General features: G+C 43.3%; 5 protein-coding genes and 3 non-coding genes across 9 annotated transcripts; 2 read left to right on the forward strand and 6 right to left on the reverse strand.

Annotated features, from left to right (window-relative positions):
* The first annotated feature begins 406 nt into the window (after positions 1–406).
* On the forward strand, positions 407–16492 carry CRTAM (cytotoxic and regulatory T cell molecule). Its single transcript, XM_062594602.1, has 12 exons — positions 407–455; positions 4971–5117; positions 8176–8328; positions 9053–9184; positions 12230–12400; positions 12991–13062; positions 13242–13307; positions 13979–14050; positions 14553–14654; positions 15067–15213; positions 15503–15586; positions 16362–16492. The coding sequence occupies exons 1-12, from the start codon at positions 407–409 to the stop codon at positions 16490–16492; spliced, it is 1326 nt and encodes a 441-aa protein (XP_062450586.1).
* Positions 16493–20864: 4372 nt separating this feature from the next.
* Positions 20865–39264, forward strand: JHY (junctional cadherin complex regulator). Its single transcript, XM_062594408.1, has 7 exons — positions 20865–21205; positions 23917–24415; positions 28339–28424; positions 32561–32846; positions 34866–34946; positions 36272–36397; positions 38881–39264. The coding sequence occupies exons 1-7, from the start codon at positions 20865–20867 to the stop codon at positions 39082–39084; spliced, it is 1623 nt and encodes a 540-aa protein (XP_062450392.1). The 3' UTR covers positions 39085–39264.
* A 9505-nt stretch (positions 39265–48769) lies between these two features.
* Positions 48770–50994, reverse strand: BSX (brain specific homeobox). Its single transcript, XM_062594720.1, has 3 exons — positions 50733–50994; positions 49152–49348; positions 48770–49015 (listed from the first exon to the last, which is right to left on the reverse strand). The coding sequence occupies exons 1-3, from the start codon at positions 50992–50994 to the stop codon at positions 48770–48772; spliced, it is 705 nt and encodes a 234-aa protein (XP_062450704.1).
* Positions 50995–74261: 23267 nt separating this feature from the next.
* On the reverse strand, positions 74262–79624 carry HSPA8 (heat shock protein family A (Hsp70) member 8). Its single transcript, XM_062594393.1, has 9 exons — positions 79521–79624; positions 78384–78593; positions 77680–77885; positions 77438–77590; positions 76787–77342; positions 76256–76458; positions 75748–75946; positions 75225–75457; positions 74262–74714 (listed from the first exon to the last, which is right to left on the reverse strand). The coding sequence occupies exons 2-9, from the start codon at positions 78586–78588 to the stop codon at positions 74529–74531; spliced, it is 1941 nt and encodes a 646-aa protein (XP_062450377.1). The 5' UTR covers positions 78589–78593; positions 79521–79624; the 3' UTR covers positions 74262–74528.
* LOC134150668 (small nucleolar RNA SNORD14) lies at positions 75048–75144 on the reverse strand. Its single transcript, XR_009960706.1, has one exon. It is a non-coding gene; the product is annotated as a small nucleolar RNA SNORD14 (small nucleolar RNA).
* Positions 76037–76133, reverse strand: LOC134150670 (small nucleolar RNA SNORD14). Its single transcript, XR_009960708.1, has one exon. It is a non-coding gene; the product is annotated as a small nucleolar RNA SNORD14 (small nucleolar RNA).
* Positions 76528–76618, reverse strand: LOC134150669 (small nucleolar RNA SNORD14). Its single transcript, XR_009960707.1, has one exon. It is a non-coding gene; the product is annotated as a small nucleolar RNA SNORD14 (small nucleolar RNA).
* A 3957-nt stretch (positions 79625–83581) lies between the features above and the next one.
* On the reverse strand, positions 83582–131659 carry CLMP (CXADR like membrane protein). 2 transcript variants are annotated; one of them, XM_062594645.1, is made up of 7 exons: positions 131306–131659; positions 92962–93119; positions 92039–92240; positions 91059–91226; positions 90541–90663; positions 88766–88907; positions 83582–87308 (listed from the first exon to the last, which is right to left on the reverse strand). In XM_062594645.1, the coding sequence occupies exons 1-7, from the start codon at positions 131451–131453 to the stop codon at positions 87014–87016; spliced, it is 1236 nt and encodes a 411-aa protein (XP_062450629.1). In that variant the 5' UTR covers positions 131454–131659; the 3' UTR covers positions 83582–87013. The 2 variants fall into 2 exon arrangements, with proteins under 2 accessions (XP_062450629.1, XP_062450630.1); XM_062594646.1 differs by lacking the exon at positions 90541–90663 and having other exon boundaries at positions 88766–88835.
* Positions 131660–142727: the final 11068 nt, after the last annotated feature.

The following is a 142727-nucleotide window of genomic DNA, read 5'->3' on the forward strand; positions in this document are numbered from 1 at the left end:
TTGTCCCATCACTGCCCCACTTTTTTTAAAAAAAGTCTTTACCTGCTTCCCTCCACATACACCTCTTCCCCTCTCCCCCACACAGGCACCACGTAAGGCAGAGTTGTGGGGAACATAAGGTCAACATGTCCTACTCCTGCCACCCACTGTTTCATTTTAGGGCATCTGTGAGATCAGTTATTTCTCAGCAATCACCGAGACATAGGAAAGATGTGAGAAGTGGGCTGAAAACGGTGTAATAGCGGGGGGGGGGGGGGGGGGGGGAAGAAAGCATAAAAGCACAGACCCTGGAGGTGATGAAGTCATGGTAGATCTGTTCCCCACCGTTGAAAAGGAACCTGCTGCACGTCTGCATCATCAGAGCGAAGAGGAAGTTTGCACAGACAGCTTGCGCTGACACCACAACATGACCTTCACCCGGGTGCTACATATTGCAGCTCTCTTACTCATGCAAGGTAAGTGAAATGCATTGGATTACATGGTCCTCCTTTTGCAAGAAGTCCAGCTTGGAGAACTCAATTTCCAGTGCTTCACTGAACCACAGGTGACAGAGCCTCACTGTCATTGTTTTCTTAACTTATTAACAGTGCTGTATTGTCACCTAGTTTCCAAAGACAGCTGGTATGGCAGAGAGGGTGCTGAACTCAGCTAAATACAGTATCAATGAGACCAGTTCATCTCCTAGCATACTCTAGATGAAAAAGCTCATGGAAATCAAAAAGATTCTCCCTTTAATTTGCACAGTGGACCACTGCCTACTTTGCATGGCCTGGATATGTGTGTATGTCTTTGTTCACGTATTTTATAAAAGATGTTAATTCTTTCTCAATTATCCTGACTTTGTGTCTGCAGAGTGCTTTAAAAATATAAAACACTTTAAATGCTCAGTCAGCTTACTCCTATTAGAGAACATAGCTTATACTTATTCCGCTAATCTTCTTTTATTCATGACTATGTAGATTTATGTTTGAGCATGTCAAATATCAAAAGATCTGAGTCGGAAAAGTGGTAAGACAGCTATCTACAGGTAAGGATTCTTGCAGGCTTCACTCCTGATATTTGCAGGGGGTATGCATGCATGAATCCAGTGATTGTCAAAACAGTTTCTCTTCCTTTTTAACAAATGCTGAAACAGAAATTAGAGCAGTGCTACTCTAAAACTTTTGGAACAGTCACATGCACAAATAATAGAAACCTCAGCAACTCTTCACATCCAAACAAAATATTTTATAATACAGTATGACTAGGACATTTTATTATTATTGATTGTGTTTAGCAGAAGTCAGGCCTTAGGAACCTGTCAGTTATGTCCTAGCTGGAATAGCTTTCGCACCTCTCTTTAGACTCACTCCAGATCAACAGCTTTCACTCCTTTTGGGTGTACAACCCCTTTTCCCACAGCATTCCCAGAGATTCCTGCATGGTTAATTTGTGTAACACCTAGCTGCTCTTGGTCATCCTTTGCAGGACCGTTAGAGTTAACTCAGATACACAGGTCTGCAGCAACAGGTCAAAAATAACTGATTAAACTGGATGTCTCCATAGACTATAGTTTATAGATAACAGTGAAACAATGTAACAGTTTGAGTTTTTTGAAGGCTAAAACAGTAACAACCAGAGGCATGAGCCATTCAGCTCATTTGAATCTTGTGATTTCTTGTTTCCTGGTGTTGCTACTAAGGTGCTTGTAAGTCCCTTACAGTCAGGCTCCTTATCTTGCTCCAAAAAAAAACAAGTGGAGAACTGCTGAGTCAAGGAGGCAGGGGAAGAGTTAGGTCCAGGTGTGTATCAGGGAGCTGGGAAAGACAGAAGTACACGTGGTCCAAGCTTGGTCCTCCTGAAGAGCAGAATCTAAGCCCCAAACAGCTGAGATAACACAGAGAAACTGTTTCCCCATTTCCTGCCTGGCCAGGGAAAACACATTATATATAAATATATATATATATATAAAAAAAATCAGATTTTTGCCTACCTATTACTAATTAATAACTTTAATCATAGGACACAGCAGCATGCTCCTGTGTGAGGTCTAGAAATATATCGCTAGGAGACATTGATGGTGATGAGACTGTGCTATGAGATTCATCCCATCACTGCATTTGATGCCAGACCAGTTTTACTCAGGTATCTGGGGCATCTGGGGATCTACAAAGCAAAAGAACCTCTGGCTGTGGCACCACTGTCCTCTGGAGCAGGCACAGGAGCATCTCCTATCCACAGATGTTTGTATTGCAGTGGGCTACAGTGGCTTGAAGGCCATAGCCACGTAAGTCTGCCCTCTATAAGAGGACGGAAACTTGACCCACGAGTCATGGTCTAAACAGAGCCAAGGTTGCACATGGAAATAACGAGTATGATCAGCTCTGGGGGTTGCTCTTTTCCCCTTCTTAAAAAAAAAAGTAAAACCTCCCACCTTTTCTTATTCAGAATCTTGCTTCTCTCACCTCTAAAGGTGCGACTTGATAGACTGCACTTGGTGGCTAGTTACAGGAAACAGTAAAAATGCAGAAAAGCCCTGAAGGAAACCACAGACAAGGCCCTCTTAGCTACTTCAAGAACACGAGCCTTGTGACACGGGTTTTTAAATGGAACTCATGCAAGGAAGTTTCCTTGTGCTACCAGTGCTCTGCAAACTGTCCCCACATTGCATAGGCGCTGAGAAACCTGCAGAGAAACTAACCTTAAGACACGGGGTGAACCAGGAAAAAAAAGAAGTCAGTCACTTGAATGTGAGATTGCTGGCAAAACTTGAAAAGGAGAAATCTCTTTCTAGACCACAATTTTTCTGCCATTTTCAGGTTTGTTTGTTTGTTTTAATTGCCCTGCAATAGTAGCAATATCGTTAGTGTTCTCCTGGCTCATTCTCCATTATGATATCAGAAAATAGCTACTGCATTTCTAATCACTGTCAGTATAGTTGTTGCATGACAGGAGCAGAACTGGTAAAAATACTAGGCAATGGCCTAATCACACACTAAGAAGTCAGCCAGATTTACTGAGGCACCCAATGCTATTTCGGAGAGGAAGAGGCCACTACCAGCCTTCTCAGCCAACCTCCTATGTGACACAGGATGTGTAACTTCTCTGAAGAAATTCTTTGCCAGGACCAATAATTCTAATTGAATTAGAATATAACAACAGATTTTTCTCTCACGTACATGATGGTAAACCAGTTACAACGACTCTAGGTTCAGCAGAGCTTCTCTGACTTACAATGAGTGAAACCAGGCCTGTGCCATCTGTGGTTCACAGCACTGCTCAGAAAGCACAGACAGTAGATCTGTGTTGCACAATTTTTCCTTAGGCAAAAGCACATACTTTGGATGTACTAATTCAGAAACAAGAATACTGAGAAATTACAAGGAAAACTTTTCTATAGGTTTATAGGTTCCAAAGGTTAGGTAATCAAGAAAAAGAAAAGATCCCTGGCGTACATGCTATCTGTGACATACAAGGCTGCATCACTGACCATTTCTTCATGCCACCCTGGCTCAAGAAATGGCTTGAGTACATGAGGCAAGGGTGAGGCATGCCAACAGATCCCCCTGGGAAAGCACTTTCTCACAGAGAGACAAGTCCTCCTCTGATTTTAGTGGCAAAAGATCAGGCATGGCAAGAACATCCTAAATTATCTTCATTTCTGTTATTTTTAAATGTTTTTAAGAAAATGAAAAGCTCTCCCGAAGCCCATAAAGATTCAGTTCCCCAAACTGCAGTGTTCATGTAGTCAGCAGAAGTTGCTGCAGATAGCTACCTGAAAAATAAAATTGAAACACATACACAAAACAGGAATGAAAAATAAAGTCCTCTTAGTGCCTGTATACTTAACTCTGACTCAGGCATTGCCCTTAGTAATTTCTCCATGGCATGCTTTTACTGGAGAACACAATTCATTCTAGGTCACAGTATTTTTACAAAGTGTATTATGTATCTCAGAATATCTGGAGAGAAAAACCCACTTTACTGCCTGTCTGTAAAAGGAACTGGGAGCAGGGAGTGAAATTTCACTTTAGTAACTTATGTCAGGCCCGCTTGGTGGATCCTGTCTTCAAAAGCAGCTCTGTGCCAGTTCAAAGCGGCTGCAGCGTTACCCGCTCTGAATAAAAAAGGCCAAGTTTTCAGAGGTGCTGATCATTCACAGCTACTCTTCAGCCACATGTGCTTGCAAATCAGGTCCAATAGCTCCAAACTGGAACACGGAAAAATGAAAATTAATTTCTGTGTTAACATACATAGAAAAAATATGTTGGCTAAATGGGTCAGCTATCAGTTCTCTGACTCGTGTGAAGTAACGCCTAATGACTACATCTGGCCGTGCTGGCAGGCAAAGCAGCATCACAAACCCACAGTACAAGTCTTAGCAGAGATCAAAATTTGGCTAGCCCAAGCATCAGGTATCAAACTACCTTCTGGTGCATGGCACTTAAAGACTTCAGCAACCTGTTTTCACATCCCAGATGGGCTGTTTCATAACCTCAGGCCAGTCATTTGGTGCATCTGTCCCTCCATTGTCTTCTTGAAAATAGGCCTAATGGAGAACAAGCGCATCATCACATGGGTGGAATCAGAGCCTTAGTGGTGCTAGAGGAGTATGTCCACAGAAGGGAAAAATTGCGGTGCACTGGGCTGTTGTGTTCCTGCCACATTGCTCGCATTCATTTCCGCTGGGAGTTTCTGCCCCACAATACTACCAGTATCAACTCTGCATGCCAACATGCTTCATTTGTAAGAATGTCTTCATGGGGAGTTACACCAGTCTAATGATTGTGATTAAGTTATACCAGTAGAATCATACTGGCAAGATTCCTCACGAAGAGGAACCTTTAACACTGTAAAAAAATAAAAAATAAAATAAAAAGCAGAAGGTGCCACATTACTTTGCAAGAAATGTTGTCTCTTTACTTCATGTCACATTTTAATGCTTTGGTGGGGGTTTTTTGATTTGTTTTGCTTTTCTTCTTTGCTGGCAGGGGATTTTCCAGAAGTTGACAGTGAAACTGTAACCCTAAGGGAAGGCGAGGACTTAAAGCTCCATTGTAGTCTTGGAAGTGACAACAGTTCTGCCCGACAGTGGTTAAACCCTCACGGATTTGCCATTTTTCTAAACACCCAGCAGGGTAAGTGTGAAAACTGAATGCAACAGACTTTCCACTTGGCGTTGAGGGGGTCAGTTAGATCTGGGCTTTCCTAGCTCCCACCCAAGGCCAGGTCTGACTCACTTGCTACCCCACCGTTTGAGATTGCTTTACATTCATTTTCTGGAAGGAAGCTGATGAAATGGAAACCTCACAAGAGTGGTCTGATAGCAGAGCTTTAGCAATGAACTGCATTTACTACCACTACCACCCAGTTAGCACAACGACCCGCTCTTGCCTTACAGGAGTGACATGTTCTGTAGGCTTGTCTGCAAGCCCTGGGCGCTCCTCTGCTCATCAGCAGCATTATGTTCAGTATATCAAGAGGCAAATGTTCAGAAGACAAGCAGTGGCTTCTATTTTATGCTGACAAACTCCTAGTTGCAATTATTTTGTTCCCTTCCACTCCCTACAACTTCTGTCTCCTCATTCTCCTCTTTCCTCTTGTTAGTCCAAATTCAAGAGTTTTGAGAAAGCAAGGACAACTGCCTTCGTCTTTCCCGTTTGTACAGTACCTAGTCTGTATCCAAACTTGATAAAGCCCTTGGCTGAAGAACACCACTAATGGCTGAGATGAGTATCCAGCTCCCACTGAAACCATGCAGCAATTCAGTGTCCTCTTCAGCTGTTCTCTGGAAATGCCTGCCACAAGGTCTTGCCACCTGCATCAAACCTGCCAAACAGCCTTTCCCATGTGTTTTGCCAGTACTTCTAAATGGAAAACATCATGAATAACTGTTGCTCTTATATATTTGGTTACAAGAGCAAGTGGGATGAATGGTCATTAGAAATTTAGAGTCTCATAAACAACTCATACCTCTATGTAAGGAAACTGTTTCCTAGGGAATCCAGGATTCTGGAATCTAAAATACCGGATTCAATATTCTGCATAATGCATACAAACCGTTAAGATACTAACGGGATCCAAAAAAAACCTCAATGCTGAGCAGTTACTGACAGCTAATCAATAAGAAAAACAGTGCCCCCATCGTGTTGCTTATATGTCCAGATTTCAAGAACCACAGCAGGCTGTGATAGCTGTTTTTCCTCTTCTGTTGCAGCCTATTAGACAGATCATGCATCTAAGAATTGGAAGACCTAGGAGTAATTCTCCTCTCCGTTCAGTTATCTCTGTTTTACATATATGCATGTCCTCTGCATTTTACACAGCAGGAGCAAGCAACAGTACCAACAAATCCCTTTGTTTACACAAGTTCTCCAAGGCCTTGGCTAGGGTCACAAACACTCTCTTTGCATGCAAAGAAATTTGGAGTGAGGCACTTAATTGTCCAAATCCTGTTTTAAGCATCTATCTTTTCATGGCTGTAGCTCCTTTGATGCCCTTTAAAATTTTTGTGAGCTGACACAGCAGTTTAAAAAATTAGAGAAGGAATGTACCCACTAGTGTCTACAGAAACAGACCCTAACCCAAATGGAGGGAAAAAAAAAAAAAGAAAGAAAAGAAAAAGAAAAAGTCTTTATCAGTCTTAAATCACCTTAGAATTCAACCCAAAGTTTCAACACACAGTGATTATCCCTCAATAAGATGCAGGACACTAAACCAACATAGATTAGAGTTTGTCAAGCATTCAGTTCCTTGCTGAGTTGAAAACACTACGATTTTTCCTTTTAAAAATAATTTTAAAATCCTCATTTAGAGAGGAACCAAGCTTTATGCTGCACATGGCATTTTCATTTTTTGTTTTGAATCACCACTATGAACCTTTGTCACATTGCTTCTCCAACAAACCACTTCATGAATCAGTTTCCCCTAGTGTCACTGCAGCTAAAAACACAACAAATTAGCTACAAGTCTTGCATCACAGTCTGTTCAAAATCCTTTTTATAATATTTAATCATTCCATGAATTTTAATACTGTTCTGATTGCTAGAAAAGTCCATGAAACTCTCTGGCTTGACCCATGGATTCCTACATATCATCCTGCAGAAGGAACAAAGGAAGGACTAGAAAGTCTAGAGAGAGAAAGGGCACTGCACAGCAGAGTAGAGATATCCCAAGACAAGGTCTCATTGAAATTCAGTTTTTTAGACAAGGATAGGAGAATAGAAACAGCTTGCCAATTAATACGCAGTTAATAAAGAGATGGTGTGGGGTGACCATAAGTGTTCATTTATACAGCACAAAACACATCCAAAGAGGTGAAGTGTGTTGTTCAAGCCAAATAACAGGTTATGGAATGGGGAAGGGAAAATGGCCCCCAGTGCACATACCTCGGCTCTGTGTTCTATACTCACAGTTCCTATCACTGCTCTGAACACGTATCGTGTCCTCACACCCCAACATCCACTTGCTATAATAGCTAGGAATGAGACCCACTGAATGCCTAGGGGCAAGTCTAAAAGGACAGAGGGAAGTTAGTGGTGAGGAAACAAAAGGAATCAAACAAACGAGGCTTTGAGACTTCAGCTCCACAATCTTGAGCAAACTACTTCAATGCTCATGCAGCACACCACCTTGCTCCGTCCTACACGCTGACTGTTTCTTAGTATGGAGAGCTATGTAACCACCTTGTTTGGTTATCCAGATGTCAAATAATGCTATTACTTCTTTTGATGGAGAAGAAACTGAGACAAAGAGAGTAAATGACTTGCACAAGATCATAAAGAAGCATAATTCAAAGCCAAGGACTCCACTTTGCTTTCCTGACAACTGGTAAAACATCTTTCACTTGCCAAACTAAACTTCTTTCCAGGTTTGTTTTTTTTTTTTTTTAAAAAAAAAAAAAAAAAAAGAAGAAGAAGAAGAAGAAGAAGAAGAAGAAGAAGAAGAAAGTGGGGGGCAAAAAACCTGTTGTTTTCCCTCCTTGGGAGCATGCACAGTCTAGTTTACTGCTGTCTCTATACTAGTGCAGCATCAGCTACAAATGCTTTGTGCTAGAACTGCTCATTAGTGTCAAGTGTTTATGAATACAAAAAAAAAATGCGTTAAACAAAACCAGTCTCACTAATGCTTTGATTACCTGTCTTGCTCTTATGTATCAACATACATAGCATGCTAGGTTCTTTTTTCCCCTTACAGGTTTAAGAGATCAGAGGTACAGACTTATCCATTATTCAAAGGAAGAACTATCTATCCAACTGTCTAATGTAACAGTGCACGATGAAGGCGTATATAAATGCTTCTACTACAGCACCCCATTCAAAACCAAGAATGAAACTGTTGAGGTGTTAGGTGAGTTCATGTAAAGAAGTTGAATTTACACACAAACCTAAGAAAAATCTAACATTCTCCTATAACAGTGCTGGTAAAAACACACACAAACACCTGCCATTCTATTTAAGAGGAAAAAAAGAAAGCAGCAGATTTCTTTAAGTATTTAGGCATCAGTCTGCATCTTTTAGGCCATTAATACCTTTCAGGACCTGACCCAGCAATGCCGCAGCATCATTTCACTGTAATACGTGTCAGAGCTTAAAGAATGCCCAACAGTGTAGATGGCAAGCAGGCTCTGTTCTGTCTGGCCTTTGGCTGCATAGGATACAGCCTGATGCTTGCTTCTCTCTGAATCTTTGGAGATAAAAGTGCGGAAGAGTCCCAGCTGGATGGCAGGCAACTCTTGCTCTTTTCCTCCTTGTTACTGCTAGCATAAAGGGGAGAGATGTGCACAACCAGGGAGTTGCAATCACCTCCTTGCATACAGGCTCTTAGAGCAACCAAAATTAAGAGCTGTCAAAACAACTTCTCTAGAGCTCTAATTTGCTCTGGGTGAGAGGAATAAGACGACAAAGCTAGTTCCTGAACTCAAGAATTGCGTCTTTGCATGCAATTGTACAATATTTAACACAATGTAAACCTGATCTTAGCTCAGGCTTCCCAAATAATATGATACATACACAGGTATTCATAAAAAATGAGTAGAAAGATATACAACTGACTATAAGTCTTCTTGCTACAGCTGCTCCTTCCAAACCAGTAGTGGAAGCATCTCAAGATACAGATAAAAGCATTACACTGTCATGCTACACGAAAGGAAGTAAACCACAGCCCCAGATCACCTGGCTGTTGGACAATGGGATGGAGCTGCCTGGTAAGTGTTAAAGGACTATGCATCTGTTACTAAAAATGTCTTCTGATCTTAGACACGTTTAGGGACAATGAATGGTGAAATGCTTCCTGCAAAGAGTACCACTCAACTGCCATTCATTTACTGTGGCTTTAGGTGACACATTATTGGAGAAAAGTCAGTACTAGGTGCTAGCAGTTATACAAGGGAGAGAAAGCCCATTTGATCAGCTCAAACTTGACTCACAACAGCACTTTGCACCAAAATCCTCTGAGGATCTGAACTGAACTTCCACTGAAATAAAACACAATCAAAACTCTAGAGGCACAGCTTTCAGAACCAAAATATAAAGTCAGTTAACAAATCTGTAATAACTATTTCTATTTTCTATATAGCAGACATATTTTCCTCAGTTTCACTGAGCAGCTCAGTCACCCCAGCTGCCTTTCTCTCATTAATCTGCTCACAGCCAGACAGCAGCAGTTCACTAGCAAACCAAGAACAAATCTGAGGAAGCCCCCACAGCATCCAGCTATGTTCTGCCCATTGGTAGACCTGCATACATCCAAGCAGACATAGATGAAGAAGAATAGAGCCACCAGGTAGCTCAGTTTTACTTGTGTACAGTATAAAAAGTTGCTTTGAAGACCAAGTTGTAATAACAGTTACCTTATTAGCTGTAACTGTAACACACTGCAGCAGAAATGTACACTCTCACTAATGAGCGAGGACAATACCCATAGATGCAAATATATTTTCTTTCACAAGTTAACGAGCTCCTGTTTGTATTTGGTATCATGAAGTAACATATTCAAAGCGTGGCCTATAATCTTTTTTCTAAGATAGCTTTTCTAACTAGGAACTCTAGAAACAGCAGAGAAGCGTGCTGGCCTAAATACAGCTAGAAATCGAGACTAAAAAAAGAAATCCAAGCTGCCTGTTGTACAAGCATTAACACAACTGCATAGAGCCCTATGCTTTAAGGGACTAAACTCCATGGAAGTAGCTGAAGTGAGCTGTATGAAAGCAAGGGCCGTGAGATACCTGTGATCTCAAGGAGAAGGTGCATCATAGTCACACATCAGTCTTGAAAATACACGGTCTGAAATCACACGCTTGTTTGGGAGAGCTAGGCTGTGTACAACTCTGCAGGAATCTGAGGGAACGCTACCTATCAAAAGAAGCAAGAGGCTCGGGGAAGCAGCAAGTCAGCTATAAACATTTAGATACATTTTTCTTGTTGTTCTTCTAAAAAGAGGGGCTTCCTTAAACCTGAAAGTATCTTGATAGAAAATGTATTTGTAATGTTTCAATACACAACTCAGAAACACTAGACACCTTCCATAGCATGTAAATCCAACCACACATTTCTCCATCAGTTCAATAAAAATCTATACTTACTTTTATCTCATCCTCATCTCTCAGATTTTTAGTACTGGCACCAAGCAGATATTAGAGCACTTTATACCAATGAGAACTAACTCACCTTCAACCTTATGCCTCATGTGCATCTGGGAAGTGTAATTAAGCAACAGAGAGCCTGTGCTGTGTTTTTTTGACTTGATTAATTTTACCTTGGATTTGGATGAGAAATATTTATACATGTGTTGATTCACTGTGCGGCCTGCTTGTGGCAGATACAAATTAGCGTATTGGAAAATAAAAAAATAAGTGTCCTAATTCTGTGTTTCTCAGGCCTTCTGCATGTGCCATTACTTTTCTGCAGCTGACTATCATTGAGTAACACCCCCTCTTGTCCCATTCATTCCCAACTTTAATCACCAACTGCAAGCATTTATAATAATCAGAGAATAGCTACTACATTTTAATTACTGGCAGCATCTCAGTTCCACTCTAGCCCAGCAGGCGCAAACCAGCTATAATTACTGAGCTGTTGCTGGTAATTAAACAGTATTTCCTTTCTGGTAAAAACACTCTGAAAGCCCTTTGCATTTCCTTATATGACCCCACGGGAGATGGTTAGTGGGTTGAGAAATACTAGCCTATGTGATACAGCAAGTTACCTGTAAAGGCTAATTTGGAATCAAGGCATTTCTCTTATTTAAAGAGTATGGATGTTACTAAGGGTAACAAGTCAAGAGAAAGCATTAGTTCACTTCAAGAGAACATCCACAATAGAAAAAGGTAGTACAGATAATTGTATCATGATGGACATTTAAGGTAAAAATGTGGGGAAAAAAAACCTCTCTTTTCCACCACAGCTATTTAAACTCATCTGGAATTCATTCATTTATCTCTTAGTTTCACATGAAATACATCTTTATTTTTCCATCTAACATAAATAAGTAGAAGTCAGTATTATCCAGAAGACTGAAAACTAAATAGAGATGTAGGAATACTTTCCTTGTTATACAGCTCTCTGAATTTACTATGCCAAGACAACTGATCTTTGTGTTAAATTTCCCCAGCTGTAAAACAGGAAGAATCAGACCTATACTGTAGAAACGACGGAGAACTGACACAGTAATTAAGAGCTGTATCAACATTTGTTTATTACAAATGTAAATTTTGCGCACCAATAAAAATTTAACAACTTCCCTGTAATTTGAGTTAACAAATCTCACAGCTATTTAGAAACACATCTAGTGCCCTTGGATTATCATGTAGAGAATCACAACTTAGATTTCCATCATGTTTCAAAACAGCAGGTCCTAGCCTGCAGACTCCAAGCTGCTGGCCATCTGTGGCTGTGGCACACAACTAAGCAATTTATTCCATTCAGTAGGGACCAGAAGTGCAGGTGGATGTTGACATTTTGCTGCAGCCATACAATGCAGCGGTGCATGTGTGAGCAGTGTTGCTGCTGGAGGTTTTCCCCTGGTGAGTCATGACATAGAGGGAAGGCTTTGGGTTAAGTGGAAGAGCAAAAAAAATGACCTTGCTGTCTTTCAGTTCCCATGCAATCTATTTGCACAATGAACCACTTGTGCCCAGTAATCATGTGCTGCTTTAGTACAGTGAAGTAATGTAAATTGCTGCTGGAAGGTTTTTCATTAAATTGCTCTTGACTGGAAACCACTTAAATGTTTTCTTCCAATGGTTGTATAGGTGACACTAAGCACAAGTTAGAAGCCGATGGGAAGAAATGGACCACAATCAGCAGGCTGACAGTACTAGCGTACAGGCCCAATTCAACGTCCAGTTGCATTGTTCGCCATGAAGTGCTAGGAGAAGAGAAACTGACTGCATCCTTCCGGTTCGAGAGCTTCACTAGGACCGGTACTAACGTCGGCGCTCTTTAAGCAGCAGCTAGGCAGTTTCACTCCTCTAGAGTGGCGAAAGTTGTGCAGGAACACATGCAAAACTGAAGTCCTTGTTCTACTGTCCTGTGTATGGAATCTGTTTTTGAGTGACAGTTTTATCTGGGGCAAAAGAAAAATTCCAAATTAAGATTTAGAGACTTTTTTTCCCGGTTTCTTAACTACCTTAGAATTCACTAAACATTAAACTACAGGAGCCCAGTCAGGTCTGATTAGCAGCCATACCTAGTTCTCAGATGCTGCTGCTAAAATTCTAGTGCATGTCCTGAAGCTTTAAAGACAATTCAAAGTGTTTATGTGCACAAAAAGCTGTGAGATTCCCATGTCTACAGTGTGTGAGACACACAATGTGGAAAGCTAGTACGGTGTAAATATTGTAAATTAATTCTAAAGCCTCTTGTCCAATCATTCTCAGAGCAGAATATTCCTTCTACCCATTTACTCACCTTCAGTATGGATCTAATAATCCTTATTTCATTTCTCTTTAAATGTGTTGGTTCAACAAATGCTTATGAAGTGCTCTGAAAGTTGCACTGTTGTTTTTTCCAGTGATAACTACAAATTCTGCTCCAACCACACTAGATGTAGATACAAGCATTTCCAGGAATGAGCGCTCAACAGGTAGGCTTTAACTGCTTGGCCTTTCTTTAATTAATACACAGGTCTGATAAATTCAACATCTATTACAGAAAATATCCTAAGAGTGTCTTTATCTAGAACTTGGACTGTGAAAGAGCAACTGCTGCTAGCACTGAAGAATATTTATACAGTGTTCTGAACTGTTTTACCCTTTTCCCCAGTGACTACAGAAAAAACAGATCTGAAGAGTAGTACAGCTTTTTCTCTAAGCTACCCACAATATAACGGTAAGAGTTTTACTTTCATTTTGTCATAATTTCATACTACCTTAGTTTATAACCACAGAAGCAGAATAATCTTCTCACTTTAGATACAGAAGAATTATTTATGTTACAGGTAGACAAATTGGCCACTGCATGCTAAAACGGCAAGGCATTGAGCTGAGCTTCAGACTTCTCTGAACGGTGGCACTAGGTGGCAGTGTGCAACAAAGATCATCAGGACATTTAGCATACTGTAAATTTCTTATTTACTCAGCTGAAGAATTAGACAATTCTTTGCAAACAGAAGAATGAGAAGGTCCATTTCTCAAATCAGTTAACCAAAACCCAGCAAAGTGACCACTCACTAAGCAAGCACCTGCTTCATGTTACAGGCCAAGCAGTGAAAAGTCAGTCGCCTGTTGTAGAAATGAACTCTCTTCATCCATGTTTAAATGTGCAATACCTGGGATTACAAACTTCACAGAATGATTACTTGATTTTGCTAAACAAGTTTTTTGATATCAAGAGAGAGCCTGCATCTTTTAACATGGTTTTCAGCAGATGTGCACACATAACTGATAAGGAAGAAAACCTCTCATGATGGCAGACACAGTATGCAAAGTCATTACAAATCAAAGTTAATTACACATTGAGCTATTGTCTATGTACGTAAACTAATCTCTCTGTTTCTTCAGGGTCAGAAATAACACCAGCTGCAGCAGAAGATGAAGAATTCTCTGGTACTTGGAGTTACAACATCCCCAATGGTATGTTACATCATCAGAGTGACATAGTAGTGCCCGTGTGACAGCACCTCTCAAACTGTGGGTGGTTAAACCACTGCAGACCACGAAAACAGCAAAAGAGAGTCTAGAATAGGAACAGAAAGAAAATATCTGCTTTAAAAATAAGTATATCTGCACATTCCTGATTTGGAAGCAAGTAAAGTGAGCTGAGGGAGAGGGAGCAAGCAGAAAGAACAAAAGTGAGCAATCAAAGCTGAGCTTAGTTTAATTTGGCTGTAAATGGAAGCCATTAAGTTCAACACTGCAAAAGAGGTTCTGAGGATTTTCTGTTCATAAAGCTTAGGTGTCTTTTGATTTAAAAGAAACATAACATTAAGGAAGCGAGCACAAAGTCAGGGGTTCCAGAAGTCTATTTCTGCTGCATTACTACAACTCCGTGACTTCAAATGTGCTGGGAAAGTAAGAGATTTCTTAAGCATTTCTTTGCCCTTTGAAGAAATAGGTTTCCTTTTCCTTTCTGCAGGGACTGAAACAGCATTCAATGGAACAGTCACAGGAGAACTTTACACAACAGAAGCCTTACCATCAAGTGAAAATTTAACTGTGATTTCCACCATCACCTTCAGTAAGCCCTAATTAGTAACTCTTCAATGACAGCTTCCAAACACGCAATGAGCTTATCTAATATCAAGCTGGCTTTCTTTGACCAAATGTGCACTCCAAACTGCCACAGTCAGTACATTTAGGATAATGCTAGCTAGCACTATCGGGGAGAGACTATGGAAACAAAACCACTTCTAGCATCTAGAAATAAGCTAAATTGCCTGCAGGATGTGCCAGGGCACAATTCAACTGATTTCCATCAATTTTGCTTGTTCATACCACCAGAAAAAGATCTGACCTCACCTCCCTAAAGTTCAATGAGGTGATTTCTGCACTGCTACCATTTTCATCTGGCCTGGTCCAGAACAGGTAGTTCGTAATTACCATACACTCACAGGTCTAACGCCATCAATGTACGTCTGCCTCTTTCATAGAGCAAGATCTGAAATTTGAAGGCATCGAAAAGAAGAAGAAGAATCTTCTGCTGCCAATCTTGGTGGCTGCTCTAATTTTTGTGCTGCTCATCATAATCTTGCTTTTTATGAGGAAGCTGAGAAAAGCTCATGGATTGTGGAAGAGAGGTGAGTGATGACACTGTCAGAATAAATGCAGAATAAATGTGACTGTGATATGTTGCAAACAACTGTTGAAGAGTCTCTATAAATGAAGGCCTCAGGCCAAGCTTCAGCTGACAACAGTTGTCAAAAAAAGCCAACAGAATTGTTGTTTTAAGCAGTATCTCTCTCAGATGCTTCAGCATGACTGAACTGTCATTCTAGTGAGTCTTTCAGGATTTTTATGTTCCAGGCAGAGGGGGGCAAGAAGTATGGAAAAATTTCATCATCTTAATTATATTTGCTGTCTGCACAGAGAATGATACTTCAGAGCAAACACTGGAGAGTTATAAATCCAGGTGTAATGAAGACAATCCAGGTCATGAGAAGAACGGGCAAGGTAAAAAGCTTCAACCAACCCAGCTATATCCTGTTATATCACTGCTACTGACCACTGCCAAAGCACACTGATGATAGTCTTACTGTATGCAAGTATTTGCTAATTGCACATTTTAAATCTTAATAATCTAAAACCAAAGCTTTCATACCTATGTCCACCACAGATACTACAGCTTCAAAAGAAGTGATACAGAACTGTGCAGAATAAAAACCATTGCTTTTTATTCACTGGGTTAGACTGGATAGCCACAGTGGTTTTATTTACTTTATTCTGCAAAAATGCCATTAAAAACCGTATGTGTACTGCATACTGGGAATTCTACTATTAAACAGTGCTAAATGGCTATTGTCTGATTTCACCAACAACACAACACTTCATCAGTTCTATCCTCAGGCAGTGGCTACAGATGGAGGCAGATGCATAAGGCTCCTTAGCTGTAATACCTCTACTCCACTACTGGACTCTATGTAAACAGAAGCAGCTTTTGGCAGGCAAACAGGCCTAGATGGTGAAAACGAGGGAATTTTGCTAACATCGTTAAATATGGGTTTACAGCAGCATAAAAATGGGGTGGGGGATGCTGGTAATTCTTGTCAAAGCATTTTTTTTTAATTCTTCTTCCTTTTTCAAATATTTTGAAATATATTTAAACTACTTCTAATACAAACTAATCAATTGACTACTGTGTAACTGGCATTACATCACATCATTCATCTATATGTATGTATATATACATAAAACTGTACGAGATCAGTAATAAATGTGTGTTTTTCAGTTGTCAATCAGAAGTCCAATGTGCAATATGTAACAGAAGGATATGTGGAAACAACACAGAAGAATCCAAGACAGAAAAACTTTGCAATGGCTGAGAAACTGTTTGCATGTGGAAAGGAAACTGATGTATAGCACAGTGACCTCTTGGGCAAATCTATGCTATGTGCAAAGCCACCTTTTTTTTTTTTTTTTTTTTTTGAATATTGCTATTACAATGTTCTGATGTCCATACAACTTCTGGAATCAGAAGTGCAAATGGCTAACCTCAACACAAATTGGACCACTTTCTTTTAAACATTAGGAGAGGTAGATGGGACAGGTGCTCCTACAAGCCTCCTACAATGAACAGTCTGATATCCACATAAATGGAGGATTTAGTTAGCAGCTGTCAGAAACAGAGCTCATAGATCCCACCACAAGTCTTAGCAGCAATTATAGTCTTGGCAACGGAATATGCAACAAGCCCTGAAGACCACAAGATACGACGATATTCACGCAATACTTCTGCCACCTCTTCTACAAGCACAGGACTAAAGAGAAAACGCTAGGAGACCCAAATCAATTCTGACCTCTACTATCGCATTCTGACGACCAAAATTGGATATCCAGCTATATTTAACCAAGCAGGAAAACATCCTGAAGTCAAAGGGGCTAAAAAACAGTTGTCCCCCTTGCCATGATTTCTGCCTCCATTGCTCACCTATAAAACAGTAACATCACTCCCTGCTGTGCAAGACTGAATCAGCACTTGTCTGTAAGCTGCTTTGTACCCAAAGGATTTTGGTGCTACATCTGTACAGTCTTTCATGTTACATAACCTTCCAGATATATTACTGGAAATGAAGTCTCAAAACAAGGAAGCCGGCAAAGGTGAAGTGGAAGCTTGGTATTATACACAGACTCCCAAAATCAAGGACCAATTCACTTCGAGTGAAGCTTTTCTGGAGGGGTGGGGTTTCCAGTGGGGCACAGAGGGAGAGTTGTTTATTTGTCTGAGGAACAACAGAAGAAAGCTGTACGTATTTTTCTTCTAAGATATGATTATTTCTCATCACAAGGAAGAAAAATACTGAAAACTCCCTTGAATTACAATGCATGCTTTCTAGAGACAACTAGAAACGATTTTGTTTTTACGTGGAAGTGATTACATTCTGACACAAGGGTAGAATCAATACAAGATGGTGTTTTACAAAGAAAACTTGTATTACTTAATACCTACACAAGCCACAGGGAAACATAAAACATCCTAATCTTTCCTACATTCTGCTTTTAAGATTTGTTTAGTGATGATAGGTATTTATGGACAGACAGATTTTGTACTATTAAATATTTTATATGAAAATGCAAACTGATGTGGCAGCTCCTCAGACATGTAATATTCTGTAACTTGAAAGCCAGAACTGTCTAGCAAAGAGTGTAAGGTAGGGCTTGTTGGGAGCAACGTCTTTGAAAAAGTAGAGTTAAAAAGCAACTGTAAGCATTCATTGTGCCTTTAATGTGTCAAAGGGAGTAAAAAAATACAGACTTAAAGTGTTAAGTACATACATAGAAGCATAAAAGAATGTATGTAATTTCTGTATCTTTCAAGGAAGACTAAGGCTACCATCAACTGAGAACTTGCTTCTTTCACATCTGGCATTTTTATCAGTATTTTAAGTTTTCATGCCTGTGGCATGCCCTGAATTTGTCACTTAAATATTGTGCTTCAACAGCGACTATTTTATCACTCTAAGACAGCAATTGTCTTAAAATAAAAAGTAAGTAAAGTAATCCAAGGGGGCCATGTTATGTACCCTACGCACATATGCTACGTACACTACGCAATAAAGGAGAGAAAAGCATTCTGAATACTCTAACAAAGAAGTCAGGACTTTGAAAAACTTGTGCATTTGCACATTTCAGCCTGACACAGCACTTAAGTATTTAACGAACAACCATCAAGTAATTTTATCCGTGACAGACAAGCAATTATAAGGTATTTATCAATAATGAGGCTGGATCCCTTCATTATTCAGTGCTCTAATTTATAAAAGAGGCCTTGAGGTCATTCTGATATGTTGCACTCATAATTAAACAGCTACCTAGAAATATCTTAACAGACAAGCCTCTCTAAGCATAGGTATCACACTTTCATAGCCGCCAACTTCATTAGCAGCTGTACGAGCCGCTCCGCGCCCTTCCAGCACGGGAGCAACCCCGAAGATGGCGCCGGTCCAGGCAACGGCTGCGTGCCGCGCGCGCACCTCCTGCCCACGTGACCCCCCCCCCCCCCACACACACACACACAAAATGGCGGAGCGCCCCGCCCCTCCCAACGGCTGGGCAGGACAGCTCTGAGGGAGGCGGCGACCTCCTGCGTGGGGCTGAGACGCACAGCGAGAAACCCCGGCAAAAGCCGGGTTTGCCGCCTCAACTCACGGCCGACTTCAGCCTTACCGGCGGCGTGAGGCAACGAAATAAATTAAATATCCGCAGCGCAGCCATCTAGTGCCCCATCATCCTCATTACTTGCGCTGCTAAGTACCGGCAGATTTGAACTAAGGGGGCCGCTAATCTCAGCCAACAACATAATCTCCTGTTACAGATCCCCTCTGAAGTCATGGTAATTTGCCATCTTCTTAATGGGTTTTTGATCTCGTTGAGATGTAATTCTGTTTTTACAACGCTGCGCCGTCCAGGAGACAAGCCTCTTCTACGCTGTTCTCGTGCTTCATTCATGTGCAAATTGCCCGTCGGAGCCGCTAAACCGTTTCTCCCTCCGTTCGCAAGCTAGCCGCCTCCCTGCGGCGCGGCCCCGCACCGCCGGGCCTGCGCCAGCCGCCCCGGGCACTGCGAGCAATGCTCGAGCAGAAGAGGGGGCAGCTGCGGCGGGAGAGGGATCCCCGCCTAACAGCGGCGCAGCGCTTTTTCCTTTTTCCCTCCTTTTCCACCCCCAATTTCGGCCCAGCCCCGTCAGGCGCCATCCAGCAGGCCCGGGCGGTACCACGCTCCCGCGGGAGGACGCCGCGCTCCCCCCTCCCCCCCCGCGACCTTCCCCGTTGGTAGGAGCCGCGCGGCGTCCGCGGGGCAACGCCATGGCGACGCGGTGGGGGGGGGAGGACAGCGCGGCAGGTGAAGGGGGCGAGAAGGGACCTTCGGGGGTGATGCGAAGCCCTTGGGGGGAAGGGTGGCTTCGGAGGAAGATGAGACCCTTGGGGATGACGGGGGGTTTGGGGGTGAAGCGAGACCCTCAGGGTTGAGAGGGGTTTGGGGGTGAAGGGGGCCTAGGGGTTCGTGGGAGGTTGAGGGGAGTTTGGGGGTGAAGTGAGGCCTTTGGGGGGAGGTTCATGAGGCCGTTGGTGGTGAAGGGGAGCTTGGAGATCACTCATGACCAGGCCTGCTTTTCTCAGTGGGGCTGAAGGCCCCACTTCGGGCAGGGGAGGGTGTTCCCCGAACACGCGTTATGAGCAAGGCATCACCTCCATTTGTAGGTGCTGTAGTTTCCCACCTAACCGAAAGCCATTTTCCAGGGAAAGCTTCCGTACGGGTCCCAAGCTGTCCTCTCCAGGCTGCAGGGTGAGCACCCTCTTCTGTCAGTGATTGGCATCAGGTGAGGATGCAGGAGGAACAGTTATGGCCTTCCAGCAGAATGTAAAAAGCCTCACAGAGAGTAAACTTGTATGTGACAAGCAGTGCTAACCTTGAAAAATTAGAAAATATACTTTTCCTGTCTATAAGACAAACAGTTGCCCACATACTAAAGTGAAATTCAAGGAACATAAGTGTATGTGTTTATGCCGATTGCTCACACTGAATTACACAACTGTATGCGCTTGAACTTACTACTCATTTACATGTCTTTTCAAAACACTGCCTTTTCCTTTCCTCTCAATCATTTAATCCTGTGTGTATCCAATGGTGCAAGTGGCTTATGAAAATTTGAATGCAAAGAAATGAAAACAAACTGATTTTCTTTCTAGTTTAGGAAGTGTCTCAGGATTTTTCCTTCTGTACCTCTCTGTCACCCATGCTTTCTCTCTGATAGTTTACATGTCAAGGTGATAACAAAGTTGAATAAAGAGAACACAAAAATCTTTATTACCTCTAAGAAGTTGTCAGATAAAGTTCTGTTACGTTATCTTAGCTTATTTTTTTCATATATATAAGCATTTTATACATGACTAGTTTTGCTGCCACCACTATTTCATTTTAAAGCAGATTTCATAATAGTAAGTTATGCATTTGCAATACAGGGACCTTGATATTAATTACTTAAAAGAAAATCGATATTCATAGTAATAGATGAGCATAAAAAAATGTTTTAACTATAGAAGATCAAATTCTGAGCTTAAGCCAATGATATTACCAACCATTCCAGCTTTTAACAAACATTATCATACAATGAACAACTTCTTTGTTTACTCTCCTGTTTTTCAAATACAGGACTGTTGTATACCATCAGTGCAAAACACTGAATTCACCACATAGAAAGTGTATTTCAGTTTCTTCTCTGCATACTTGCAACATGAGTAAAAGTCATTTTCCTGGAAGAGTATTCATGCAACCACATTTTTATCCTGCAAATTTGAAAAGACAATCTGTAAGTGAAGGAGACTTAGCTGCAGGTCTGCATGACTCTGAAGAGTCTGACTGTGAAAGCCTTGCTCAAGAGAGACAATACCAGTTAGAACTCCAACAGAGGATTCGTGAAAATGAAGAACTGGTAGGACTGTCTTCAGATGAGTTGGAGAATGACAGCTTAGAAGAAGATAGCTTGGAGGGGACGACTTTAGAAGAGCAAGAAGGAGCTAAGTGTGACACAGATCGATATACAACTGGAATGCAAAAGAATGGTAGTAATGGAAGGTAAGGCATAGGATTTTAGTAGAGGGGTGTAATAGTTCTGACACTTTAAAGCTAGAGCATTACATTTCTCAGAGCATACATTACACCTCCAAGACCAATTTGTATGGTCAAAGTACTATTAAAGGCCCCTAGGGACTAAGTTATACACAAAATTGTACTGTTTCTTTGTACCTACATTTATAATTATTACATCCATCTCTCCAGCATTGCCCCAATTGTTTGTTATCTGTGCTAAATCACCGCTGAAGGAAGGTAAGGTGAAAGCGAGAACATCTCACACGTACCTATACATGCTCCCCACATCTTGGCTCTAGACATTACATACAAAGGTGATTACTGCATGCCTCTTTATTTGCCTCTCAAACGGAAAGGCAGGGAGGTACGAAGTGGTGAGCTGATCTGTGCTAACCCTTACTCTTCGGCAGCACAAGTAAGCTAGAGGTAGAGTATTTGACTAGTCTTCTGCTGATAAAGGTCTATTAAATGTAGATCCATTCTTACTCTTGTCCGCTTGATTGAGAACCCACTGCAGTCAATGGAAGGAGTTCAACAACTGTATTGGGCTGTGGATCAGGCACTGCAGTATTTAGCAGTATGTATTGGGTACTGTCTCAAGTCAAGGACTAGAAGGTTCCTGAACCGGGGCTGTGAAAACAAGAGAAAGCAAACACCAGTACTGACATGTACTTTCTTCATTCAAAAACTGCTGAACAAACCAGGCCAGTTTGCACAGGAAACTGATAGGCAAAATTAGCAGGTTGAATAAATGCAGTTTTGTTCTATAACTACATACATCTAAAATTAATAATTTCAGGGTTACTGTCACCTTTAAGCATTCTTTAAAAAGCATTAACTTGGTACATAAGATTTAATTTGCTGTCATATGCATAAAAAGTTTAACCCTGTCTAAATTGGAAATAATAAATAAGTTTAAAAGGATTAAATTAAACCTGAAGTAGTAATAATTTGCAGTTTCAGTTTAATTGTCTACTTAAGATAAAATGGCAAACAAATGACGGCTAAATGATTAATAGCATGCTTTTATTCACCTCTTCAACAGGCAAAATGGTCAGTTATTGAACATTTTATTGTAAGTACAAATTATGTTAATTGTACTGGGAACATACTCTAATTTTTAGTAATTTTTTTGACTGAATACTATGCTGAATGTGAGGCTCTTAATTAAATGGAAATTTGATTTTATTTTGTTTGAACTTAGCCTAGTAAGTACTCAAATATAGTCCATTAACCGGAGCAAATATCACAGCATATGCATATGAAACCCCCTCTCTACATCCATTACTAACCTCGGAATTTGAAGAGGAAACACTGCATCTGTTGTTTACATACAACACTTTTGTTGATGAGCACAGAGTCCATCTAACCTTTATATCAAGTTGGGGAGCGAGGAGGGGAATAAAAGGTGCACTTTTTGTCTGCAGATGATTAGAGATGAAGGAGCTCTTCACACTCATTTTGTTCCAGCACGGTGACCTGGCCTGCATAATACAATTGAGCTCCTGTGCACGCATTTCAGCATAATAGAACTCTTTAAAATTATACTCTGTTATTTGAATCATTACAATTATATCACATATTTCTGTACTCATTTCAAAAACGTGGTCACTTATTTCTGTTTACCTATGGGGTATCACAGCTATGAATAATGATGTTTTCACTGGTGAAAATCATCTGGTCTGTAATACACAGGATAGCAGGGCACGGATGATTACCTAAATTAAAAGTATTGATACAGAAAACGATTATTATTTAGATGCCACTTACATTATAGGCACATATGTAACTAATCCAGAAAGGATCGATAAATGGTTTATGGAAGTGTTAATCTGTTTAACAATGTCACAGTTTGCAGAATCTAGTTGACCGTTTTCTATAATTAGAGCTGAAGAGCCAACTAGATTTGAGTGTCTGTAAATGTCATTTTGAAAGGCTCCGCATTTGTCCGTGTCTAAGAAACAAAGGCTGTACTCTAGGTCTAATTTAGCAAAAACAATGTTAAAAACTTTCTCCTCTGACTCTTGCTTTTACTGTCCCTTCTCTTGGGAGCCAAGCTGTATGTACCCAACTTAGGCAGTTGATCTTCCTCCTGTTGGATAAGACCATAAGTCATGAACAGATTCAAGTGTGTTCTTATAAAGGTAACTCATCTTTGTTTATGCAGAGCAACAACAAATTGGGCACAAAAGAGAATGAAAATACAAAGCTTTAGGTTGCTCTCTCTTAGGCAGTCAGTTATTTTGAGATATGGGAGAGGGATTTTACCAAGAATATCACTTTTATTTGACAGAGAAAGGTCTCTGATGAATGAGCAACACATACTGCCATATAGATTACATCATTTTAAAGGAAACAACAGAAGCAGTAAGATGCTGTCATTTCAGCTTTTAATTGGTTCAGCTAATGTTTATTATTTCTATTTTAAGTTTAGGATAAAGACTGTATTCCACTGTGATCTGAGTGGTAGGCCAATTTATCATTCACTGGTAAGGAAAATCAAAAATGAAGAGGAGGCTCAACATAAATATTTTTCTTAAAAAAATATTTGATTAAGTGGTTTTGATCCTGATCCTGCAAGTTGTCAGTAAAAATGACTTTATACACTGAACTAGTTCATTTGAGCATGTTTCAGAGTGGTTGTCATAGGCTAACCTGTGCACTGAAAACTAATTTTGAGCTTGTTTCTTAAATAGGAAACAACAGTCTCTGGACAAATATTTCAACCTGAGATATGATCCTAATTGGAAAAACATAAAAGATGTAGCAGAATTTTCTGAAGCAAAAAAAGCAAATCAGGTTCCTGGAAGAAGCAGCATGGAATTTTCACAAGATTCATTTTACCTTCTTTCCAATAGTTGCCCAAAAGAAAAGAATCAGGAGATAGCAAAATCACGAGATACATTCTCCGCGTTTGATACAGAAGTATTAAACTTTCATGAACCAAATGCCATGGTCAGCAATGATCCTTTTAGGTTATATGTTAAAGGGAAGGAAGCTGAAGAGGACTATCATTTCCAAGACAGTCCAAGTACATACAGCAGTGCTTTTTCTCTTCACATTCAAGATCGACCAGAAAGAACGAAAAAAGACTTTGTAGCAAAAAATATACAGACTTTAGGATTAGGTACACATGCAAAAAATTCCTATCTTCAGCTACACAGTAAAAAGCAAGTGGCGGTTCTTCAAGAACAGGTAGGAAATTTCTACGCATTTTCTAATTAAACTGATGTACTCTCTATGGTTAAAACAGAATATCTGCATGATCTTTCAGATTTGCATAATAGTTAAGTAGATTTACCATCTATCCTGCAATGGATAACTCATGATTTCCCACAAGCATCTTGTCTGTCCTTTATAGAAGAATTGGCAAGTCATCAGTTACTCGCATCAGCCCAATCAAAACCTATATTCGAAATCAGCCAGTAGATGCTAGTAATGCACAATAGTTGGATTTGGAGGGCCTAGTATTCTTTTGTTTGATTTACATTAAAAATAAAGTGGAAAGGTGGTTAAAGATCCTGAGAAACAGCTTGGACACAAGTTTGCTGCTTTGCTTGCTGTATATTATGCATAATGGGGGAAGGTGGAAGTAACTGAATTAATACACTGAGTTGTAGCATAGAAAATTCTTAATTTACAAAACTGCTGAGATTTTCTGTTTCAAGTGACAGATTCTTGGAGGCTAATGAACAGTTGACACAACACTAGAGGGCATCTGCTGACTACATTACAATAAGTACAACAGTGGACAAGCTCTTTTCTAGCAGAGCTATTAAGAGCACTTGTTTTTTCAGTTATAATTTAGTTGATGGTGAAAATAATTAGTGTAGATTGATGCTAATTAAAGCTACGTTGATATGATTATGTTTACTGTTTGGGGATTTCTGAAAATGTTTCTTATGTAAGTATTGGAGTCAGGGATCAGAACTTCATTGTGTAGACACTATGCAAAGATAATCTAATAGAAACAACTCTGTTAAACCCAGGACAATGTTATAAGATTCCCTCACTGAAGTAGCCATGGGGACTAAATCCTAGTTTTCAGATCCCTTTCTGTCTGCGGCAGAGCTGCGATGTAGCAGGAGCCTTGCAACACTTGCGTACAGAAGTGCGTTTCTTTCCTCGGCAAGTTGCAATGCCACCAACGCCACTAACAGCTGTCAGCTATCTCTGTATTTGCTGAGGATAGGTGGAGGAATAAGTACTGTCTAGTTCTTAGTCAATACTGTCATTGCTTCATCTTGTTGGAGGGGTGAAAGAAGGACTGATAGCAGCATCTTATTGACCAAAGCCTGACTACAGGTTGTGATCTTCTAATAGCAAGCACTATACACCACTGTCAGCTTCTGTGAGGTCCCATGCACAAGCATGCACTGGAACTGGGATTAAAAAAAAGTGTGAAGAGGGACTTCATCAGTCACCAAAACCTTCTGCTGCTATCACTTCTTGGGAGACAGGAGGAAAAAGCTAAGCTGTGGATGTAGTTGAAGAGGAAGTTTTATGAAAGATCCTATAGCATCACATGTAGTTGCCTTACAGCAGTGAGTTCACAGTCTTAGTTATTTTCCATTTCACTTGAGGTGGAGGAGAAGTGGTGTCCAAAGCCTTAGGATCCAAACGTTCACAGACCAGGAGACAGCAAGCACTAGTGAGGGTAACATGATGCTCCCATAATGGCCCATCAGGGCTTTGGGGCGGGGGGGGAGGTGGGGGAAGATGTTTAAAAGCTCTCTTTAGACAATTATTGACAACACAGGAAGAAATCCAAACCTTGTTGTCTCAAGACTCATGATTCTCAGTTCAGCAGTGAAGTCTTCTGTGTTAGGCCAGTTACCTCACCTGAAAAACTTAATCAGAAGTACAAGTGAACAGAAAAGCAAGCAAGTCAGACATCTCCTGGAGCACTGGAACACATTCCAAATGCTGTTTTCCCCAAACTGGATTATTTTGAGCTTTGCAGGATGTTGAAGCTCTCTTTATTGATAAAATCGCAGGTGGCTGACAGGTATTGTGGTTATGAAATAGTGTTTACATTAAGGTAAGTGGTTTACATACAGCTTTATTTAACTAGCATAACATTGGGTAAAATATTTGTAGGCTTGTTCTTACAAGATTTACAGCTGTTACCTCCGTGCATAAAGATAGCAGCCTATATGTACCAGAACATACCATAAATGTGCATTGATCTGTATGTTTACTAATTTATATAACATTTTATACAAGAGCGAGTTCTTTGCAGTGTTGCCTGATTCCTTAAGAAGCTGATGATGAGTTTCTTTGAGAAAGAGAGAGAGAGAAAAGAGAGAGAGAAGTAGCAGCCCAATCTAGCTCAGCTGTACTCAATATGAGTTGCTTTCCTACCTACAAGCCCCTTACTTCAAAGCAAGGAACATAATGTACAATTTTTTAATGGCTCTAGACCAAGGCACTCAGACTCTCTGTGCACTGCGCCTTACCTCAGTGTAAACACCTAATCAAGATTGCCTGCGCTTCAACAATAGCAGCCAAATGCAATTCGAGAACCACAAGCCTTTGAAGTCCTCACTGCAAAGGCCGGTTTTCTAGTCTGGGATAATGACATGCCATGATTGCTGTCTTTGTTGTATCTTTTCGGTAGAGAAGCAATTATGGGCCTCAATTTAACAGAATAGGCATTACACAGCTTATGATGCTCAAAATGCAATTTCATTTGATCATTTTCTCAATTTGATTGGTATTAATAGAATAGTTCACAAAAAATGCTGGCAGAGGTTGTGTCCTGTTCCTCTTTCAAAGAGATAATGTAGAAGTATGCTTTACCTGCCCAGTAAACTATCAATACAATGAGTCAGTTGGTTCCACCAAAAACATCTTACTGACTGCAAAGCTGCGTCTATCCACAGTTCAGGAAACCTGTGTAGAAACTGAAGTTTTCTAGAGATCAGTAGAATCTGCATCACTCTTTGGTGATTTGAGGTTTAGCAATGTGATTCACTTGAAATGGCTGCAATAGATTCTCCTTACCTTTTCCTAGTTCTCCTAGGCTCTCACCCCCAAAGATGTTAGGCTTAGCTCCCCAAAAGGATTAAACACTTTCTTCACATTGATTTCACTGTGATAATGTTCAAATAATAATTCTGTTGGTCACAAATATCTCCTCAGTGTGAATTTTCCTGTGTTAGCCAGTGTCATTCTGCAGTGATGCATATATATTCCTACCGCAAGTATTGGCCCAGCACATAGTTATCTGTAGTCTCTTTGTCATGAGACTGCTTGACTGCACACAGATTTGAAATCATACCTACTGTAGTACTTACCAGGATAATGTGGCATAGCAGAAGGGTGGAAAAAAGCATTCTTCTTCATGAAATTGTATGGATTGAAAAAACATACTGAAACACTTGGGTCTCAAAAATTATTTTTCATTTTGTCATATTGATGATGATATTTTCTGGCTTCAAAATCTGTAGTGCCATCAGCTACCCTTGAATAATTGCTCCGATTTGATTTCTAGCCACTGGACCACCATGATTGTAGCAATATAGATGTTCTTGTATGTGGGCTTGCAGTTCTGCACAGACTGTTTGATATATTGTCAGGCTATACACCGTTCTGTGGTTGCTCCCCATCCTTTTCTACCAATGTTAGTGTGCTTTGCGATCTTTTTCTTGCATGTGACTGCATTGTTCAAGACCTTGCTATGGTTTATATCGTCTATTAATGTCTTGGTACACTGGCTGATTGCCTGGACAATGGCAATTGTCTAGTTACTCTTCTGTTAGTAGGTACATCTACTGATTCTCATATAAATTGAGAAACCCGGGCATTTGAGTGTGTCTGTTACAAGTGGATTTCTATGCTGCGTACTTCCTGCAATTTTCTTTTCTTCTATTCCCTTTAAAAGCAGAAGAAATATCCCCTACTACCATACTGCTGTTACTTGTTTTTCTGCTCCTTTTTATTTGATCTTTATTTAGCCATTCATTTTCTTGTTATCTGTTATTCAATGCCTAACTTTACCATTTCAGCTTTACTAGGGTACAGATTATTTCTATTCTTCTTCCTGCAGGACTTTCTAATACTTTTATCTGGCCAGGCCATCTTTGTGTGTGGCCATAAACATTCTTGATTTTTAGGTTGCAGATACTAAAGCTGTTGATGAAGAACCAGTTCAGAATGTCCTGCCATTTCAGAACATGAAAATGGATCCTGAAGACAAATGGTATCTGAAGTCACAACAGCTCAAGGTTCTTTTTCTATAAAATGATACATGTAAAAACATATCAGTTTGAATATTTCAGTCTGTAAGGCTTATTACTTTTAAAATACCAATTCCTGAATATAAATCCTTAGATAATTACTCACTCTGATAATTCATAAAAATTTAAAGCCTGTGCTGCTTTATATACTAAATGTTTTTGAAACAAAATAGGTCTCCTGATCCCAAGAAATTCTGAGCTTAAGGAATTACATCTACTTAGGACATTACTTGGTTAACAATAATGTAAAAGGGGCAAACTAGTACATGGTCATTTTTGATAGTTCATGAGGATTGTAAGATAGAACTTAACTACTGTTGTATTCCTTGTCCCCTAAATTTATAGGTTACTATAAAACAGAAGAGAGGTAGAAAGGCTTGTGGTGAGCTCTTGCTTACAGTTAAGTCTGTAGATCTGTTTTATGCTTGCCTTTCAAACCAGTGCAATGAATATTCTTTGGAGCAGTAACAGAGGAGACCAGGTGTCATCACTGGTGAGAAACCAAGCACCTCAGAACCAGAACTTCAAGCTAACTAGAACTATTATTAGCAAACCTAATTTATTATCTTTGTATCAAATGTATTTGATGTAATTCAGGCAGACTGTTTAAATTCCTTGCTGTTCACTTAAGACTGGAAGCTGCACTTCAAGGGGTGAACAAGATTTTATGCTGTTGTTCATTGCAAGAGATTTGCTTTATATATGAAATCTCAGAAGTAAAGATGTGTTTTACAGGGCTGCTCATTCTGTCTCAATGGGAAAACATTGGCCTAGTCTCAGTTTGGCAGCAGTTCATACTTTCCACCGGTGGCACAGTATGCCGGAACATTAATCGTTACTGCAGAGGTTGAGCTAACAAATCATCATCTTGGCACCAGGAGGCAGGATTCCCCAGTGCTAAAGCTTTCACCAAAACATTCTTCTCTGCATATGGATTTAATACCTACCATTAAGCAGTTATTCTGAGTGTGTATGCTATGTAGTGATTGCAAGTGTTGCTAACAAAAGAACCCTAGAGAGATAGGAGGATGAAATGGAGGATTTCAGTGCTGACAAAGATTAAATGGACCGAGAATGCATTTGTGTATTACCGAGAAGGAAAGCCATGTCTTTTCTCCAAAGGGGCAATACCTGATGTTTTAATTAGAACATTGTGATTCTTAAACAAACTCTAGAGTATATAAATAAATAAACTCTAGAGTATATCAGTTTAGCTGAAGAGAATTGTCCTGTTCTGCTTAAATTCTTAATTAATTATTAATTTAATTCTTAAATTATTCCTTATCATTTGGATAATGTTTTGCAGGACCTGCAGGGAGGAGTACTTGGTTTAGAAATGAAATCGTTTCAGTCATTGACATCAGTGTGTTTCTACTGTGGACCAGTCTAGCAGAGTGTACATAACCATCTCTTTATGAAATTTAGTACAATTTATTTTCATTAGAATTTAAGAAAACAGAACTAATTTGATTTTTGAAACATTTTCCCCAGGTGGTTGGCAGTGAACGGCCATGTGTCTAAAGGATTGGAAATGAGTAGTGCTAAGCATTTAAGGGTGATGTACTAGCTCATCCATTTTTGCACCTCATTCAGATAAAGCTCACTTACTTGATATTACCAGGACATCATTTCTCAGATATGGTCTGCATCTTTAAGGAGCCATTTTTAGAGTATTGCCTGTGCAGCACTATCCACTTGTGCAACACCTGAAGCGAATCTGTGGTTCTGTTCTTTACTAGGGGTGCGTGTGGTTTTTAGCTTCAGGTTAACTGTAGGCCAGGGCATCCTTTAGCATAGCCATGAGCATAATTTACTAAGTCAGATACAAGCTGTCTGGAGTGAATTTGATGGATTTAATAAGCCTTGGGCAAACTGGCCTAACTCATTACCAGTGTGCTAAGGAACTGTTATTCTGGTTACGAGGACCAATACCCTACCTAAGTCTCTTTCAGGTCCTTCTATCAGGGCATGTTTTATTAATTTAAAACCCAGAACCTGACAAATGACACAAAGTAAGACTATTCTCCAAACTATACTAGATTTTAGGGCACAGATGCTTTTCATTTTACAGTTCACTCTCTGCTAAGATCTTGCTTTTAAAACAAGTTTCCATCCCAAAACTCATTCAGCCATATAAAACGTCACCATAACCCCATACTAGCCGAGAGCATAGTGAGAGCATAGGTCAAACAGATCTGGCTGGCTCCAGACATCCCTGATTTTTAAAGGGACTAGGGATTATACACTCCAACCTGTTTACGCCTGTTTGAAGCACCACATCAACACCTGCTCAAAGTTTAGTAGATATTCAGAACTCAACTTCACTGTAATTTACACAACTGTTTAAGGACCATCTAAAATAGTAATATTGTCCTTAATTAGAATCATAAGATAGTTTAGGTTGGAAAACCTCTTCTGGATGTAATATAGTCAAAACTTCAGTTAATCAGTCACAAAGTTTGCAGAATGCTGAGAGATAGCTAGATGAAAAGTATTATAACAGGGAAAGATTACCTGTACATTTGTAGATTATTGATTTTAATGAACATATGCGATACCAACCACTGAAATTCACTGTACTTGTGATAACTTGTTTTAGGATCACCAAAATAAGCAGCCCCAGAGAAATAAAATAAAATCCAACCAAAGTCTCAAAGGGAGAGCTTTCCCCAGAGATGATAGGCAACAACTACCAGGAAGACCAGCAAAATCGAAGTCTCGGCACCACAGACACCTCCAAGTATCAGAATTTCAGACTGCTCCCACACAGGCAGCAGAACAAGACAACAGCAGTGCACTGCAAACATGGCTGTGTCCAAATCCTTCTGTTGGCCCTGGTACTACTCACTTAAGTAATTTCCCAAATTCAAGACCTTTTGCTAATCAGAATTTTGTCACATCTACCTATCCTCTTCATCTAACACTGCATAAATTTAGCCCAGAGTTCATGTCTCCAGCATACAACAGTGAGGAGAAATATCATCATGGTCCTCCAAACGGACTTCCACACAATCAGCAACATTTATACAATCATGCCATTTTACCATTTTTTCCAAGAGATGACAGTACCAATGACCAAGCACACCCAAATCAGAGGAATAATTCATCTATTTACAATGTTAATTTTCAAGAATTGGTAAAGGATCAAGTGTCACTTCAGGATTGCAAAAGACATATTTATGTGGATAAAAGCTATCACAACTATGCTATCTGTAGTTTATGGTAAGGATATAATTGCAATATTATTGTAACACTATGATGCCCAAATAAACTAGAGATAGACCAAAAAAAAAAGTCCAAAATGTTACGTTCTTATATGTGATATACCTATCGCAATCAATTATTGCTAACTTAAAAATTCATTATAACTATTGATTTTTAAAATATTTTATTGGAAAATAACATTTCTATATTCCATGCTCCCTTGTAGGCAGAATTTTCTGTGATTGAACGTTTACCTCTGAAAGGCTAAAAGTGAAACTTAAAAACAAGTTAGTAAAGAGACGTGGATAAGTTAAGTCTAGTCGACTTGCAGGGACTTACATCAAAACCTGCCTTCTGGAGTGAATGTCCAGAGTCACTCCAGTGCCTGTTGTGGGTTGCCACCCAGGCTCTAAAAGTCATTGACATTTGCCATTCTGGATAGCCACAAGTGTTTTTACTGATTTGATAGTCATTTTAAGCATGCTTTATTACCATAGGAGTCAAAAGCTTTTGTGCAAAAGTTCTGAAAATAAAGTTTGGACACTATTGACATGGAAAGGGCATGAACTTCTAAATTCAGTTGCACAGAATTTCATTTGCCCTGATAGTTTTATTTTAACCTTCAGCTCTTAGCAGGTCTGATCCAAAGCCCTTTAAAGGCAGTTTCCATTGACTTAAGCTAGCTTTGCATCAAGCTGAAAATTTCCCCATCTATAATTTTTCCATTTCATTTAGACAGTCTTCATGTGCTTCAGTGCAAGCAAAGTGAAATTCCCATGTTTCCATCTTCATATATATTCTCTGAGCAAGGATGATTCTATGTACAGATTGCTTGTTGAGCTATCAGCTATTAACAAATGAGGGTTTTTTTTTATATATCTTTTCTTTTTTTGAGGCCTTCCCACTCTTCTACTTGTAGTTCACCAGCAGCTCCTTGTCCAGCTTCCCAACTTACAAAAATTATGGAGCAACACCATCAAGAAATCACTCATTTTACAGAAGCACACTTAACTGACAGGCACTTGTTCAACCTACTTCCACCTGTAATCACACAACTGGAGAGCGACTCAGAGCTAAATACAGAGAGAGATGGAGGAAGTCGAGTGAAAATAAGCCGAAGCAACTCAGAAGGATATCTAATGGAAGTGGAAAAGCAGAAACAGCTTAAAGTAAACAAGAAGGTAAGAAAAGAGACATGGATTGGAAGACAGTTTTACTGTCTTTGTTTCCTCCTCTGTTTAATATTTTTTTATAATAACCCAAAGGCCTTCAGGCAAAAAGGAATGGGGACAGGGAACTATTTTGTTTTTATATAGAGTATGAGCTGACACACAATAATTTGCCTGGAGCGTTGAAAACCAACAAACTATGGTGGAAACAGACACTGAAGTTGAAGGTATTTACTATTAATTCTTCTGACCAAATCATTCCAGTCGAGAGAACGAGGCCAATTCATGATCACCTATCCCTGCCTCACTTTCAGACTTGAATAGCTCCAAGAACACAAAGAGCAGTGTTTGTCCTTTAAGTTATTCTAGTGATAAAATGATTCAGAATAAAGCTATTTGTATAAAGCAGCAGGTAGCTAGGCCTTAGATCTGAGAAAACCATTATCCTGGTCATGCTCATTTGCTAGCCAACTCAGATCTCTTGGTTTCCAAGGAAATCAAACTGAACAACGCCAAATTTAGAGGCTTTATAAAGCTAACGGCATAAACATTATTACAAGTCTGCTGACAATCTCATTGTGATCCTTATTAAAACTGGATTCTCTTGTCTTTTCTGTGTGTCCAGATTTCATACTGTACCCACTTAACGCAGATGCACTGGAGCAGCATAGAGATATCCCTGTGTGTCCATGACAAATTAAATGTTTAAGAAGTTAGATTCATGTCTCAGGGCAGACAAGCTAAGCTAGAATAATTACTCATGTGCTTCATCTAGGAGGCAGTTTGTGTATTGCTGCTTGAATGACTCTAAGAAGAATTAGCTGGATTATGATAGTAACTACAGGGCAGATTTCCTTCCCTGTTTCCCCAAGTTCAAACCATTGTTTCTGTTCTGCATTTTCTGTAGATTTCTCGCACCTCCTATCTGAGAAATGCTATGGAGAATAGGACTGTTTATGTCTCACAGAATGATCCAGCTTTTCACAATAAACAGACGCACAAAGTCTTACTCATCGTATGCACATTTTGGCTTTCAAAATACATTAGGAGTGCAGAAAGCCTGATTTTGTTGTATACAGTGAAATGGTTAGCTCTCCTCAGTACTTCAATTGAAAAAGAGATGTAAATATATCATAAAATAGAAGGGATAGCTGACACAATGAAACATCGGATAGAAATTTCAGTGCATAGGTTTAGTTCCTTTACAGTTGAGTGCATGTTGAACGTGTCCTTTTGGGGGGGCAGAAAATACATTTTTTATTTGCACCTAGATATTTTCTTGGCATTTCTGCATTACTTCATGATTTAAATTAATACAGAACTGCTCATAATGAGTTTCCGCTGACAAGTTTTTAGAATATAATTCAGTTTTTAAAAATAGTCTTCTTGAAATAGATTTAAATGGATTCATGAAAGTATGTTGTTGGTTTTTGTTTTGTTTGGTTTATTTTTTTAGTAATGTCACAAAAAAATCCAGTGACATTGCTCATCACTTCCTTTTTGTCTATGCAATTGTAAAGCTTTTGCTGTGCTGCAAGGCAGGTATTTTTCAACTTTCTATGAGCAATTGTTTTCAATTGCATTGCAGTTTTGAGAATGAAGAAAGGTTACTATTACAATAAAATTTACCTGATTTTTTTTTAGTTGCCAAAATTGGATATTTTTCTCAACTTCTCTTACAACTATTTCTTTGGAATTTCGTGTTAGTAAGTGTCAAATGGGTTAATTTAAGCTATCTAAAAATAAAGCTCAAGGAAGGTCATTTTTGATGGAGAAAGTGTTACTTTGTAATTTTGATGACTGGCAATTATCCATCTAGTTTCAAAGGAAAGATGGTGTAATTTCATTTTTGCAATTAATTCAATCTTTTTGGTCACTTACAGCCCCTTAAGTGAAACAGTGCCAGAGCTAAGGTTAAAACTGGAACTTGAATCCTGCTTTTATGTTGAGTGTCCACTACAAGACTTGTCTTAATTATGCTGTCTATGAAATCATATAGAGGAAAGTCTGTCACCGCTGTTTGTTTTTCAGCCATATAGTTCAAAAGCCTACATGAATCTGAATGTGCGACTTGGAGGACTTGGACCTGACTATGAAGCAATCAAAGAGAAAGTAAGTTGTTCTCATGATACGGTGCACTTCTCAATCATGCCAAGTGACTTTAGATAAGGGAGAAAGGCAGTGAAATCATTACTGAGACAGTAGCTTTTGTTTCTCTGCTACATTTTGTCCTTGACTTGCAGCCTACCTCCAGTTCCTAAAGAGATTCAAATAGAAGGAAGACAACTGTATTATGGAATAGTTTCAGCCCTCTAATTTTGTAGTCCCTGAAACAGGGATTAGTTCAGAGTTCAGCAGAGCTAATTGCAGATCATGAAATCATGCATACAGTCATGTGACTGAGTTGTGTTGTCATTCCCAGTGCAGAAGTTAACATAGCCTAATCTTCAAAGTGGAAGCGAAAAATATAAAAGTACTGTAAATGCAAGTAGTAAATAGCTGGATGAACGTTACTTACTGTTAAGCACATGTCAGGTATGACCCTGTTGAAAAGGAAACATTGCTCAGAGCAGTTATCAGAACAAGTATCTGAACAATTAGCATCATTAGACTTGTTCTCTGCTATCAAAGAGGTTCTGGTAGCAGTTGTATGTCTGAGGTGTTGCAGATCATATCCTACGTGGTTTGAGACCCTATTAATCAGCCAACAGATGCTTTAGATGGTATTCTTTATACAAACATCATAGGACAGCAGGAAGCAAAAATGATAAAATGATCATCCCATTGGAGTAATTGAGAAGCTCCTGTGATTTCTTAAGCCTTGCAGTAAGTGAAACAGCTTGAATTGGAATGGATAGAGTGGTACATAGTGCAGAGTTCTGTGCATCTTTAACACTTCCATAACACTTGTGTAACCTGTCATGTCAATGGGGTACTGCTGCCTTGAAAAGAAATTAATTAACATTCACTGACAAATGGGGAGAAGCAGAGCATGCTGCTGAATTTGAGCATAATGAATAGTTGGAAACAAAAGAATAGGGTATCAGTTAAATAAACAAAACAGGTCATTCAGGCCTTAAAAGTAAGTACAGGGATTTTAAAAGTCATTGCAAAAGTGGATAGAGATCAGCACAACCATTTTAGAATGGAACAATCACCAGAGAGTAAAGATGCCATCTGTTGTATTTCCATCAAGCTCTATCCTAGATACAATCCAAGAAAGAGCTCTTAAAAATAAAGAATGACTCTTAAAAAAAAATAGAAGAGAAGAAGAGCTATTTGTCAGCGTTTCCTAATGTGTTCTGCTGAGGAATGATCAACAGCATAACCAGGTTGAACAGCAATAGGGGTGTAAATGGAAGACTCCAGTGGAAAAAATGCTTCATTGATGGATCCACTGAGATTTAATTAACTACACACTTTTTTCTTTTTGTCAGAAAGAGAAGTTAAAGCAACAAAAAGAATATGCAAAACAAATTAAGGAACACAACATGAAAAACACTGCTTCTGTTCAAAGGTTGCCTACAAAACCCAAGGTTACATGCTCAGTATCAAGACAGAAGGTAAGAAGAGAGTCCCTTTAAAATGCTTGCAGAGAGAGATCATGGACTTTGCATAAAGAAAAAGAAAAGCAGGAAATATAACTCTGAGTATGCTAACATTGTTAACAAATTGCTAACATTTTGATTTTTATTTAAACAGTGCTAGGGACTTCTGGTTCCACAAGATCTTGGCAAGTGCTCGTCTCTGGCTATGTTCTGTTATGGCTATAGATGTATATCAAGAACTGTGTATTTTTTCTGAACACAGCAGCAGTGTTCAGTCCATGCAATTCTCCATCCATGCTATCACCACTCAACTTGGCTTAACTAGCTAAGTCATGTTTTCCTGGAGAAAGAGGAGTGTGAAACAAAGAGGAGCACAACCTCCACCAGAACTCTACCCGGTACAGCACATGCCCTGCATCACATCAGCAGCAGAAGCCACACTACCTGCAGAGCAAAGCAATCTTTTTGTTAGTCTATTATCCACCTGCCTGTTAGTCTTACTCACAAACTTACTCACACGCTCTCTCACTTCAGTTGCATAGCTACAATAATTGCTCTTATTTTTTAAGCCTGTACAATGTTGCCTTAGCCTTCACTGTCCTTCAGAAGTAGCGCAAATGAGTAATGTCTGATGACATGAAAATGCCATACATAAACAAAGAGTACGCTGTTTTCCATTTTCAGGAAGTAAATGGCATATATTCTGTCAGATCAGTTCTTCAGGAGCTAACCCACAAGCAACTGAAGGCACACTAACAGATGAGTTAGGTTTAGCTCAGTTTGTTAGAGCGTGGTGCGGCTAATGCCAAAGTCACGGGTTCAGTCCCCGTAAGGGCTATGCTGAAGGTTGGACTAGATGACCTCCAAAGGTCCCTTCCAACCTTACCGTTCTATGTCTCTCTACAGTGATTGTTGAAGAACTCCTCACCTGAGAAGAGAGTAGTTTTTGAGTTTAGTATTAGCTTAATTACTCAGTTACTTGTTCAGACTTCACATAAACAGCAAAGAGATGGAACAACACTCTTTTTAGATGTCAGAAGGGCCTTGGATTTTGATTTGTTTAGGCCCTTCAGAAGACCTACCCAACTCTCTCTTTCACTAAGAACCTGAGATAATGCAGCTTCCAGTTTAGACTTTACTGTGTCTCTAAATGTGTCTAGCTGAAAAAAATACAAAAAGACATCACAGTTTAAACCAGGACACTCCAGTTTCAAGATTTCTGTAAGACTATTCCCATTCTCTGTTCAAGGCAACCCTCCAGGTTTCCTATGTCTTTCAACACTATTTGGCAATACTCCAGGTAGCTACTTTGCATTCGTCTTTTGGCACAGCTCTGATCAGCTTCATTGAGACGCAAGTCAGATCTAGAACGACCATTTGAATGCTCACATTTTTCTTCTTGGTTTTTGACAGTTCAGTCCATCAGGCAGTAGAGGCTAGGCCATTTAAACAGAGCTTACAGACTTCTTGTCTGCATAGTGTAGTGTCTGCCTCCTTCTCACATACATGTGAAAGTTTACCTACTTGCTGCTCCAGAAATAAATAAAAGGACAAGGACATGAAAAAGAAAAGTGGTCTACCACTGTAGGAAGTGCAGTTCTTCAGGATGTGCTGTCCCTTTCTGTATTCCATTGCTCCCTTCCTTATGTTTGTTCAGTATTTACATACACATATTCAGCATGCCTGCAGTAGAAAAGAAGTAAAATCATGGTTTATCTCACACTGTTCTTCATATTCTCATTATTGGAAGTGTGGCTTCTGGACAGACTAAGTGTTACTGATAAAGAAATTTCCAGTCACAATAAAGTGTGCTTAGTTATAACAGAGCTTGAGGTATTCTGCGAGAAGCAACTCTTTGTCTTGCTCTGAACCAGTTACCTGTTAAGGGTTTGCATGTTTAATACCATCTTCACTTGTTCAGAAAGCCTCTCTTGTTCAGAAATGTGTTACCTTTGAAATTAGAAAGAATTTGGCAGATTCAAGAGAATTTGAAACAATTACTTGGACTTAATTTCAAAACTTGCTGTATTGTTTTAAGCCTTTTGATACATCAGTGCCTTAGAATTTGTCATGCAAGCGCTCATTTTCCAAATCTTGTTGTATTAATTTGTGGAACTCCCTGCGACAAGACATGGCTGAGGACAAGAACTTAATGAAAATGAAAATTTTTATGTTTATAAGCATACTAGACTAGTGATACATTTTATTTTTTAAAAAAGAAAAAAAAAAAGAATGTTTAATGCTTTGTTGTGTAAGATGAGCTCTGGTGGGGAGCGTCAGAATGTAAATCTCCTTAAGGTGGGTTGTATTGCACACTGCAGAGGTCTCCTGCAGCTGCTGCAGAAGCATCTAATACTGAACAGTATTAGAAACAAGATTTGGATTAGGAGAGCTATTAATTTGATTCAATGTAAAAACACCTAGATTTTCTTCCACTTTAGAAGTGTTGATCAGTTTTTCTTTTAAGTTTCACAGTTATCTCAATCTTCATATTTTAGGCTCTGGAATATGCTAAGAAGATTCCTAGACCAAAAACTTTTGAAAAAAGACAACCAGATGAAGAGGTGAAAGACGAGAGAGTTCTGTCACAGATTTTAAGAAGAGACCATTTACCTCAAATTGCATCCCTGGAAACTTTGCAAGACAGACATGAGAAGGAGAAGCAAGTTGTAGCTGCTTTCAGAACCCTTCATATCTTATAAGTAATTTGAAATGATTAAGGATATTTTCGAGACAGAAATTATCTGAACTGTTTAATTATGAGCTATTGCTACCAGATGTTAAGCTACCATCCCACATAAATATAAAGTGGGCTGTGTTTTAATCATTTTTAAGTTTTAGAATCAGTTCTAGTATACCTAATTTTTAAAAATGTAAACAGTTGCCTGTGTATCATTCTAAATATGATTGTCTATGTTTGTGGAATTTTTTTCTTCCCCTCAAAATCATCTGATCTAGCAGTTGCATCTTTCAGATTAATCAGTTATTGGCTTATCACAACTAGATCATTTTTAAACATGCCAAACATACAGGCATATTTATGAAACATTAGTAATAAACAGTCTGACTTGATGATCTTAATACCAGCCATATTTCTCTTTTTAAAGTACAGAGGAGACTTTGGCAGCCAGCCAGAAACACAGCCAAAAATAATCCATTGCTGGTAAGAAAGAGAGTAAAAATATGCACCAAACATATCAATTGGTAACGATACAATGCTAATTGTTCAGCTGTTCCTGTTAGTTGCTGTTATCTGTTAGTAAATCGTTGTCACAGCAAGGCCAAAATTATGGAGCTTCATCTGGGATAGGGAACTGCAAACCAAGTACTGGCTGTTCATGCAGACAATCTGTTATTAGCCAGAAGCTGTTGAAAAATACATCAAGTAACTGAGGATAATTGAGAGCTACATGTTTGAGAGGAAACAGCTTTTAACAGATTAAATCCATAAAAGTAACAACAAACAGATGGATTTCATGTGATGGTTCGATTTCTTTAACTTAGTAAATCATGAATTAAGTCAGCATATGGAATGTGATTAGAAAACACAGCAAGGGAATTTTGAAGTAAACAGCACTAAAATCTCTTAGAAAATAGGCCATTTAAAATTGGCTAGTTAAAAGAAAAAATATATGTATGATTATGTGTAATTACTTTATCCAATTTAATAGTTACCCCTTTGCATGGAGGGACAGAGAACTAGTCTTTAGGCAAAGAAGGGTTGAGTGTCCTTGAAGAAGGTTAACAGTGGAAAGGTAAGGTGGGGAATAAAAGAGAGAATGATTCTATGAAATGGCTTTATATTTTTCCAGATGCTTGAGATTTTTTGTTAAAGGTAAATATAGAAATGAGTAAGATAGATAGCACATTTTTGGGTTAACCTTTCACTGGTTGGATGTGTGACAAGTTTCTGGAAATAAAATTTTCCAATGGTTGTACACTGAAGTCGCATCACTAAAGGTGTGACGTATATTGCTGGAAAGGTCTTATAGAGATAGAGATCTTGCACATAATAGAGGTCTGGATGAGTCTGACCTAGATGCTACATTTCTCAGAATGCCTTGATCCTCCTGAAGTTGGGTAATTCCTCAAATATACCCTGTAGGAACTCAGATCAGGCTCCCAGCCCAGTACAGGAGAAACCCGACGACCAGGTCCATGTGCCATTTATGCCCTTTGAAGAGTAAATGTTTTATGGAATCCTATATAACCACTAGCAAAGCAACAGAAAAGGATTTTTCCTTGACCCAAAATACATAGTCCACAGAACTTTTGTTGATACTAATTATCTGCATCTCTCCACCATGAGAAAAGGACGTGTTCTGTCCTTTGAAGTCCTCCTGACCCACCTGAGAAACAGGAAGCTCTTAACCCTATTGGTCGCTTCCCACCACACAAAACAGGATGCTTTGCTTAATTAGACTGTCAGACTTTGCAGACAGCATATATCTTTGGGGAAAACTTGCAGAAGAAGTCTCCAAGCACGGAGGATGTTTGGGAGGTTGCAGGGGGAACATTTTGCATATCAAAGTGCAGCACTGGACAGCTGCTGTGCAACTTACAGAACAGGACTGTTCTTTGCCTCTGTCTCCTTTCTCCTCCTTTGTGGGATCAAGATACTTCAGCATTTGGCCCCTACTGTAGAATATGCATGTTTGTATTATGAGCCATCAAGGAAGGCTGAGTAAACGTTTCTGCCATTTACTGCTTTTCTAGTTTTATTTTTCAAGCCCAATGGTAACACTTGGAAGCATTTCTGATTAGGGAACCTCAACTTGTTGTCTCTGCTTAAAAGTGATAATCCCCCCTTAATACAAACCTCAAGTACCTATTTTAATGAAACCTTCAGATGAATATCAAAGAGCTATTTACTCGTATCTAATATTATAATTAGATTATATTCTCAATTTAACCCATTAAACCCCCTTTGATGATCTCCGTGTTTAGTGTTTAGCCCCAGATGCTGGAGGTAATGAATACTGGACCTTTGATTTAACAAGAACTTCTGGCTTTCCAGCCTGACTCCCTTTGTATCCTCCTTTTTTATTTTCAGAGCTATAGAATTCAGTTAATTGAAGAAGTCTCTTACCACCACACATTAAGGAACCTAAATTAGCATCCCTTTTCTGATTAGAAAATGCAAGCAGACATTTTCTCTTTGATCTGAGGATTGAGTTGAAGTAGGCAACAGCCCCCTGAAAATGAGCTGATGGCCTTATTATTTGGCTGACATGCAGATGCGTCCATGTGGTGCAAAATGCTTAATGTCTTAATTGATCACCTTCCTCCCTATCTGTCATCCTGCTACCTTTTAGAACGCCCATAAATTAGGATGATCTTTGTGGGTTGGTGCTTTTTCTTTAAATAAAATGACAAACTTTCAGGAAACATTAAAAAATACCTCTACCCATGCTAAACTTCTGTTAGAAAGCCATGTATCATTTATACGATGCTGCGTTGGGCAGGGGGAAGGGAAGTAGATTAAAAAAAAAGACACTGATCATGATCATCTCAGAAACCATTTGGAAAGGACTGTATTTTCCCCCAGGAAAAGACATTATTTGCAGCATATGTGCAAAGAAAATCTTTTGATCTACCTCAATACTAATGCAAATTCTTCCTGCACCTAACAGATAGGGTGGCACAAAAAGGGACCATACAAGTAAATGATGAGCATCCATCTGCTTAAAAGCAAAGGGCAAAACTTAATGTCTTTCAAATTAGGAAGACAAGGAATTTAAATAAGAAATAGGCCTTGAGTTTTGCATTAAGTATTCAGGGAGAGATTTAGTTGGAGTAGAACCTGCCTGCCGCATTCCCATTGCTGCAATACAGCTATGCACAGGGTGCAGCATTACCCACCGTGAGCACAGGCCCTGCGGTAAGGCCTTCATACAGCTGTTGTTGGCATTTCTAAGACAGTGCCACCTCTGAGGGGCAGAAACATCTGCATACACACACGAGGGAAATACTCAACATTTGTTTGGAGGGCCCCTTGTAGTGCAACCTTAACATTCTTAACATTTTATACTCAGGAAGTGCAGAAACCGAGACAGATGATTGTTGTCAAGTTAGGAGGGCATACTGGGCTAGTTTGTATGTATGTCGCTGATGGACAACAGCATTGTGATCTTCCATAATACTGATACTAAAGAAGAGAGACCTTGATGCTATCAAATATCATGTCACTGGCCAACTTTCTGAAAGTGAGATCTTCTAAGGAGTTGAGACTTGCCTTTTAGAGACATCACCCTAATATGGAGGTTGTAATGAAAGGTGATACTTGATTCCCTCATTCACCTTCCTCCTGAAAATGTGGAACCATCCGCCTAAGCATAAATAACTGCCCCCATGACACAGTCCCCTCATGATCTCACCAGCAAAGTGCCGGAGCAAAGAAAGAGAAAGAGGAATGCTGCCAACTGAGAGGAGAGAAGGGGGAGTGCAGCTCTCCATTTCCTCTCTTCACACTCCTTTTATAACTGAAGCAGAGAGATCACACAAACAGCACCCAACCTGGAGTGGGGAGGAAAGACGACATCCAGGAGCTCCAGGCAGTAAGAGGAAGACACAAGGCAAGTATCAGTGGTACCTTCACTGATACGTTGAGGACTTGGTTGTATTTAGAATCACAATGCTACTGTAATACCATCACCATCGTGTTTATTTCAAAGATACTTGAAGACTTGAGTCCTGTTCCCAGCAGCTTCCCCTCGAAGTGTGTTCACCAGTGCGAACAGCTGGCTCCCAGGCTGCTGACTATGAGGAAAACACATTGTTTCATCGCTTAAAAACATAAAATAAGGCTGAACCTAAGAGCCACGTCCCATCATTACAGCCCCAAAGCCAAACTGTCAAAAGATGAGCACTGAAAAACAGCTGAGAACACATCCAACTCCTCCAGTCACTGAATACTTCCAATAAGCATCAATCTATGCTGTCCAAACAGCACACAAACCAAGCATTTGGGTGTTGGTCGTCTCCCTTCAGGGACCAGTTCCACAGTAAATTATACTAGCATAAAGAATGTGCCTTTTTCCCTCCTTGTTGCCCAAATCTAAGCACTCTCTGCGTGAGAATAAGCAGGCACACGACTAAAGGGCTAACTTGGGTGACTGCTTCCAGTCCCGCTGCTCCCATGATAGCTCTAGAGGCAGAAAATCACAGCGATAGGTAAACGCAGACGATCTCCACCGGTGACAGCTGGCGGGGGTGAGTTAACGCAGCCTGCCTTACACAAGAGCCTGCTTTGAACAGAAGTGATACTGAGCCAAAAACCTGGATAGAGCAGATGCTAAAGAAGCATCCAGCAGCTCAGCGAGAGCTTTACATAATCGCGAGTGCCGAGCGGGCGGCTGCAGGTGAGACCACACGGCTAGTTTTCTGTGTGTCACTGGGAGCACTTAAGTGTTTGTGTCCTGTAGGCACAGCAAAGCCAGCATGCAGCGTGACACTGGTGAATATGAAGTCTTTACTTGGGAAAGTAGTTTGAATAGCTTCAGCAACAGCTGAAGAAAGCGAGGCACAGAATTCAGGCCGCCTGCCTGTGCTCCTGGCATTTCAGAAACCTGTAGCACCATGAGTTAACTCATTACCATGAGTTAAGCCTAACTTCTTCGTTTAAAGACTAGCTGTACCCCAGCAGGTAGAAAAAGCACCACAGTCCACCATAGGATCACTTTTCTTTAACGCATGCTTTGTATCTTCCTGCCCTTATCACTAGATAACATGTATTGCTACTGCCACATGAATACAGACTCCATCAGCAGCTGTAGCTATCCGTGCACCAGCCTGTCCTTTGGCTGATCAAGCCTTTCCCTCTTTAAGTGTAGCACCTGTCTTGTCCTTTTGTCCTTTCTGTGCAGCGTCGATGCAAAGTCTGTAGAGCATTCCCAGTAACTAAGTTCATCCTGATTTTTATTGTAGAGCACATTAGAGACTTCAGAGATAGTTCCTCAGAGCTGGAAGCAAACAACGCTCCTTAGGACCTCTGACTAGCCTTTCCAATCACGCCATTCCCAGCGGGGACTCCAACATGAGAGCTTGGATACGATTCTAACAGGCAATAGAACTAGAAATGTTCCACCCAAGCTTATTATGGTTTATCTTAAATCACTTAGAAACTGGATTAATCCAAGACAGAAATAAGCCCCTTTTAAGCCTAGTAGGAACATTCAGGCAGGAGCCTGCAGTTAATTAAAATGATGCTGTTTGTTACTGTGACTAGGAAGGAAGAACAACGTGACCATTTTGGGAACTACAATGCTCTCGAGATCACAGTGCTGTAGTCAGCATCCTGTTTGTAGCCACCTGTCCCTCCTCGTGGCCCACCTCTGCAGAAACTGCTCTTCAGAGACTCTTGGGAAAGAGATCAGCTCCCTTCGTACACTAAATTTGCTTTGCTAGCAAAGACAAGAAAAAAAAAACAGAGGAAGCAGTAGAAGCATTTCACATAGGTCACACTACAACTGCATCACTTGTTAGGCCTGGCCATGGATTATTTACACCTTCACCAAGCGACAGCCCATGGTACTCAGGGCTGATACCACGCATCTGTTTAATGGCAACACTTTGCAAATGGATTTTCAGCTGCCTATACAGTCTGCACCTCTGAATTGCTTCTACCTAGCTGTGGCCATAGAAAGGAAAGACTTGAGTTGGAACCTCTTTTCTGCCTCATAAAAGTTAGAAATGCTGGGGGAAGCAGAGGGTAAAATGCTCCAAGTAAAATCAAAAAGCCATGGGAAGGTTTTATGGACCAATTTTTGATTTTCTTTAATGAAAAGAAGAACTAACATCTACCACTGAAAGGTAAATTAAACAAATACGATTCCTTTTCAGAAAGCACAGAGGAAAATCTGTAATAAAAAGCACAACTTTAGTGGATATCCTGAGAAATAGGAAATCTACCAAGATCAATTCTCTCCTATCATTTCTTACTCCAACATTTTCCATCTAAATATGTAAATAATAATAATAACAAATAATAATAATAATAAAGCCAGTTCCAAATAACCCATCTCCAACTCAAGCTTCTCGGAGAGAGCAGCAACGGAAAAGCAGAAGTCTCCAACTCCCACTGAGTAAGGCAGGACCAGGGAATGAAAACTCATTTCCTTTATTCTAGGAGAAAAATCTCGAAAAGAAATGAACAAAATACCTCCTCAGCCTTTCTCTCTTCCAAGGACCTCCTCCACTCTCAAAACTCAGATAACTCTCTCCAAGAAGCCTACCCCACCTGCTTTGGAAACTGCAGCCTCCTGCCGCCAGCCCGGCGGAGCCTTGCCGGGGATCGGGCAGGAGCTGGCTGGGGCCGGAGGGGCTCTTCCAGGGAGCTGCTGTTTCCTTCCACTGTCTCAGTCTTGTTCAGCCCCAAGCTTCTGGGATGAGCAGCCAGTTCCCACTGCCTTTCCCCGTCACCTGCGAGGCGCAGGGCACATCGCTGCAGCATCTGCGACGGCAGCTTCACTGGGGCGGATGTCTCACGTTTTGCTTGTATTTGTCATGAGGGCTGCTAGTGACAGTGGCTTTGGTTTTAAATATGATGTTAATTTTAAATGTTAGCCAATGTTAGCACTGCAGAGAGATTTAAAAAAAAAAGGGGGGGGGTGTCTGTGTTTTTGTCTGTTTGTTTGATTGTTTTGGTTTTTTGATTTTTTTTTTTTTAACATGAGCATTGCTGCACTGTGCCTGAAGAGGGAAGCTGCCATACAGGCAAGGGAATAGTAGCAGAGACTCATGTCTTACTTGGTTCGTTTTCTGGCCCTTCCTTAAAGACCTTGTACCCCCCTGAGTGGTTTCTGCCTGGTGGCAGAAAGGGGAATGGGGTCTTGGTGATGCCTCCATGCTCCAGAGACACTGTGTCACTGCTTAAGGGGGGTTGCAGAGGCACAGGGACCAAGGCAAAGGGACCTTCGGGATTTGCTGCCACAGCCTCGCTTGCTGTCGTCTGCAGAGGCATCGGGGCTGCGGCAGGGGAAAGGCTGCTCGTTGCGTCCCTCCAACGGGCTGCAGGAGGGCTCTGGGCTGCCAGGCACCTTCCTGGACGTGCGTCCACTGTCTGCACCCAGACCCCTCTGCATCCTTCCTTCCCTCAGGAGCTACCTCATGGCCACGAGCATCCTGGATGCTCCCAGGCACGCAAACACCCCCAGCCCTGATATTGCAACGGGGATAAACACTAATCTGGGGGGAGTGAGGGGGGTCTTTGGGATGATGGGAACGAACTGGCTTACGCTGCCTCCGAGAGCTCTCCAAGCACGTTTGAAAAGCCAAGCCTGGCAGCGCCGGGTGACCAGCACCGCAGCCCGCCTGCCGTGCCATCCACTACCCGCTTGGCCAAGGAGCCGTGCGAGCGAAGGCGAAGTTGCCTTTGTGTGCGTGTGCGCATGTGTGCGCCCCGTAACTTCTGTCTCCTGTGTCTCTCCATCAGCCTGGTGCTTTCTCCTGCCTTTTTTCTGCATATCCTCTCCAGATCAGAGTATGTCTACATGCCTTTGCTTTCAGTACCAGTAATAAAGAGAATGAAAAGTTCTTCCCACAAGTAAAAGGAAGCACATACAAATGTAAAGAAATTGGATATTTAATATCCTTTATATCCTTTTACCTTTTTTTTTTTTTTTTTTTTTTTTTTTTATGCTTACATCTTCATACTTGCTAGGGGAAAAAAAAGAGCATCCTAGAAATAGCTCAGAGCTGCTCATTTGAATCGTTTTTAATAGTTCCTACTTAAATTCACTGACAAGCAACACGTAGCAAAACGAACAAAAATACTTGGTGGGCGACGGGGTACCGACACAGTCACAGGACTACATCAAATGATGGTTTTCAAAGCATTTCCCGACGCCTCCCCGCCTCCTGCCACGGCTTAGGGGCTGCGAGGAGGAGGGAGCCACGGGGAAGTGTCCTGCCGTACCCGGAGCTTATTTCTCGGTGCTGCTTCAAACCACAGCGAGGTTTGGGGCGGGGGGGGTGGACTGAGTTTCCTTTATGAACTATAATTTTTAGGGAGACCGGTCGCGCTGCAGCAAAATTTGGTAAGGAAAATTATTGTTCTGTAAGTTTTTATAAACACTGAGTAAGGACAATTGGCCATTTTCTGGATAGAAGGGTTATTTTCCTTTCTCCGACGTGCGATCTGTATTATTTTACGCGTACCACAAACCCACGAAAGGGAAGGGAACATACACGTTTCTGCGTTTTGTACATTAAGCAAGGACACATTTTCCTCAACTAAAACCGCGTGTCCCGCCGTTCAAAACGCCCTGAAAAAAGTGCTAACGACACCGAACAACCAAATCAACCTCCCGTAAAAAGCAACAAGAAAACGAAATTAAATAATCTAACGAGACTCCGACATGCCACCGGCTCGCTGGCGCAGCGGAGCTGCGCAGACGAGATTTAAACAAGCACAGGGTCTCCTCGAGGGATTATTATTATTATTAAGAGGAAAGCCCCAGCCCTCCCCGGGAGGCGCAGAGCCTCCGCGGCGCCCCCAGCACCTCGCCGGCCACCAGCTCACCCCAGAAAAATCTTAATTTACCTGGAAATGAAAAGCATTTGCCTAGCCGGAGGATAAAGGCAAAGCGAGCGGGGAGCACGGGTGGTGGCCGGTGTTTCTAGCTGTAACACGGCGGAGGAACGGCTCGGCGGGGCGTTAGGGGCAGCTTGCAAGCGCGGGGGGGGGGGGGGGGAAACACGGGGGAAAAAAAAGTGGGACGGGTGGGGGAGGCTCTTTAAGGGAAAAGGGAAAATATCCTGAAAGTGATTCACACCTGGAACCCCTGAAGGAATCATGCTGATGGTGCAGGTGATTCTCCAAGGTGCAGAAAATCTTTGTCTTCGCTGCTGTTGTGTTTGTGCCGGGACCCCCTGGAAGGACCGAGCTACTGGGGATGCTCCCCGCGTCCCTTCCGCAGGCGCGGGTGGAAGAAGCGCTGCTTTCCGCCTTACCTGCTTCGGGAGGGCGTTTCGGGGCCGCTCTGCCCGGGGGCCGCGAGCGGAGCGGCCGGGGCCCCGCGGCCGCCGCGCTCAGTAACCACAACGCACCGGCACGGGCACACGTTTATTTACACCGCGGAAAGTTAGGGGAACGGAGAAAAGTCAACTGTTTCGCACGGAAGCGAGAGGCTTAAAAGAAATTCGCTCTCATCCCGCTTTTTTTTTTTTTTTTTTTTTTTTTTTTTTTTTTTTAATTTCAGCTCTCCCCAAGGGGTTTCCCAGGCAGCACTCAGGCCGGGGCGGGGAAGGCGCTGTGCGCGGCTCTTGCCCCCGCATCCTCCCCGGAGGGGGGGACCCGCTTCCCTGCGGGCGGCGGCACCAGCGGGGCCGGGGCTGCGCGAAGTTGCCCCGCGGCGGGAGGCGAGGCCGGGCCGGGCCCCGGCGCTCCTAGAGGCGGTGGGGGGCGGCGCATAGGTCCCCCTCCTCCAGGACATCCACCTCGTCCTCGGGGTCCTGCAGCAGGAAGGGGCCGGGGGGGCCCTTGCGGGGCTCGGCGGCGGCCGCCTCGGGCAGCTCGGGCTCCGGGGAGCTCTGCTCTCGGCTCTCCTCGCCGCCCGGGTGCTTGGGGTCGTCCTGGCTTTTCCTCAGCTGTTTTTTGTGCTTCATGCGCCGGTTCTGGAACCAGGTTTTCACCTGGGAGAGTGGGGAAAGAACGAAATAGAATAGAATAGAATAGAATAGAATAGAAGGGATGGGATGGGATGGGATGGGATGGGATGGGGACAGGTCCCAGCGCTGGCCCCTGCTCCGCGGGGTCCCTGGCCGCTACCTGGGTCTCGGAGAGGCTGAGGGCCGTGGCCAGCTCCACCCGCTCGGGCGTGGAGAGGTAGCGCTGGATCTCAAACCTCTTCTCCAGGCCGGAGAGCTGCGAGTCGGAGAAGACGGTGCGGGCTTTGCGGCGGCGGCAGTGCTTCCCGGGCAGCTCGGCGTGAGCGTGGTGCTGGAAGAGGGCTGGCACCGGCACTCCTGCAGCGGGGACACGCGGCGGACACCCGGCATGTGCCCGCGACCTGCCGGGAGCTGGGGCCGCCGCTGCGGGGCGGGGGCGCGCAGCGCTCCGCGGGCGCGGGGTCCCCACCGGGCCGAGCCGCGGAGCCCGCGCCGCACGCAGCTCTGGGTTTTCCCCCCCGCCCCTGCCTGCCTAGATTTTTTTCTTTTGTTTTGTTTTCTTTTCCTTTCTTTCTCTCTCTCTTTTTTTTTTTCTGTTTTTCATTTCATTTTCCCCTTTCCCCCCCCTTTTATTCGAGTTCGTTTTTAACTGTTCGCTTTTGGGGTGGGGGTGGGGGTTGCGCGCACAGCTTTGCGAAGCGCTTCGCCTCACGCAGCAAGGTTGGTTTATAAACAGCCACCCGGCCCGCAATTAAACGAAAACGAAACGAAAGCAGAAAAACGGGGGAGCGGCGAAAGAGGCAGAGGGGAAGGGCGGGCAGGGCAAGAGCAGTCCTTCCTCCGCTCTTCCTCCTCCTCTGCGCGCAACTTTCGCTGCCGGCTGGGAAACTTGGGAGAGCCGCTTTCCCTCCGCACTAAGGCCGCGGCCCAAGGAAGGCGGCTGCAGGGAGGGGCTGCCCGCGGCTCCCTCGGCCGGCAGCCCCCCGGGGCCGGGGGCTCCCGCCGGGCAGGAGCGACGCGGCTGCGAGCCGCCCGCCGGCCGCAGGGGCCCTGCCAGCGCCGCGGAAGGCATCAGCCGCGGCCGCGGCACTGCTGCCGGGGCGGAGGAGCGAATTTGTCAGCCAGGTCACCGTCCGGGGAGGACACAAAACAGTGCAAGGAGGAAAAAAAAAAAAAAAAAAAAAAAAAAAGAAAAAAAGAAAAAAAAAAGAAAGAAAGAAAAAAGAAAAGAAAAGAAATATATATAGAGAGAGATGTTACCCTGGTTCCCCCTCCAAAATAAAAATAATAAAAGTCAAATAAATCAAACCAATGTTGGATTTTCCCGTACAGACACGGAAAGGGAAATCCTGGCGCCTCTGGGCTCAAGGTTTCGGGTGATGGAGCGAAGACGACCAGCCTCGCAGCGAAGCCCGCAGGGGAAGATGCGTCGGAGCCACGTCGCGGCGCGTGTCCGGCCCCACGCGAGCCGCGGGGGCCGAGGCTCCGGCAGGGCGCCCCGCCGCCTGCAAGCGGGCCAGCCCCACGCGCGACGGCGCGGGCCGACTTCACCAGGGGCCGTGTCAGCGCGGGGCGCGGAAACGCGCCCGCAGCCCGGCGGGTGCTGCTCTCCTCTTGCCGGAGCGCGCCCGGTGCGCGGCGGGGAGCTCTGCTCCGCACCCCGCTTCCGACCGCGGCGCCTCCTGGGCACCCCCATCTCCAGGCTGGGGCTGCGGGGAGCGCGGGGCGGCCCTGCACTTACCCGAGGCGGTGAGGAAGTAGGGGTGATGGTGCTCCGGCTTGTGCAGGGCAGGGTGCGGGTGCGGCGCCAGGATGGTGGGGGCTGGCATCAGGGGGTACCCATAGTCCAAGAGAGGGACGCGGGAGGCTAAGGAGCCGGCGAAGTGCTCGGGAGGCACCTCCCGCAAAGGCTTGGGCTTGTGCAGCAAAATATCCTCGATGAAGAAGGAGGTGGGCCGCGGCGCCGAGACGGGGTGCACGGGCGCGGTGAAGTTGAGGTTCATTTCGGGTGCAACCCTCCCCCGGCAGGCAGCGGGGAAGGGAGCGAGCCGGGCTGCGAGCTCGCTGCCGAAGGAGAGCTGGCGGCCGGCTGCACCTCCCGGGGACAAATAAAATAAAATAAAACAAAATAAATGGAATAAAATGGAATAAAAGATAATAATAATAACAGTAATAATAATGATGCCCCCAGCCGCAAGCAGACTGAAACAGCCCTGCCGTCGGGAAGAGCCAGGGGATGCGAGGCGGGTGGGTTGGGGCTGCGCGGGGAGATGCGCGCCTTTGAGGCGCCGTGGGAAAGGGGCTCTCCAGCGAGCCAATCGCGATCGGGCGGGCGGGGGCACGGGCCCCGCGGGCCACCCAAATTACCACGGCAGCGCGGAGGGGGCGCGGAGGGTCCGCGCTGTCTCCCCGGCCCCGCCGTTCCCACGCGCACCGCCGCCGCCCCAAGGCCTCAGCCCCCGCGGGAGCGCTTTGTTTTTGCCCCCCCCCAATTTCTTTTTTTCCTTAGCATTTTCCAAAACATAAGTTTTTCTAAGCAATCAACAACTTGGGAGAAAAAAAATAATTGCGCTTTCCCGACCTGTCCCACACTTCACACCTAACTTGTCCCCTTGCACCAGTCCCTGCAGGCAGCTCGCGCCTTGCGGCTCAGGTTATTACCCCGTTGGGGTTTTGTTCCCATCCATTCCCCACTCAGTGTTGTGCTAACGCTTTTTTCTCCCCCGCTCTCTCTCGTTTTTCTTTTTTTCTTTTTTTTTCTTTTTCTTTTTCTTTTTTTGGTCTTTCCTCTGTTTGTCTTTTTTTTTTCTAATCTGTAACATTCATTTCCCCGGAGTCAATTTGCTAAAATGAGGGTGATATACCACATCATAGCCGAGATAATTTCGGTTCGCATCTCAGAAAATTGCTCTAATTATTGATGTTAAACTCAGGGAAATTAAAAGAAGGCACTTCTCCTTCATCTCCTGATTTTAAGCTCTAATTTGTTGAAATCGAGTTGTCATCACAATTCCAATCACTACCGCTAATAGTAAAAGTGTTCTAATAGAGCCAGAATTCTCGCAACCCATGCTATTAGATAATTAGGAAAGATGTTAGAAAGGCAAGTGCTAATCCTTGGGCGCAGGGACAGCATTTCCATCTGATCCAGCAGGTAGAACAAATTAATTACCAGAATCAATTAGTCCTAAAAGTACAGTTCTCCAGGAAGTGTAAGCCATGTCTTCCATATGGATGAGCTGGTAAATGGTAAATAGATGAGAAAAACCTTTAAAAGAATAGAAATGGCAATCGTCCTGTTTTAATGAGCCTGGAACTCGAGGCGCGCGAGTTTTCTGATGTTACCTGCTCTTCTCCGCGGCGGCGGGCGCCTCTCGTTAGCGCGTAATTAAGCGTGTGTGCGAAGTGCACACGGATGCGCGGGCACGGACGCGCCGGGAGCAGCGCCCGCCACCCGCGGCAGGCTACGCGCTTGGGCAAAGGGAGCGGAGCAGTTCGCGCGCAGCTCTATTTTGTGGGAAAAATAATAACAGTAAAAAAAGTAGTTATGATGCCGGCGGTAGCTGTTAAAACGGACATAGCTGGCGTGCCTGCTTTATCAGTTCCGCTTGTGCCAAAGCTCACAAACCGAGCTACCAGGGAGCTCTATGCATCGCCAGGTAAATCTGCAGGAGTATTTTTCTGTGCAGAAAAACACGCTTGGCACACGGGTGTCGTGGGCGCGCACCGCAGCGCGCACCTGCTTGCGTGCACGTTGCGCGTGCAGGCGCCAGCGCTGTGCCGAGGCAGGTTGCACTTATTCGTGCAGTTATAGAGGGGGCGGCCCGCGGAGGGGGAGAAACTGCCGCTTTTTGTCGGCGAAGGGAAGGGGGGAAAAGAAAAGAAAAGAAAAGAAAAGAAAAGAAAAGAAAAGAAAAGAAAAGAAAAGAAAAGAAAAGAAAAGAAAAGAAAAGAAAAGAAAAGAAAAGAAAAGAAAAGAAAAGAAAAGAAAAGAGAAAAGAAAGTTCCAGCGTCCCCTCCTGAAACGCCCCATTCTGCATCAGCCCGGGCCTGTGGCCGCTGGTTTAGAACACGAGCAGGATAAAAACTTTCCCTTAGGAGCAAATGAGCGAGCAAATGGATTAACAGTGATGAAACGGCTCTAATGCCCAAGTTGTTAGCGGAGGGAGTGCAGGCAGTGGGTAAGCCGCTTGACTAGCCATTTCATCAGCCGAAATTGCTTTTTAGAGCTGGGGCTTTACTCATCGGTCGTCTATATATACATATATATTTTTTTTCCAAGACGATCCGAAAGATTAAAGACATGATAATTGGGCCAGATCGGGTCCCAGGTTTAGGGCTCAGCCAAGAGCTTGCTGCCTGACCGCCGCACGGAGAGGGGCTGCTTTTCGGAGCCGCTGGTTATTTAGGCTACAGCCGGGGAGGAGGAGGAGGGATCTGGGCCGGTTTATCAGCGCTTCCCCGCAGCAACAGCGGCAGAAGCAGGTGCCCGGCGGGGCAGCCCGGGGCTGGCTCGGGGCCGGCCAGGGAAGCGACCCGAGCCGAGCCGGGCGAGGCGCCGCGCCGCCGGCCCTTTGCGAATTAACCGCTTCGTGGCTTTTTGCGCCGCCGCCCGCCTCCACCCGCACTTTTCCCCCTTTTGGGCCGCTTTTGCAGCCCCGCGGCGGTGCGGGCTCTCCCGGGAGCCAGCTCCACCGTTGCACTTTTTTTTTTTTTTTTTTTTTTTTTTTTTTTTTTTTTCCGGCACTGGCTGGCGAGCCGGGGGAGCAAACCCGCCTATTCCGACTTTTCACGCCCAAGGCCAAGGCCGTTTGCTGCCAAATTCGCCTGACTCGGCTCTGCAAGGGGTCACGGCACGGCCTCCCTTAAACTGAGCGCGGCCCCGCTCGAGAGGCTCCTGCCGCCTTCCCCCAATTTGGCAGAAAACGCTGCAACGCTGCGGAGAGGCTGCGGGCCGGGGGCAGCTCCAGGGGGAAACTGAGGGGCCCCGGGGGGTGCACACATACCTCTCCCCCATATACACATGCCCACACAGACATTATTTAATAACACATATAATACATGTGTGCTTCATCTCAGTAAATTCCCATTGCCGTTACCTGCACACTGGAGAATATTTGAAGGTATTACAGGGAAATTTTTCCCAGGAAAATTAAAAAAGTATTTAAAACCTAAAGCCTAGGAGGTCGCTTGAAAGGTTGGTGTAGCTACATGATGTTGGTAGCTTTATTTCAGTGTGTTGCATTAGAGATAAATTTGGTGCAGTTTAAAAACATAGGCACTTACCTTCCTGTGGCTCTTGAAGAGGTAAGGTAGCTTGGGAGGCCAGCCTTTTCATGCCTTTCAAGAGAAATCCACTCAAAAAGGAAGGGTTAAATTAAAACCAGACGGCCTTCATGTGATCAAAATGGGAGCCTGGATGCAGGGAAGAGGTCTGAAGAGCTCAGTTTGAGTAGCCACACACATAACGCACAGAGAGGTCTTTTGAACACAAAGCATGGCTTAATGGAGACTGTTCCATGCACGATGCTGCCATCAAAACAGCACACGAAGCTCCAGGTGTGGGGTACCTCTGCCCACAGAGCCACTTGGCGCTGCTCACAGGAGTGGAAAATACTCCTGTGTTTCATCGCATCAGCCCAGAACTGGATGTTTTCCCCATCTACATCCTGACTGTCTTTGTCCAAGTTACCTTTTCTCTGCAAGGCTTTGCAGCCTGTCTCACCTGGAGTCCAACCTTACCTTCTCACAACTTTGCAAACTCTCACTGTGGAAATCCAGGGCTCTCCGTAGCGATGGTATTGTGTTCATTAACAGAGATAAAAAAAAAATAAAACAAACAAAAAAAAAAAAAAAAAAAAAAACAGCTCAACTAACATGCAATAGCTCAGTAATCCCAAGGAAGTATCTGACCAGCAGTGCAAAGAGAAGAGCTAAAGGCAGTGATGGGAATCCCATTCAGTGCTACATTAGGTCTGTGCTAGATGCTTCTACAGGTGTTTTAGTGTTGTCAGAGGTGACGTTTTTAATGTTGGTAACATCTCAGTATGCCTTGACACTAGCTCAGGTTTGAGGAGGGCTTGGTGGATCAGCTTTGAGGGCTTGCTGGACTAACTTTGAGTCAAATACTCTCTAAGACTACAGGGCCTAGCAGGTGGTTCCAGTTTGCAAGGACCTACGGTGTGAACACACAGGGCTGATGAAGGGTGGAAAGGGAAATAAAGTGTCAAAAAGGAATTTACCTGAAGATGTATCAGGGGTTGATGGCTGCACACACCAGGGCTTGTGAGGCTCGGAGCTCTTCCACCCCTTGGGCTTTTGCTGCCCTCAGGATTTGTCAGCTCACAGCCCATGGGCTGGCCCTCTTCCTAGCTTGTAGCTCAGAGTAACAGAAGAAGACAGAATGAGAAATAAAAAATAATAAACCTAATAATTTTAGTGCAAGATAAAAAGCACTCAGATTGAAACCTGGGTCTGTATTGCTCTAGCAGAACCACTGAATTTACCCACAAACAGCATCATGATGATTTCAGGGCTATGGTTTTAAATAAAAAGCGGAAGGAAGGATGGAAGTGTTGCTGGTGCAGGACAAACACATTAAGAAGAAATGGAGACAGGGTGGCACTTCAGAAGCTCGTGTCACTATTAACGGTTGGGAGAATTTAGGGGAAGAGGAGGCAAGTGGCAGCCATAAGGTTGGGGAGAACCTTTTAAAGAGTAAAACCTTAGTCTATAACTTGCTTACACAGCTCCCACACTCACACAGGCTCAGGGATCTAAATCCAGAATTTTATCTCTGTACTGAATTTTTGCCGTGTTTTCTGATCTCCCTGGATATTTTCTGAAGGCAGGGTGCATACATAAAGAGAATGAAAATGTTAACATGGACGGGCTTGGTCTACATACATTCTCTCTAAAAGCATTTCTGATTAACAAAGACCTAGGCTCTTGTTAATTGCCTAAAATCTGTATTCAACATCTGATTTTTCAGCAGGGTCATTTTTGCTGCTCCAAAACACAGCAAGATTATTCACTTTTTTTTTCTTTCCTGGAATGAGGTAGAAATTGGGAGGCTTAGATGTTTCCTTGGGACCTGCTGTTCAATTAGTCTTTTCTCCCTTTGGTTATGTATCCATTCGGCTTCTACAGTGTGGTCAAGCTATGGGCACTGCTTACTCCCTCGAGGCCTAGGTGATTATTTCATCCAAGACCATCTGTACTTTGGGATCTCAGCTAATCCTTTGCTCTCAAAAAAATCCATTCTTGCTGCTGTAGTCACTGCTTTGCCATTGCCTTTAGCACATTAATGCCCATTCATTTGCTTTCATTCCAGCTGTGTAACAATCATCTGGGCAACTCAACATTTTGATTCACTTTTTTTGCAATAATGATTCAGAATCTCTCTTATTCCTCAAATTTCATGAGGTATGAACCTTGCATGCCCTTGATTTTAACCTTTCGGGGCAGGATAAGCCTCCTTTTCTCTTTCTTATCCATTCAACCTTTATTTTACTGCCATTGTGTTCCTAGTACTCACAGTGTTTTTCCTCTGATTATTTGCAATATGCTTTTTGTAGCCCTGAGTTCTTCATGAAAACCTCGCATGCCTTTTCTGCCTAGAGGAGTCCAGTATATAATCCCTGATTCTGCTCTCATATTGGTATAAGGCAGAAGTAACTTATATAAAACTAATGGAGCATATAAAGCTAAATGACGCAAATACTTCAATTCTCTTCAGTTCCACTCTTGACTTTCCAACTTTAAAGTGTCTCGTTTCGAAGCCTTAAAAATAAAAAGCACACAAATGATGCACTTCAAGGTCAGAGGAAGCTGTTATGACCACCCAGTCCGACCTCCTGAATCACACAGCCAGACCTTCATCCAATAACGCTCGTATCAAACTCAGACTAACACACAAACCTGGGCAGCCTGTGCAATAAGAACACCGATTCTCTAACTCCATGTTTTATCCATCGTAAAATATACATAGGAAATACGTGTCTGTTATGTCATATAACAGGATGAACTAGCAGTTTTCTTTCATCTCTTCATCTCTAGCAAGCATCTCCACCATTCTGTATTTAAATTTTGATTAGCTCCATTGAAAATACATGATTGTTTACAAACTCTACACCAAGCTTTCAATTCCACCTTCAGTTAATTTCTTCAGTAAATTCAATTCCATCTTAAGTTAAAAGGTCTGTCTCTACTAGACAACGGAATTTGTACATCATGCAGGACAAGTCTCAACATATTGACTTTGTTTTTCCTTCCAGTTTAAATGTACAAATTGTTATACCATCTTATGACGATACACAGGATGTACACAAATGCCACTTACTACATACCTCGCTCACACTGTATGTCTCACAGGCATAGCAATGGCCACCAGCTGATGCTGTTTTAGCTGATCATTTTGTTAAAAGAAAATAAATCATTCTTTACTGAAATACAATTAAACCTTTTTCTTTCATGTTTGCTCCAACCAGATCGCAAAACTAGTTGGACCTAGTTTACGAAAAAGATAACCTTTTTGATGATCAAAGGCAGAGATTGGTTCCATTACTTGCATTAGTCAGAGTTGTCTGTGCTGTGGCCTTCAGAATAAAGGCAGAAATGTACTTTAGAAAGATCTGAGTAACACACTTTACTCAAAACATTTATTGCTTCTTGACTGTTTCAGCTTACTCTGTATCTGTGCACTTTATTCTAAGCACTCCAAAAGTGGATGACAGGTCTAGGGGAAAAAAGATAGAATCTAGTCAGCATCTAGCAAATGCATCTTCAAATAATGCTTTAAAACTGGGAATTACATTTTGAAATGGCATTTTGTACATTTCCTGAGATGAGGTATTCAAATGGCGATATGATGTAACGTAATACTGTCTAACGTTAGAAACACTTGCTCACTTTTGTCAATGTGACTTTTGACTTTTAACCAGAAATATTAAGATGCTCGAGGTCATCTGAAACAAGTAATGGTGCGGATGGGAACCTCGTAACAACTTAGCAAGATATAGGCGTGTTTTTTCCACACTTCACAAAATAAACTCCCTGCATGTAATTTAGCGGCATCTGATCCACTCTGGGTCTTTCTTGCTCATTCTGAGACTTGATTTTAAAATGATTCCTTATAAAAAGCACGAAGTTTATGCACCCCTAACTCTCCTCTTTCTCCTTATCACGATAAGTTTTAACGTAACAGTTGCAGTCACATTGGTTGAGCAATCAGCAGTCTCGAACGTGCACTTCTCCCCAAACTTTCACAAATACGTGGCCAAATAGAAGCCAGTAACTTGGTTATCACACTGAGGGTTTAAGCCGGGCGAGGGGCGAGCGCCCGAAGGCCGCCCACCTCCCCCGGTTCGGGGCGTAGCGTAACCGCGGGCTCGTGGGCGGATAATACACGGATTATAACATTATCCGTAGTAGGTTGGAAAAAACCGATAGACTTAAAAGCAGAGCGTGGCTTCTAAGGTTGACAGAAATCGGGTGTCCCCTTCCAGCCATTTCCCACCGCACCCGGAGAAGAAAACGAGGCCGGCGGAGACGCGGCGCGGGGTGACTGATCCGGCCGCACGGCTGCAATGGGTTTTTATTTCCAGACGCTCAGGTGGGAGCGAGCAGAGACACGGCAGAGCTCCGCTGCCTAAATGGGGGCCACGGATGCAGCTACCAGGCTCCCTCTCGAGCTGCTGGAGGCAGCGAGGCTGCGCCGGGGGCTGCGGGCTGCTCAGCCCCATCCTGCCTTCATAATTCACTCATTCATGATAAAATCTGTGGGTGTTTCTGCGGGAGCATTGGTAGCCTTCTGGCAGATCTAGCTGGGCTGTAGGATCAGGCTTGCTTTCTTGTACGCATGCCAGAGAACACTAAGCATGGGCTGAACACGCTCCAGACAACAAAAGGGCTTAAATATTATAAGTTTTCCAAGACTTCCTCATTCTGAAGACAAATCGTTAAAACAGAGTTTGGCATTTCTTTAAGCACAGCCAAAATAGGATGGAAAACTGTACTGACTTAGAAACACGCCATGATTTCTTACTTATGAGCGACATGAATTTGATGTTTGTGTTCTTCTTGATTTACCTTCTACTTAGTTAGTATTTTCTATAATTACTTAGGTTGCGCCCTATTTCATAAACATGTTGCACGTTCTTCAAAGCTAATGCTGGAATGATCGATGCAAAGTAATCACCAGATGCACCAATGTGAGTAAAATATGCACTCTTTCCCAAATCTGCTTTTGTTTTCTGGTGACTTCAGGGGGATCAAACCTTCCGTCCATCAGCCTACAGCCACCTTTGCAAATTAGTTTCCCATTTGTTATTTTACATGGAAAATTAATCCTAAAAGTCCAACAGGTCAAGAGCCGTAATCTTCAAGGGAGAAAAACAGCAGTGCAATTATGGGAAACAACGTATCATAAAAAAAAAAAAAAAAAAAAAAAAAAGTCCTGGAAGAAAAGGGGGCATTTTAGAATATTATAAGCTTATGCATCTTTCTAATAGAGTCCCATATAAAAGAGATCTGTGTGTGCATGTGCTTGTGTGTGCAGCTCTGTCCAACTGAGATCAGTACTTGAGTTCTGAAATAATAAAAAAAGGAGAATTTTCCAGTTTGTATCCTCTGGCAAATGCAATTTCCCTCCCAACACACATTAAATTCATTTAGCCTAGTGCATTTTTAATAGACATTATTCATCTATTACCTTAATGAGCTTGTGGTGAAAGCATATTGCCTCCAATTTTAACAAAAGCAGTCTAATATTGCTGCAGCTTTTTCCCCTTTTGCCATCTAAGGCAGCAGCATGGAGGGAGAAAGAAAAAAAAAGCTATAGAGACAGATAAGGTTTTTATTCTGTGTCACAACACTACATTAAGAATAAAACCTTCCACTTAAACACTTAAATGAAAACATCGAGAAACTAATTTATCATTTGTAACCACATGATTTAAGTAGGAGCAGCTTTAATTTTCTTCCCATTTTCCTCATATTCAATGTGAGCCCACATTAGATTTCACTGGCTCAAATCACAACACTTAAAGCCACTTTCATTTTCTTTTTGATTAAATAATTGAAATTCCTGTCACTGCCTGCACTTTACTAGCACACAAATTTTATGGATAAAGATAAATACTCTTTTTTTCTCCCTTCCCTGGCTGGGGGCTTTTTTTTTTTTTTTTTTTTCCCCAGTTTAATCTTAAAAGCAGGCAAGGTTTAGTTTATTGATGGTTCCCTAAAATGGATCAGTACTCCATTCACCTATTTCGTGGAATTATACAGCTCCCATTAAGTGATTGTTTGGCGAAATTACGGAAAGCCATCTTCTCTAATTTAGCTGTCATCATGGTAAGGTTATTGCTATCCAATCCTAAAAGGACAGGAAGCCTCGTTACTTGGGTGCTGTTCCCTCTCCCACACACATCCACTAATGCCTGAAGCCTTGATTTTTATTTAAGTATTTGTTTCAGTGAGAGCAACAAGTTTTATTAATGTTTCCTAATAAGTTACTCCAATAAAGTTGTGCACACACTACAGGTCAGTGAACGGCGCAGTCAGTACGAAGCAGCAATTGGCACGGTCTGTAATGAGCGCTTGGACTCAAACGCGACTTCTGGCTTAAAGGAGGAATAACCTGCAAGGCTCACCCGTGACGCTGCCTCCTAACACATCTTGCAGGCAGGGCAAAAGTCCCTTTCTTTTGCTTTTTGCATTAAACAGCAGGAGGAAATTAGCACTCTTCTAAAATGTGCCTCTAATGGATGCTGCAGCCCGGTGAGCACTTTGCCCAGGTTGAAGGCTGCTCGTCCCGTCTCACCTGCACTTGGGACACAAGGCTGGAGAGGCGCCAGGGAGGGCAGAGACGCAGCTCCACGGCCAGCTCAGTCATCCTGGGCTTAGCTCTCCTTTCTGGCTTAGACTTCAGAGTGAGCGATCCTGCCCAAGTGGCTTTAGGTTGGGTCCTCCAAAGGGTGAAGGCATCTAATTGTGGTTGACTGGACTTAGATGCTCCAAGGATTTGCACACTTCGGTGTCTCTGTGCCTCAGCTTCTCGGGCGTGAAGCACCGATCATGAAGCCCTCTTGCTCTCTTGTTTACAAGGACTGTGAGCTGTCTTGGCACTGAACACAGTGGGATCCTGATGACTCCTAGGATAAAATCCTCCTAAGACCCACTAGCAATGAGGGATCCCGTGGGTGCTCTATGCTTTTTAGAACCAGCCTCATGATTTAACTCCTAACACATTTTCACGGCTCGGCTCCTTAGCGTAGGAGATTTGACACAAAATACTAGAAGTTGCCTGAAGACCATAGCAAGAGACTTGCAAAAGACATGCAACTGCATTTAGAGACTGTGCGAGTCCTGAGCCCGTTGTTACTTCCCTTATCTAACCGGCAACGGCTTCAGGCTGACCAAGCATCTCTGTAGGCACTTGATGTGCGTCCCTTGGAGGGCCCGCGGAAGCAATCCCAGGAGACAGAACCCAGACAGGCCGTACTACAACCTGCTATTTTAAGTCCGTTTTCCCAAGGAACCTGGTTTCTGCGATCAGGAGATATTGCTGGGTCATGAAGGATGTGGGAAAGGAGTGAGGCTCTTGCCACGAGGAGGGATAGGGGACGTGGCCATAAATCAGTAAGGAACTGGGCTTCCTGCAACAACTGGCTTCCAGAAGAAACACACATTATTTTTCAGCCAGAGCCATTTTGCCTTTGTAGAGCTGCGAGTTCTCCCCTAATCTGACACTTCCATCTTTCCTGGGCGATGCTTACAAAGTCCAGAGGCCCTTACAGTATCGCGCGGGAGCAGTGGCTAGCAGGAGGGGTCATGAGGTGCAGGAAGATTTCTTCCTTTCCTGCGGCATCAAGAATTAGAAGGGGAACGTGTGCTGCCTCCAGAGTGAGCTTTTCACTGGTACAAACTAATACAGAGCACGGACAGACATGACCTGAGATGGGAACACTGTGGAGGTACCTGCTCTTGCACAGCTGAGCGTAACACGAGCTCTCTGCGTTGCAGCCACCACCAGGAACAGCGGTGTCTCTGCGGTGGGTATAAACGAAGAGACAAATTAGGGTGTGAGCCTCAACAGGGCCAGATTATAAAGCTGGTAAAGATTAAATAAATATAATATAACATAAAACTGCCCAAATGACGTTGCAGCCATGCAAATAGCTTTATATTAACCTGTACAAGCATGCTTCTTCCTGTGACTTGCTAGCAATGCCAGCCTAACTGGAAGTTTCATTCCTCAGCATATTGTGGCAAAACAGGAGAAAACTCCAGTGTTCTTAGAAGGGAGAGTCAGTGCAGTCTACAGTTCCTACAGGACAACGACTCCACGGTGTCTCCTTTCCGACCGCACTCCTCCTCCTCCCCAGGCAAAGACTGACAATAGCATTGAATTTTGCGTGAAGTTCTTTGAGCCTCAAAGTGTGCGTGTGTCTTCTAACTGCACCTGCCGATCTAGTACATGATGCCACCCCTTGCTGCCGGCGCGGGCAGGCTCGCCTCGTCTAACACCAGACAAAACGCAAAAGCGACATTTGTTCACGTTACGTGTCAACCCATTCCACACAATTTAGAAGCTTTCCCCCTACTCCTGAATGTCCCGTTATTTAATGGAAAAAAACTTCCTCCAGAGAAAACTTCCTCCATCAGCATCTGCTAGGAAGTTAGGTCCAGAAGTCAGGGCCCTTTCTGCAAATCAGTCAGTGCAGTAGGTCAGCCGCAGCTCTCAATTCTGAAAGGAAGACTGCGAAACAGAAGAAAAACACCTTTGTTATCACCCCTTCCTCTCCCGCTATCTACTTGCCCTGGAAGGCATGGTTAGTGTATAACAACTGTGCGCATCAGCATCAATTAGGCAACTCATAATAAAGCAGATGCTGCTATTGTGCGGCCGGTGCAGGGCAAGTACGGGCACGGGAAGGCCCTCAGCGCAGTCCGCGTTGAGCAAATATGATGCTAATTGAATTCTTGCTGGCAATTTTTCACCCCTAAATGAACAAGAAAGAGAGGAATCTCAGAGTCTCATCTGTTTAGCTTCTGAACGGGAAAATGTTTTCCAGCCCAGCAAATGAGCAACCTAATCCATGGGGATGTTAGCAGGAGGGGTTTCTGGGAGAAAAAAATAAAACCAAGCAACTCAAACCCTGCTATGTGCAACATGAGTTGCACCCTATTCTCAAAGCAGCAGCAATAATCAGAGAGCTGGTTATGTGACTTCAGCTTAAGGAAGCGGAGCACCTCCGTGCTGCTGGAGGCGTGGGCTCTCCTCGCCCCGCCGACGCCGACGGAGCGGCGGGACGCAGCTCCCGCAGCAGCCGGCACGCCGCTCGCACCCGCGGGACTGCAGGGATTAAGGAGGCTCTGACGGCATCGGTGTTTCAAATGCAACCAGGAGGAGGACTTAATTGGACTTTGGACACCTTAATTAACAACTGCTCTTTTCCATGTCCCTGTACTGCTAAACCCAAACTGAGGAAGCTGGGAGCACTTAAAGTGTGCAAAGTTCCTCCCCTGCTCCCTTGCAGGTCTCCTAGCAAGGGGGAAACTTTCCTAGGCCTCAAGCCACGAGGACTCCCAGGCTCTTCTGCAGCCGGACCCCGAATTCCAGGGTTAAATCTGCTGGGTATTATTTTTTGGCTAAAACCCTCGCTTTTTATTACTTCTGACACAATAGAAGTGATTTCTGCACCTTGTATTTATCAATGAGCAATTAAGTCTCTTCTAGAAACCCTATACCAAGAAGGCTTTTTAAATTAAAATATTTTCCATTTGATTGTTAGCTGCTAAATGAAGATAGGGAAAAAATAGGCTAATTATACCTATCCTAATTAAGCTCCTACAATAACCCATAATTACACCCACATTTATCACCTTTGTGTGGGGCACTTTAACCTGTTGTGGTTGGTAATTAGCATGTCTCCCGCGGGAACTGCGAGCTCACATCTTCCTCCTGGATTTTTGATTGAAAGTGTGGAAACAAACTCTCTGTTTGCGAAACTGTAATTGGGGTAATTTCTGAGGCGTTCTTATTAATGGCCAGGGTACGCTGGAGAGCTGGACGGTGTTTTAGCGCACTGAGTGACTCTGGGTGTACTCTGTTGGCGAAAAACCACCACGTTACCGCCAAGCAGCCCAAACAAGCGCAGCCTTTCCTTTTGGAGAGCCGACAGGCCGGGTTTCGCCTCCATTTCGTGCCTGGGTCTCTGGCTGACCTGACTTAGCTGGTCCCTGGGTTATTGCCCCGTGCCTCAGTTTCCCCATCGGCAGCAAGGAAGCGCCGTGGTAATTCAGGAGCTGGCGCGCGGGGCACGCAGCATCCCCGGCCAGCCCCTGCCCTCTCCACCCCGCCTTCCCTGCCCATCCCCGCGGCCTCAGGCCTCCGGGAGTGCAGGGCCTCTCCGCTCGCTAGCCAGGCTCGGGGGCGGCAGCGCTGCCACTTTCCCTAGGCTCTGCCTCTCTGCTCTCCGTCCTCCCTGGCCCTGAAGCCAGGCTCCCCAGAGCCGACGGCGCCTTATTTCAGCTTCTTTCTGCAACAGGGGGAGAGAAAGAGCGCGAGAGCGCGCGGAAGAGCGCGCGAGAGCCCTCGCTTGCACGCACGAGCAGCGGGGCAAAGAGCCGGATCCCGAGACCCCCGAAATCCCGGGAAACGGCCGCACTCCAGGCGGAAGGCAGCGGCTGCTTCTCCGCTCCCGGGCTGCGGGAGGCAGGCGGGGAGGGAAGCTGGGAGAGCTGCAAGCGCGCCGGAGCGGAAGCGCTTGCTTTCGGCCGAGGGCGGCTGCTCTAGCGGAGACGCAGGCGGGCGTAGAGGAAAAAATCCCGCCGCGTCTGGCGTCCGCTTGGCACCCTCTGGCGGCTGCCAGCCCCCCCCCCCCCCCCGAGGGCGCGGGGAGCCCTGGGGGGGCCGGGGAGGCTGCAGCCCCCCGGGGCAGCCGGCACACGGAGCCGATACACCTGGGTAAAACCCAACTGCCATCAGCGCTGCGTCGCCCGGCGGGGACGCGGGGCAGGACGCTGGCGCTTCCCAGGCCCCGCGAGCGCCCGTTTGCCAGCGCTCTCGGCCACGCGCCCCGGCCGGGGGGCTTTGGTGTCCCAGGCCCTTAGCGCCCACCCTGGCGCTCGCCCGTCCTCCCTGGGCGGTCGGGGAACTTCTGGCGCCCTCCGCTTCCCCGCTAGAAGATGAGCTTCGGGGTGCAGGCCCTGCTCCCGGCAGCCGACGCTGCAAAAGCCTCGAGAGCCCCGGCGCAGACGTCGCCCCCGGGGGCTCCCTGCACGGACGAAGCCCCCTGCGCCGGGCCGGGGGCCGGGGCGCCGCGGGGGGACGCGCGGCCACCCAGGGCCAGTCCGCCTCTCCCACCCTGCCCAGCCGAAAACGCAGCGTATGAAGCGCTACGATCCGCACCCCCGGTGAGATCGCCAGGGGGTCCAAACAGCAAATTCTCACGTTTTGATAAAAACGCGCCTTTCTGCCAGCGAAATCGTCGGGGGGAGGTTCAGTCTCCCGAGGACCAAGTTCTGAGTCTACCCCGCAGTCAGAGCCACAGAGCTGTGAGCAGAAGGCAATCGTGCCGTGACGGTTACCTCTGCCCTCATGGAAGTATCTAGAGGAAGGAAAAATTAATTTTTTAAATCATGTCATTTTGCTGTTCTGCAGTAAAGGGCACCCAGCACTGCGCACACGTATGAGGCCGCTCAGAGCTGATTTATCGCTTGAGATCGCAGAGACAGAATCAAGCCATTACAGCCTTTTAAAAGCTTTCTTGCAACAAACTAAAAATATCCATTGCTGACAGATGCAAGCTGTCAATAAGGAATTCAAGAACTCGCTATGAAGAGTGGAAAGAGTGCAAAGTCTTGATAAACATCTCAAATTGGGTCTTACTCAGTGGGAAACAAGTAGTTTATAGTGGTAATTGTAAAGGGCATTTTACATTGAATCAATTAAATGAAAATCTTTTAAACCCTTTTTAAAAGGAGACCTTTTAAGTTAACAGGTGATTTTAATTGGAACCATGGGACTTGCATCACGGGAGGTGGGTTGGGTTTTTTTGTGGAGATTTTTTTTTGGAAGCATTCTATATAGGGGAAAATCGATACACTTCCATCAGCATTTGAACTCCTAGAGTCTTGCAAGTTGAATAGTTAAACTAAGCAAGAATTACAGTTTCCTCTGCTTTGCAAGGCTTTTCCTAGCAATTAAATATGTCTCCATCATGACTCCTTAATTGTGAAAGATGCAGGAGAATCTGTCAAGGCTGAGTTATGTTTTCTTTCACGAGGTATTTTAAGATAATTATTCTTAGTCCAAACCTTTGGCAAAACCTACTATAAAAATAGCGTATATTTCTTAGAGATAAATTACCTTCAGAGAAGATGTCAAACATCCCAGCTGACACCATCAAAAGCGATAATTGCATGTGAACAGATTTTACTTTTAAATTCCTTTTCTTACTTCTTCACAGGCATAAAGCCTGCTCTGGAAAATTACTAGCAAACAAGCAATTGCCTGCTGGCCCAAGGGACCAAGGACACGAGCAACGATCCTTCCCTCCAAAGCAACCGCCGCCTTCAGCAATTGCCTTTTAGAGCCAGTGAATTCCTTCGGTTCCCGTTGCCCTGCACTTCTTCAAAGCAGGGACTGTTTGCCCTGCAAAGTTACAAGGGGGGGTCCAGGAACACCAGTTAGCTGACCAGGAGTGGGCTAGAGAAAAGCATGGGAAGGAGTAGCAAGTTCCCCAGGTGGAGACCTGGGACGGGCCACCTCCACGGAGCCACTGCTAGCTACAGTAACCGGGCGATCCTCACTTCTCGGCAAGCAACCTCAGTGCTTCGGTCTCTGAGTCTTGTCTCCTGAAAGTCCCGGGGAAACATCTGGTGTATCTAATGTCTAATGTAAATAAGGACACGTGAAATCTATGGGCATGCGAAGAGTTCCTGAAGGGAAGGTCGGGTTGCAAACCTGCAGGGACGGTACGACGGGGAGAGCAGAAAAGGCACTGACCACGTCAGACAATCTACCTTTGGATTTTTCAAAACAGTTAAAGGACAACTCATCTTTTGACAAAAAAAAAAAAAAAAAAGAGAGAGAGCGAGCAAGCGAGAGAGAAACCACTAAGCCTTTGATGCTGCTCCCTCTTGCTAGCTTTAAACAGGTGGCTGCCCATGAATTCAATCACGTCCATTAGAGCACCAACAGAGGAACTGATGTTCGAGCTGGAGGCTGCTCGATGGAGAAAGCTGGTGCATTACCAAGGCAGCAAACTCCTCTCGTAGCTAGGCAAGGAGCTGGCAGAGGGACACTCGCCTCCTCTAATGAGTTCCACTGGCCAAGCAGATGTTTACGAGGGAAAGTATGCATTTGCTTGCTTGCTTGCTTTAGGTGGAAGAAAAGAGTCAAAGGGGAACTGAGAAGTTCCCCAGGGGAACACACAGGAGAGAGCCAAGGCAGCTCAGGGTGCCAAGCAGAGCCGGCTGTGTTGACACAGCGAGAGTGTTAGCAGCTCCTGGGATTTTACTGTGATCCTTGTAAGAGACAACGGGGTGCCTCAAGCCCCAGCTCCCAGAGTCATGTTGTCTCTAAGAAACAGGAAATGTCTGAGTGCCTAAAGGAAGAGTTTAGGTCATCTGGGTGGGGAAAAAAGCCTGGAAAAACAACGTGTCTCAGAGCAGGGATTTCAAAGGAGAGCAAGAAAGTGAACGTAGTGAGATGGTACCTGACTCTCAGCATGGTCAAGCTGAGCATTAGGGATGGGGCACGCAGTAGAGTCCCTGCCATTCCCCTTTCCTGAGCTTTAGGAGTGGGAGAAGAGGTCAGCAAGGCAAAATTAGGCATTGACACAAGTTTATATGCTTCTCCTCAGAAGCGCCCAGGCCACAGGAGCCTGAAAGCCCCAGCAAGTGTCAAATCAGCAAGTATCTCCTGCCTGCTTGTCCCCATCAAGCTTAGGTCTCTTCTCAAATGACTGAGAGCTAGCAGTCTTCAGAGGCAGCTTTAGCAAGTGCTAAAGCCTTTGGACGGATGTCAGAAACCAGAGGCGACTTTGCAGCCCTCCCTCGCTGCCCCGGGCCCTGCGCTGACTTTCCTCCAGTTGAGCACCGCTGGCCTCACGGCAGGCAGGGGAGCCGAGGCAGGAAGGGTCTTCCCAGCCGTCTGCCGGAGGCGCCCACCCCGGAGGATCCAGGCTGGGGCCAGCCCCGGCACCACCAACAAACCGATGGGTTAACCGTGCTGCCCCGGGAAGCCCGTGAACGCCGACCGCCTCCCGCCAGGACACGCTGGGGAAACCGAGGCACAGCGGCGAGTCGCTCCACGGAGGCGAGAAGGTGGCGATCCAGACGCCACGTCTTCAGCGTCGCACCCACCCTTCCTCCGTGGAATTGATGTGCTTCTTTCGGGCACTAAGTGATTAGTCTGCGGCTTCGCCGAGCGTGAAGTTACGGAGCAGGAGATTCAAGCACAAGCACAACTCCAGTTCTGCTGTAGTCCTATTTGAAAGGGTAAGTGTTCTGCATTTTTTTTCATGCCTGCAACAATCTAGACAAATAGGCTTTTAAATTAAGCAGTGATTTGGAATATAAGTGAGTGCATTTAAGCTGCTAAGAGATGGAAAGATCCTAATGGCTGAAATATTTGTCATATCACAAATAAACTGACTGTATCGGGAGCTACTAATATAACTAATTTTTACCAAATCCTTCACTACTCTGTGGTAGAAAATGAGGTCAGCATAGGTTGAGGCAACATAAAATGAGCAGCTGCCAGAAGGCAGCACAGAATACTGATAAAGGACTCTGCAGGAACGGTACTGCCTGCCCACAGGAAAAGGGAATCAGATTGTTCAAATTAAGATACAGCTTTTCCAGAGCATCTAGGGTTTTAATGAAAAGGTGCCGACAAAGACTTGCTTTCAGTGGATCCGGAATACAAATGCATACCCAGAGACTTCCTCAAAGCCTCCCTGCCCTCCTGGACCAGATTTCACTCTGGTTTTCCACCTTCTAATTAGGAGGTCAGTGGCATTTTTGAGAGGTACTTGGGTGTGAGAGGAGGCAGAAGTGTGCCCTGGGATAGCTGGTGAGAATCCCTGGGATTTTATGGTTTCTTTGACTCCTATGGAGCTTCCCAGTTGAGGAGCTCAAGCAGGAATTAAACCTTGGCTTAATCCCCACCTTATAAGGAGGGAAACTGAAATGAAGAGGAGTTAAGAGGGCTTAATGGAAAAACAAACCCAAAGCCCGCAGGGACGGTGCCTGGCAGTGCCCGGAGTGACTCTTGCACCTTCGCCTTTAGAGACCAAGAGCAGGCCGCCCAAATCACCTCGTTTCTGCCCTCGCTCACATCCGATCCCGCCTCCCTGCCTCATTCAGAGCAGCTCTCGCGGGGTCGATACGCGGAGGACCTCGGCGGCGGAACGGCGACCACTTGGAAGTGTCAGACCATTTGCGAAAAATAAGATCAACATGGATTAACAATAAAACTTAAAGCTGGCTGCATTTGCTAAATGGAATGGTAGAAGGGTTCATATTTGATAACCATTAAATGGTTTAATGAAATAATTATAACTCAGACTCCTGAGCCCAGCCGCAATCGATAACTATGAGCTCTAAGCAACAGCATGTTCCAGGTTCTGCCATTTTCACAGTGCTGCCCAGCAGGCAGAGTGTGTGACTATAAATGCGATTGACAGTAAAGTTGCATTAAAACATTCCCATCAAGGGCAATAATAGATTAAAGGCTACTGAGGCGCGGCAGTTGGCTGGTCAATACGCTTTATTTTCTGCATCACCCCCAATTTTGCCACCCTCCCGCATACTATTAGTATGAGTCGATTTGCTGTCAATGACTTGCCCTGGCAAAAGATGCATTAATGCAGGCTCACAAAAGAGGTGCGCATGGCATTATCACTTCACTCGCTTTCAAATTACAGCCTAATGCCGTCTCCAGGCAGCTTGTGACACGTTAACACTATGCGCGATTTGTTGGTATCGGGCTAAATATTTCATTTCTAAAGATTTCATCAGAGATTTGATGACAGAAATAAACTACCGCCCAGTGGGAAATCTTTCCGAATAATAGAATTGTTGGAAAATTGACAAAAAAAGGATGACGATGCGGGATAGTGGACGAAGAGAGGAAAAAGCATGAGGGGAGAAGGAGGGCTGAGTAGAGGATTGCTGAGTATCCATTTGTCTGCTAATTAAAGCCAAGATTATTAATAAATCCAGTGAAGGGGCAGAGATTACAGCTCGGATGATTGCCTGTCCCTTGCTCCCAGATGCCGTGCTTCGATGCTCCATGGTTGCTTTTGAATGGCAAGAATGCCACGTGGTATGCGAAGTGCAGCAGGATATGCCCCGAGGCTTGCTTTATTCTCTGCCAAATCTAGTAAAAGAGCCTCTAACATCTGTGCCTCTGCATCGGTCTGCCACAGGTTGTATTTTCCTCTACTGCTAGCGAAAAGGGCCCAGGAAACCGAAGGAGGAGGACAAGGAGCAAGCAACTAGGGTTGCACCTACCCTGCTTCAGAGTTTCAAACTGACCTGCAGAAAGCACTGTTCGGGCAAGAATTCAGGGAGGCCCCAAGCCCGCACAGAGCCAGCGCCCAGGCGCTCCGTGCCCGAAGACCGTGGGCTGTACACCCTCCACATCATGGGACACGCACCTGAGCTGCCAGTCCTCTACTGCGGCTGAAGGACAGCCCAGGAGGCTGCTGCCAGCTTCTCACACGCCTGGAGACCTCAACTCTTCTGCTGGGACCAGGTACAGTGAAGGCACTGGGCAATCCTGACTCGTATTCGTTTTCTGACTGGCTGCTCAGCTGCTATCAAAAGAGATTGGCCTTTATTCAATGCTGATTAGGGTGCAAAGCCAGCAAGCCCATTAATGCCTGCTTTTTCAAGGCCCCAAGACCCCTGCACTCACCACATCCTCCAGTAAACGCTCCTGCCTTTCAGTCTGAACAAAACAGCCCCAGAGTCAGTTGTGTGATGAAAAAGCTGGCACCTGCCCAAAGAGAGGGGACAAGAACCGAGGCTCATCAGCGAGCTAGCTGCTCGGGCTCCGGTTCTAGCTGCATTTTACTGCTACAAGTCCTACTGTAAAGGCAATTTCAGATCAGGGCTTTGATTCATGCCCTTTTCCTACAAGCAGCTGTTGCCAGCACTGAAAGCTCAACCTTCACTTCTCTTGATTTTTTTTTCCTTCTTTTTTTTTTTTTTTTTTTGGGGGGGGGGGGGAGGGGGGCAGTCCTCGAGGTTATTGGGGAGGGTTTAGCAGCACCTCGGCAGTTGTCAGGGGTTAGAGAGTTTGCTGGTCTCCAAGGCACAGCTTAGTCAGTCAGTGTTAAGATCAAAAGCCTGGGTTTAGTTGCAAGACATAGTGCTTGCGGGGGACGCTTGGAGGTTTATGTTTGGTACAAACTGTATTACTGGACTAATGCAATCTAATGACTTCAGGAGAGTCAGCCTCTAGGATGCTTACCAGGCAGATGAGATCCAGATAGCTTCTGACGCTACCTAAACGAACTACATATGAACTCTGCCCTTTCCAATGAGGCAGCAATTGAAGGCTGTGATGTACATGCCCAGGTTTTTCGGCACAGCCCTTAGAGCAGAGCAATCAGGAAGATCTTACACGGAAAAAAGGTTGGGTCAGACAGCACAGGAGCTGGGTGGCCCATGACTGAGTCACTGCAATAACTGCTTGGCTGTGAAACATGTCTGTTTTGAAGGCCAGGCACCCAAATGAAGAATTTGCCTCCTGTAGCACTCTCCTACCACTGTTTGACATACTCAGTATTGCTGCTTCCTCTGCTTCCTTCTATCTGCGCCTAAAAAGACAGATTTCACTGCTTACCCTGGCACTTTTGAAGAAAACAGGATCTTCAGAGGATTCGCAAACTCTAGATGCTCGCTGCTTTTGCTTCCATGCATCTCACAGAGCAGCAGTTCTGCAGTTACACAGGTGGTTTTCCCTGACTTTAGCCTTAACCATGTATTTCTGCAGGTGCTCCAAGCCTATTACCCAATTTCCATGTAATTGAGAAACATTTGCAACAGAGGAAAGCTTTTTATCACTTCTGATTCCTCATCTGCTCCATTCCTCAATCATCCTTACATCATCCTAAAAACAGCTCCCCTCTTTTTGCATACCACTCACCATAATTCATATTACGAGGCCTTGTTACTCAGCCTAACAAGGTTGAGGATTTTAATTTATAGCTTATAAAGGTATCCTGATGAGACACCTATGCGCCACCCTAATAAAAAGGGCTAGTTTTCATCATTTCTGAAAGGCCCTAAAATACCCCAGACCTTCCTTTAACTTCCGCTAGTGTAATGAAGCAGTTACGCACTCCTAGTTGGATGTAAACACTAAAACCAGATGCTTTGACCCGCTGAGACTTTTTGACTGAGAACATTTTGTGGATTTAATGACCCCCTGGAAAATGTTTTTCTGAGATTATGGTAACAACTACTGACATCTGGTGGGCAAAACTCAAACGTGTAACAAGGCACAACTAACACTGCAGTACAGCCTGCTCTTTACACAAAGCTCAACCCCAAATTGCACTTCAAACATTAGGTTAGTAAACATCAGAGCATGCTGCTTTCTCCCACTGCAGAAGCAAATCTGTTTCAACTATTTTCCTGTTATTAAGGAATGACTTAAGTGTTCGTATTTACAGACATGCTTGACATCAATAAAAACTATCATTCCACTGTGCAAAGCTTCCCCCAAAGTGGCACCCCATTACTCAAGACAGGAAGAGGTGCTAGAGGTGCTAGAGGTGTGGAACAACATTTAAGCTACTGATCGTAAGTCAGAGCAGCTCTAGTTCACTGCCCTATTCCATGGATTACACCTCAGTTTTTTTCTTCTTCAGAATCATTCAGTATCACCGATCTAAACAGGAAAACAAAAAATATCTGTGTGAACAAAAAAAAAGCCTTGCTGTAATTGTGTGCGAAACCTTCCACTGTTTATACAAATATCTACTTCCTCCCTTGCATTTCTTTCAGCAGTTCTCTCCCAGCAGCACTTTAAATCCTTCCAAATAGGTAACATGGCCTCACAAAGCAGCATTAAGATTAAATGAGCAGAGCATTATTTTTCTTGTTTGGTTGAGCTTTCCGATGGTTAGCCACTTACACCAAAAAAAACAAACACACAAAAAAGGAACAACAAATCCCCCCCGGCCTTCTAAATACAGGTTGTATCTCTACAATCAAGGGAAAGTTCATCAAGGGACAACTAACTAAAAAGAACTTAAACATATAGACCACAGGCCTGCATCTTAATGAAAAGGATCATGAACAGTGACTTACCACTGAGCCTCATTAAGGGTATGTAAGTCTACCTGTACAGCTTGGAGATGAGCATTACCTCCAATGCAGAAAAGTCATCTTGGAATTCATTTCCATACACCCCTAAGCCATCAGTCCGCTCAAGCTCTAAAGGACAATTACATACCTTTTAAGACGCTTATTACTGCTGGGAATTAACTGTAGCTACCTTGCAGGGAGGAAAAAAAAAAAAAAAAGAAAAAAAACCTTTCTGTAAAGCACTGCTCTATTCCTGGGCAAGGATGAGCCAGTTTCAGTTACTGCTACCTTAACACAGTGTAGCAGACTAAAGTTCAATTACTAGACAGATCTAACTGCTCCCTGAAGTTGTTCATCATCATCCTACAGTGAGATACACCTTTCTTAGGCAGTACAAAACCGTGACCCACTCAAGCCAAAAGCTCTCCTGCCACCTTTCAGCCAGATGTAACCTGGCTCTGGCTAAATACATTCCTGACTTTGTCAATGACATTTTAAATTGCAGCATCACGTGGAAAGATTCACGCTGCAGTTCAGACCTGTGGTTCTGAAGAGCAGCCAGTATTTAAGGAATAGCAACACTCCATCCCCCAAATATTCATGTTACTATCTTAAACAAGATGCATAACTTCAGCCTACAGCACCTCTGATGTGGTTTTAGCATGCAGTTTTAACAGCGGGCCTTTCAGAATTGACTCTTGCTTTTTAGTTCACTACAGCTCTAAAACTTCTTTTAGGTGGAACGCAAGAGCTAAGAAATCACTGAAGAACTTTTAGGCACTAGATGCTGCTCTCAGTCTGCATGAATGCTCCTGGCAAAAGGATTACTCAGCCACAGCTGGAAGCAGTATGTCCTTCCTGTGTAGTAGTGAATCCCCCCAACAGATTTAACACACACCTGTATCCCCCCCAAAAATGGAACAAAGATCCAGTGTGATGCCCATTAAATAGTTTTTATTCCTTAGGACATGAATTGCATTTCCACTTGTTTACAGTACTGTAAAGTGCAATGGTATTCATCTCTCCTCCTGTGCACATGTTCAAGTATTTAAAATGCCCAGAAATTTTTTTACAGCAGCTCAGTTATGGAGTTTATCTGGCAATATACCCAGATGTGCCTACAATTTTGGGTCCTTCAGTCTAACCCCCGTTTGGGGGTCCTCCAATACTAACTGCTAGTGGAATGCATTTCCCAGTGTCTTTAGTCAACCTCTTCAATGGTTGGTCCAGAAGAAGCTCCCCCAGATGGAGGTGCTCCACCACCAGGGAATCCACCAGGCATCCCACCTGGCATGCCTCCTGCACTCTGGTACAGCTTTGTGATGATAGGGTTGCACACCTTCTCCAGCTCCTTCTGCTGGTGCTCAAACTCCTCCTTCTCAGCCGTCTGGAAAAGAAGAAATATCTCAGTACCCGCTATACTGACATGCAACAGCCTGGAAGTTACCTGGCACCACACTGCTTAACCATTTGGAGTCTCAGCTAACAAAAGCCCACCTTCCAGAACCAGGGGGTGAAGTCCGGGGTGGGCTAGCTAAAGAGCAGTTCTCACTTTTCCTTGGTTTAGTTCCAATGCAACAAACCTCTTTCCAAGACTCCTTTAAACAGGTTTCAGAGCTTAAACTGCTCCTGAAGTAACATGATCACCTAAGGCCACACTTGCAAGCTAACCAGCCTGACCCGGGAGGAAGAGAAAGCCCCGTGCTTTGACAGTCTGTGGTCGCTCAGACATCCAAGGAAGGTACTTAAGCCAACACAAGTCTTTCGACTTCTGGTGGAAACTACGAATGGCTTTGGAATCACTTTCATCATTGCAACCAGTTCTTCATACAGTGAACTTACTTTGTAGCTCAAACATGCTATAAGTAAACACTGTTTGGGGGGGGGGGGAACATACCTGATTCTTGTCCAGCCAGTTGATGATTTCATTGCATTTGTCCAGGATTTTCTGCTTGTCCTCATCAGAGATCTTGCCCTGGAGCTTCTCATCTTCAACAGTAGCTTTCATGTTGAATGCATAAGATTCCAGGGAGTTCTTAGAAGATACCTTGTCACGCTGCTTCTCATCTTCTGCTTTGTATTTCTCTGCTTCCTGAACCATGCGTTCAATGTCCTCCTTGCTCAGGCGGCCTGTAGAACGCAACCACATTTCACATTATGGTTGAGTCACTTCTTTTTAGCAGAGAAATTCTGTGCATGTTCTACTAGGCAAATTCTACACTAAGCCAGTATGAAGGTCCACAAACTTCAGGTGCCTGTATCTTGGGCTTCCTGATAAACACAGGGCTAACTGCATTAAAAACACAAGGTGCATAACTGTAATAAAAATTACAGCCTGATTTGGTAAAGCTAAAATAGATTTTCTTTACAAACCATAAGCAGCTGGGCAGTTTCCACCCTCAGGAACATTCAATACTTACCCTTGTCATTTGTTATTGTGATCTTGTTCTCCTTGCCAGTGCTCTTGTCCACAGCAGACACATTTAGGATGCCATTGGCATCAATATCAAAGGTTACTTCAATCTGAGGTACACCTCTGGGAGCAGGGGGAATACCAGTCAGCTCAAACTTGCCCAGCAAGTTGTTGTCCTTAGTCATAGCTCGTTCCCCTTCATACACCTAGAAGAAAACCAGAACAGAGCATATACTTTAAAATTTCACCCCTTAGAAATTTAAGCTTTAACAACGTCTATCCTGAAGTATCACCGGTCACTCAGACATCCAAGGAAGGTACTTGGACCAACACAAGTCTTTCGACTTCTGGTGGAAACTACGAATGGCTTTGGAATCACTTTCATCATTGCAACCAGGTATTAACTGCCATCATTTCTGAACTGCAAGAAAGCCATCTGCCCAATGCCTGAAGTGCTCAGTATCTGAAGATTACTGGAGCAAGCCCACCAGGTCACTTCAGCGTTGCTCACCTACCTGGATAAGCACTCCAGGTTGGTTGTCAGAGTAGGTAGTGAACGTCTGAGTCTGCTTGGTAGGGATGGTAGTATTTCGTTTGATCAGGACTGTCATCACACCTCCAGCAGTCTCAATACCAAGAGACAGAGGTGTCACATCCAAGAGCAGTAGATCCTGTACGTTCTCAGATTTGTCACCAGACAGAATAGCAGCCTGAACAGCTAGTAAAAAAAAGTACAAGTTAAAAACCCTACTACAGAAATACCTCACACTGTAGCCACCCCTACAGCTCGCTCAGACATCCAAGGAAGATTTTGGCCATCATTAGTAGACTTCTGGTGGAAACTACGAATGGCTTTGGAATCTGATTCATCATTGCAAGTAGAAATAGCTAACTGCCTTAGGAGGCTTACTGATTCAGGTGCAGAACTCAGGGCCTGCACACCAATGATGCCAATACAGCTCAGCTGTCAGCTTATCACAACTCCACCCAACTCCAGCTATTAATATGCAAAAAACAGAAAATACAACTTAGACAGCTATTATTACCTGCACCATAAGCCACAGCTTCATCAGGATTGATACTCTTGTTCAACTCTTTGCCATTGAAGAAATCCTGCAGCAGTTTCTGAATCTTTGGGATACGAGTAGACCCACCGACCAACACGATGTCATGGATCTGTGATTTGTCTAGTTTGGCATCCCTCAGGGCCTTTTCCACAGGATCCAGGGTGCCACGGAACAGGTCAGCATTCAGCTCTTCAAAACGAGCTCTGGTAATGGATGTGTAGAAGTCAATGCCCTCATAGAGAGAATCAATTTCAATACTGGCCTGAGTGCTAGAAGAGAGGGTACGCTTTGCACGTTCACATGCAGTGCGGAGGCGACGAACTGCTCTCTTGTTCTCACTAATATCTTTCTTGTGCTTGCGCTTGAATTCAGCAATGAAGTGGTTGACCATACGGTTATCGAAATCTTCTCCACCCAAGTGAGTATCACCTGCAGTGGACTTCACCTCGAAGATGCCATCTTCGATAGTCAGAATTGACACATCAAAGGTGCCACCTCCAAGGTCAAATATAAGAACGTTCCTTTCAGCACCAACCTGCAAGAGAAGTTTCACATTTATAATGCAACTGTAATCTTTCTACTGTTAGCCTAGCACTTTTATTAGTCAGAAATCGCAATTGCATAGCTTACCTTCTTGTCCAAACCATAAGCAATAGCAGCAGCAGTCGGCTCATTGATAATTCTAAGTACATTGAGCCCTGCAATGGTTCCAGCATCCTTCGTAGCCTGGCGCTGAGAGTCATTGAAATAGGCTGGGACAGTGACAACAGCATTTGTAACAGTCTAGAACAAAGCAAACAGAACAATGAATTGTACGTAATACTCATACACGTAAAATTTTGTTCCATTCCCTGAGAAATCCTACGCCTTACCTTTCCAAGATATGCTTCTGCAATTTCCTTCATTTTGGTTAAGACCATTGAAGATATTTCTTCTGGGTAGAAACTCTTGGTCTCTCCTTTGTACTCCACCTGGACTTTTGGTCTGCCAGCATCATTCACCACCGTGAAAGGCCAGTGCTTCATATCAGACTGGACAACAGAATCATCAAACCTACGCCCAATCAACCGTTTTGCATCTAGAAAAATAATGAACTACAATAAGCATCTTCAGTCACAACACAAAAGCATCAGAAACTCTCCCTAAAAAACAAGGCAAGAAAACCTAAAAGCTGTCAACCTAATTTACTGATGCCTTATCAAGATTTCATTTTAAGCACTGATAAGCCAGCTGCAACTTTGAAGTATACAAACCCACATTACTAAACTCACAGGCCTAACTGCAACCCATATGTAACTTTTGCAGTTCTGGCAACAAGAAAGTTTTAGTGCTGCCTAGAAATTAAGACTAAAACATTGTGTCACAGCCACCTAATACTGTAATTGCTGCAAGTACAAATTCAGCATCAGCAAAGCAAGCCTTTCATTGTATGGTGTATGCTTTCCCAATGCTTAATGTAAGAACTCACTACTCACTGTCATACTACCTATGTTAATTAGTCAATTAAGCTCCCAACATGAAACTTGACCATGCTACCTGCTGTAAATTCATATAGAGTTAACACAAACCTACTCACCAAAGACCGTGTTGGTTGGATTCATTGCAACTTGGTTCTTTGCAGCATCACCAATTAACCTCTCTGTGTCTGTGAAGGCAACGTAGCTTGGCGTGGTCCTGTTACCCTGATCGTTGGCAATGATTTCCACCTTCCCATGTTGGAATACACCAACACAGGAATAGGTGGTGCCAAGATCAATTCCGACAGCTGGTCCCTTCGACATTTTGTCTGAAAATAAATAATTGAATGTTAAGGCCTTTTTTACAAGCTGCCACCTACACATGATACAGCTCATCAGGAATTGAAATTTTCCACGGTAACTACATCTCAAAACCTGAACGTTGAATGCTGTGGTATTCCGTATTGTATCAGCAATTGCTTTTTACAGCACATAGATGTAAGCGGAGTGTCTGTTAAACCGTGGAAGTGAAAAACCCAACCACGTGCTTGAGCACGTGGCCCCGAACTCCATATCCCATCGTTCAACGCCCCACGCAGATCACGTGGTGCAAGACAGACACATTGCATGCCGGGAAACATAGCCTCCACCTCGCGTGGGCTGAGCTTCCTTGGCCACGTGGCCTGGCACGGCCCCAGCACCAGCCCACCCAGCACCGAGCAGGGAGATGCCGACTGCTCCCGCCTCCCCCTGCCCGGGCCTCCCACCCCCACCACGTGGTGACCCGGCAAGACCACTCCTCCTCCCAGTGACTACAGCCCCCAGCATGCCCCAGCCGCCCCACGAGCATTGCCCCCCCCCACCCTCCTCCCCTGCCCCCCCCGCCTCCGGCTACCTCAGCTAGAGGCGATATAGGCGCCAAGCACCCTCACCTTCCCCACACTCCCCTTCTCTAAATTGCCGCAAGAACGCCCAGGAATATGGAAGAAAGAAAAAACGCAGCCGTGAGGCGGCAGAATTGGGGGAGAAATAAAGCAGTAGGCCTCATCGAAGTTTCTGCTGCCCTGCAGCTGGCCAAGGAAAATTATCGGCGCTGTGGCAAAATGGCGCCCCCAACCTCTGCCTCGCCCCCCCGCAGGCCCTCGCAAGGGCAAAAGCACCCTCCACTTCGAACAAGACAGACTCCAGCTTCAAGTTCGTGCCCCCCACTCCCCCAGGCAGCCGCCTGCCCCCGCCAGGGCGGCACCCCCCGTTACCTGAGCGGCGCGGACAGCCCCAGGCGCGCACACAAGAACCCGCTCCGCAGAGGTTGCTGCTGAATGAGAGCGGTCGCCTCCCGCCCCGGCGTCTTTATATACGCCTGCAGAACCTTCCAGAAGCGCCCGCCCCTGCTCGCCGCTCCAGCCAATCCGCTCGCGCTCCCTGCACTCCTTCCCGCCAATGGCCGCCCGCCGGAACCCGCGCCCTTGGTGACGCACACAGGAAGGGGGCGTGCCCGCCCGCCGGCCGGCATTCTCGAACCTTCATGCGTTTTCCCTTCTTTTCCCCCCACCATTTACCGCTTCCCTCCTCTCATCCCCCTCCCGCTAGGTAGAGGGTGGTGCTTCGGGTGCGCGGGAGCCAATGAGAACCCTTCTGCAGCCGCTATATTTGCATGACGGTGACGTCGCTGGTGAGCGAAGACTGAAGGCGTAGGCGGAGGCAGGAAAAGCGCGCCAGAGCGCGAATCGCAGCCAATCGCGGCACGGCGCTGGGAGATTGGTTTGCATATTTCCAGCGCGCGGGGGAAGGCGCGGAGAGGCGCGCCGCCGCGGCGCTGACCAATCAGATCGCGCTGCCGCGGGGGTCGTTTGCATAGAGGGTGGCAGGCAAGCGGGGGGGGGGGGGGAGAAGGGGGAAGAAGGGGGGAGCGGGAGGAAGACAAGATGGAGGATGCCATGCGGGGAGGGGGGAGCGGGTCCTTGCCCAGGCATGGCATGGGCCGGCCCGGCCCGGCCGCTGCGGGAGGGCCACCGCTGGGCACACACTTAGCAGACTCGGCGTCTCAGCAGAACTAACGGCACGCGAATCAAGTACGCGTGTACTGTGTTAAATCTTTGCAGAGATGAAATTCAGTCCAGGAAAAGATCATTAGGCTTTTTTCTGAGAGGAAAATGCAGCCAGTGGGAACTAGCAGCACGGGCCAAACGTGGAGAGGGCCTACCCTGTGACAAACCGCCGGGGATCACTTTCTGCCTCAAGAAAAATGATAGTATTTGTAAATTTTTGTTGTTTTTTAATGCATGTGCTGTTCTTACACCTCATTGCCCCGTGCTTTCAAAGACTTGCCTCACTGAACATCGCTGAATGTGATAATTTTTCCTAACGGTGTTGCAAGCCTAACTTTTCCTGTTTTCTGTTTCGCAAGGTAAAAGGTGAGGTTCTCTGCTTTCTCGACAAACCCTGATTCTTGCTCACTTGGAGGAAACCACCTTGTTTAAGTTGTTCTAGGGTGACATTGTCTTTCCTCCAGGGAGGAGAATCTGGCCTCTCTAGGAGCTGACTTCTTAATCCTTCATGAATCCTTGCTGAGTTTCTCATGCTTATAATGGGTGCTGTTCGTGCCTGGCTGAGGTAACACGCTGAGCTGAGGGGTATTGCGATACCTCAGCATGCGTCAGTGCTGCTCACTTCTCCTTGGGTGTGCTATCAAAATGACTTATTTCAGTAGAAACGAAGTAGAGGTCCAGACCATCGGCGGAAAACCATCGCCATTCCTTTGGGATCCAGCGAGCAGATGGACGGCCGCAAACACTCAGCTGGTCTCGGCGCCCTAGGCTGAAAGCGGATCAGAGGTCATAAACCACCTAAGGCCGGGCCCCATCAGCAGTGCTGCGAGTTGCGGCAGATGTTTACGTGACATAAAAGGCCACATGGAAATGTCAGAGCGAGTTCACAAGCAGAAGGGCTAAACAAAACCTGTATCCTTGCCAGACTGTGAAATTGTGCAGCGGGGAAAAAGTGCAAAAGGAGACTCTGCAGTGTAAAACTGGAACAATGTAGAAAACCATTTCTGGTGCTCTCAATGCTGTACACCTTCCTGGCCCAGAAAAAACCACTCCTATTAATGGCTAAAATTCTAGTCCTTGCAGGGAGCTCAAAACATTTCAAACTTCATCCCAATTAAATGGCTCTTTGTGATGACTTCCTGTGTGCACACCTATATCCTGAGACACGTGTACATTAACTTATCTTTTCACATCAAATTTGAGTTACCTCTACCAGGGAATATGATGCAGTTCCCTTGGATCAGCTGACAGTTGGTAACTTGTCAGACCACTAATGTGCAGTAATTCTTGTCACCCAGCACCAGATAGGAGCCGGCATGCAGCTGACGGTGTGGGTATGCTGATGGACAGGAAGTCACTTGGGTCAAGCAGTAGTTTGTGGCTTGTACATTTTCTCTGCTATGCCATGGTCGGTGCTGGAACCTGAACTGGGACCCCTGGGTCCTCTCACACAAGGCATAGTTTGGGGTTGACACCTGGGGATGCAATATTAGAGAGGCAGGAGGTACAACAGGATAGTGGAAGGAGAGGAAAGGGCTGTCACTCTCCTTTGCCTTTAAAGATAGGGGTGTGGAAGGCAACATGAACCACAGCCCCTTTGTGGACCAAGTATGGCATGCAAAGCACACTCCGCCCTGTCCAGAGTACAGGTCTTGGAGCTCTGAATTTCTTTCTGTGCTACCTGGAAGATGCTTCTCAGCCATACAGTGCTAACTCTTGCACCGAATACACCATGCATCGAGTCTCACGAGGACCATGTTGTTAGCAAGGGGTTGTCTCTGCTTTTTTAAATTACTAATATTGTTTTTTTTAAATCACAAGCAGAATTTCAGTAGGACCTAAGAATAGCACCATTAGCACCTTGATATTAAAAAGAGTAGCACTCAGATGTGCAGCCTTACTTCTCACAGCTGACTAATGGCAGGTGGGAGCAACCTGAAAAAAGATAGTATAGAGAGGAGGGCAGTCAGGCAACCAACTCATTACAATAGAAATTAAGGGCTGTTAATGTACTTGACATAGGTAGCCCATTGACTGCAAGTCAGACAAATTAAGGCCCAGAAGGCTAGGCAATGAGAAATGTTCTGGTGTTTTTTTTTTCTTATTTTTGTTTTTAATGATGAATTCCAACATTGTTTTCTGAAGCCAGTTTGGTACCTTAGATTAAAGGCTGCTTCTTTTAACTGTTAAAACAGAATTGGAAAGAGAGCAGAGACTGGTAAAGGCGTGCTTCCTTTTCATGATAATAACATTTGTTATTTATATAATAGCAACATCTGCACAGCCCAGTTGAAGTCTGAAAATCATGCATTTCTATGGCAGTGCTCCCCTTTCCAAGATCATCTTTCTCATTGTTTTATCCCCCTCCAGTACGTCAGTAGGAGCTGGTCCAGGTTAAAAATAACCCAAGATTCCTGATACTGTACAACAGCATGCAATTGCACAGCTCCATTTGAAATGCATGTCACCTAATCAGAAGTTTGGGTGTTGTTGCCTGGGGAGGGAGGCAGTAAAAGCCCTTCCTCATGAATCAGGGAGATAGGAGGAGGACACACCTATCGGACAGCTGTGCTGTCCTTGTGGTGCAGCCTACTGTGGTGCAACTTTTATTCGCAGCCTTCTGCAGAGAAGATTGCTGATGTTAGGAGACCTCTGCATGAAGCGCCCTGGGGAAAGAAGGCTGAACCATTACAATAGAAGTCAACCATAATCATACTTAGTCTGAATTCCACCTACATCTCTGTGACTAGAGATTCCTGTTAGCTGGTTCAAAACATTTATCTGTAAGCAAGATCTAAACTGTCTGTACATAGCTCTTAGGTTTTAAAGGTTTCATTGTCATCTCACACAGTTTAGGAGACAAACTGAAATACACAGGGTGGTTCAGAACTAAGGCTGCATATGCAGGAGTAGGATGTTAGTGTTAGATTTTTATCTGTGCTGTGTCTGCACTGGCAGTATTTACCATATTAGCTTGAAGTATCTACATTCTTCAGCCAAACCGTCTTGGGTGAAATAGCGTGGAAGTCAAAACCCCATTTACTTGAATACATACAAGATCCTACATCATATTTCATACTGTGTCTTGTAATCTAGACTGAAAAAAAAAATCCCCAGGATAAGATGAGACTTGCCTGCAGTTTCCAGACATTGTAAACATACACACAATCCTTATTAGCTTAAAAATGGTATTTTTGCTTCCGTACCTTTTTCCTTTAATTTAGCGTGTGTAGCATATTATAGCACAGAAGATGGAGCACTAGTACAAATCAAGTTGAGCTGTAGCACTTCTGCTGCAGCATATTTATTTATAAAACAACAAAAATTATGAAATCATTGATTCAAAGGAATCTGTAATAAATATTTGCTTTCCTCCAAGTTGTTCAGACACAGTACTAGTACACCAATTATAGCAGGTAAAAGAGAAATGTAAGCTCAGCTTAGCTGCTGAGAAACAAAAGAAAGCTACATAAGATTGTATGCGTGTAGTCACACTCTAGTAATAATTGGTATATGACAGTAAATGTTTTAAATACACTATTTTACAAAACAGAGTTTGGCTTAGGGTTCATTTGCTTCCCTTGTAAAACTCCTGATGCTGTCATCTGGCGCTCAGAAAATGTCCCTTTGAAAATAAAATACACCTTTGAAACCATCTCTTTCTTGTATTTCCTTGGAGTAAGGAACTTTGCCCTTTTTTGGTTTCCTGTTAGCAACTGAAGTATCAGACTGAGTTGTGGTTGCCTGCGAGATCACTGATGTGCGGTCTGAAAAGCACCACAGCACTTCAGACTTTGCAGTTTTAAATCACAGTGACGCCCACACTTTTTGTCCATGGCGGCAGAGCACCGCGGTGCCTTTCCTGACCCATGCTGTATATACAGTGCCATGAGTGTATGCACGGATAGCCAGCATGCGCGTAGCCTGCTTCCTCCTTCCTGACAAAGGCTGGGAAAGATGACACACTAGGCTCCCCAGTGGCTCCCAACTAACCTCTTTTCCGTGAAGTCCATAAACCTTTTCTCCCATGCATCGGACAGGCACCTCATATGACAGCGAGCGACTTCCCTGCTCCGGGGAAGTTGAAAGCCAGGAGATGGCTGCCATGGCTCATCTGTCCTGCAGCCTATTCCCAAAGGCCTCCAGGAAAGAGACTGCCGGGAGCTGGCTGGTCAAATTCTCATAGCTTGCCTCTAGGCTGCAGATAAGAGAATCCTTCACTTAGCTATGGCAAATCTGGCCTATCACTCAGAAACAAGTATTTTGTACCTAGACCTTAGCCAGCTCAACTGTTAGATTTGTTACCCTTATTTTATGATAATAAGCGTCTGGTTGCTCGTGCACGTGTTCTTCAATGAGAAATTTGCTCGTTTGTGTATGCATAGAATACATATCCTCAGAAAATCCACTGAGGGAACACAGGTAGATTTCACTCCTGAACAGTAAGCCATCATAAAAGCCACAAGCTGCTTAAGAAGTCCTGCTCACGGTCTTGTTCAGGACTTTTCCAGCTCTGGAGTGTCCTGCAAGCGGTTTGGAGGACCTAGGCCTTCAGGGCCCAGCAAAAGAGCAAACTGCAGAGGAGTCCCAGACACATACAGCCACTTCTTCCAAATGGCAACAGCCACAACCATCTACCAAGACATGGCTGAGCCAGGAACATGCCTCCGGAGTATCCAGGGCAAGCGCCTAGATAAAATGACATAATGTTCAATACCAGGAGCTTTCTTAAAAATAGAAGCTTATCAAATGTCTAATACCAGAGAGTTCCTTCGTTTAAATCTGTGACCCAAGACTGCCTCCCTTACACAACAGATTGGTACTCTATCCTACTAAGGGCAGTTAGGTTGACTCTCGAGTATAGAGATCGAGTTACATGTTAATGCGCATGAGGAGAATGGGTGACTGCTACTAAGTGAAGCTCTCAGAAAGTATAGGGCAAGTTGCTTTGCAAGACTATTTCCCATAAGGAAGTAAAAATCCAAGGTTCGGTTTTGATCAGATTTTGGTACACCTGGAGAAATTATAGCAAGTATTTTTTAAGTTCTCAATCAAAGAAGCCAGAACGCTGGGCCTCAGTCAGAGAAGGATGTTAATTATCATCCCCGGCATGACACATTTATAGATCTGTCGTTCTTCTGTGCTGATCCGTCTCCTGTGCAGTCCTTCCACAAACTGAAGAAAACCTTCCCTCCCTCCTCAAATAAAAAATCAGGCCATATAGAAAATCATCAGTTTAAGAGTAGAAGAATTTAGGGTCTACAAGCTCAGTATCTTGTGTGTAGCAGTGGCCAGAGCCAAGTCTTTCAGAGGAAAGTGTAAACGAGAGAAAGTTACAGGAGCATCTGCCTGCAGAAGCCTGTCCCTATCTCGCACCATTTCTTGTTTGGCTTGCAACTTGAAGTATAAGGCTTTATATCCCTTATAAATGTTTATTTTGGCTAATTTAATCACAGAAAATATTTGTGTTATTCTTGGTCGTTTGAATCCTGCTAAACTTTAAGCCTCAATAATGGAACGAGGCCCAGTGCTTGATGGAAAATGGGACAATACACACAGACATTTCCTTCCATTAATTTTGCATTTGTTTTCTCAGCCCTGGTGTATTTTCCTCACAATGTGCTCTATCAGTCCGCTCTTACCTGGGTTTCCTGAAGGTCAGTTTAAGGATGCTGTTCAGTCAGCCTTGAGAAGAGCTCCCCTTAAGGCTCATACAGCATGGCTCATCCCAAAACTGTCGAATTCACAGATAGCAAGAGAAAAAATACCTTCTAAATGCTTCTTCCAGGGCTTTTTTTTTTTTTTTTTTTTTTTAGCAGATTAGTGGCCCTTACTTCTTGAGGTGCTGCCTTCATTTTGGATTCAGCATCTGATTCTCATCTCACTAAGGCTCATTTGACACAGACAGAACTCCAGTGGAGTTACTGCTGATTTACAGTGCTGACCATAAGAGCAGAATCAGGCTCCTGGCCGTATCTATTGGCATTAAGTTTATTCTGGCAATTAAGCACCTGTTTCCTTGACACGAAGGGTCCTTTCTTTAGTAGAGAGGTTTGTTCAGACACATACCTTAATGCTGCATCTCTGGACCTTTTTGAATTACCTTTCCTTTCTGCGTCAGTTAACAGCCTCCAAATGTATTTCACTAGGAGACCGAATGCAGAAATCATGAGGCAGCTATAAGTTCCCTTGAGGTCTCAGTGGACAATCCTCAGCAGAAAAGCGGTCTCAAAAACTTCAGGTTAGACGATGGTTCTTTTAGAAAGTTCACCAAAGCCAGCACAAAAGACATTCCCCTCCCCATAAACCTCATTATAACACTGTACGCCTTTTTGCCTTTGTTGATCCCTTTTAAAAAATCCTGAGGTTTGGTTTCATTTCATTTACACAGCGCTTAGCTGACATTTTTCAGCTGTAGTTTTAAAATGCTTGATGTTCCATTTCATAAAGAGTTAATTTAAAAAGAAGGCTCCCTTTTCCTCAAACTTATCTTAAGAAAAAAAAAGAATTTGTATCAGAACCTCAGTGCAGGAAGATGTAAGACAGATTTGAGTGGGAGGGCTTCTTGTGGTGTGAATAATCAGAAGTGATTAAAAATAAGCTGACTAGGAAGGTAACAAGCTAATCTAACTATTCTTAGGTGGCTGGTGGTATGTGAAGTGTTTCTGGATGGCAGGACTCTCCAGGCAGCTGGTGAGCAGTCACACGGTCTGGAACGCTCGGCTTTGGGCAGGCACCATGACCAACGTGGCTCCCATTTTCATCAAGTTAGCGTAGTCAACTTTCTTTGGCTCAGTTTCCCTTCCCTCCATCTCCTTCTGGCTATATTGGGGAGGAGTTAGATGAGGAGTAGCTTCCGTTGACAAAGTCCGTTGGCTGCGAGAGGCACTGTTGGCTGTCGACCTGGTTGAGGAGGAACCTGAACGTGAGCTCCTGGAACCAGAGGAAGAGGAACTGGGCTTGACCAGATGGGCTTTGGGAGCCTCTGCATCTTCCCTGCAATCAAACAGATAACAGGGTTCAAAAACCTTGAGTACAGAAACATTAATACGTTTTACCAGACTAAATTGCTGCTGCAACGAGCAGTTGCTCATTGAAGTTGTACATCACCCAGGGCATATTTGCCCAGCAGGCTGAGCAAGGCCCGGGTCTTCCAAATTCTGTCCTCCATAACTGCATGGCTTGAACTCCCTCTGGCTCTGCAGAGCTATCATCTGAATGGTTTAGAAATACATGTTGCACACGTCTGGCTCTTTGTATGGGGTAGGAGGTCTGTGGAATGAGTGCAGAGAGTTCAGACACAACTATCTGTTCTGTAATTCTTTCCCATAATGACAAATCACCTCTACAGAGCTAGCCGAGACTGGTGGTTCTACTAGTAAAAATGGGAGGAGTAAAAGAAACGCAAAAATGGGGCCCAGAGAAAGGAAGAGAAAGAGGTACCAAATGTGGGTAAAAAGTTGATGCAAGAGGCTGAAGCTGAGACCACGAAAAAGGGAAGGAAACTGGCACCCAAGATTTGAAAGGAAAGAAAACAAGAAAAAGGGCAGGGAGGAAAGAACTGCTTCTTCCCAGTTATGTATGCGTCCTGGCCATCAGGCAGAGAGATCAGCTGCTGAATGGATTACAGAGATTCTTGCTCAATGGTACACAGATGTCATACGAGGACAGACGGTCCTTTACGAATAGAAAGGAGGATGCAACAAAGCAATAGGGTTCTTCAAGGGCAAGAGCAGCTAAAACTCATTCCTGGAAATATCTTTTTCGAGCACTTTCCTTCCTGAGAACTTTAAGCTCAGTTGGCTAGAGACCAATCTCTGCTTAGAGGAGCAAGCGGCAGACCTCACACACATTTAACGAATGAGTTCGAAGAACACACGTCAGCATTCCTGGTACACATGCTGAAGGCGAGGCTTCTCAACTCTGCACACAGACGCTCAGGGGATTTTCAACCCTGAGCTATATCCAGAAGCACAGTTGTTCGAAAGACTCGAGGAAGACTGAGAACCTGCCTGCCTCATAGCATTCCCAACAGAGACTGAAATTTAAAAGAAACAAATCAAATCTTACAGAATCGTAGCAGACAGGTGGGTTAAATTCTGTACTGGAGAGGGCTAAGGTAATGTAAGGTAATTAAAATTGGAAGCGAGAAAGAGGAAATTTTATATTAAATTGCATTTAATATATTTTTATTAGAATTTATTCTACATTTTCCTTGGAAAATGTCATCTATTTTTGTCTACACAAAGATAATTCTCACAGTCAAGATACTTGTCAATGACACTTCAGGGAGAATACAAGTTTTTTAGAACAACCTTTGCAGACACTTATACCTAAGTTACTTGGTTACTTAAAACAGCTTGGAAAAGTTTTGTTAATTTGCGTCATGCTGAATCTATGTGAAACTACAAGAAGGGAGGGTGTGAGGTGGTGGATTCAATAAAAGGCATTACCTGATTTCATTTGGGGCCTCCTCCTCTTCATATCTCTTTTTTTCTTTCCTCCTTATTGTCAGCCTCACCACTAGAAGAAGGAGAGAAAGTCCTACCACTACTCCACAAACCGCTCCAGCGATCATGCCGATATTCTGTGCCTCTGTTGTCCAGAAAACAAACGGATATGTTAGTAGGGAAACTGTCACTGTGGTCCATATCATCATATTTGAGCCCACACTAGGATTTATACGGAGTATAGCTCAGAACAGAATGTATCATTTTAATCTACTTATTTAAGCATGTCTTCGTGCAGAGGTTGAACCAGTTTAGCTTAAGGCGTTTCTAAAACTGAGCATGGGCACTAACACTGAGAACTGTACTCAGCTCTGTAAGGGTGGGATCACAAGTGCTGTGCCTTCTGGCTGTGTTCCGGAATTTAAATGCGAAGGAGGAATCCTCTCCTAAGATCACAGGCACAGACAGCACAGAGGTAAAAAGACAGGGCAATCCACATCTGAAGGCAGGCACCAAGCAGTGTCCTAGAGGCAGAAGAGTATGTCTCAAGTATGAATGTTTCCCCACGAGGATTGTTTTTCCCCTCGAATCACCCTGAAGTGATTGCAGTCCACTTTCAAAATGAATTATTCAACTGGGGGAAAAAAGTGACTCGAGGGAGATACAGGAGGAGGAAAGGAAGACCATACTGTGCCAGTGCAGGGCATTTTTCATCTAGAACAACAAGGTTAATGAGACAAAGCTTTCTAATGCATGTGAACCCTTGGTTGCTTCCTTACAAACACTTCTTTTGATCTAAAAGTGGTTAAGTTGGGTTTGGCTGGAATTTGTTCCCCTGAGGCTCATCCCTGCAGAGGGTGTAGTGATTCAGAGTAAGGTTTAAACCAGTTCAAATGGCATAAAAGCTGCCCAGATGCTTTTATTTCAATGCCTGAGGGGAACAGGCTTTCTTTGCTACATGACCCTATTTCCAGTTATTTCTGTCCTGGCTGGGCAGACAAATTTTAGAGCTGTGGGACTTCCACAAAAGAGACCACCGTATGAATGGACCTTTATCACAGGAGTTCCACCTCCTGCTGATCTCACTTGAGAGCTGCATCTAAAAACAGGCTGAACGGTAGTTTTTGAATTTGTCATCAGTGGCAGTGCTAAACTCCACCCTTTTCCTTGCAGGCATATGCAAAGGCACTAGTACCTAGACACATACACACTCTTGATGTGATTAACTGTGCACGACATTGTAATCTCTAGTATTCAGGCCAGAAGTTATTAAATGTAGAGTAAAACAGATTCTGTAAAGAGTAGTGTTTTAACTCTGTATGTTATTTCATGTCTAATAGCCTATTCAGGCTACCTTTAGTAAGTTTACTATCGCAGGTAGGAGAGATGCTTAATTTGAAACTGGAATGATGGACTATCGCTGAGATTTTTTACTTGACAGGAATTTATCATGTAGTCATTTAAGCCATAAGTACCAGTAAAAGCTGCAGCCTCTGCAAACTCTGTAGCTCAGCCTTTTTTTCCTAGTGCTCCATCAGTTATTCTCAAAATCAGTATTTCTAACAGACCAAGATGTCTGAGCCTGAAGGTATTTACCACTCTAGGTTATCCTGAGGAATGTTGTACCAACCATGAGGCAATAAATAAGAATTGCTTCATATGATTCAAATATGAAAGGGCAAAGGTGTGGCACAGAGAATTTTATCAGCAGAGATAAGACAGCTGGGAAGCAGTGCTGCTCAGAGTGGTGCAAGTACTAGTTATGCACAGATACTCACGCTGCACTGTCACCTGAACAACACAGCTTTCTTGTCCAGCCTCATTGGTGGCAATACATTGGTATAAACCTGTACTCATCTGTGTGAGATTCTTTAATAAGACTTGCCCAGGATTAGATATATCTGAAATAGGAAAAAAAAAACAGCAAGATTAATCAGAAAATTTTAAATTAGGAAGCTATAAATGATGGTGAATAGGGCACAGAACCTGGACACAGCAACACAGATTTTCCAGGTCAAATAAGCTCAAGAAAAGTAAACGATACCTCATAAAAGATCATTTGTCAACCTTCGGTAGAACAGTGAACGCTTTACGCACATTCGCTCCCTTGTTTTGGAACCACATTGTCCAGCTGCAGTAGCGAGAAGCACCGGCATACCATTGCTATCACTGCCACTAAGTGTTCCCGTTTAAAGGCAGGCAGATGACTTCTAGCATAAGGACTAGAGAGGAGTTCAAGTGCATACAGTTAACTGGCTTTCCCAAGTATACTCCAAGAGGAAATGACCTTACTTACTGACTCTTGATGTAGGTGGGAGATGTTCAGCTCTCTCTTCATCCTCACTTAAGCGCTGCCATCGGTAGGAGATGGGTGCAGTGCCAGATGCAGAACGACACTGCAAGGAAAGTTCCTTCCCTTCCAGCAGTTCCCCTTCTAGCCAGCATTTGGGCTTGGAAGGCTTCTCTGGAAGAAACAGAACACAGGTCATGCAAATGCCACAACCTGTAACCTTTCTTTGGCAAGAGGACACATATCAAGCAGCTTCTGAAAGCAGTCTTCTCTAGAGAGCATTAGCAAGAACATCAGGAATGTTTCCTAAAGGACATAACTGTAACTTTGTGCAGTTTCATCATCTAAGCAGCAGGGCTGGCTGGCCCATAGACATAGAAATGCCACACTTGTTTTGGGCAGTTTGCCTCACAAATACTTGCACCAGTGCAGTTGTTTCACTGTATTCCTTCTTTAGGTACTATTTAGAGAACATGTTTTCCCTCCCACTTCTCCATTTCTTCCTCCTCCTCCCCACAGCATCTGGCAAGCCACAACAGTTCTTCTCTGGGATGACAGCATGTGTGGCAAAAGCCAACCAATAAACTGAAATCAAGGAAGAGAAATGCTAACCCCTGCAGTTTACAGGTCACTCCCTGACTTGGTCCAGTTTGGAGTCCTGGAACATGAACCCAGAATCCTTAGTGAGAGGTCTGGACAGGGCGATCACCAGCTAAGCTGGGATATCGCTCTAGGTTGTGATAAGATCATAGGTGTAATTGAGAAAGTTTATATGATTTTACAAGTGATTTTGCTGCCAAATGGTTCTTTAAGCTCTTCCTGTGTCCTGTCCTTTGCCAAAAAATGCAAAGACAGACAAGGAGTTGGACAGTCAAATCTGATCATGAAATGTCTTTGTGTATTTATACCCTGCTGAAATAAATCTGCCTCCAGGAAATGAGTCTAGTGATCTTTTTTTCTTTGGAAGAACAACAAAATGACCTTACCTACAACCTTCAGGGTGACGTGAGCCCATTCATACTGCCCAGCATTTTTAACTTTACATATGTACTTTCCTGCATCACTGGACTGCAGGGATATGATCTTCAGGGATGCATCTCCAGCAAGAAAATTGGAAGTGAAGGAAACACGGCCTTTCTGTTCCTCATTCAGGTCGTCATAAACGCGGCCTCCAGAGTAAGTGATGACCTGATAAGGCGAAACAGTCACCGATCAGCCAGTTTAGTGTTACTTTCAACATGTGGAGCAAAAAGCAAAGCATTTCCAGAAACTGCGGACTAAATTTTTTGCAGGGCTAAATGACTTACCCAGGGTCACGCAGGAAGCCTGTAGCAGAGGAGAAAATTAAATGTAGATTCCATGTCTGAGACTCATACCTAAACGGTATTTACACTACAGGTTTATGCTGGAGCATTTATACTTGTGTCACATCCCAGCATGGATATCAGCTTATGCCACTGCATACAAAAGTGGCCTCTAGTTTTGGCTAGTTTTGGCAAACGAATTTAAGTTACCTCAGGCCTGATTTTTAAAAGTACTAAACTCTATTTTATTTTTTTTTCTGAAACAAAGGTTTCAAAAACTGGACATACAAAACCCAAGGTCATTTCTGAAAACCTAAAGGGCTATTTTGAGGTTGATCCAGAGACAACTGATTAACGATGTTGGTTTAAAGCAAACCCTATTATATCAGGACCTGCTCCAATATAAGATACATCCATATCAAATAACTTCTGTACATTTCACATCTCTTTAAATCAGTTATGTTTTCTAAACATTATTCACTCCCACAGTATAACTTAAAAGGAAGAACACAGAAATCTCTTCAGATTAATGCCTGTTCTTGATGTCAACGTAGAAGTAAGGGGATTTTCTCAGCAGATACAAGCTGTGGTTAAAGAGAACCTACCGCTTTTTGTACTGTTTCAGAAACGTGCCGCAGCCACTCGATATCCAAGCTTCTTTGCTCCAGGAGGCCCAGGTGGTGGTGACAGGGCAAAGTCACGTTTTCTTCAGCCACTCTCTTGAGTTCAGTCTGAGCCTCAGATATCCAAACAGAACAGGAAGCTGAAAGACAGATGTTGGCGATCAGAGGCCAAGATGAAGGATTTACCTCTGCCGTGACAAATGGTGCTGCCTTAGATTTCTCCGCATTCTTTTTCAGTTGCTTCACAGCATAGGAGAAAACCCAACAGCTTGACTTCCTGGACAGATTGCAGCTGATTAAAGAGGACATCTATACATACGTAGGGAGTTAGTTTCACACTAGTATTTAAGTATGAAAAACAGATGGTTTCACACTCCAGATGTGCCAATACTAAAGTCACATAAACCTTTTGTTAACATTTATTTGCCACAGTGAAACTTGTCTGAACACCCTGAAGGCAGTTTGGAGTTTGAAAGCCATAGATGCACCTGTATCAGCTATGAACTCAAAATTCCAGATTACTTCCTCGTTTTTGCCTTCGCTTTTCACTGCTTTCATTCGTGAATATCGTTTCAGCCTGGAAGACATTCAGCGCCCGTGGCTTTACGCGTGTGCCAGCGTGACAAGGCTCAGAGCCTCATCCCTAGCGCTAGAGAACGCTCTTCGTGTGCATCTCAGCACCGGGAATTAGAGACCAGAGTGGGAACAAAAAGGTTAACCCTAACGAAGGGCACAGTGCAAGTAGGGTAGTGATGTGTCGTTGAGTAGCAGCATCAAAAAACAGAAGGTGTCAAACAGTTTGTCAAGGGGGAAAAAAAAAAAAAAAAAAAAAAAAAAAGTGTTCCCACGTTGAACCACTAGAGGGAATCTGAGCCTCATAAAAGTTACTGAATAAATCCCAAAACACACGTACCTCCCTAAAACCAGAACCAGGAAACGGCACACCCTAGGAAAAAGCAGTGTTAAATCAGCACAGTATAAGTCATGCTGAAACCCACACTTTATTTCCTTTCTTTTTTTTCTTACACTGAAGCTGTGCTGTATTCAGCTGCACTGAAATACAACTATATCCCTGCTAAAACTCAGCCGAATCAGGCATTCGCACGGAGGCCTTGCAAGTCGCCATGTTTTGTTAACAGATGGGTTCTGGTCAGCTCAAACTGGATTAAAACTGGCCCCAAAGGTCAGATACAGAAAATTCCGGGTGTTTAGGTCAGAGTCACCTCTAGATCTGCAATGAAACCTAATGAAAAATTTTCCATTTGAGTTCCCACATAGATTTCTGTGGCATGAACGTCATTTGCCTTTCGTGTTTGAATCTTTAGAGTGTTGGTGGGCTGTTGGTCTTAAATTTTCCTGTGCAGCAAGGAAGCCTAAAACATTTTTTTTCTCCTGTAAAACAAAGTGAAATTAAATCTCTTGATTCGAAGACTAATTACGAAACAGATTAAGACTGGGAGTGTTGGCAGCACTGAAGACACGTGTATTTGAACACACAGTCCTGTAACTATATAGCAGAATAACTGGCAAGAGGATAAGCAGCTCTAAAAACATACGCTAAATTTGTTCCTGCACTTGCATTCAGACCAAGTGGATCTTTAACCTTTCCTTCAGCTTTACATGAGGAAAGCAGAAAAATGACATCAGAAGTGACACTTCCTCGGCTTGTATTGCTTCTTTAGGAACAACCCTGGTTTAAGAAACAGCGATCCGCTCCCCTCTACCCGTTCATTCTGAGATCTGGCTCCAACTTGTCAGCATGACCATCCCTCAGGTCTTGAGCTTCTCTCTGATATTTAAAACAATATTTGCCAAATACTTTTACAGAAGGCATGCAGCTGTATGTGCATGCACACATATAAAAATGCATAGAATTTTAAGACAGGTAGAGTGCTGCAGACGATTAAACTCTCCTCCTCTACATGGATCTCCACACGAATCAATGAGCTTGAAAGCTTCCTTTCAGCCACATTAGTTGCATTCTTTAAAGGGAAAATTAATCCACTTCAGCACTGGATTCACTAGTCCCAAAGTGCCATCTGCCAAATACAATTACACATTTTTGTCTAAAAATGAATGTCTGCTTTCTCCTACAGCCTGCTTTGCTCGGGGCTCCCCTCATTAACACACTGACACTCACTAGATGGACTGATCAATGAGTTTAATTGATCTGCCAACTACAGCAACTGTTCACACATCTGCAACTTTTTCAAAATCCTATGCCAGTTCCACACACATCTTGCAGGGAACCCTTTATAGAACAAGCATCTTCTCTGGCCATTACAACCCTTCATCAGGAATATAAGTTATATTTTGAGGGAGCCCAACAGCATCATTTCCCCTCCTCTCCGGCTTAGGCCACACCTTGGTCTGGGCTTGGTGCCCTCAGAAAACATGCTCTGGATTTGTGAAGAAGCCATTTGCCCGTAAGCTCATCTGCTAGGGGCGAGTAACATCTGAGAGGCATTCGATAAGATAAAAACAACTGCACATTTCAAAAGCACTTTTTTTCCCTCCCCAACAGTCTCACAATCTGAGATAATTTGCAGTCGATTCACCATTGAACTACATGCTGTGTTGTTACAGGTACCAGTATGAGCTCTTTACCAAACCTGCATGCAAGTCTTGTGCTTATGTTTCCATGAGATAGTTGACTGTACCTTATTCAAAGGCTGGTCCCTTTAGTTAATATTAGTTCTTTGATTAAAGATACCCAGTATAGGGTGCTATTTATGGAAACTGGCTATGCAAAGTTTGGAAAAGAACTCAAAGTGAACTGACCTCCACCTTTCTAAAGCTTGGGTAGGTCTCACTGTAGCAAGCAGTAACAAAACCAAAATGAACATTTGCATGTGTGCTGGGATTTACAACATACACCTCCAAAAAATAATAAAAAAAAATCTAGATAACACATCTGAGCACCCTTCTAGATTTTGGGGGGTTTATTACTCAAATAATTAATTCCCTAAAATTTGTTATTTCATATTCAGGTGCAGATGAGATCAAGCAAGAAGAAACAAAACTCTGCTGACAGTGTTTAAGCTTTTTTTTTTTTTTTTTTTTTTTAAGTTTTATTTCAATGGTTATAAAAGATGACTGTGTCAGCATGTGGGCAGCCCCTTACAGCAGCAAACACTCATCATCTTCAACACGCTTGCCAGGATAAATGTTTGCTAGCTAGAAAAGCAGTTTACTCTGGGCAAGCACTTCTGCTGTCCCGGGTGGGTGCAGAGCTGGCTCTGCACCTTCCCCTCCCAAGGTGCTTGGCAGCCACAGGAGAGCAGAGGCTCCGCAGAGAGTAATGCCCGAGGGCCGGCACCCGGGCACAGCGATCAACGATTAGATGAATAAATGAAAAAATACACGATTTTCCCCAAAGCGTCCCCCCAGGGTCTCACTCGGCAATGCAGGAAAGCAGCAGGCTGCACAGTCCTCGCCCAAAAAACCTCTCATGGAGCCACTCGTCCCCTTACGCATCCTGTGTGGCATTCCTTACACCACAAAGTCCAGCTTGGGAATTGCTTCCTTCGGTTTACTCAGACCCTATTCAGATTACGTCCCACGACTTCAGAGGGAGGCTGGTTTGGTTCTCCTCTGGAGCAGGAACCCTGGCTCTCTAGCAGTTTCTGCACCATGTAAGCATTAGCTCGTAGGCTTGGGAAAAAAAAAAAAAAAAAAAAAAAAAGCTGTGTTCAGCGCAGCGCCAGTCTCGCTGACGCACTACACAGTGCTTTGTTCAGTATGGACGGGAATACGGGATGATTTTATTGTTCAAACATTTGCACTATTGTTCATAAGACAATATCTCAGTTACCCAAAGCCTTGCAGACATGGGAGAGAGATTTTTGTCTTTCATTCCAACCATTTTAAATTCAAGGATTATAGTGCAACAGATATTTTAATCACAAGAGCTGACACACCTGAACAGATAGTAACCTAACAGCACAAGTGCAAATTTATCAGGGGAAGGGCACAGATCTGACCAGGTGACATAAAGGGATTTTTAACCCCTGTGAGAAATAGGGGCCCTTCTGCCATGTATCCATCCCGGATTTTGAAGGAAGAAACATTAAGAACAACACCCTGCATTTTTCTCATGCAGAGCAAAATTTAAGCTTTAGAGTAGTCCCCAGGACTCGCTTCAATACTTTGCTAAGTGACTCCTGATTTTGAATGTATGTGAGATACTTTAAGAGGGTTTGATTATCAGAAGCCCCTGCCCTCTGAAACAGACTTAGAGGGAGAAAACTGTTCTGGGTGCTGCAGCAAGTGCTGGGCTCTCAGGAACTGGGTACTGCCACAGACCATAGCGCTTCTTTGCCTCATCACAAATTATGTCTGCCCAAAGAAATATTTTCATGTCTGAATCCTGTACATGCACACAAGAGCTTTCATACATATGCAGCATATCTATTACGAAGCCCAGGCCACTTGCATGCCCATCCATAAATAGGTATATACACAAATGCATGTACCTACTGAGAACACAGAGTAAACACAGATTGGCAAGACAAACACACAGAATGGAACTAAAATAAATATTTTGCTGACATATTTTCATAGCCAAATTCATGTGCTAAAAGCTAAAAAGCTTCCAGATTTAAATCTTTCATTAGCTTCAGAAGAGTGCTTAAATTAGGGAGCAATGCTAAATATAGATTACACATTTAAAAAAATAATGAGTTGTGCTTTATCACCTACTGACTGCTAGAACTAGAAGGAATGGCCTAGAAAAGATTCAGAGATCAAGATATGAAAAATGAGCAGTGAAACTTAGCAGACGTTGCCCAAACCATACCTACCAACATAATTTGAGAAATGAACTCCTAAAATGGGTCTTGAAAAACTTCTCTTGTTCCAGGAACTTCTCGTTTTCTCTTGTGAAACATATTCTTTAGCTACACTTTTCATAGTTTATTTTTGGCTTTGTCAGAGATGGTATCTGTGACCAACTATTTCAGGACAGTGATGTCTCAGGAGCAGAAGTAGAAACACAGCCTGCTATTTTCCTGTGACTCAAGACATCCTGCGTTAGCACCAGACACGAAAAGGATTCCCACAGCTTCCAGGTTTATTTGGAAAAGTCAAGTTGTTACCTTAAAAGTGAGGGTCACCAACTTAAACTGAGATGTAAATACTCCCCTAAATAAAGCAAGGTTGAGTGCTTTACTAAATCAAAACCTTAATAGTAAAAGCTGTTCACCTGGGATAGGCGCAGGCCTGTTGCAGATTCAGAGCAATCTCACTCGCAGTTTATCCTAGCCTGACCACATTTCAGGAGCTTCAGATTTGGAGACTGTTATGCCACCATCTCTTAAAACAAACAAATCCAGAGAGCAGCGTACATTTAGTTCTCTCATTGCTATGAGCTAGCAACTTTCAAGAAATATAGAAGTAATCCAGTAAGTGACACAGCACAGGGAGACTGCAGGGAGCAGTCTACCAACTCCCGATTTGGAAATACAGCATTTATCTACTGTTCATTCCTCAGACCTGAACTTACCTACTTGACTCTGCCACTTATATTATTGACCATAGCAGAATATGTTCTATGATCATTCTTTTCTATTGGTATTTTGATAGCTTTGTGCATATCTGAGGCTTACCTTCTAAGAATTACTAGACACAAGGTCAAAAATGATTTCTGAACGTACTTCAAAGCGTTCTCCAGAGTAGAGAAGCAGGTAAGTGACTGAGAAGGTTGCTGCAGAGGCAAAACCGCTTCAATACAACAGCCAAAATGCCAGTTTTAAAACCTCTTGTTTTCTGTACTACATGGCTTGTAGTACTGTATGGACGATTTCCAGTTCACCTGGAATAGGTGCTCTCTCTGCTTTTATTCATTTATGTCAAAACATTACCTGCATGTAAATGTGACAGGAGCAGTTAATGGCAAAAGTTGTCAAGGCACATCACGCCTTTCCTGAAAGAGTAAGAATGGTCTGCTAAAGACAAGTGTTTTTAAACATTGTGAATAATTTGGGCAGTTACTCATTTGAGGCAGCCTCTTTGGTGCACTCAACCATTTTTTCACATCTCCACGTGATCCCACTAACTGAGAACGAAGGCCTTGTAGGAAGGAGGTTTTGGTCCTGCAGTCCTCTGTGTAAAGTACGCATTCTCTTCAAAACCCACGTAGGCTGTCTGGAGACACCTCAGTGCACCTGACAGTTCCATGCTACAGTTGGTGGCAGCTGCAACTGCAGGCTGAACTGCTTGTACAAGTACCTCTTAACTCATTTTAGTCAAAACAATCCAAGTTGGCAAAGATTTTTGAGTGTTTTAAGTTAAATCCATGCTCCAAAGTGAGTAAGTGGTCCACAACGTGTTATTCAGGCAGGTAATGTTCCTATATGTGAATAACTATATATTTGAATTCCATATTCTTGTAGAGTTACATGCATTCATTCCACTCAGAGGCACGTTTGAAGACACAAAGCATCAATCTAAATGAAATACCTAAGAACAAGGCTCGAGAGTGAACTAAGAACACGACAGATTGCCATACTGCAGCTTTAACCCAATCCTCCATGCTAGAAATTTAAGACATTTTACATCTGTTAGTTTGATCTTGCTGCAGTTATACAGAAAATCATTTACTAAGCTCATTTATGCAAAAACAAAAGCCTGTTCCCCCACTCCAATTAGTGCTCATAACAGCAATAATTATTGCAAAATACTCAGACTTCATTCAACAAAAATTCAGCATTTTACATGCTTAGAGTCGTCTAACCACTTTTATGACCAAAAAAGAAAATTTGGGATGAAACTTCCAGAAATGCCTGAGTGACTTAGAAGCCCAGACCAACTAATTGCTGAAAACACTAGTTGTACAGGTAATTTTAGGGCCCACTGGCCCTTAAATACTTAAGGCCTTCATTGAGAATCCAATTAATTTTTGCCCACTAATACCATTCAATGGTAAGTATAGGAGACACATGCACATACAGTTTTCTCTCTTTTCTTTAAATCACTTCACCAATTTTTGCAGTGGATAAATCGAAACACTGGATAATTAAAACAGTTTGTTCCAGAGCTGCAAGCAAAACCCAGAAGGCTGGCACCCTGCGCTCACGATCAGACTGTTCTAGCCCTAACATCATTTTAAGCCAAAATAAATACAAAATGGTGTCTTTTTACACAGACAGCTATTTTGCATTCTTTGCACAAGGGAGGAGAAGCTGGGGGCAGCTGGAAGTCTCCTAAGGATAATTAACTCAGCCAAGGCTGTGCTCTGGGACATCTGCTTTGTGTATTCTTTGGCTCGCACAGACATTAAGGCCATAGGTCACCTTCTCCCGAGAGCTCGAGTGCTCCGAGTGACCGAGACCCGGCCCCCAGTGCATGCTGCCTGCAGCCTGCTACCCTCAGTCTCCCTTTGATTTCAGGAATTCGGTTGTGAAGGAAAAGAGTCTCGAATAAGAAAAATGTGAGCTAACAGTCAGCTCCCGCAGGGACAGGCTGGCTGTGTTCAAATAAAGAGGTTGGCCAACCCCCATCCCCATCGCATTGCAGAGGTTCTCTCTAATTGGAACCACATGTTTTTGCGGCTGAGGCAGCTGCTGCACAAAGCAAAAAAGAGTCCTGCATACTGCCGAGGTTCCAAATGGTGACGTGAAGCATTTGGAATTGAAACCGCTGAGGAGCTAGGAAGGCCCAAGAAGAACAAAAAAACAGCGTCTCACAAAATAAAGCCTCTGCTTTTTACAGCTTTGCAAGGACTAATAGAGGAGTGCAGGAGAGGGCTAAAACTGGGCTAGTGATACACAGACTCCTGCCATAAGGAACACTGCCAGCTGCAGAAGCATAGGCAGGAGCTGGTCACCCTTGCTTTGGCTCCTTGAAGGAACCAGTCCTTGGGCTGGTCTCCGATGAGCCAGGGAGGTGCTCTGTAGGACAGCAACAGTGCCTGTGCGTGCAAATCTATGCACAGCGCGCTCACACTGCACTGAGGCACAAATGAGATGCTGATCAGTCCAGTACGAGGCCTAGGTCTTGCAAATGGCCCCGGCAGCAAGGTACCAGCATTTCCTGAAGAAACTCAACCTTTCTCTAACAAGTGGGAACAGAGACAAAAGACAGACTGAGATCCTGTGGTGCTGATGACCCCATGCAATCCTGAAGATGACATTCCTAGAAACAAGAGGTAAAATTCTGTCCTTGAAAACACCAAAGTTTGCCTTTAGCACCAACAGAGAGGATTGAATCAAAGCCTGGAGAGTAACACTGAAGCTTTCCGTTAACTGAATATTTGCAGAGGCAGTCAGCCACTATGTATTGCGGCTGTCCTTTTCCTCATTACATTTTAAAAATCAAGTGTGAGTAGGAGGTTCTGGGTTTATATCTCTGGAGACCACAGAGAACAGAAAACAAGACACAAGAACTGCGTCTTCCTATTTAATGGTCCACAGGATGTTTGTGCAGGGAAACATGTAAAGTCTCTTAGCCCTTTAGTCCAAGGCATCTTATTAGGAAAACGGTCCAGGTGTATTCTGTTTACAGACACACAGCTCAGCTAAGCCTCTCAGTAATGCAGCTGCTAATTTCCAGCTGCATCGCTTAGATCCATACAGAGAGCTCGTCAGTACGTATCACAGATTCCTCAGGGGGCTGAAGCACCGAAGGCTTTCTGCAAGAGTCGCTGGACCGCTCCAAGTGCCTTACAAAGCTGTGTTGAGGAAAGCAAGAGAACAAGACATTCCATCCCTATCAGCGGAAGTTTCACTCCTTGTCAACCAGGGGCTTCCTGGTTGCAAACAAGGCTTCATTATTAGAAGAGAGTTTCAATAATAATTTTTAGGCCTATTCTACCTGAGAAAGTGATTCTATTAGGCCTCAACAGCCTCCCAGTGCACCAGTTACTACTGTCATTTAATGGGCATAGCAATGAAGGCAGACAGGAATGCAGTGATCAGCCAAAGGCAGACACCATGAAGAATCCAGAACACAAACCAAAAAAGAGTAGCAAAACTGATTTCAAAGCACTAGTTGTGCATTAGATCAGATCCCTTATGTGATCTTTCTTCAATTTCAAAGTCCAAGTGAGTTGTATCAGCTGAGGCAATTCTGGAAATCAGGGAAAAAGGAAAAGACTTGAGCAGTTGATAAAGAAGGTTCCTCATAAAACCATTACTATATTAAGGATTCCCTCTCCTTTTTTCTTAGTTCTAAAGTGAGACAGGTTAACCAGAAAGTGCTGAGCTGCTTCTGATGCTTTTCTTCATAGAACTAAAACTTAAGCTTGCCCCCCAAAAAAGTGATAGTAAGAAATCTGAAAGGTTCTCACAAATAAACTTCATGCTTTTCTACATCTTTCTCTCATAGACACTTTCAATGAAGTTGGATGCAATCTTAAGATACAGGTTCCAGTGCCTGTTAAGCACATCTGTATTACCTCAGTGAGCTGTTCAGTTGCGTACCCATAATTGCATATAACATGGTATGACATCTCACTTATCCACTACAAGCACTACTAATATGATACAAAATGAATGCCTAATGTATTAGCACTCTGTCACTTTTCATATTCTCATATTCATTCACTTTCAAACACTCAGCTACAGTCTACCCTAGGGCAGAAAATGAATAGCAGCAGCAGCTCCTCCCCATCACCCCCATAAGTCTTGTGAAAAAGATGTGTTAAACTCTGTAACACTTAGTAGATGAACAAGACTCGCAGTCTTTTGGTTTGAACACAGGACCAGAAAGAGCAGTCCAACTCCAAAAGGGTTGCAGGTACCATCTATAGTCACAAGACAATCACCCAACTGTCCCCAGCCTCAGTTTCTCGCTACTGCAACAACTAGTGAGCATCAGTTAACTAGCTTTATTTACAAACCTTTTGAGCATAGTAAACAAACAGAAGCCCAGTTCTCTTCAGTCCTGAATCTCAGTATGAACTGAAAGCAAGTAAAAGAGGAGAATCAGGTTCTTAACTGTTATCACTATTATTTAACTCCCTCCCTGCAACTTTCCTATGGTTTGGCACAACAGCATACCAGCTGCAAGCCAGCTCCCAACACCACAGATGCAGCTTTTGTCATGTTTTTTCCACTGCTACAGGGCGTTAGGGCATTTGTACACACTCTGAGATGCCTCAGAAGAGCAGAGGTAGAGCTCTATAAATCATGCTTTCTGAATCACAGCCTGAAACTGAGCGAGTGAGGATTAGAGAGGAATGTGAACTCCGCTGGGAAGAGAAACACGCCTCCTGGATTTTAGAAAGCTGGCATCACCCACACTAGATCCCTCCACACTGATTCTTAGTTTGCGTTATAGTGGCATTTTAGTGAGGCCCCGTGTTCAAAGTAATCAAGGCTCTTCCCAGCAGTATTTAAAAACCAAAGGCTAGATTGTGAATACTGTAGTCACAAGAACTTGCTTTCACTTTAAGACAAGCATAACTTGGAAAGCATTCTGCCTTCAGAGGGACAGGTTTCTGAAGAGGAGCACATCAGCTATTCTAACTACTGACTGCAACGCTACACAGTTGCTACGAGTGTTTCTCAAGTCAGAAAAAGGTTTGAAAAGTCAGAAAATAAGGAAATGTTGCTTTATCCTTGCTACAAAATGTCAGACCTGCAGGTTTGTTTTGGCTTTTAGTTTCTATAAGCTAGATATACATATTTTTTCAGCGATTACTGAGAGAGTAGCTGAACCTAAGGTATTCTAGTGCAGCGACACGAGCCAGAGACAGTTAATTCAGAAGGATTCCACTATCCACAAAACTACAGCTTAGGAGCTGATAATGTTACGTTGATCAAGCTGGCTAAAGTACATTGCTGCAACATAAAAAATACCAAGAAAAGAGAGAGTAATGACTTTTTTGCGCTTCTGTGGAACTTCCAGAAGTTTCAAACAACAGGGTTTTCCACATTTCCTGTTAGTCATGAACAGGCTTCACGCTTACCAGAAGTCTGTGTTGTTTCTTTAACCTAAGACAAGGGTTTTGATGAAGACCTACAGTATTTAAATATTTCTTCAAAACATTAATTAAAATACCCTGGAAGATACTTGGTAAGGGCACAAGGACTGAAGAGAGAGTGATCCATTCTGCTTCCTCAGGAATAGAAGCAGCAGCCTCAAGGTACTGACTTTAATTCCAATTTTAGCTGTCTTTATTTCAAACACCATGGAGGGGAAAAGAATAAAACAGAGCTCCATATCACTTCAGCTAAGTAAAACCTTCTGCAAACTAGGATGTGGGTGGAAGATGTATTCAAGAGTTAACTACACTGAACTATCTACTTTCTGGTAGTCCTTAGCAGCAAACTAGCTGCCTTTGCCTTAGAGATGAGACCGAGACTGGTGAGGAGGCAGATTCTCTCCTCTCTGCTCACCACAGGGTTCTTAGGCCAGCAGCTGAGCTCTGTGTTACATATGTTTTGCATGTTTGCAGATGTAAAGGGCTCTGCAGAGCAGCATAGTTTGCAAGAGCCTAAGGCCATTCCTAGGGAAACCCTGACTGAGAACATGTAAGCATCATGTCTGCCAAATATTCCTGTGACCTTTGCAAAAAAAGACTAATCTAGTTCTCCTCCGGCACACATGCCTGTTCTGAAGTGAGGGTTGCCCCAAGTATGACTAGAGAGGCAGAGCCCTCTGCAAAAACTGGCACTGGGTATCAGCGTTTGAGAGCAAGAAAGCCCTGAGAGTTACAATACATCATCTGGTGAGCAAGCACAGTGTTTCCAAGATGCTGAACAAGAAGTAGGAGGGACGGTTTGGGGAGATAACATGAGATTTGGTCAACAGTTGAACAAGTCTGCTAACTGGATATGAAAAGGTCAGGCATATTATCAAGGAACATACTGTAAAGGTCAGGGGAAGTGTATAAAACTAAGCCCAGGAGGAATGGGCAGCACACACTCACGATCAGCTGAAACTTCACTATCAAGACACTCTGAATTTTCACCTTCTGTTCAGTGATCAGGGAGGTCTGACCACAGCATAAGCATCAATCCAAATAAAAAATGCCACTGAACTTTTCCCTTGCTCTTTCACAGATCCTGTGAGGTCCCTACAGTAACTTGACCAACCAGCTTCCTTTACATCAGAAGCTGTTTATATCAAGAGCTGCGCTGACTACAGGCATAAAATTGGAGATATTGAAGAAAGAGTAACATCTTAGAGAACAGGCTGATCTCACAATAAAACAAGAAATAGACTGCATTATATATCAGCTCTGCTTTGGGAGCGATCACATCTTGTATTCTGTTAGCCTGCTACTTGTATCTGCTAGATCTATAACCATCTGTCTTAAATGAGTAAATTAACATTTACCATCAGAGTCTTCCCAAGAGGTCCTAACTTCATCTGAAAAAAAAAATGTCTTAAACATCCATATTTATTCCTGACCATTTAGGGGTTGCATGAGGTTTAAAGTTTGTTGGTACAAAAGGTGAGGAAAACACACTACCCTCCTGGAGGGCTGACTGCATATTTAAGCTTCAATTTCTCCAATGTCTCTAACCCCTGAGAACAATTATTAGTGGTCTTAACATAACATGGTGATAGACATGGTCTTTGGACCCCTGAGAACACATTTGTTGTAGGTTCAAATGAGATGAATGTGCATGCACTACCTTTCAGAGCCACTTCAACTCTGTTGCTCAGGACAGCAATCAGTATTTGTAGCACCTACCTGCCAGAAACTTCCGACAGCTCAACTTCATTAAAGATGTATTGGAATCACACAATAGTTGAGGTGGGAAGGGACCCCCACCTCAAAGCAAGGACAGCTGCAGGTGACAGAGCAGGTGGCTCAGGATATTGTCCAGTTGGGTTTTGAATATCACCAGGGATAAAGACTCCAAAACCTTCCTGGGCAACCTGTTGCAGTGCTCAATCACCCTCACAACAAAAAATGTTTAAACAGAATTTCTTGTATTTCAGTTTGCACCCAAAGCCTCTTGTCCTTTCACTAGATACCACTGAGAAGAGTCTGGCTCTGTTCTTCTTTACACCCTTCAGTCAGGTATTTATACACTGCTTAGATTTCCCCCCCAAGGGGATCTCTTCTCCAGGGTGAACAGTCCCAGCTCTCAGCCTGTCCTCATGACAGATGCTCCAGTCCATTAACTATCTTCATGGCCCTTCATTGGACTCGCTCCAGTATGTCCGGCTTTCTTGTACTGGGATCTCAGAACTGTACATGCTGCTCCAGACAGTCCCACAAGTGTGAACAGAGGGGAAATATCACTGCCTGAACCTGCTGACAACGCTTCCTGATGCAGCCCAGGATACTACTGGCCTGCTTTGCTACTAGGGCAATGTGCTGGCTCACATTCAACTTGCTCACCAGGACCCCAGGTCTTCTCCTGCAGAAATGAAAGGATTTAAGTTGGAGGATACAAGAGTTCCAGAGTTAGTGCAGAGATACAGAATTTCTATGGAAAGAAGGATCTCAGTGTGTCTGCACAGTCTGAAGAGAAGTGATAGAATTATTTCTGCCAAATGATTTGGGAGACTGCACTAGGGATTTCTCAGGGAGTTTATCTAACCTTCCTGGCAAGAGAAATCAAACTACAAAATCAAGGACCTCAAGCCCTGATGCAAAAGCAAGCAGTCCCGGACAAGCTGCAGCTTCTCTGTGCATCACTTCTCCCCTTTAAGTGCAAGATATGAAACGTGGAATTCCAGTCAGATATTAGAAAAATATTTTCACCATGAGGACAACTAAACACTGGAAACAGGGGCTCAGGGTGGTTGCGGAAGCACCGTCTTTAGAGCTATTCAAAACTTATGTAGACAAGATCCTGAGCAGTCTTGATTTGAGTCAGAGATTGAACCAGAGACCTCTCAAAGTCCTTTCCAATTTATATTACTATGACAAGCTGTAGATCACAGAGCAAATGAAGGAAAGACCTGTACAATTTGAGTCCCACTCCCCAAGCCTTAGGCCTTCCTGCTTCACTAACTTCTAGACCACACAGAAGGAAAAAGCAAAAAACCTCACCTCCTGCCACCTTGCTTACAGAAAGGTTCCTAAAAAGTGCCAGTTAGGTTTAAACTGCCATGACACACAAACTGTGTACACAGCTGCTGGACGGAGGTGGTGGGCTTCTCAATGATTAAGTTCACTGTAATGTCTGGCAGCCATCTGTCAGCCACATTTACAGTAAACCCCAGCTCTCCTAGCGTGTGTGGTCTGTGGGGAGAGCTGAGCACATAATTTGATGAATTTAACCTCTTTCTGCTGACAGTATCTGAGAGCAGATCACAGCTATCTCCAGTTTCTTCATTACTATATATTTTTTTTAAATTTCACTCCATGCAATGGAAAAAGACAAGCTGTTGTCATTAGTCAAATAAATCATCTGATATTGTTTCCTGGTTGACTGAGCTTGCATGTAAATGCACAGTATATTTAACATCAGGTTTCCTGCAATATTTACTTGGTCAACACAGATTTCAAGGTTTCAGAAAAATAAGTCATTAGTAACCATTGAAAGTGGTAAAAGCATGGAAGCAAAAACATTAATGAAAAATACTTAATATTTGCAGAGTACTTAGCATTGTCCAGCAGTACTCTGATTTCAGGAACTGAACTTAAGACTGCAGAACTGAAACTGCAGTTGGCTTCCTCTTGCTCCAAACCCTAACACTGATGCCAGGAATGTACAGGAATGGACCCTCCGCAGAAAGCAAGGTTGCTTTCCCTGCAGAAAGTTTAAAACAATAGTTTAAATTATTGCGGTTCAGTGTTTCAAGGAGTTAATTTTGTCTTCAAAAATCCCCAATATTCTTGAGCCAGAATTTCCACAAAAAGGCAAGCCAACAAAACATTTGGCGGGTCACTGCAATACTCATGGGTTTTTACTATTTCAGTTTCTCAAGGAGAAACACTTTTCCCTATTAGAAGCTGACAAACAGCTTTTCTCCCCCACACTTTTAAGAATGTATTTTCAGTAAGAAGGAAGACTAGAAAAAAATGCTGGCTTTCTAAACTGAGCAATCTGGTCTTTCCCTGCCTCTCCAGGTGCTGTTGACCGTCATACCCTTCACTGAAGACATGCACAGTTGTGAGCCCTCAGCCACCTCTGCAAACCAGATGTCTAAAGTCTCAACCACAACTTCTCTGTACTTGACTTTACACATTCACAAATGCTTGAGCCTATGTATTTCTCAGAGGCTTGGATATCTCCAAATAAAGAGAAAAAAGCATAAAGAAAAGGAAAGCGTGTATTGAATAAAGTTCTGCCCCCCATTTGCTTTCCTTTGACTTCATGGACTTCATCCAGTGGTATCCAGTTACTTAGTTTCATAAGCAAAAATATCCCTATCATTATCTTTCCCCACTGGTACCCCACCATAAAACTTGTGCACACTGTAACCATTCAAAGAACAAAGTCATGACTCTCCCATCAATCCTTTCATTCCAAGCTCTCAGTGCTTTTTGCAGCTATTAGTTAAATGAGGTTCACATTCTCCCAGTGAAGCTCTTAAGTATCATTATTTTCAGTTTGCAAAGGAAAGAGGAAGCAAATATTTAAGGCTTAATTCATCCACACAGAAACTAGGCACGCAGCAAGACTGACCAAGGTCACAAGGAGTCGAAGGTGGAGCTGTGAATAGGATCTATAACTCATAAGGTCCAAATCAAGCTAAGGTTGGAAACTCCCCTTGACTGGTTGCCTGCAGAAGAGTTTAGTGCTGTGTCCTAAACACTGGGCCAAACTTAACCCTCAGCTAATGTAACCTTATGGCATCATCTTTTTCCTTTTTAGAAGGAATGAAGTACTTACAGAAGTGAAATAACTTCCAAGGGATGCTGACTCTCCTGCAAATTTCCTCGCATCACCATGGAAGAAGTCTGCCTATTGTGCCAACATTTTCACAGAAGTGGCATCCTCTGCAGACTGCACAATCGAACAGAGAAAACCAGCTCATGTCAGCTCATTACTTACAATTTCCAAATAGGACAGAAACGCCAGCACAGAGCTCAAACTGCAAAGAGGTGGCTGGCTTTTTGCCCAATGCAACAGTTCATTCTTCTGAGGCCCCTTCAGCCTCATGTTGCCAAAAAAGGAAGCGGGAAGGCATTGTACCGAAAATGAGAAGTGCTGCATCTTCCCCTCTCGCTCCCTGCCTAGAGGGAGCCTCATCTGGGTAAGCTTCAGCCATAGAGGAGCTGACTGATTTCCACCTGACACTTGCTTCACAAAGGAAATGCAGGAATGGTGACCTGCCATTGACCGTTCTTGACGCTCACCATATTCCTGGCTGCTGCTAAAGAACTTGGCTATAAAATGCAGGTGTTACACCACATCCCCTCCAGCTCTTTGAGAAACTTGAGGGCCTAAAGAAAACCAACCAGTTTCTTTTTCACTTAGCACTAGTGCCACATGAGCAGACCTGGCAACGGACACGTTTCCTACTGAACTTTGCACAATTGTTAGGAAAACTAAATATTTTCCTCTTATTACTTTAAGAGGGGGCAACAAAAATTCCTATTTATATGGTAACAGCAGACAGTGTTTTGCAAGGCTGCTTCTGCCTCAAACTGCCACAGCACAGCAAACCAGCGCTCCAGAACAACTTCACCAGCTCTTCTGCTAACTTCTCCGTGGTCCAGTTTGTCTTCAGCCTTATGCTGTCACTTAGGAAAACAGTTAGTCGCAAGTACTGCATTGATTTTGAGATACTGACACTAAGCCCTTTCATCTCAAGCTACCAAAGGGGTTGATAAGAGCACCAGAACCTTAAATCTTTCACATTATAAAAGAACGTATGAAGGCCAGTACTTTGCAGCATATAGGTACAAGAAGATGGGGTCCCAAAGCTAGCCAGTAAATTCAGATCATCCCAAGGTGTTGCCACTGTTATCTGCCTCCTCTGTGACTCTCTGTCAATATTGCTGTTGCAACAGATCCAAAGGGCTACGCTTCAGGCAACTCAGTTCCCACTTCAGCACAGGGAAACTGTAATGCATCGTGGCAAGGCAGTTGCCTGTGCTGTGATCAGAGTCAAAGCTCCAACTTCTAAGGGCTACTTAGATGCACAGTGTACAGGTAAAAGTGTAGAAAATGCCCCTTAATCATTCTGGCTTAGGAAACAGACTGCACATTTCCTGTAGCACTTTCTACAGTCTCACAAAAAAGAGCCAGCGTGCACCAGGAGCGTGGTAAGAGACTACAACGTTAACAGTGAGACAGCGAGGAGCTCCACAGCCCAAACACCCTTTGCCTTATGCTAAGGGCATTCAGCAGCAGTGGGAATCCCGCCATTTGGGCTGATGATTTTTTTACTCCAAACTTTTGCTGTAGTTTCAAAATCTGAATCAGAGTCCCGTCTCTCCATAACACCTCTCTGCACAAGCTCTCAGAAGCCGGCAGATGGGGAAAGCTGTTATGTAATGGCTGTGGGAATGGAGGGGGAGAATGAATGTCAAAACTTGCTAAAACATGAACCCGGGAGCCTTGCGGATGCACTCTCTAGCATCCATCAAACATGATTAATTTTAATGTCAGAACATTTTAATGTCAATTACTTTTAATGTCACTGCTTCTTATTTACAAGTGCAACCACAGTTTACAGCTGATAAGAGATTCCCCCAAAGAACTTTTAAGATCAAATAAAGAGAAATAAGCGTGATATGAACACAAGTACCAGTCTGGTGCCTCCCTGCTATTGTAAAGCTCTTGATGTGGTAAATCTGATTGTATTTCAAAGGCCTAGACAGCCAAAAATAGAGCTCATCTGAGGCTTTTATGTTTAGGGTCAAATTGCTCCTTAGTAAAAAGTGGCTTCTACATTTGCTTTCTTGACTACAGAGTTGATTTAGCTAATGGAAGATGTTTTCTGTTAGGATGTGTGACTTTAAAATTAAGCCTCAGACAATGATCCATTTTGTTTGGATGTTACATAAAGCAGAAAACATGAGACTCTTCTATTCTGAGCATCTTAACATTTGTGTATGAAAAAGACAACAGGTGCGGTGAGACAATGCAGAAGCCCTGAGAAGATGACTTGTGAGACTGAACATCTTCACAAGGAATTATCAAGTGGCTGTGGAGAAACTGAACAGCTAGAGATTTTTGTAAAGCAACAGAAGTGTGAAAAAATGTCAAATCCATCCAGATGTTGTAAGCTTTAAAGCCTGTACTCCGATTCAAGTTACTCATTTCATATGCTCCTGAGTAGAGACTGAGAAACAGATTTGAAAAAAATGGGAAGAAAAAGAAAAATGGCACAAAACAGGAACAAAAAGACAGCAGAGGAGCAGATACAGAGAAAAGGAATACAAACCGAGTTCCTCTCAGCCTGCAAAGTACTAGGCAGCCATATCAAAATACTCTATAGGTACATACGCATAATACTTGTTTGTTGCCTGCTACTCTGGAAAGCAGTTAAAGCAGGCTCCTCTAGTGCTGCAACATTCAGATAGCTGCTATATAGATAGAGCAATTGTTTAAAGTCTTGATTCTGCCTGAAAGAAAAAAAATTGTGGGCATAAACAGGAAAGATGTCTTTCATCTGTCTGCTAAGTAAGTTTCTAGGGGAAAAACAATTGGAGAGGTTGACAAAGCCTCAAACCCCATGAGCTTTCTCAAAACAAAGAATGAGGCAAGCTTTGTCCATATCTTTGGAATAAATTACATATGATGTGAAGATGAGTCAGGCCTCTATTCCAATAAGAAGCTCAGATGGATAAGAAAAAATGTATTTGCAAAATAGAACAAACTCAAGAAAAGGAAACAAAGAATTAAATCTTGCATTTCAAAGCATGACACTGGCTACTGATGGTTGTAGAAGTTTGATACAGTGATTAATCAAAGAAAGAGCAACATATTTCTGTGAGAATTAAACAGATAAACAGCACATGTAGCTTTATGCTTAGCTCAACGCTGATGTATAGAGACAATTAAACTAAGTTGAATGGGAGGGCAGGAAAAACATCTTAGTATAAATAAACCAAACTGCATGGAGACAGACTACAAACTCCAGACTGTGGCTTTTGTTATATCTTTTGTTTTGCTATAATTGTTGATAATTCTGAAAAACTGTTGTCTCCATGTGGCATTCAGTTTCATTTCTCAACTATGCAAGCTTTACTGCTGCCAATTTTGCACTCAAAATGATCTAGAGTTTTGGAATAGCATTAGCAGTATCATTTAGAGCAAGTTTTAACTGTTGACGGTCTGCAGTTTATAAGGAAGATGCAAAGATTTAGCAAGACTGCACTGTTCAAAGTCACATCCTGAGCAAAGGCTTTGTAACTAGGATCTTAAACAAGGGAAAGAAACACGTATCTAGCTTGGCGATATTTTTCTAGGGTTTGTTTGTTTTAAATCAGGCTTATGACATTCTTTGACAAGTTCTTTTGGCTCAGCAAGGTCCTCAGCAGAGCACCCTGGTTGAACGTAAGGGCAATGCATGCCTCAATTCAGAGAGAGGACTGCTGGTCCTGCAGAAGTGCTGAGGCCAACAGAAATGAAGGGGAAAAAAAGGAAGCTTTCAACGAATCCAAGACATTGAATTACATAATTGAGCTCTATACTCAGATGGATTGTGTTTAGAGACCAGCTTGTCAGCAAAAGTCTTTAATATATTAGAGACTAAAAAAGAATTAACATGGTCTACTCACCATGCATACTGTTATCTATCCACATTTGCACTTGTTGCCACCGCTGAATAGTAAAGCGCTAAGCAGCTCTGCAGAGCTACCAGTGATACCTCAGAACTTAAACCATGCAGATCTTAAGCCTGTAGCTTAAGTGGAGCATCCTACGTGCTTAACTCCATATGCTACTGAACCAAGTCTCAATCCACCATACAATTATAAGGAGGAAACGCAGGACGAATAGATTTTTAAAAGCCAGAGTAGAACAGCATTGATCAATCTAATTTTTAGCACAGCAGAGACCACACAGGATATCATCATAACTTTTACATACAGTTTAATAGTTCACAGTTCAATTAATATCTTTCAAAGAAACACTCCTACTTGCTGCACTCTGCAAGACTGATTCAGTGGTGAATTAACCTTATGTTTAACAACTTGAGTCTTGATTTCCATTCTCTATTTGTTCAGCTTCTAGCTACCAGCTCTTATTTGGCCCATTAGACAACAAAGCACTTTGAGAAAAGATGTCTAATCAAGGAGTCCTTAAAAATAAATCTAGTTACCTCTGCTACTTAGAATTTGGAGTTGGTGTCTCATAGTAACACAAGGCAAGGCAATTTGTCACCCCATGTGCATTTTTCCCAGAAAACTCCTATTGCTTCCTGTGCCTCCCCAGGAGCAGCGGCTGTCCTGATCTCAAGCTCCATCTGGGAGGGAAGAGGAGGCCTAACCAGGCCTAGCTGTCAGCTGATATTAGGATTCAGGGCTCATTTAGAACTAGGGGCAAGATTTACAGAAGTGAGTCGCATTTAATCCTCTCCCTCTTCTCAGAGGGTCAATCAGAGCATTCCTTCTCTTGATCTGGGGAGGTTTCCTTAATATCATCCTTGTGCCTGCATTAGCCTGGACACATTGGTGCATATCACAAAACATTTACTATAAATGGTAATCAGGTAAAACATACAGAGATGCCAAGAGCTGTGAGACAGCACATTCTGACAAGGCTCTGTGTATATCCGACAGCCAGCACAGCCCAGAGTCATCTCCCAGTCTTAAACAGTTCACATTCCTTCCTCAAGCTAAACTCCGCTTGGCTGCATCGTTTCAACAAGCTGAAAAGCAGCCTTGTGCCAGTGGTTTAATGCAGGAACCTTTAACCTGACCCAGACTGAGTGAGACTCTCTCCAGGCACAAGCTCCTGAACAAAAAGCCACACTCCAGTTGTTTATGCATTTCTGCTGTCCTGGAACAGGCAGAACAAGCAGCAGAGCTGCAAGGCTGCAGGGACATCCAAAAGGCCAGCTCTTCACAACGTCCCCTGAGGCTGCATGAAACTCAAAGCCAAGACAAATTCCTTAACAAGTTCTCCAGTTTAACTCTTATCAGAGATTCTCTAGTCCATCTTTCCTGCTTCGTCCAGTTCACCAGATTCATTGAAGTTCACCTGACCTATATACTCAGCCACCATCCATGCCTTTCATCTGTGCTCAGATACTGCCCAAATATGTTTTCCTCTGAAATCTCAGTACACTGATACTGAAGCATCTGTTACACAGACCCATTATCTCCATAACCCTTCTTTTCCGTAGCAAGCTGGATATGTCTCCCTAACGCCAAGGTGTCTCCGAGTTTTTTCTGGGTCTGCAGGGTTTCTGTTATGCACCTAAGAATCTGCTAGAAGGAAGATCTACAGTCACAGTGGGCTGATAATAGAGGTCCATCCACAATACTTAGAGGCTGACACATTGCCTCTTCCCACAAACCGGAAACAGCAGAAATGAAAGAGTCCACAGTCCTTGAAATAACATATTTCCATCTTTTTCTTCTGAAAATGTTGAGTTTCTCACAAGGCAGAAAGATTTCTATTTCTGAAACGGGCATTGTTAGTGGCTACTTCCCTTGAGAGAGAAGACAGGATGGTAAGCAGCTAGTTTTGTAATACTAAAGATTGGCGAAGAAAGACGACCCGTTCTGCTCATTACAAAATGAACGCACATTACAAAATGGAGCATCTGGCAACAAGGAAACAGATTTGAAATGCTGAACCTCTATTCAAGAAGACATTAGACAGCTAAAAGGCTCAGAACCAAAATTATATTACCTAAGTATAAAAATACCTATTTTTGCCTAACCACCCATGTTCAGCAATCAGTTTCCCTCCCAAGCATGCTGTTCCGTAGCTCTCAGTTACAAGTTTTCTTCCACACCGCCATCTGATACTGGACCATGAAAGAGCGAAACAGTGGTTTAGATAACTGTCGGTCTGATTCGGTCCAATAGTTCCTACCTCCTTATTTCCATGTTTGCTTTCAGGCAGAAGGAGTCTGACTCACAGATGAATTCATGTTAAGAAAATGAAATACTTAAGTTAGGGCTTTTGTAGATTCTCCAAGGCATCTGTCAGACAGGGTCTGATGCAACTGTGACAGCACACAGAGAACCAAATCCAGGGCATGAACAACTATGACAAACCTGCGGACCAGAGGGGAAAGCACGGCTAAATGAGTACATTTGTCATTTACTGTTACTAAATGACAAGGGGCTAATGAACTTCATGAAAATATGCATAACTGGGGACATTCCTTTGTCTCCATATTTCTCATGGCAACTAGCACATACATTTTCCCCCTCAAGTTCCCAGGCCTTTAAGTTGTACCTGAAGCGCTTTTTAAAGGCACATCACGACTTTTTCACTATATTCAGTGGCCACAGGTCTAAGTGGCACACATTCGTACTCCTAGAGGCATATAAATAGTGCCTAGGATTCCACTGGACCCCTCTATTGCTGGTGCAGACAGTATCTCACAAGACTTAGGTAGTCACTCATGTTTTAGATTGTGGCACTATCCCAAGGTCACAAAGTGAGCCTATTGTGGAACCAAGTCTCCTATGTGATGTTTTACACTAGGGACAATTTCTCCACTCCAAGTACACTGGTGGTACAGCGCAGCTGGTAAAAAGAGAATAAAATAGATCTGTAGACAGAACAGTGCACGTACAGTTATCAAGCAAGCGCAACCAGGTCCTCTGAGAGGCACAGAGGGGACTACAGCTCAATGCCATGAGTTGTCTGTAGAGTATCATGTGCAGCTCAGAGGAAAAGCAGCAGAAAAGAAACCTGAACAATGTCCTGGAGGATGAGCTCAAGCATATCCATTAAACCTAAATTTCCTGAACATCCCCAAAATGCTAACTGCAAACACTTGGAACCAACGGGTCAGGGAAGAATCCCTCTTATTTTTGCTCACTTCCTGTACTTCTTCCCCCTCAGCATCAGCTCCTGGAAATTACTGGAAACAAGCTATCAGGCTAACTGGATAGTCTAACTCACATGGCACCTCTTATTCTGTAAGACATGCTTATTAGATGTTGGCATTATGTCTGGGAAACAGCTTAATTACAAGTGTGAGATTCACACATTTAATATGCCTATTAGCTCTTTCCTTCCCATATCTGCTGGAGTGACATGAGCTGTACACCCATTCTCTTCCAGCTTCAAGCCTAAGTTTAACCTCTCAGCCTCTGCTTTGTTTCTTCAGCCCAGAGAGCTCAGCAATAGTAAAGCTCTTTTGCAACTTCATAATGCTGCAAATACAACATTATAAATAAATATTTATTATGCTTGCCAAGTAGAGGAGGAGAGGAGAAAGGAAATAAAATGGTCCATCACAGAGATAACAGCAGTTCAGTGGTCCCCGATCACCCGAGTCTGCATGTCCGGCTCATTAACACCTAGAAACAAAACTAGAGCATCTCATCTGCCTGAAGTCAGTCAGGTAAATAAAATCCATTCACTTGTACAGTCCTGATTGATTCTCAAGGCTCATTTGGGATGATTATAGTATAAGCATGATTGCAGCAGGCATAAGAGGGTATTGGGTAAGACTTGGTCTGGTTTGCTGAGGCCAGTTCTCTCAATTGCATGCAACCCCTTAGCTGACAGCCAGCTGCCTCTGGCTTGCCTCAGTATGGAAGCTGCTGTTTGGGGAGATGGTGTGAGGGGAGAGAAATTGTCATGGGTTTGCTCAGAAATGTTTTATTCAGACTGTTTATCCTCAAAAGAACATTTTCCTTTTAGATTAAATTGTCTGGATTCTGTTTATTCTAAGTGCAAGAGACAGGATTCAGGCATGTCTTGTTTTAGGAAGCATGGCTAAGTATTTCCTACAAAATGCATAAAAAAACTGAAGTCAGAACTTCTGTGACTCCTGAAGATTTCAAATTCTTCCCAAAATGCAAGGAAAGAACTAGCTCTGTCAAACCAATGCAATTATGATGAAGGGTAACAAATTGCAAATGAAAACAGGTAGTAGGCACAAGCTCTTTAGAGTGGGAGGGCTGATAGTATAATGAAACTACTCATGTGATACTTCACATTGTCTTCTCTGAATACCATAAACTGTGTTATATAATACGACAAGATATTTCTATTTTTACAGATGAGAAAGCTAAGGCTCAAAAAGGCCTTGTATACAATGTGCTAGGATTATGGTTGAAGTGAGCTGCAAGTCAGTGAACCCAGTTTGAATAGTATCAATGGAAAGGTATTACAGAAAATTTTGATTCCAGTATAATTACATTATTATATTACCTGATTACAGTCATCACTACAGCTGGAAGTGGAATTGCAGATTCTTGCCTCATCTTTTGTTCTACTTGCAAACAGTTCCATCTCACCTGCAGTATAGATACTGCCAAGTTTTCTACCCTATTTTCCATACATCAGTGACACTGCTTGACACATGAAGTCATTTTCTCCATCTGAGACCCACAGGAACAAAGTCTTGCTCACCATCGTCCAGGAAACTGGAAGCCAGATAACACACAGAGCTCCTCTCAGCCTCTGTGCACTGATCCATCCCTAAGGCCAGACCGTCCCCACGTACACAGCACGCCTCAGCACTAATGCAAGTATACTGTTCCGAAACCTTTAATTTCTCACAACTGCTAACACACATTTCTTGTTCATATATGAGATGCTACTTTCTTTGAACTGGAAATGAATACAAAGAACATATGAGCAATGACTATTTAAATTGTCTGCAAAAATAGCGTTCATCTACTACTTGGAGTCTTTGTTTGCACAGTATGAACATAACTGATCAGGTGCGTTTATAAAGCATATATAATCGTTACCTGCTCAATTACTGTTGTTATAATGCATGATTTGGCAATAAATGCTGCCCATTGTGGGGCTCTACCAGCTCCCCATAGCTGAGATTTTTTCCTTTTAAATTTTGCATCAATCAAGTCCAAATTTTATGCAGGTTGGTCAGAATATTTTTGCTGTCCTTTATGTTATCAGTCTGCTTGCCACATCCTTGCTGAAGGGGATTCCTCACTAAGTCTCCTCTCCTCTTGGTGGGGTAGGATGGCCTCTTTTGGCTGAGCATTATACACACTGACAGTGCTGACACAGAAGAAAACCTAAAATTATTTAAGGCAATGAGCAGGGCTTTTCCCTCAAGATCAGAAATATGCAGATGCACTATAGTTTTTTCCTCCTGCAGCTCAGACCAATTCTTACCCTGGCTACTTCAAGACCTTAGCCATTGAGGGCAAATCACAAACCCTTGATTGTCTCCAGCATACCACACACTCTCCAATTACATAGAAGTTTTTTGCAAATTAAATGGTGACAATGAGACCACACGGATTTTCTACTCCATAGAAGCCAAAGGGCTTTGCTGAGAAGGCCTGGTGTCATGAAGGAGTTGTCAGTAACTGCACTGGGACACCTAAGGCATGAACAGGTAAATAGCCTTGGATAGACTCTGTAAGAAAAGCTAACAATGTCCCAGACCTCTTCCAGGTGGATCCATACTGAAAAGATGTTACATATCACCTTTCAAAAAGGTGATCAAGTGGGCTCAGTTCTTACCTATTGCTCAGAAGCTTCAGGGGAAAAAAAATGTATTTGCTATTTTAGTTTTTGTTCTGTTTATGCCAGATCACAAAAAAGCACATGCATCAGCAGCAAAGGAAAAGTAGTGCCAGTTCCTCCATGAATAAGCTCCACTCTCAGCAGGAACTGGAAGCTCCTTTTCCTTCCAAGGGCTATATGTTGCTGTGCTAAACTCGCTACCTCAGGCACTTCCAGCATGAAGACATTTTCCACCCCATGCAATGATGCTGCTGGAATCCAGCATGTCACACATTTGCAGTAAATATACCAGACCCTCAACACACATGAAACAAAACCACAAGATACGCATACAGAGTTGAAGAGCTTCAGCATACCCAAAGCACAGCACACGGGAATGAAGAAAGCCAGCAGCTAATAAATAGGTTGCTATTTTTCTGAGGACATTAGGTTTTCCATGCACATGGCTGCAGAGCAAGAATTGAGAACAGCTTGAGACATGACCAAGGAAGGCTACAGCCAGAAGCCAAGCACATTGCTTACAGTCCTGCACTATATGGTATGGGAGAGGATGCAATTGTGGTCAAAGTGGGAGGACAGCCCAGACCCCAGTGCTTCTAGTCCAATCTTCCCAGTTTAGTATGACCTCAAAGGGGAAAATAAATATCAAAAGACCTTTTGTAATACAAAAATATTTAGTTGGGAATATGATGCTTTTCCTCATCTATTCAGCTTACAGCAGCACCTTGGATTTTGGTCACAAACTAGGATTCCTTTGCACTAAGAACTATAAACATCTCAGAGTAAAAAGGCAGTCCCTAATCCAAAAGAAAGCTCAGCAACCCACAGACCTTGTTGTACTCATGTTTACCCCCCTCCTTGGTTCTGCTGACAGAGTTGAAGGGATAGAAGTGACAGGAAAATATAGCTGAAGAATTGTCTTGCCATGAAGACGCACAGCTATTACACATGTCACATGGCATTGCAAAGTGATAAAAATTTGCATTCAAGGGATTTTCCTACTCAGGAAAAGCAGGGGCTTTGAAAATAAAGTACTCCTCAGCCCAATGCTGCCTCCATTGTGTACACTTTAAGAGCTGTCACTTGAAGTGCCCTGTATAATTGTTTCAGCTATAAGAAATCACTTGCAGCAAACTTACTATTCACTTGAGATTCTTCTGAGCTGAGGTAGAGTGTGCCATATACCACTATTATATTTTATAAAATGAAGCACATGCGCAAGCTTTATCAGTGCATCAGTTTCTCTTTGGAGACAAAGAGCAAATGGCCTGTTTTATTTCAGTTAGAGCCAGTAAAAGCAACTGGAAGCAGTCTGTGTCTTCAGGAGCTCTCAGAGGAGCACTATTAAGGGATACAGACAATATTGGCATCTTGAGTAATCTGTTTAACTGGCCAGTTAAACAAATCCTTCCACATGCATGAATGCTACCAACTCCTCTCCCCATCTTTACACCTAAAGATGTTTTGAAGGAGGAGGAGGGGGTGATGAGGAGAGAGAATATAGGCAACCTTTATTTTAACTCTTTCTAAGAAGCTTTACCATATAATTGTTCCAGGAGCTGAGAAAACTAAAGAACATGCACACCACCTCCACCCCCAAAACAATAGTTAAATCAAGAAAATAAATGTCTCTAACAGAGAGGACTGATTATGAACAACTAAAGATTTTTGAAAATGCCCTGATACCATACTGCTTTCAGAAAGGCCCAAACATAGGTCCTTTGGAAATCTGAAATCCTGAGTTTGTTCAGAGCATCTTGGCAGAAGTGTGGTGCCTGGCACCCTTTGAGGTGCAGCACAAGTCTGCTTCATGCTACAGCAATTCGTGTTCTGTAAGCAAAGCCAGCATTAAACAAAAGAGGAAGCAGAAGCTCAGCCACTCTAGGTCAGAAAACCAAGACAATTTGGCTACAACATAAGTGTCTTAATGGAGAGGAAACAGCAGATATTTTGAGGAGAAAAACATGGTAACAGTTGAAGCCAGAAACATTCGTGTTGGTAAGATGCATCATCTTGGTGACAATTTGGCAGAAGACTTTTCACCACTGGAGGCCTTCAATCCAAGCCTGACCATCTTGGAAGATATTTTACTCAAGAGCTTAAATCCAAGGAAAACTAGAGTAAAATTATCTGGCCTCTGCTATACAGACCCTCTGGCCATCCTCAACACTGCCCCTGATATCCTTGCACTCTATCTTTAGAGAGACACAGCTTTTTCTACAAGACTGCTTTAAAATTCCTGCAACTGTGTGCATACCAAGATATCAAGGCTCTCTGAAGTATTCCTGTAAGATTTCTCTTGCATTTTCTTCTGTGGCTTCATGTGCTGTGATCCAGAGATGCTGACAGCTCCCTGCATCCTAACTACACTGTGGGACTGGTCAGCCGTAAGGACCTTCAGCAAAGTATAATGAATGTGCTAACAGATAGTGCTCTTGGTTCAGACCGCACCTAATTCACATAAGCTCATGAAAAAACAAGCACCCTCAGCATCTCATCTAATTGTTCAGACACTGTCTGAATACTTTAGATGCCCATTTTCCCTGCTGATTCACTGCACGAGATTGTGCTCTAGAAGCATTTTGCCTGGGCTTCATAGGCATAGATGCTAAGCTGGCGCCTGGCTTCTTCTCACAAGAAGCAGGAGTAAAAGTCGGTTTAACAGCCTGGACTACTACACCAGCTTTTAAGTCTGCAGTGCTGTAGGGGCCATGCAGTGAAATGGTCGCAGCCTCAGAGCACTTATAATCCAGAAAATATCATCCCAAATACTTAAGTCTGGTTCAATAATACCCTAATTTGTTCCACTCATGTTTCGGTTTTTGGCTTTCCTCCCCTTTTGGTGCTTTCATCTAGGTCAAGAGAACATGGGGGAAAAGCAAAGATGCTGACACCTTCATAAAGGAGCACTAGAGAAAAAACCGCAGCCTCCGCTGCCTTTGCTTACTAATGGGTGTGCTTTCATTGGTATCCCACAGTGGAAGCAACAGGCCCAGGGTATTACTAAACAGGCAAAAATGAGAGCTCATGTAATTAGAGGAAGAAGTATTGTGCAACGCAGAATTATTAGCTCCAGAGCAAGTTACTTCAGTTTTCAGCTTTCCATATACCGAGTCAGAGTGGCTCTGAATTAATTAACAGCAGCAGAATTCTGCCGTTTGCTTCAGGGACAGCTTTGGGCCAAGCGGAAGGAGCTCCGACAGTGCCGAACAACACCGCAATGCGTTTGCCAGAGAGGCTGCCACAGGAGGACTCGGATCCACACCGTTGTCTTCCTCACGCTAGTACACGGCTCATCTTAACAGGCTCGCGCCTTACACTTCTGCAGGAGGGCTGCTACGCTGGTGACCGCTCTTGCGTTTTAGGGAGGAGCAGCTGAGGCACAGAGCCATTGAAACCAAAATGTTCAAATCATTCTCAGAACTTCAGACACTTAAAAGGCCCCAGGCTTAGCACATCGTTGGTCTGACTCAGTCCAGTTCATGAGGCCCCGGAATTACATTTTCAGAAGCGCTGCTCCTTCATTACTCAAGTTCACTGCTTGAAATAGACACTCTGAAAACAGGTACTTAAAAACGGAGCCTGGAATTACTTGCATCACACTGACAAACCAAGACAAACTGAGACACTGGCAAACCAAGAAAGAAATCTAGACATTCCGAACACTGCTTTGACCAGACAGTCCTCCAAATTGCTTACAGCCCCTATCTGGAAAAGAAATAAGAGAAATTACAACATTTGTCAGCAGAGCTACACTTTGTCACATTAGAATCTCCTTTGTCTCAAAGCAGGAGCCTGAAACAATGGAAATAAAGATGGCTTTTGCCCACAGCACACACCACATTAGAGCACGACAAAGCGGTACTGTTGAAACATTCATCCAGATTGGATGGATTCACTAAAATAGATATTTACATGAAACGCTGAGAATTCTTAGGGGATTAGCACTGAGCTCTCATGCAAGCGGCACCTCAGTCAGATGTGGCAGCACTGCTGTGGAACAGGCCTACTCCAGACAAGCAGATAAAACCAAACCATTCAGAGCCGATGCTCAGCAAGGCTTTGAAGGCCTTGGAACAAAGATACCACCAAGTTATTGATCTGGAGTCAAATTGCTAAACTTGGCTAACAGAAAAAAAATGGAGACACTAGACACTCTTCCAAAGCTATGCTGCAGTGCAGTTGGGGTGAGCTATTGCCTGGTACTACCACTAGAAAAAGCAGAGCCAGCTCCCCCTTGAAGAATTATATTTCAGCCTTTCCTTTACCTTCTCCAGCCTTTCAGTACTAGGAGTCTTTCTGCAGGAAACAGCTCATAGCTCCTGGGCCAAATAGCTTATGGCACTCTGGGCCAAATTCCTCTCTGTTAGCTAGCTTCAGTCAAGTTACATCTGCAGACTTGCTTCCCATTTGGAGCACAAGCCTGTTGGCTCTCTGAACAGTATTTTCACATGCTCTTAATGTCATACAGGACCCACTGACTATTTAACAGACATTCACTGAAGTTGCATATTACTGCAGTGCAATGAGTCCTAGTGCCAGTTAATGCCTGAGGAAAATGAACCAATTTCCTTAATACTACCCAACAAGTCAGGATCCATCACAGGATTCCCAGCGCTCTGCCAGACACTGGCCTGAAGTCTCACTTCAGCAAATTTGTTCTGGAATTACCCTACTATTATAGAGCTCCAAATCTGGCTCCTACCCCCTTTTCTGCAGAGGTTTCATAAATGGTCTTTTGTTCAGAAAAAGGCCTGATGTTGGAGAACGCAGCTCCTTTTTCCTCTTGTCCCTGGAATTGTGATTGGAAATAATTGGAAGTGTCACTGGAAGTAATCAGAAGTGACAGTCCCTGGGCTATAAGGCTTTTGCTTGAAGTCTAACAATCCCCTCCCGCAAAACAAAACCTAAATTTAAACAATGAAGTCACAAAGTAATTTGCCTTCAAGGTTGAAAACCCTGTATTTTTTGTTTTTGTTTTTGTTTTTTTGTTTTTTTTTGTTTTTTTTTTTTTTGCCTGACTGTTTTAGCTCAATATTCAAGGCTTCCTGTAGCATATGAAAGACTTTTCAGCCTGTACACACAAACATGCCCCAGCATTTCCTGGTGCTTTACAGCCCTATCCTCCATATAAAGTTCATCTCTATATTAAAGAATATGGCCTTTAAAATTTTATCAAGGCTTCAAAATAAAAATAAAAGAACAGCCTAGCAGTCTTAGCTGAGACTCAGCCAGCACGCATCTCATAAATATTCTGAGTACTGGAAAATCACCTCTTCCTGATGTTTTTACTGAGGCACAAAGGGGGAAGAGAACAGTCACTTGTTTTATTTTTATATTCCAGTTCTGGAAAGGCCACTTACCACCCCAGTTTGCACTAAATGCCCTTCAGGCACACAGGGAAAGACAGCCTCTATCCAAAGGACCCTAAGTAGTCAAGTCTAGTGAAAAGCACAAGCCAATAGTAGCAGGGTGGTGGTGGGGAAGGCATACAGAGGGACCTACACGGCTTGGAAAGCTCTAAAACAGAGCAGGGAATTGAATCCGGATTCCCAGCTCCTTACATTAAACAGTCCCCAACGCTTTTCCTGACCTGTTGCTTTTGGTTTTACTTTCATACACTCCAGCTAAGCATACTGTTTATCTCTAAAACAGGGTCTGAGACATTTTCACAGACAGAATGCTTATTGGTGCACAGTTACATCCCCAACCCCAACAACAGTTCACAAGGAGCAGCTATATTTTCAATGAATGCAGATGCACATGCTTTAGGGCAGGCATGCTAATGTTCCCCTTCAAAGGTCATGGAAAAAGACGGTCCAGAGTGAGGACGTGGAGCTACTGGAGGGAGTCCAGCGTAGGGCTACGAGGATGATCAGAGGGCTGGAGCACCTGCCCTGCGAGGAACGGCTGCGAGAGCTGGGCCTGTTCAGCCTGGGGAAGAGAAGACTGAGCAGGGATGTTATCAATGTGCAAAAGTATCTGAAGGGAGGGTGTCAAGGGGATGGGGACAAGCTCTTTTCAGTTGTCCCGTGTGACAGGACAAGAGGCAATGGGCAGAAATTGAACCACAGGAAGTTCCGCCCAAACGTGAGGGGGAATTTCTTCCCTGTGAGAGTGACGGAGCACTGGAACAACCTGCGCAGAGAGGCTGCGGAGTCTCCTTCTCTGGAGATCTTCAAGGCCCGGCTGGATGCAACCCTGTCCAACATGCTCCAGGTGACCCTGCTGAGCAGGGAGGTTGAACCAGATGATCTCCAGAGGTCCCTTCCAACTTTACTGATTCTATGACTCCAGTCTATCATTTATGGTACCTGGCTTCCACATTCTGCTCTGCCAAGCAGCTTAAAGCAAACATCCTTAACTAGAGATGATCATGCTGCAGGTATATGATAGACAAAAAAAAAGGGGGGGGGGATTTTTTCCTGAAGCAAAGTCATTCAGAGACTAAACACAGGCAGCCCAAAGCCTCCTGTGAGGACTCCTCTGGTAACACCAATGAGTCATTCACATCATGAGTGAGTTTCTCAGCACATTTGCGCTCTAAAGCCCATTATCACATTTTGTCAAACATCACTGGCAAGTAAATAAAAAAGATGAAGTCAAATCTTCCATCTCTTTAGAAGTCATCCCTCCAGGTGACAGCACAAGGACCTCAACTTGATAAAGTTCTGGCTGACAAATTCAGCTCTTTGCAGCTGATCTGACAGTCACCATTTCTGCCTGTACTCCAGGCTATTAGACCAGAGTACCACAGCACATGATTTTGAGTGAGAGCTGCTAGGGTTCTACCAATGCAGCAAGAGCACTGCCTTATCATGAGGAAGTATGCATCAATCTGTGCTCAGTTTCCTCCTCAAAAATACACTTCACATACTTCAAGTCAATATATCACTGCAAGATTAAATGAATTATCCAGAGACTAACAGAAATGTCATGTAATATGCATCATAAGGGATGCTACAAGAGTTGCAGCAGTGAGACCAAAAGCAGTCTGCAGCCATTGTCATCAGTCGCCTCTAACTGTGCATGCTCCATTTCAAGAGACTTGTTTCCAGGAGAGCAGCCTCCCTTCTACCAAGGCATACTGTAAGCACAAAATTCTCACTGACCTTTTCCTACCAAAGGCAATTAAACTGCAGGCACTAATCTGAACTTCAGCCCTTCCACCTAGTCAAACTCAGGAACAAGGCTCTTTTCAGAAAAAGAAAAGGCACATTTTAAGGCTCCGTATTCATTTTGCAGCCACAAAAATGCAGATGTCAGCTACAGAAGAGTAAAAGCCATGCTGAAAGTATACTCTTTAATGTATATCGATCCTTGTAGAACAGCAACTCTGACATCATGAACATGGGTCTGGCCCATTAAGACAAATGCTGAGTTAGAACATTTGCTTTTTTATAATTGCCTAACTCTTTTCGAGAGAAGATGAGGGAGCAGGCAAGGACAGGAATCATTTCAAAATCTTCACCAATCATACTCACCACCTACAATGCATTTTATAACTGCTCGTGCCTCTTGGCAGGGCATTGCAAAGAAAAGGTGACTCTCCCTAATTAGTCATGTGGGGAAACTGAGGCACCAAAATAAAGTGACACTAAGGCTTTGCTGAGGCAAGGCAATACCCATCCCCCATAAGGATACCTCAGCTGTTTTCTGTCTCGAACTTAGACTGTAAGCTGTCAGGGTGAAAGACAGTATTTTGGAGTGGCAACACATTGCTAGAGCTCCCAGTCACTACTGCAATACAACTTCTGTATTCTGCCCAAACAGAAAGCATGTTTTAGGCAAGGTTTGATGCCCTGATTGGCAAAAGCATGCTATTAGTGCTAGAGCTGTTCCCTTCTTATCATTCTACTCAGTAATACTGGAGAATCCAATGGGAGGGATAGAAACAGATGAACAAGATGCCAAGTATTGGATCTTCCTGGCTTCTGCAGAGAACTCTCTATCATTTTGCACATTTTTTTGTTCTTGTGCTTATTGCTCTCATCATTTCTGCATTCTCCATTATTTGGTCCTTTAGTTATCTATTCATAGCCTCTGACCTGAGTTCACCCTTGGCTTTTGGCTCGGCTACTTCTGTAAACTAATCATTTCTAAGAATGGATGAAGTAACAGTTTAGGGAAAAAAGACCCATTGATCTTTTAGACAGTACCATCAAGTTCCCACTGCACCCAAAGTAACCTCTGTTTTGTAACACATTGCTGCATGCAAGACAGGCAATTTTAAACTCTCAAGAACCGAAAGTTTTCTCTGTGTCTCTATTAAGTACACTACATATGTGCAACACATGCATGCAATGGCTACCACTTAAGCTAACACAGACAACTACTTTAAAACCTACGTTACGATTTCACTGAAGCTACAGGGACGACTGGAGAGAAAAGGCGCAAAGCAGCTAGCAAGACCCTTCTTCGCTGGGTAGTAGACATGCAATCATTTACCATCACACACAAGTCAGATTTTCACAAATACGCATGAGACTTTGTCACAGCAACTGTTTACATTTCTTTTCTGGCACTTCCTAAAAACTTAAACAAATCCCAGATTGCAAACCTGCTAAGTTCCTTATAAAGCTCTGTATTTGCCTTGAGGAAAACAGGGGCATTTGTTGTGATCCTGAGGATAAACATCAGGATATCTCCAAGCCAGTTGTGCAATGACAAGCATTTCTGGGAAGCCTGTGCTGCTGTTACACAAAACCTTCTGAAGTGGGCCAGAGTACCCCAGTACAAACAGACTACCAATTCTGCATGAAGGAGACAGGGTTCAGTACAGGTACAAGCTTTGAGAAAACCTGGAGATGGTGCCATATATGCTGATAACAGCTCTGAGCAATTTGAGAAGGACCTGAAATCAGCAGGAACATAAGATCTAGTTTACTTTTCAGATTGCTTAAAAATAGTACCCTTTTCTCTTGTCAGTTTTCAGGCACAAGTGATCCATTAAAAGTCAATGAAAAGCTTCAAGAACCTCACTAGGAACAGTAAGTTTTTTTGTTTTTTTTTTTTCTTAAACACAATACTGCAGTAATTCTTGAGCATGGCTGTGCTGGAATGTGGTGCTGGAAGGTTAAGGAGAAAGACTGATCTCAAAGATATGTGATGGGGCAGAGTGCAGATTGCCTGTACTCTTAAAGCGGGAGAGAAGCCCAGGCTCAGACATCTGAGAGTCAGTGTACCAGCACAGCCCCAGGCTGACCTGCCACTGCTGAATGCTGCAAAGCAGCTTCCATATCATTACAGGAGTTTAAGCTAGCTTTCTGGTGAATACCTAGGCAAATGCATGCTGTCAGACCCAATTGCTCATGCCAACAGGAACTAGAGGCATTTGCACCATAACCTTTTCCCAGCACAGCCAGACAGCCTTGGTGTTCCATGCAGTAACTGTATACCCTTGGGACAGCACTGTAAGGGAGTCCTTGATCTCAGAGCTTGGAGGTCAGAGCTCAGTTACATCGGTAATAAAAGGTAGTTTTGCTGCTACAGCTGCATCCACTCTAGAAATGTCATCACTTAGAGATTCTCATACTGAACACATCTTTATTAGACTATAAGGCAGATTAGATGCACAAGTCAGACAGTCACAGGTATATTTGCTCTCAGCAGCCTCAATACAGATTCCCCACAGTCACTATATCCTACTCCTGTCATTCCCCAGAGACTCTGCATACAGTGGTAGCTCAGACTTGCCTCCCAATGCATCTGCTCTTGATCTCAGAAGGCAGACTTCACATCCCGCTGGCGCCTCACATTCAGAGAGACCATGGACGCTTTGTGCTTACTGATGGAACTGTGAAATTAACTGTGGAGGAATGAAAACAGACTCTTTCCCATTCCTCTCTGTAAATGGCAACTTCTCTGTGGGTAAGTAGCTGTCTGCTCTTCAGGTTAAATAAGATTTGAGCACTTCAAACATTGCAGTAAGCAGTCCCTAACACAAGGTCAGTGCAAGGGTTTGGTGTCAGTAGCAGGACACCAGCAAGCTGGATAGCTGATTTGGTTTGGCACATCTTATGCTACCTTGGATTTCTAAACCCCTCAATTTCTGAAGAGGGTCAAAGCTCATACATCTGCCAACAAGTTGAAAAAGAAAGCTACAAGAAAGCCAGGCAAACAAGCCATATCCATGTGAAAACATTTGCTTATAGGACAATGAATTTCCTTCTTTAATAGAAGGCTCATTGAAAATAAACGATTAGGGGAGGTGGGAGAAGACGAAGGAGAAATCCATCTGACAATTTAAATAAGTTAGGCAAAACATCTAAATGGAAATATTTGCTAGTTCTTACCAGCTGAGAACATCAGCCTTCTCTGCAAGCTTTCACACCCAAAAGAAAAATTCTGTATTTCCCATGGAAATTTCCATTCTAATTTTTAAGAGTGCAATTTGTTACATATGCAGTTTGAAACAAAATTTTGACCTGCTGCAGACTTGGATTAAGAATCAGTGTCACTAACACTTACACATAAGTATACATCCTAGCATGCATTACCTTCTACACCTCATGCCTTTCTGCTTCATTCACCTAGCATTTGCAGCAGAAGAAAGCAGGGTCATGGGTCTTGCCCACACTTAGCAAAGTCTTCCATCTTGTCCCATTTTAAAACTCTCCTTAAAACTAATTGGCTTCCTGTTACGCTTTCACCTCTGCAGGGCAAGGACAGTGTAGTGGGGACTGCCCGCACTATAAACATGTCTAGTAGCAATGAAAAATCAAACCAGGCTACCTTGCTCTCAGGTCTGCTTGGCCTCTCCAAAGCCCTTCGTACAAGTCTTTTCCTTAAAGAGTGCCAGTGGCTGCTTGCTTTTCACTGTTTTGCTGTGAAGCAGCTACGAGGCTTTCTCTAGCTAGCCAATAAGATTTTCCACCCTTCTTGTTTTCTCTCAGGCACAAACTAAAAACAGAGGCCATAACAGTCGTCTCTTCCCGGAGCATCTTTTTAATACTGGTGAATGAGCCTGGACTCAGAGCAGAAATACTAGAGCTGTCTGTTGACAAGGCAGGTACAACGCAGGCAGGAGAACGGGTAGTTCCATGGCTAGCGGGGTGCCAGGAGACAAAACATTCTAGGTTCTGGCCAGGAGCTTTGGAAAGCTGTTTAACACCCTGCCCCTTGCCAGTGCTGAGACTGAGAAACTCAATGGGTTCAGCGTAGGACTGTCTTTTCCTTTGGGTATACTAGCACTATGGAGCACCTCAGATGCCAAAGACATGAGTGATTACAAAAGCTTGTTGTGTTTGCTGGATGAAAGCAGTGCTAGTCATGAGCTGTAGTTACAGCCACAAGTGCCTGTTCTGTGAAGAGAGTTTATTCCATTTGCTCCAGACTTTCAACATTCGGCCTCTGTGAAGCAAGTCATCAACTCAAGAAGGCTGGGTGGATGGAAGATGGCAGTTGCCCTTCGTCACTAAGGTAAGCAGCCTTCCCTACTTACTCCGTTTCTGCAGAGCCACTTTTCTGGTCATTTCTGTGGGACACACTCATTCCAGACACACCTTACAGGAACCCAGCTGTTTGCCCTAACCTCAGCATCCGAGCTGCTGGAGTCTGCAATCGAGACACATTATCAAGACAGATGTACAGAGGGGACAAATTGCTGCCTGCACTCCCCCTGCAGATTCTGCAGCATGTCCGAGCTCTCCCGCACATTCTTGCGGAAGAAACCTTATGCTAACAGCAGTCCCTAGAGCAAAACCCTTTCTCTGCAATATATTCAGCAGCTCTACAGATGCTTCCTTGTCTTTCGGACACCTAGCAATCCAGCTAGTCCGTTTCACACCTGTGAGACTTCACACACAGGGCTATCCCCTGAAGCATCTGTTCCCAGCATCCCACCCGAAACCTTCATTTCTACTGCTTGTGCCCATTCCATCACCCTGAGGGGCTCAACCCTTCCCAGGAAATGACAGACCTGACCCCCTACTCGTACATGCCCTCAGGTTCCTGGGGAACAGGAGGGCCCAGGAATCACAGCCTCTGCTCAGCCACAACAGATTTCTCTAAGCTGCCTGCCTGTCAGTGCGATCTGGTGAACAGAACAGAGACAGAAGCTCATTCATCGCATTACGGTGCCTCTGGAGATGCTGAGGCACAGGCTGCTTCCGAGTCAGTCTTGTAGGCAAGCCCCCTTAAAGACCTCAGGGCTGCAAACCCCTTTTCTCTAGAGGTCATGGCTTTAATAAACAGCTCTCCCTTCAGTCCTCCTGCCTTCCCCGTTCTTTCCATAGAGTCTTCTCTGCTCTCTGCTCTTCTCCTTCTATTCAGTTAGCTCTTTTATTGCCCTGCTTTCAGCAGCCCTCTCCCCCCAGTCCTTTTTAAACCTTTCCCCTTCCATTTCTTTCCTTTATCTCCCTTCTTTGCTCATGCTTTCCCCCCACAAGCCTCCTCCCTCTTGCACTTCAGCACATCTGTTTCTAATCAGACATCTATTGGAAACAATAACCCCTTTTTATTTTAAAATCAGAATGTTAAATGCCAGAGCAAAGCAAAACAGTTAAACAAACTTGACACCGTGTGGAACAAAGACATTTTGTTCACCTTGCTTTCCCAGTGAGGTTAAAGCCCCTCAACTAGTTCATTGCTTAAAAGCACTGTCCTTTTAAAAATCAAAAGGAAAAAAAACCAAAAGGAGGTTTAACCACCACTTCTAAAAATCCATCTAGTTTTTCAAATGTCTCTGGTCATCAACCTGCTAACAATTGAAAGAGAAAAGCATCAACAATAAACCCAGACAGCACTGAATTCAGAGTTTTGCAGAAGTTTTTTCTTTGCAAATCCCTTTGAGCTCACCATAAATGATTTTGCATTGTGCAGAGAGGGCACATGGAAGTTTAACACTACAAAATAAGACCAAAAAGCCAACCTACCTAAAAGGAAGATAGAAAGTGCAGACATTCCGTCTCCAGGCAAGAGAGGGACTTTTCCTCCCTTTTTCTTTCCTTCTTCCAGGAATAGCAGGCAGACCTGCACAGAATTCAAAGGAACGCCTCTGGAATGCACTGAGCGTAATTGCATCCATGTGCCAGAAAAATAACCAACTTCACCGTTTCTTTCCTTCTGCTATTCATCTCGCTGTTCATATTCCATCCAGATTCACCGAGATCTTAGATATCCACAGCTCATAATTCAGGCCCTTGAGTTTCTGGAAGAGAAGAGGCAGAGGCGGTGCAGCAAGGAGTTCACATCTACGGCAGCATAGAACAATTTCGCATGTCTGAAAAGAAAAGGAGAGAAGGGGGGGAAATACTGTGCTCAATGTTCACCACATGGCTGCCTCCCAGAAGAGCCCCTCCCTACCATCAGCTGGGATTAATAGTGAGGATCAGTCATGTGGGTGAGGTACTGCTAACTTCACAAAACTATAATAATTTTTTTTTAACCTTTGGAAGAAAACAAGACAGTTTCTAATGTCAAAACAGTTAAGTTTGCAGGCAGTAAGGACTCAGCACAAAAAAAAAAAAAAAGGAAATCAGATTCATCACTCAGGAGCTGGAGACAGACTCTTGAAAAGAGTGCACATACTTTTCCAACTGATAAATAAACTTCCATATATACATTATCTTTATTTCCACTTCTAGCTAATAACCTGCAGAATTTAAGCCTTTACCTTACTGAAGGACATTTTCAGTTTGCTTCATTTTTCCCTTTATGATTAGGTCTCTGAGTTCCTACCAAAGGAAAAAAAAAAAAACTAAAGTAAATTTCATCTTTAATTTTCTGTGTTTCACTGACTAGAGAAAGCACCAAATCAAGTAAACAAGGTATATTTATATTTAGTGACTACTGTGGATGCAACTCATATGGACATATTCACACTAGTTTTAAGCCAGCCATACAGTGGTGCCTGCAGCCTTTCACTGCCGTGAAGACAAACCCCTCAGTTACCATAACAAGGATCAATTGTGGTAGGGGAAATAGTTTGCAGAGGATGGCTTTGACCATTTAGAGACCTATTGAACAAGCCAGAACTGAGCTTTTTCTAATGCTAAAGCAAAACACTACTGCTGCTGCTTTCAGCAAAGCCACCAAAACAGAGATGTACTACATGAGTGCATACATGGTACTGTTCTGATCTATAGTTCTTTACAACTAGATAGGTCATACTTACACTTTTATATCCATGTCCTACTACACATCTGATCTTCAGAACGAGTGCTTTCAGTTAACCTTCTTGAATACGAACAGAAGAGTGACATGGGCAGCCTGAAACTCCACAGCAGCTATAAAAATCACCCAAGTCAAGTAAATACTTGGGCGGGTACCCTACACCAATCTCCATGTGTAGCCATGGTTATACAGATAGCAGGACCGCAGCTAATTCTTATAGCTATACCTCAGGTTTAAACAGCAACCGCACATTACAAGTAAGCATACTCACACAGCAATGTCCGTGATGCACAGCTACTTGCAAAACAAAGGAATTCACCCTCCTTCTGCAACTTGGAGGTGAAAGCAAGCTCTAGAAGAGGAAAAACAGGATAAAAAGAATCTGTCCTTTAAGAATAGCTAAGAACATTTCTAATACCTGAGAGGAAAAGTAGGCCACATGCATGGCTAGTAGCCTGTAGTGTGAGAGCTCTGACTGCAGTTCCAAGTTCTCTTATTAGCTCCCTATGTAACCTCATCAGGATCTAGTTTGTATACCTCTCCCCTGTAAAAACAGGGATAAGGTGCTACCCCCACTCTCTAAGAGGGAAAGGAGAGACAGCAATGATTATGAAGTTCACAACGAGGAGCACTATGCTCAGAAGCTCGCTGGGACTTCAGTAGCTTAGTTCTTCATTACAAGACTTCCAAATATTTACTGGAAGACAGGAAATGCTGCTACACAGGACACAGTAGGACCAGAGATTCAGGTAACTCCCGTTAGAGAGACGTAACACAGATGAATATTATCCTCCCTCATCCTGCTTCATTCAACAGTCTCATTTGCCTCTCCCAGCTTCAACAGATGGAAACAAAAGCAGCATGTCTCCTCCTCTCTAGAGCAGCTGCTCTAACAGCAAGGGGAAGTTTGGAACACCATATCCACCTAGCATATGCAGATAAAAAAAAGTTAGCATTAACAAGCAAATACAGCAGCCCCTACAAAACAGCTTATCTTTGTCATCTGCCCCCAGAGTAGGAGCCAGATTTCTGCAGAACTTTTCCCCCACACTTGACCAAACAGGCTGCTGTTCTTCAAACAGTTGAGTGGATCCGAGAGAACATTGTTGATTTTCAGTGTAGGACATAAATCAATGGAGAAAAGTGCATTTAATCCCTTCCCCCGCTCTCCAGAAGCCAAGCAGCCCTGAGCTTGTCTCTCTGCATTACAAGTCTGACAGAAGATGTCCCAAACTATGCTGCAAATACCCAGCATGCTTCTTGGCTTTAATAAAATCAATGCATCAGAAACCAAGACAGAGAAAAGTGTTGTCACCCTGCACTTGCTCCCCTGCCTCCATTAAAACCCACAGAGCTAGGATGTTCGAGAGAAGCCAAAGGAGCAGGAGAGGCAAGTGTTTAGAATGAGCAAGGATACCGTGCATGCAAGATCTCCTCCTTCAGCATCTCCTGCCATTCCACAGCTTGCTCTCGCATTACATTCACCCCCTTCAGGAAGCTCCTCAAGAGCAACTTGTGCTTTGGGGTTCAGTGGGGATTCTCCCTCTGGCGTTCACACTTACTATTGCAAGGGTATCTCACTTGCATAGCAGCTCAAGTGAGGGAATAGTGAGGGCACATGTGTGTATACATCTATTTAGACAGACATCCATACCACTTCTAACACCAACACATAATCAAAATCTTTGCTGATATTTTTCTGGTGGAATAAGTAGTATCTGTAGCATATTATTATTCCAGTGGAGGCTAATTGTTCTAACACACCTGTGAATGATTTAACCCATTACCACACAGGGCTAGCACAGCATGGGAGGTATTTATCATGCACTTCTCAGTAGGGAGAAAAACAGAGCAGAGAAACCAGAATGTTTGCCATCAGAAGCATTAAAGTAAAAATAGGCTAATTAAACCCTTCATCCGTTGAGTTGGGCATACAAGGCTGCTGCACAGCTATGGACAGGACCCAACTTTTAAGTCTAGAGTAGGTTCACACTGTAATAATCACACACAGACTGCCCTATTTAAATCGTCATGGACCAGAACTCAGCTATTTGATGATCTTCCCTGGCACCATCTCAGTTTCAGCCCCTCTCAGACTTGCTTAAGTAACCCTGACTAGAAATACATGTTCTCTAGGTACTGCATTTCCCTCAAGAGCCTGCCAGCTTTTGTTGGCTTGTTCCTGCACCTCAGCTGCTGGAGCATATTCATGGAGGGGATCCTCCCTCCCTATTCTACTGATGCTCTTTGCATAACATCAGGTTGCTTCTTTCACCTTGCTCCCCTTGCCCCAAGGGAACAGTGGGCTGCTGTCATACCACATTGTCTGCAAAGCCAGAATCAATCTGGACACAGGAAGCAACCCCTTAAGATGTAGCTGTTCCCCTCTGCTGCAGAGCTCCCTGTTATCTTCTCAGACCCAAGGGGTGCTGCACATGCCCAGGTACATCAGCTGTAACATTGCAGTCATCCAAGTAAAAGCCAAAATGGGAGGAAAATATTATGTTTTAAAGAAAAAGCTTTCCAGCTTGGACACACAGAATACATGAAAAACAACTCTGCCTTCACTTGCCCTCTCTTCATTTTCTTCTAGGACAGTTGTTACACTGCAGTAACGCAAGCTTCTGCTGCTCTGGTACCATCTCGGAGGGATCCCCCAATCAAGTCATTCTGAGACTCCCAGAAGAAGCTTATCTTGTACAGCTTAAATGACTTCAGAAATTTATTGATAGTCAGTAAGACAATAGGGTTTGCCCACAAATATAGCCAGAAGAGCATTTTGAATCCCCAAAGCAAAACCATGGTCTCTTTGGCTTTACAACTGAAAACATACAGAGGAAAAAAAAAACTCTGAAGAAGGAAAGGGTATTCACACAAAACCAGTCAGCTTCTGAATGTCAAAACTCAAAAAAGACAATAGAGAAAAACTAAGTAGAGGATAAAACCAAACACACGGATTTATTTTCACAGTAACCTTCATTGGAAATGTTTTATATGCTATCAGTATTCAGACATTTGCTTAAAGACTAGATGTTTAAAGAAGCTCTTATCCCTCAAAGAGGCTTCAATAATTGATCATAGAAGTATTACTAGTCATTTAATACTAGAAATGAGTTATTTCAATATACCTTAACACTACTGTCAGCAGAGACATATCAACTTGAGAACACAAGTAAACAAGCAAAATGCTTCATATCTTCTTCCAGTTATTGAAAAATTTGTGTATGTACATCTTGTTACACCAGCATGTTTTTGCTCATTTGATAGGACCAAGCCCTTCCTACCTGCTTGATCAACTTACTCTTTATGTACATCTGCAGTTAAGTACATTAGTATTAACTGTTTTCAGTCAAGAGCATAGAGAGCTTCCCATAGCAAGAGCACATCTTTTAAAAGCCATTAGCTTCATGCAAACCTTAAGATGCTCAGGAATTAAGCCTCAAGTATTTATGCTGGTCTCCTGCCTTTAAAGTAAAAGTAAACTATATTGAGCAAGCTTTTATTTTTATCAAAAACAACAAACTTTCATAACATAAATTCTCTCTTTCAGAGCAAAAATTAATTGAGCTCACTTAAAACCACCCTTATCTCAATAAAAAACTCACCTAATCTATGAGCACCCTAACTATGATAAATCTTCTTTACCTTCACTGTTTGCTTAGTCTCTGAGAAAACAGACTGATGGAGTAATGCTGTTTTTATGCTGTTTCTTCTGAAAAACTACCAATGAAAGTGCACACTTCCACTTCCCTCAGTGGGATTGGATAATTGGCAAGTTAATTGCATTCACTAAGCACAGGTGTGAAGAATATGAAATTAAATAGGGAGGGATACAAAAGGTTAGAAAAGCTGAAGAGAAGTAATGTTATTTTGTTGAGTGTTTTGGGTTAAGGTTTTTTTGTTTTATCTTGAGCAATGGTGGAGTTATTTGTTTATATGTATGTATGTTTTGGTAGAAGAATAAAGCAAGCTACTCGTAAAATAAGCCCGTATGTGTATTATGGGTAGTAAAATATAGGAAAAAGACTGAGGAAATAGAAAGAAGAAAAAAGAATTACAAAGGTATATTTTTTCTTATGCAGTGAGGTACGTGAGACTTTTTTTTCCTGTGTTATGAAATTAAATTTTGTTTGGAGAATCTTCTTAAGGTAAAGAGTATATGGGTCTTCTTGTTTAAAGGGAGTGAAAAAACATCTCTTACTGAGTTATTTGAACTAATAAAAAACAAAGTTTTATGGGTCATGTTTTGTGATAGTATTAAGCACAATATGCATATAGGCTTTTTTTTTGGGGGGGGGGAGGAGTAAGTAACAGTGAGTGAAAAACAACTGTATTTCTGGAGCCAACAAAGCTCTTAGCTAGCCAAGAGTAAACAGAAGTATTCTGCTTGTTCTTGAGACTCAACTACTTGGCAGTATGATGTTAGGTTTTAAAGAAACCTTACTTAGGTATCGATGTTTTTGCTGTTTAACTTCTCTAAAGTAAGTATAAGTTTTGGGAACTGTTTAAAAAGTAAATTTAAAATTTGTGCGGATAGAATGGCTTGAAGTGTGTAAAACTAACTTAAAATAGGCATAATGGAGGAAGGAAGATGCTGGAAAATGCTTGGCTTGACTGAGACTGCTCAGGTGTTACTGTCTAAACGATTTGCTCCTGGAGGCTTGGGTGGCTGTGTTGCATCTCTAATAAGTGCCCATAATTTTTGAATGCTGATGCTTCAGTTCTGCTAGTGCTTCCTGTGGTGGTGGGGGTCTATATAGGAGAAGCTCTTGCATTGTCCAGTTTCTGGTGTGGGAAAACACATATGTGATTGTTATCAGCTTAAACTCTTAAAATAGTGTTCTGCTCTTCAGCATGTAGCTGCTACTTTGAAGGAGGGAGCGTTTAGTAATTTGGCACACTTGAGATCTAGGCTGTCACTGACCTGTGTGATATTCAGGACATGGCCCCTTTGTATGCAGGTGCTTTCTAAATATTGTACCTCTTTTATGTGCTATGGTAACTACTAGTACAGCAGTCAGCAATATGGGACCTCAGTCTCAGCTGAAGACTTTAAACATTGTTGTGAAACGAGAAACAGGCAGCTTGTTTGTAGCACAAAGCACTGTATTAATTCTGGGTGTGACTTCAGGGATAGAGAAAACAGATTATAAATCAGAAACTTGCTTAAATGCCTAGCAGTTCAAAAAAAGCAATAATGTAACTTACTCTAAACAGAGAAAATGCTGGTACTGGAAGATAGATATGTTCTTTTTTTTCCCTGTTACATTTAGAATGTGGTTATGTAATACTCCTGAATACTCTTCTGAAGCTCCCTGCCACTGTTTTCTATACTAAGTTCTCTTGGGGTCTTTTTGGTGGGGAAGAGAAGAGAATTCAAATGAAAATAGAAAGGCTTGTTACAAGCCCATCTTGACTCTGTAGAAATTTCTTTCTCCAAAGAACACTATTAAGGTTAGTAAATCTGAAGTTTAACTTACATGTAAAATGATACGGGATATGATTTTTTTTTTCTTTGTCTTCCTTCCTCTCCTTCATCCAAGAATAAGTGCTTAAGCCTGTCCATTAATGAAACTGTTGAAGGTAAAAGGTGAACTTAAAATTTGAGCTTTTTGTACTCTTACTCATTTCTAAAAAAAACTCTTTTAGTATCTTAAACATATCATACCTGTTTGTGGGCAAATATACAAAGGTATGCTCCAGAATAGCAAGCCATTGGCAACTATAGTGCTTTTGAATTGCTTTCAAGTAACTCTTGTTCATGTATTTCAGCCCTTCTATCTTCTGCTAATAAACAACTAGACTGAAGCATCCATACTTGACTACATCCATCACAGCAAACAATTTGTATGGTACAGCTTTGCAAGCAGCCTGTAGAAAGGCTGGTCCTCAGTTTGACTTAGATTAAAAAAAGTAAAAACTTTGGCTAGCAAGCAAGATTTCCCTCTCAGCATTAGAAGAGGTGATTTAAAAGGGCTTAGTTAGAAAAGTAGGAACTTGGGAAAAAAAATTGAGGGGAAGAAGGAAGTGCTTTTGCCTTCACAACGTTGCCACATTTCACAACAGTGAACTTCAGGTGGTTGTACGTAGCAGGCAGGGCAATCTAGGAAGCCTGACCCAAGAGAAACTGCAAGTCCCAAGCTGTAGTTTAGTTCCCTTGTACTTCCTGTTGATTTGGCCTTAGTGGGAGGAGGGACAGCAGGTCACTTCTATGTGGAAATGCTCACTATTATTTCCATCTCTTTGCTATCTTTGCTTTTGCTCTTTTATAGGGGCCACCAGTCTGTTAGCAGCAGACAGCTGCATAGAAGTGCTTAATGATTGGGTAAGGTCTTGTATGACCCTAAGGAGAAGGAAAGATTTGTACTAAACCAGGGTGGTCTTAGAGATTGGTGTCTCCTATCTATTAATCTTGTCATTGAGGACAATGGTGTGAATAAGACCCTTAAAGGGATTTGTTGGCTGTTGGTAAAGACCCAGATCGATTTGGAAGCGTCTGAACGTTGTTGACATGCAGTGGCTGTTTGCAGGACTGTACAAAACAAATCTGACAACTTCATCAAGTTGCCTAGGGGTCATGCTAAGCCCATGCACTGCTAAACCCACTGCTACAGTGAGCTGGATTGGAGGCCAAAATTAACATGGTTAGTGGAGGCTTCCAAGTGAAAGTTAAAAGAGATAGGGAGATTGAGGATTGCATGGAGGCAGTGTGGTTTTGATCAGCAGTTGAACTGGGGGGGAAGAAGGCTGTGTTGAAGTGTTCTGTCCCCAGAGTGTTTGGGTTGGTGTTTGCTAGTACTAGTTCACTAGTTAAATAGCACTAGTTAGAAGAGCCTATCCTTTAAAAGGTAACTCCCTATAAAGGAAAAACCTGAAGCTGCATGATGGATCCCTATGGAAGGGTCTGCATGGGATCTGAGCACCCAGAGTCTTGGATTCTGTCCTGTCAACTTGCTGTTGAGATGCAACAAGCCATTAACTTATGCTTCAGTTCATAGCTCTATAAATAAATTGGCAAACCATGTTTTGGTTTTGTGTTGCTTTGAATGTACTTTTAAGCACTTGGGCCTCATAAGATCAAGCCTGCCATTTGTACGCAGTGTTTGGTTATATTTGACCCGTTTCCTCCCTTTTCTTAAAATTGTTGCACTTGAGCTGTTATTTCCCTCTCAGTAGTCAAATCTGATAACCTTAGTGGTTAGAATGACAGGGTAATTTCATTAGGTATCCAGTGTTGCAAGAAACATGTACAAAGCCATTTGGACATATTCCATGTTTGCCAATGCCACGCTGAGCATATGATTCCGCAGAGTCAAGTTCAGAAACTCTCAACAATAACACTCATCCTCATGCTGCACAAAAAGAAGGGGAAAAGTCAGACAATATGCATGCTTCTATTGAAATTGCTCAATATCTAGTTTTAGTGATTGTTTGTGGCTGTCTTGACATCTTACTGGCTTAGACTGGCATATTTTCTTCTCTTGACTGGAGTTGCCTGAACACATGGAAATCTTCTGTTCACTGTTATTCAGCTCTTGTACTGATATTGTACACTCTACAACTGTTCTGACAGGCTCAAACACACAGAGTGCGTAATTTTAAGGAGAGGTAAAACTTGAGACATTTCAAGGGTCTTTGCTTGCTTTAGGGTCATGATAGTTGGCATTAAAATGCTGCCCTTTCCTACAGTATGTGAAGTACCAGGTATTTTTGTTCTGCTTAGACAACCACATGTTACTCATAGATACTTGTGTACTTTAAGGAGCTTCTGCTGTTAGTTTATTGTTGTATTTACTGTAGTTAATCCAGTTAGAGCTGGCCAAAAATGCAGCAGGGGAACCCTTTCAGGAATGTACTTAAAAATGTGCTGGGTGTTTTAATATAGTAGTGAATGACTGATGCAGTAGGATATTAATTACATTAATTTCTTCAAAAACTAGTTGTGTGACTCCAATCCCATTAATTGTGAGGTGAAAAGTTCCACATGTGTATCCCCACTCATCCTCAGAGCACATGGTGATAAATCCAAGCTGCTTAATTGTTTATCTGTAACTTCAATAGGAAACAAATGCTTGTTGAAGCTGCTGGCCTACTTTTCTGTAGCTGCTTGTGCAAATGGGTTGCTTTCTTTCAAAAGCATAACAAATAAACTAGCTTTCCCAGAGAGGAAATTTCCTCTTCTTCCTTTACCTCTGGAGGGAGGAAGGCAAGAGGAAATCAGTCGTCTTTTCCTATGGAGATTTGGGGGAAGTAGACATAATTCATTAAGCTCTTGAGGAAGCAAAGTAATCCAGGAATGACAGAACATGGCAAAATCATACAATTCCATGATCATAGTGGAATAAGAATGCTAAAATTCCTATAGCTATGTTTGTCTAAATCACGACTTAAAGAAGCTCTTGCAGAAGGCAGCTTTTGTGCTACATCCTTTTGTTGATACCTTTTGGTTATTTAATTGGAATGTATGTGATAGTCCCTTAAGAATGGACTGAGATCCAGATGTTGACAAGATGCTAAGCAAGAAAATGATGTCCTTCTGTAGCAGACGTTTTGTCATTAAGTCATGAGTTGACTTCTAGCGTTTAACACGTATGAGGTTGCATCTCTGAACCTGTTGTCCCGAAGTTGAAATATTCTAAAAAGTGTTCCAATGCTCGTGTGCCACAGTGCCATAGTTGGGCCGACTTGCTGGTGGTTTGGAAGTAAAGAAGGTGTTGCTCTTACAAGATCTGTGCAAATCCCAGTCTGCTTTTATCTTAGCATTTTGAATTTGATTCCCAATTCCTACCTACAGATATTTAATCGGAAGACTTAAGGCTGTTTCGCAGACAGGTTATGCTGACATGGCTCAGAGAATGTCTGAAGAGTCTGAACACAGTTGTACTTTACTACCTTTCTACGTATGACAGTCTCTCTGGGCTTGTTTCAGAGGACTTGGGCTTGTTGCATCTGAGGCTATCCTTGCAGGTACTTCTCCATGTTACTTGATCCTACACTCAGCACTAGGTGCAGGGGTTACTTTATTTGATGGAGACTGCAGCACAGCAGGAGCTTAAGCTGAGAACATCCAGTTGTCAATGCAGTTGAACTTCTGCAATTTACTCTTGTAGATTGGTTAATCTGTTCTCAGCTAGGTTTGTATCATGCTATTTAACCCTAGCTGCAGCTGTTAAATTTCGTTACTGCTGTGTTTTACTGCATTGTGCCAAAGCAAGGCAAAACCCCAGCATAGGTAACCTGGGACATCTTTCTTGAGCTTTCATGAAACCGCTAAGACTTGTGGGTGCCTGGTCCAGGAAATCTGAGGGGTCTGATGTTTAACAGAAGTATTATGTGCTGTTTCCCCCAAAATTAGGAAGCTTTATCCTGTCCAAAAAATGACTATTTCCTTTTGAAAGTGCAGGCTTATCATTATGGATTCTTAATGTGTTTGTGTCCTGTGTATTCAAAAAAATGTGGAGGCTTGTGAACTTGCTTGGGCACACTTATATGTGCAAGCATGTTAATGTACACTCATGCGTATGTGAGTTGCATAATCCCTCAGCTCTTCTGTTGCAGTTTGCTTGAGGCAAATGTCCTGTGAGGCTATGTTTAAATAATGCCATCTAAGATAATCATTTAATGTCTATTACTAATTTAACATGAACTGTAAGGAGTGAAGGTTCCAAGATCTGTTCTTTCAGCTCCTATTAAAATGCCAGCATGGTCACTGATGCTATGGCACTGTCTTAGTGTGCCTTAAAAACAAAAAAAGCTCATAGGGGTTTTCTGCTCAGTAGCTAAACTGTATCTGATGCTCTCAGTTGTCCAGATCAAAGCCATTTAAACACAAAGGCCCAAATGACTCTTTACACAAGTGTTTGAAAATCCCAAATAGAGACAAGGGACACGGACCAGTTCCATGGGAACTGGTGATACCAACATGGACACCCTTGTTAAATTTTCTTTTACAGTTCTGCCTTTGTTATCAAGTTGCGACCTTGTGAAACCCACATCCTTCTTCAGAATAGGAAACAAGGAGCTCTGGCGCTTTCAAAGGTTGTGTCTGGCCTTCAGCTAACTGCTGTTATGAAAGCAGTGAAGGCTTAGAGAGAGAGAAGGCATGAGTGAAAGGGGGGGGGGGAACACTTGAAATCTTTATGCCTGTTTATGCCTTGAAATCTTTATGCCCCTGCTGGGGCA

This window comes from Rhea pennata, chromosome 24 (genome assembly GCF_028389875.1).
Source record: "Rhea pennata isolate bPtePen1 chromosome 24, bPtePen1.pri, whole genome shotgun sequence".
In the NCBI taxonomy this organism is placed as follows: domain Eukaryota; kingdom Metazoa; phylum Chordata; class Aves; order Rheiformes; family Rheidae; genus Rhea; species Rhea pennata.

What these genes read in the sequence shown, in the direction of transcription:
- CRTAM (XM_062594602.1), top strand. Translation starts at nt 407, where the DNA reads ATGACCTTCACCCGGGTGCTACATATTGCAGCTCTCTTACTCATGCAA. An exon ending in AGCTCTCTTACTCATGCAAG is followed by an intron (nt 456 to 4,970) that starts GTAAGTGAAATG and finishes CTTTGCTGGCAG; the next exon opens with GGGATTTTCCAGAAGTTGAC. An exon ending in TTTTCTAAACACCCAGCAGG is followed by an intron (nt 5,118 to 8,175) that starts GTAAGTGTGAAA and finishes TTCCCCTTACAG; the next exon opens with GTTTAAGAGATCAGAGGTAC.
- JHY (XM_062594408.1), top strand. Translation starts at nt 20,865, where the DNA reads ATGAGTAAAAGTCATTTTCCTGGAAGAGTATTCATGCAACCACATTTT. An exon ending in AGCTTAAAGTAAACAAGAAG is followed by an intron (nt 32,847 to 34,865) that starts GTAAGAAAAGAG and finishes TTTGTTTTTCAG; the next exon opens with CCATATAGTTCAAAAGCCTA. An exon ending in ATGAAGCAATCAAAGAGAAA is followed by an intron (nt 34,947 to 36,271) that starts GTAAGTTGTTCT and finishes TCTTTTTGTCAG; the next exon opens with AAAGAGAAGTTAAAGCAACA.
- BSX (XM_062594720.1), bottom strand. Translation starts at nt 50,994, where the DNA reads ATGAACCTCAACTTCACCGCGCCCGTGCACCCCGTCTCGGCGCCGCGG. An exon ending in CTACTTCCTCACCGCCTCGG is followed by an intron (nt 49,349 to 50,732) that starts GTAAGTGCAGGG and finishes TCCCCGCTGCAG; the next exon opens with GAGTGCCGGTGCCAGCCCTC. An exon ending in TCAGCCTCTCCGAGACCCAG is followed by an intron (nt 49,016 to 49,151) that starts GTAGCGGCCAGG and finishes CCACTCTCCCAG; the next exon opens with GTGAAAACCTGGTTCCAGAA.
- HSPA8 (XM_062594393.1), bottom strand. Translation starts at nt 78,588, where the DNA reads ATGTCGAAGGGACCAGCTGTCGGAATTGATCTTGGCACCACCTATTCC. An exon ending in CACAATAACAAATGACAAGG is followed by an intron (nt 75,458 to 75,747) that starts GTAAGTATTGAA and finishes TGCGTTCTACAG; the next exon opens with GCCGCCTGAGCAAGGAGGAC. An exon ending in ACTGGCTGGACAAGAATCAG is followed by an intron (nt 74,715 to 75,224) that starts GTATGTTCCCCC and finishes CTTCTTTTCCAG; the next exon opens with ACGGCTGAGAAGGAGGAGTT.
- CLMP (XM_062594645.1), bottom strand. Translation starts at nt 131,453, where the DNA reads ATGCAATTACGCTCAGTGCATTCCAGAGGCGTTCCTTTGAATTCTGTG. An exon ending in CTGAAACAGTACAAAAAGCG is followed by an intron (nt 92,241 to 92,961) that starts GTAGGTTCTCTT and finishes TCGCCTTATCAG; the next exon opens with GTCATCACTTACTCTGGAGG. An exon ending in TGTTCAGGTGACAGTGCAGC is followed by an intron (nt 88,908 to 90,540) that starts GTGAGTATCTGT and finishes TCTGGACAACAG; the next exon opens with AGGCACAGAATATCGGCATG.